Raw genomic sequence first — 112,788 nt, 5'->3', positions numbered from 1 at the left:
GTATCTCGCTAGATGCTAAGGGACTAAAGCTTTTTCAAGTTTTCTATCCTATTCCTACATCAATCATTGGCGTGAGGAGTGAATTGACAATAAAGGCTACATGTGATAAATAAAGAGAGCATCTCTGCAGGTCTGAGGAGAAATCTCACGCTTTTGGCAGGGAGATATATTCTAATGGTTGGGGATTGTTGTTAGACTGTGTGGTCCAACCCTACATCTATCTGTGAGCTAATAGGTGCACGTATACCAAAAAGCATCAATGAGTCCGGATCGCCTCCCCGTCTTATGCGTATGCTTTTTTACAGCACATATATGGGGCCTATTTGGGATCTACTGAAAGTTCAACCTCTAAATTAACTTAGGCCTCCATAATGTGTGGTTGGAGGTGCGTATTGCTCTCTTCGACAGGAGATAATCCAGACTCGGCATCAACAGACTTAATAATCCGCGTAAGCTCCTGTTGTCTACCTTGTTTGTACTTTTTTTGGCGGAAAGGAGGAGGAACTTGTGTGCTGTTGTGAGGACTTACAAATTACAATAAAAGGTGGTGTCTCCACCAAACTCAAGAGAAGAAATCTACAAACCTATTATTACTTCTGGCAAACATACTGAAGAAAGGGTTAAGGAGGGTAGAAGGGAAAATAATGGCTGAGAAGGCCCAGTATAGAATTTGGGTGGCCATTGAGAGCAACCACCATTAACATTTTTAGAAAATTTAAGAAATTGATCGATCAACAAAAAAATGTTGACATTTTTATTGTGAAAAGGACGGGTATGCTAACACTCTGTGTCTCTTTTATTCTCTTTCCCTTTGAAGAGCGAATATCAAATGCGTTTCAAGATTTGTCATCTCTCCATAATGGAAAATTTTCTCACCTATTTCAGAAGGTGAGAAAACGAAATATGTTTATTACTAAATAACTAATGTCAAGCATTTTTTGGTTCCAAAACTTCATTTTCTGATACACTAAAAAAAAAAAATTTGTTCCTTTTTTTTTGGTAGACTTCCAAGTAATGATAAGTTTGTCTTGAAAATTCTCTTTCTGAAAAACATCTTTGATGAATTAAATAAATATTAAATTTTAGCTTCCATCTCCATCACTACATTGTTCCTTGTATTTTCAAATTGTCGGATTCATAAGGTTTTGTAACTACCTTAATAGATTTTGTTTAATAAAGTATTTTTTATGTATTGCTCACTTAATTTTAACTCCAAATCCTAAATTAATGCTAAAAATTCAATTGTTGGTGTGATTATGAAAATAAATGGTTTCTAGATGTTAGTTGCACCTTACAACTCAAGCCATGCTATTTTTGGTAACAACTTTCTTCTAATATTCTGAAGTATCTATTTTTCTATTTACGAAAAAGATCTTGTAGAATTATTTTTCTAATGATTTCATGTATTGTATTTTTATATTTTTGTGTACTTAAAAAAATATATTAAAAATGTTTACGTTTCCAATTTAATCCTTTAATTAGACTAGGCAACAATAACACAGATGCTTATCGATTAATGCTTCAATGCATTGGAATAAAGTTCTGATTACATTAGAGTATCAACTGATTTTTTTTTTTGGTAGAAGAGTATCAACTGATGACCCGTTGAGAAATCAACATCATAGAATGGTTCAACAAGCGATCAAAATAATAAAAATAGAAAAAAGTGTTCACCTATTTAAATATTAACTAATTATTGCACAACAATTTGCAACAGAAAGGAAAGAAGGGCTTAACCGTAAACTCCAGCAGCACCAACCTTTCATTTTGCGGTTCAAGCAACATCTTTGACAGCTGGCAAGTAATCTACATTACCCTAGCGTGGCCCCACCTCCATCCCATGACAGCAAAAGTTCACCTATTCCATTAGTCTTCATGACCAAAATGCCCTTCTTGCCACCACCTCATTTTTTTTCTAAAGGGTGGTTCTATATACGAGCAAGGTATAAGGAGAGTTACATTACTAGGATTTGAACCAAAAAAATTAATAATAATAATAAATTACTAAGATTGTGGTTAGGGGTATTAATTGCCTAACCTTTAAGTTTTTCGAATTTTTTTTTCTTAAGGGAGATTGACAATTGTGTTGACTCTGGTCATCGAGTTGAATAGGGTTGATTGGTTTGTTTTCACATCTTGGGTTATGCAAGCTTTGTATCTCGGATATTGGTTTCTCTGCTTTGTTTGAATGAACGTTATTTTACCTAGAAAAAAATTCTAAGAAAAATCAATTTTTTTAAGAGGTATTGGTCATTATTAATTAAGTCACCCAACGCTTATTAATTACTATTTTGAATTGAATTTTGATGACAGTGACTTAAAACCTTTAGTTTCTTATTGGTTAAGGATAATTGGACTTTAATTAGTGTTTACACATGATAATGACTATCCATTGTCATATCAAATAAATGATAATACATTAATTACACTCATTAATTAATTCAGAGAGACATTAAAATTTCCTTAAAACAATGAAAAAAATTAGAGAAATGAATCCCTTAAATTATTGTTCTCAAATAAACAAGAGAAAACATCACTTCAAAATGTAGATATATCATATATTACATTCATCGATAAGGAATGTTTTGCTTGGGTCATTCTTCACTTACTAGGATCGTGATGCTATAAAGAGAGAATTCTTTCTTCACTAAAAGTTTAAACAAAATATACAAAAATGAACTTAGAGAAGCATTTCACAACCATAATAATGACGTGGAGGAATTGTGGAAGCGAATGAAATGGAAATATGATGTTTGTAGAAGGATATTCTAGGTAGGAAGAATAAAAACTATTGTGCTTTAAATTGACCGTATTTACCGTTACTTAGCAGCGACAGGTATGAATTTGTTAGCAATCACAATCAGCACTTTTTTTTTCTTTTTTTTTTCTTTTTGAGGTGAAAATCACTATCAGGTTCATTCGGTATAAAATTTATACGCCTTACCTTCTCTAATTTTTGGCGTATCGAGTGCCTTTGCCAGCTAAGCTTGTTTCTTTATGTGAGAGAGAGAGAATGGCTCGGCTTGGTTCAATCAGCTTAGCTGAATAAACCTCTTAATCTTCATGAGTTTTTTTTTTTTTTTTTGATAAAATAAAAAATTCATTACTCAAAGCACTTACAAATGTTAACTTGAATTCCATTACATTCTTCCGTTAAAAGTAGATGCTGTTCAAGCTAATTTTTCAAACCAAAATTGGAGCATTGGGATGGGAAATTATTATGCTTAATTGTCTGTGTTGTCTTAGCAACATTCATTAACATAGGTATATGAGTTAGAGGCCATATCCCTAAGATTAGTTTTCGTAAGAGAGTTCATAATCCTTGTAGGTTGCTCCATATCTCTTTTATTTCAAAACCCTTTGTTGATGTTTATTTTATTCCAGTTTGTAACCTAAAAAATATTACCTCTAAAATCTCCACCATCTGCATTCTTTCAAAATTAATGAACTGTAGATGTCCATTTTCATATATCCCAAAGCTTCATCCTGCCGTTCTTAGCTGCTGGTTAAGTATCTCTGTACACATCAACACATTATTATTAGTTCTTGATATACTAGTGCACCAATTGTTTTCATTATCTTGTAGTGGATCTTCATTATTTTGTATTGATGAGTTAAGGTTTGTAATCTCCACCTCATGTAGCTTTAAGGCTACAATCCATTGGTTTAAGCTAGTTAACACCTTCAATGGATTAGGTGTTTTTTGTTGAAAAACCCTCTAGCTTCTTTCTTGCCATATGAAATGGCAATATATAATGAAAACATAAGGAAACCATTTAGATTTGGATTTATCCAAAAGTGAGCATAAGTTATGACACTAGCTCAGGAGTGATGAATCATTCCAATTTACTGTACGTAGCCCCAGTGGTCATGCTGCATAAATTCTTTTCACCCAGTCACATTATATAAAGACATGCTAGATTGATTCACTTTCCATCCTGCATAAGACAAATTTTGGTTGAATGTTTGACCATTGAACTATTTTTGCCTCAACCGGTAGTTCTGCATTCAATACACGCTAAAATAAAACCTTAAACTAGGTGGATTGATAGTTTTCACATTTGTTTCCACCATTCCGTAAAATTGGTTTTCATGGGGTACGAAATGACGTTTGATTACTTCACGAAAAAGCCCTTCTGATCGTGAATTCTCCACTTGAAGATAGTAAAGATGATCGTGAGTCACATTGGTCCGAAAGAGAAATTGGCATTGTTACACCGGGATAGGGTTGGGGGAAGGTGAAGAGATCTCCCTATTGAGGTTTTGTATGTTGTTGAAAACTTCTGCCACAATTGCTTGTCGTGACCATATAGAAAACTCTTGTGTTGATGTCAGACTCTGTGTTTGTGTTGGTAACTAGGGATCAAACCATAAAGAGGTTTGTGTACTTGTTCCAACTTTGCGCATCACCGTTGTCTTTAGTTGATGAATGATACTCGGGATACTATTCCATATCCATGATCCCCTCTTTGCACATACTTTAGGATCGAAAATGGATTGATCCCTAAAGTATCTGGCCTTAAGAACACGTACCCACAAAGCATCTAGTTGGGATAGTATTTTTCATCATTGTTTTAGTAATAGAGCAGAGTTATAATCCTCCATTCTTTTAAATCCTATTCCTCCTAATGCTTTTGGCTTGCAGTATCTCCTCCATGCAATGAGGTTCAACTGTTTTTTCTTGTTAGGTTGTCCGTTCCAAAATTGTTGACAAATAACATCTATTTTCACACATATTGTCTTTTTGAATCTTAGGCACTACATTTGATATAGAGCCATTGATTGCAATGCCGCTTGCATCAATACACCCCTTCGCACAAAAAAAAGATTTGTTGCCTTCCAGCATGCCATCTTCTTAATCATTCGGTTCAGCACATTTTGCAAGATTTTTTTGCCTTTCCTTTTCTAGCCATCAGCTTAGTACCTAGATTATGTTTGTTTCTCCTCTTATTTCTAATACCTTTAGGATGTAAAGTATCGTATTTCTCTCTTCTCTAGGCACATTTCAGTTGAAAAGTACTCTACTTTTCTCAAAATTAATTTTCTACCCTGTCAAATCCGAAAAGAGTTTCAAAATTGCCTTTAAGGCTAACACTTCTTCTATGTCAGCTTTGCAAAAAGAGGAAAGTATTATCTAAAAAAAAAAAAAAGTGTGTATTTCTAGTGCCCCTCTTCCTATTTTGATGCCACTTAGGAATTTGACTGATTTGTACTCATCAAGTAGATGAGACAGAACCTCCATAATTAATAATAATAAAAAAAGGCATGGATTGAGGGGCACCCTTGTCGTAAGCCTCGTGATCCTGAAAACCAAGAGTAGGTGGATCCGTTGAGCTTCACGGAGAAGGTGAGGGATGAGATTAAAATGTCAATTAGCCTGCACCACTTATCATCAAACCCAATAAAATTAAATAATTTAATTAAAATGCCAATATCTATCATATTATAAGCCTTAGACATATCCATTTTAAAGGCAATAAAACATTTCTTACTTCGAGCTTTATGCATTAAATGGAAATTTTCATGAGCCTCTATGATATTATCCGTGATTAGTCTTCGAACTACAAAAGCCCCTTCATGAATATATTTACAAACACCAAATCTGTTAAACACATTTCAAGGGCATAATGGTCCGGAAAATGAGGATTAAGTGGTCTAAGTTGACCTCTTATAAATGATCCACGATATAGCCCGATGATTGGTTAAATATTTGCATAACATTGGATGATTATATATGATGACTTAACTCTTCATATTAATATTAGATGATTATATATTATATCTACGTTACTGTAAATGACACTGATAAAATATTGGATAATGTATTCAGTAGAAAAAATAATAATTGAGGTATTTATTAAAAATTTATAAAATATACCATCATGATGTGATAATCACGTGTACACGTATACAAAATATAGAAATGAGGTGTTAATATATATAATTCATGTCTCTACTTATTCAAAGAAAGATGATCTTTTGTCCTATAAAGTCTAAACAGAAGGCCAATCTCATATTATAAGCTTAATGATTTACAAGTGCTCCTAATCAGATTCTTAATTTTTTTTATGTAAAATTAATAGTTTTATTTTACAAGTTTTCCCTTTTCTTTAATTCAAAAAATCCTTTAAAATTATTTATGTGAGCTGAGCCGACAGAGAAGCTATGAAGCCGGAGCTTTAAAATTGTCGGCGATCACGTGCCAAACAAAAGGTCACTCTCCGATCCATCGACACAACAGTTGGAAATAGAGCGGATTATATTATTAAAATATAAGGATTTAATTTTTATGAAATTAAAAAATGAGGAGAAAATGTTGGGTTTTTTTAATTCTCCAGTGCAAACCGGGGGAAATTTTTTTTGCATATACTCTTTTATACTCTCAGTCCGACCAAACGAATCACTACAGCCTTCACATCACAATTCAGTAACCGTCTTCTTTCTTCTTTCTTCTTCTTCTGCAACAAGATGCTTGCATTGAAACCTTGATCTTCATTATTTCAAAGAATTGAAGAAGGGGAGGATTAGAAGGTGAGTAAATTGGATCTTTAACTCATTGCTTGCTTTCAGTTTCTTTTAATTGGTTGGATTTGTTGTTTGGATGGTTTTTTTTTTTACTTCGGATTATAAATGGGATGTATAATATCTCAGATTTCGTGTTGCTTATTTGGAATTCATCCGAGATATAATGCTAGCTTGACTGATTTTGGTTAGTGACTTGAATACTGGAGTCTATCCGAGATATAATACTAGAAAGACTGATCTGATCGTTCTGAGACTAACTGGAGTCACTTGTCAATTTTGGTGCTAATTCAGTTGAATTTCCTGAATCGATTCGGATTCAATGCAATCTATGAGTACTTCTCTATAGTCTTTGATCGAAGCTTTGTGCTCCCATTATGCTTTGGAAATCGAACGGATAAGTTAAAAAGGATTTCATTTGGCTGGTCTCTAGATCCTTTAACATTGAGCAATTAAGCATTCTATCCGAGTCTGGTTAGATGTTCCTTTTCTTTATCCCATTACTGGATCGGTAGAAGCGTTTTTCTTCTTCTTCTTCTTCTTTTCACGACGAGATCTAGAAAAGTTATTCTCCAACTGCTGTATAGCTGGCGACACTAGCATGGGGTTTTCCCGCCAGCTATTCAACCATGGAGCTCCTGATCTTGTACGTTTCTGCCTTGACAAGTAACTCTATTAGTCGCCATTTTGTTCGAATTTACATTGGAAGAGCTTTCATCGATTACACTGTCTTCTGTGTTCATATAATGTATGACCCGTATTCATATAAATTTGAAACTTGGAGTCCTACTATGCTCCTTTGGATGTTTCAATTCCATTATTGATTTTCACATTGAACTGACGCCCCCTTCATAATCCAGTTTTAGCTTTCTCTTAGAAGATGGAAAGGAGCTTTAGTGTAAATTGGTCCAGGATAGGTCCTTAGGCACCTTGAAAAGTAGAACGCTATGTTTTAAATTATCAAATGGTGTAAAGCTATACGTTCCTGGTCTCTTCATCCAAATAATGGAAAGCAGCAGGTCGTAAGGTGATAAATCATTTGTTACTGTCAATGTCAAATGCCAATATATTGGTCGCTGAAAGTATGGCATGTATTATTTTGCTTCTTTTTCTTTTTTTTTCCTGGGTATTTTTGTGTGATTAATAAGTGCTATACAGAGTAAACTCGTTAATTGTAGAGAAAGTCAAACAATTGCCTTCAATGCAACTGCCACTGATATCCTGTAATCTTATCTTTGACAATTTTCTTATCCTTCTTTCTGTGATTGTTGATACCCACCCATCACAATATTCTTTTGTTATCCCAGGAAAGAAATATGGATCCAAAACTTCAAGATTTGGAGCCTCCAACTCCCCTATCGGTCATGAAGATGGGATTGAGGTATTTAAGGATTTTCCTGTATAATGTTTCCAGCTTTCATGATTTTTTTGTCTGTGACATACCACGAATTACTGTTTTCTGCTATATGTGAAAAATTAATGTCACCTGGTTGCTTTTAGGTTTCAGTTTATCTAGCTGCTGTGAAGAATTTTCCCACTTTATCTAGTTGCTGTGAAGAACTTTCTTAACTCTCTATAGCTATAAAATGAATATGTGGTATCAGACAACAAATCCTGTACTCCTGTGCATGTTCAGGTGTAAGTGAGTTGCTGTACTATGCAGTGCAGCAGTAGGGTTGGGGCAAAAGCATGAACAAGCCTACATTGTCATCTTGTATCTGGCATATAGGATCACCCAGTTAGGTGATCTATTGTGAATCACTGATGAGATTGGTGGAACTGTTAATTACTTTTATCTGCTGAATTGTCAGCCAAAATCAAGAGGAAGTTTTGTGCCTAAAAACTGAGGTGGCATGTAGTCTTGATTGGAGCATCAACAGAAGCAGCTTTAGACAAGAGAACATAAATGGATAAATCCTACTTCATTAATAGGTTAAAAGTTTGAGAAGAAAAATATATTTCATCTACTGGTACTTAGTTGCAAGTGATGACATGTTTTGAATGACCCTGAGATGACCGCCCGGGGGGGGGGGGAATGGTTTAAATATAGTTTTTGCTATAATATAAGGTTGAACTACACCCTGAACCTGGCCATAGGGTTGGACGTACCTAGCTTTTGCTCTAGATTCCATCTGGTTTCCTTTTTGACATAATCTCAGTGGAATCTGGATTAAAAAAAATCTAAGTGGAAGATTTTTGTCTTGGAATGTCAATCCATTCTGATTTACCAACATTGCTGTTACTATTTTTACCTGTTTGTTTTTTATTTCTCTTCTATAATATGAAGTGAAAGATTGAGTTCATTTCTTTTTTTGGGAGAATACTATATCCCTTGGAAAAACTGTGACAAATATGAAGCTTTACTTTTTGAGGCTTTATGATAGGCCATAGTTTATTTCCTTCCCAGAATAACTGGAAGAAATGAGTTTTAGCTTGAAATAATACATTTTGGTTAGGCTGGCGTAGGACTTATGATATCTGTAAATACAAGGTCTTACTTGAACTCAACTGTAGGGATAGAACCACCAGTATGGAGGACCCTGACGGGACATTAGCAAGTGTCGCCCAATGCATTGAGCAGTTGCGCTGGAGTTCGTCAACTCCGCAGGAGAAAGAAAATTCATTGAAGCAGTTACTGGACCTTATAAATACACGTGACAATGCCTTCAGTGCTGTTGGATCTCACTCTCAGGCAGTTCCAATACTTGTTTCTCTTCTTAGATCAGGATCACTTGGTGTGAAATTGCAGGCTGCTACTGTTTTAGGATCTCTTTGTAAGGAGGAGGAATTAAGGGTGAAAGTCTTGCTCGGGGGATGCATTCCACCATTGCTTGGTCTCCTACGTTCTAGCTCAGCTGAAGGTCAAATTGCAGCTGCAAAAGTTATCCATGCTGTCTCTCAAGGTGGAGCTGGGGATCATGTTGGTTCAAAGATATTCTCTACTGAAGGAGTTGTTCCAGTTCTTTGGGAGCAACTACAAAATGGTTCCAAGGCCGGGAACTTGGTTGATAACCTCCTTACTGGGGCTTTGAGAAACCTGTCCAGCTGCACCGAGGGATTCTGGTCATCAACAATTGAAGCAGGAGGAGTGGATATTTTGGTGAAGTTGCTCAAAAGCGGACAGTCAAGTACTCAAGCTAATGTTTGCTTTCTTCTTGCATGTATGATGATGGAAGATGCGTCTGTTTGTTCGAGGATCTTGGCTGCTGAAGCCACTAAGCAATTGCTGAAGCTTTTGGTGTCTGGTAATGAAGCCTCTGTCAGGGCAGAGGCTGCAGGTGCTTTAAAATCTTTATCTGGTCAGAGCAAAGAAGCAAGAAGCGAGATTGCTAAGTCAAATGGTATTCCTGCTTTAATAAATGCTACAATTGCTCCCTCTAAAGAATTCATGGAAGGCGAGTATGCACAAGCATTGCAAGAGAATGCAATGTGTGCTCTAGCAAATATCTCTGGTGGTTTATCATATGTCATCTCAAGCCTTGGAAAAAGTCTTGATTCGTGCACATCAACTGCGCAGACTGCTGACACATTAGGGGCTTTAGCTTCAGCTCTTATGATCTATGATAGCACTGCAGAAATGATTAGAGCCTCAGACCCTCTAATTATTGAGAAGGTATTGGTTAATCAGTTCAAGCCTAAGTTACCATTTCTTGTGCGGGAGCGCACCATTGAAGCCCTCGCAAGTTTGTATGGGAATGTTATCCTCTCCAACAAACTTGAAAACTCTGACGCAAAGCGTCTGCTTGTTGGTTTAATCACAATGGCGACCAATGAAGTCCAGGATCAGCTAATTAGGTCCCTTCTCATACTTTCCAATGAAGAAGACAGTCTATGGCGTGCGCTTCTGGGTCGTGAGGGAATTCAATTGTTGATATCACTTCTTGGCCTTTCATCTGAGCAACAGCAGGAATGTGCAGTTGCTCTGCTTTGCCTTCTATCAAATGAGAATGATGAAAGTAAATGGGCAATTACTGCAGCTGGTGGTATACCTCCACTTGTTCAAATTCTAGAGACAGGGTCTGCAAGAGCCAAAGAAGATGCTGCAACAATCCTTGGAAACCTATGCAACCACAGTGAAGATATACGAGCATGTGTTGAAAGTGCTGATGCAGTGCCAGCTTTGTTATGGCTGTTGAAGAATGGCAGCCAGAATGGGAAGGAGATTGCAGCGAAAACACTGAACCACCTTATCCATAAATCAGACACGGGGACGATCAGCCAACTCACAGCATTACTGATTAGCGATCTTCCTGAATCAAAGGTCTATATTTTGGATGCTCTGAAAAGTTTGCTTTCTGTGGCCCCCTTTAAGGACATAGTGCGTGAAGGCAGTGCTGCCAATGATGCAATTGAGACAGTGATTACACTTTTGACTTCAACAAAGGAAGAGACTCAAGCAAAGTCTGCATCAGTTCTAGCTGCACTCTTCCATTACCGGAAGGATTTGCGTGAAAGTGGTATTGCAGTTAAGGCTCTTCAGTTGGCCCTGAAGCTGTTAAATGTGGACTCTGAAAAAATCTTAGTCCAAGCATCATGCTGCCTAGCTGCGATCTTTCTTTCAATAACACAAAATCAGGATGTGGCTTCTGCTGCTAGGGAAGCACTGTCTCCATTAATTGTTCTAGCCAATTCTGTGGTTCTTGAAATTGCAGAACAAGCAACAAGAGCTTTGGCTAATCTTCTTTTGGATAATGAAATTTCGGAGAAAGCATTCCCTGAAGAAATTATTTTGCCTGCTACGAGGGTGTTGCAAGAAGGCACAGTTGATGGAAAAACTCATGCTGCAGCAGCTATTGCTCGCCTTCTCCAATATCGTTCAGTTGATCAAGTACTGTCTGATTGTGTCAATCGTGCTGGAACAGTTCTAGCATTAGTTGCTCTCCTGGAATCTGCTAGTGCTGAATCTGCTGCCACATCAGAAGCACTTGACGCACTTTCTTTGCTGTTTAGAACCGAAGGAAGTAAAGAGCATATCAAGCCTTCATGGACTGTCCTTGCTGAATGTCCTCATACCATTGCTCCAATAGTGTCATGTATAGCTGATGCAACTCCTTTGTTGCAGGAAAAAGCCATAGAAATATTGTCGAGGCTTTGCAGAGATCAACCTGATGTTCTTGGAGATAAAATTGCTAGTAGCTTGGGTTGCATATCATCAATTGCTAAAAGGGTCATCGACTCAAGAAGCTCCAAAGTTAAAGTTGGAGGAACTGCACTTATTATTTGTGCTGCAAAAGTTCATCATCAAAGGGTAATTGAATCCCTCAACGAATCAAACTCATGTAATTATCTCATCAACTCTCTTGTTGAAATGCTCAGGTCAAGGCAGTCATCTGGATTTACTCCCCCCAGGAACAATGAAAACAATGACAGGATAAGCATTTATAGGCATGCTAAAGAACCAACCAGACAAGGAGAGTCTGAAATTACCACATCAGTCATTTCTGGTGACAGTTTAGCTATATGGATGCTTTCTATACTTGCCTGCCATCATGGCGGGAGTAGAATTGGTATTATGGAGACTGGAGCAGTTGAAGTTCTTACTGAGAGGATTTCTCAGTGTTTGTCTCAAGCTATTCAGGTATTTCAAATATGATTTAGGACATTAAATAATATGTTTTGAAACCTCTTAATTATGGGTTTACTCTTGAGTATGTTATTGTCATTTATAGGTGATATTGTCTGTGCATTTCCATGACAAATTCTTTGTTATTACCCTTTATCTGGTCAGTCCTGCTACATGCCATTGATGCAGTGTTGAAGCATCTATTAATCTTTTGTGCATGTAATTTCTGCAGGGTGACTTTAGAGAATATACCAGTACATGGGTTTGTGCTTTACTGCTCGCAATATTGTTTCAAGATAGAGATATCATACGAGGACATGCAACCATGCGCTCGATACCTGTACTTGCAAGTTTGTTGAGATCGGAGGAGTCAGCAAACAGATATTTTGCTGCACAAGCAGTGGCAAGTCTTGTCTGTAATGGCAGCAGAGGGACTCTTCTGGCCGTTGCAAATTCAGGGGCTGCAGGTGGACTTATTTCCTTTCTCGGTTGTGCAGATGATGATATATGTGATCTATTGGAACTATCAGAAGAGTTTGCTTTGCTTCGCAATCCAGAGCAAGTTGCTTTGGAGAGGTTATTTAGAGTCGATGACATTAGAGTTGGTGCTACTTCTCGGAAAGCAATACCTGCTCTAGTTGATCTGTTAAAACCAATTCCAGATCGACCAGGAGCACCCTTTCTAGCTCTTGGACTCCTGACTCAGCTTGCAAAGGATAGTCCTCCAAACAAGATTGTAATGGTAGAATCAGGTGCTTTAGAAGCTCTGACCAAGTATCTTTCTCTTAGCCCACAGGATGCAACAGAAGAAGCAGCAACAGATTTACTTGGGATTCTGTTTGGCAGTGCTGAAATACGGAAACATGATGCTGCATTTGGTGCTGTCAATCAGTTGGTTGCTGTTTTGCGCCTTGGCGGAAGAGTGGCAAGGTACAGTGCTGCTAAAGCCTTGGAGAATCTGTTTTTGTCAGACCATATCAAGAACTCCGAAACTGCTCGACAAGCTGTTCAGCCCCTGGTGGAGATTCTCAACACTGGCATGGAGAAGGAGCAACATGCAGCTATTGCTGCATTGGTTAGGTTACTATGCGAAAGTCCATCTAAAGCCCTATCTGTTGCAGATGCTGAAATGAATGCAGTGGATGTTCTTTGTAGGATTCTTTCATCAAATTGTTCAATGGAACTGAAAAGAGATGCTGCTGAGTTATGTTATGTCCTTTTTGGAAATTCAAGAATCAGGTCTACAGTGGCTGCAACTCGCTGTGTTGAGCCTCTTATCTCTCTTCTTGCAACTGAATTTAGTCCTGCTCATCATTCAGTTGTCCATGCACTCGATAAGCTACTGGATGATGAGAATTTGGCAGAACTAGTTGCTGCAAATGGTGCTGTCATTCCCCTTGTTGGACTTCTTTATGGTAGAAACTACACCCTCCATGAGGCTATCTCAAAAGCTCTTGTAAAGTTAGGGAAAGATCGGCCTGCTTGTAAGATGGAAATGGTGAAAGCTGGGGTTGTTGAGAGCATACTAGATATCCTCCTTGAATCACCAGATTTTCTCTGTGCTGTACTTGCAGAACTACTTCGGATACTGACCAATAATGCTACCATTGCAAAGGGCCCTTCAGCAGCCAAAGTGGTTGAACCCCTTTTTCTCTTGTTATCAAGACCTGAATTCAGGCCCGATGGACAGCATAGTGCTTTACAGGTTCTTGTTAATATTTTGGAGCATCAGCAATGCCGTTCTGAATATAACTTGACTCCTCACCAAGCAATTGATCCTCTTATCCCTTTATTGGATTCTCCAACATCACCTGTGCAACAGCTGGCAGCTGAACTTCTCTCACATTTGCTCTTGGAAGAGCATCTCCAGAAGGACCCAATAACACAGCAGACGATTGGTCCACTCATACATGTTCTAGGGTCTGGTATACCTGTTTTGCAACAGAGGGCTATGAAAACTCTGGTGAGTATTGCATTAACATGGCCAAATGAAATTGCAAAAGAGGGTGGTGTCAGTGAGTTGTCAAAACTCATTTTACAAGTTGATCCTCCATTGCCTCATGCAATGTGGGAATCTGCTGCTTCTGTCTTAGGCAGTATCCTGCAGTTCAGCTCTCAATATTTTCTGGAAGTACCTGTTGCAGTGTTGGTAAAGTTGCTTCGATCAGGCACAGAAAGCACAATGATTGGTGCATTAAATGCTCTGCTTGTTTTGGAAAGTGATGATGCAACTAGTGCCTTAGCAATGGCTGAAAGTGGTGCTCTGGAGGCACTGGTGGAGCTCCTCAGGTCTCATCAATGTGAGGAAACTGCAGCAAGACTGCTGGAAGTATTGCTGAACAATGTTAAAGTCAGAGAAACAAAAGCTGCTAAATCTGTGATTTCACCCCTCTCCCAGTACCTTTTGGATCCACATACTCAAACGCAGCAAGCGAGGTTATTGGCTACCCTAGCTCTTGGTGATTTGTTTCAGAATGAGAGTCTTGCCCGGACTACAGATGCAGTTTCAGCTTGTAGAGCCCTAGTAAATCTGCTTGAAGACCAACCTTCAGAAGAAATGAAAGTTGTTGCTATTTGTGCCTTGCAAAATCTAGTTATGTACAATCGAGCAAATAAAAGAGCAGTTGCAGAAGCTGGGGGGGTTCAGGTTGTACTGGACCTCTTCAATGATAGTGACCCAGATACATCAGTCCAAGCAGCAATGTTCATTAAACTTCTCTTCTCCAACCATACGATTCAGGAGTATGCCTCAAGTGAAACAGTCTCTGCTCTAACTGGTTTGTCTTATTCCTTTCTGGCTTTTGTGAATCTCTGTCTGCTTTTGGTTACAGTAACATATATCACTAGTATGCATCTGATTAATGCCTGTGACGTTGGATAAAAACAAACACACTGGTCTTTCTGTGACTTAGAATTCTGCTAGAATCTTGTTTAGAAAAATAAACATAATTTCTTACTGAAAGCTTGCAGTTTATCTTACTCTTGCATTATCTTCTTCTTCTCACAAAAAGCCTTACCTTATCTATCTATGGGTATATAAATCCTCCTCAGCAATTCCATTTTTTGTAGGAGGGTGTTGAACATCTTCGACCATTGATGTGCTCTACATTAATTTTTTATCTTTTGTTATCCTCTGTTCCTAGAGTCTTCTAGCTGTCTTAGTTCAGGCATCAATTATGACTGTCAGTCTGTCATGGATTTCATTGTAAATGTTTAGATTTTCTTTCTTCATTCTTTTTGAACTCTAATAAGTATTTTATTTCTCTAAATTTTCTCTTTGCAAAATATACCATTCTCATGCTTACATAAGTAAAGCAAATCAGTCAGCCTTCCAGGCCCTGTCCAAGTAGGTAAACGAAATGACTGTTCGAATGGCCCCAAAGATGTCAACCACTTTTTTTTCTTCTTCTCCTGCTTTTGTGGGGTTAAGCCGCTGACACTGTTTGGCCCACTCCACACATACCTTTGGGTTCTCTAAGGATTGGCCTTGGTTTTTGAGATCCTTCTCTAATTTGATTGTTTGTGACTTGGGTGGCAAGTTGGTGTTCTGTGTAATGATCTCTCACTTATGGTAGGAGCGGAACCTTAGGGTCCCTGAACTTGATTTGGAGAGCTATCTGGTTTGATGTTTCTGCCAGGATTCAGTCCCTCCCTCAACCCCCCCCCCCCCAGTTTTGGATACTCCAAGGAGCTGCCTGTTGTTGCCTGGGGTTTAGGATCCTCTCTTTGTCCAGCTAGTCAGTTGTAGCTCCCCCATGTTCTCTTCTCTTTTGTATAGTCATTTCTCTCCCTTCTTGGGGCTTTGGTAATGAATTCTTCACTCATCCCCCCCCAAAAAAAAAAAAAGACTATTTGCTTATACTGACACCAACTTGCAACTGGGCTACAAGAAGGTATTTAGCTTTCTTCTGTTTGTTTTAGTTCAGATGATGACAAAAATGAAATTTTATATAAATGTCTCAAGTCATAGAAGCATAGCAAGCCACAATTGGCATGAATAGTTATGCAATTATGTTTCAGTCCCTCAGCAGAAAATGTTATCTGCCATGCTTTTGTTTTACTGTCTTTGCAGTATCCAAACTGGTAATGCACCTCAGTTAAATGTATATAACTGGATGGAGAATGTTTCCTTTGATCCTTGTATGAGCTCAATATGTCAGACTTTAGATAAGTTAAGGTAGCTTTCTGCATGCTAGTGCTTTGGAGTGTGTGAATTTTCTGCATGCTAATGCTTTGGAGTGTGTGAATTACTCCATATTGAAGATTCTTTGAAAATGGAGTAAGGCCTTTCTGGTTGTCCACTGAATTTGCTTAGATAGCTAACTGCATAAAGAATGTGAAATGAAAAATAACTTTAACTTTTTGGGGGGTTTCTTTTATTATTCCTATTTCTGATTCAACAGTATATCTTATGTTGATGCTATAAATTTGGACCGAACCTGGTGTCGGTTGATAAGTTCAGACTGCATTCATCCCCAAAAAAAGAAGAAGTCAAGGCTTGGCAGTGTGTCTGCTGTTTTGTTAAGACTGGATTCCATCCGAAGACCTCTCTAGTAGCTACAACCAACTGAGGTCCTGGCTGCCAGGCTGGCACCTTCAACCCATTCTGTTAGGTTAAAAAAATAAGAAGAAGATAAGGACCAAATAGTCAAGAATATCTGTATCTCCTTCCATTTTAAGATGGTTCTTTCGGGTAAATTTTACAATAGGTCCTCAGGCTAATTAAACGTACATGAATACTGAAGAATAGAACATATCTAGGAAAAGTAACCAAATGAACTGTTGTTTCCTCTCTTTTCTTGTATGTCCAATGTCAGGAGGATAACATATCTACATTCCTTGAGACATTGATTTCTTTTTCTTTTGGAGTTTTTTTTTTTTTTTTTTTTTTTTTTGTGGGGGGGGGGGGGGGGGTAATCATGAGATATACCATCCTTGCTCCTGATCTGCAGTCAGTTCAGTATGCCATTCTTTATGCATCCCTGTTAACACTTTGGGGGGGGGGGGGGGAAATGCTAACGAGAGGAAATACCAACTATTGTACCCTTTGCATTTACTTGCAAATTTGGCCAGTCAGTCTCAGGTTGTAAAAGTTTATATGGTGATAGTTGCTATTTGTCTCAGGTTATAAAAATTTATATGGTGATAGTTGCTATTTAATCCTCCTGGTCTAAAATTTTTATAATAAAATTAGGGAACCATGAATAGTTTGATAATTGTATCTTTGTCACATGAGACCTATGCATATCCTTTGTGAAGTAACTGATGTTCCTTACGTTATTCTGTTTAACTTTTCTGATGTTTAACCGGTGTCCTGCAGCTGCCATTCAGAATGATTCAGTGGCCACTGGAAGTGTGAACGAGGAATATCTGAAGGCTCTAAATGCACTCTTTAATAACCTTCCACGCTTGAGAGCTACTGAGGCTGCCACACTAAGTATTCCTCATCTGGTCACAGCACTCAAGACAGGGACTGAGGCAACCCAAGAGGCAGCCATGGATTCACTTTTCCTTCTGAGGCAAGCTTGGTCAGCATGCCCTGCTGAAGTCTCCCAAGCTCAATCAGTTGCTGCTGCAGAGGCAATACCTTTGCTCCAATATTTGATCCATTCTGGGGCCCCTCGGTTTCAGGAGAAGGCAGAACTCCTTTTGCAGTCTTTGCCAGGGACGTTACTGGTAATTATAAAGCGTGGTAACAATTTTAAACAGTCAGTGGGGAGCCCAAGTGTCTACTGTAAGCTCACACTAGGCAACACTCCTCCAAGGCAAACCAAGGTATGTTACATGCAAACCCTTATATGCATTTCCATTCTGACAGGTAGAACAACTTTCTGAATGCATGGTTATTGACTTGTAATCAATACTGACTTGTAATCAATACTGATTGCAGTTATACCTGCATTCTCAAACTGAAATGTAAAACATGTAAGATACGGATTCAATTTTTTTAGGATTTCAACCACAGCCAACTATCCAAAAAAAAGGACTAATTCATAGTCATTGGTTCCCTTATATCTACTTTTGCATTCGGATCCCATCTGCTGCCATAAAATAGAATTTTGCATCAACAATATGACTTTAAAAGGTTTCAAAAAGTTGTATTTTTCTGGTATAAACTACACTTAATGCAACTTATGACACAATAAGTGGAATTTAAGTGGACTGGACATAATAATGCATTATTAGGTGTGTAGTGGTCCATCTAGTCCATATGCATGTGGTTGGTTTTGATGTACTCATGTTTAGCAGCTTAGAAATCTCTTGATGCCATAAACCTTGCTGGTTGGTATTATCGTACGGTCTGCAGACCATAATAGCTGTCCCGGTGATTAGGCAGCCCTAGGTGTTTTTTCCTTTTTGTCTGGGGGATTTCTTTTCTTGGAGGGGGGGGGGTGTGGTGTAACCTCGGGAACAAGGATTCTGCCTAGGCTTGCAGTATATAGATAATTTTATATTAGAAGCAGTTTCAATGCAATGTTGCTATATGATATAATTCTACCAGTAACGACTAAATAGGAGAAAAAAGACCCACATAAATGAAAAATAGGATGTAATACAAACATACTCATTAAAAAAATAATAATAAATAAATAAATAAAATTTAACCGAAATAAAATTGAATTCTCACCTTTTTCCAAAGAAAAGCTCAAATGGCTAGACACGCTGCAGATTTTCAATGGTTCGTCAACCACATTTCTGGTCTTTGTTGACTTAAGAGATTGAAGCTTGTTCTCCCATCCTCAATTGTGAGTTGTGAGAGAAGAGTGGTTAAATCTAGAAAAGGTAATAAACTTAAGATGAGGTTTATATTGGCAGCAAACTAAAGCTAGATATACATAGGTAGCAAGATCAAATTATTTATTTCATCCCTAAAAGTAAGAAGATAGGTTGAATGTAATAACTAGTTTCCTTTTCTTTCCCCAGAATGCTAAATTAACTACAGGGAAACCCATGATTCCGCAACAAGTCAACAACTATCTGTTGTTGAGCACACATATTGACCTACTTTACATCTCAATGTGCAAGACAATGTCTCGTGACATGGACTTGAGCTTTAAAATATTTCCATTTTGTCTTCAATTTGAGGTAGCAAATTATGGGGCCCATTATGTTACAGAAGCCTAGTTTTGAATGCTGACATTAAAATTCATTATGATTACTGAAAAGCATATTCCATTTGCCGTAAGTTTCTTATTGAAATGCAAAAGATGAAAAAGAAAAAGAAGAAGATAGTAGCATATTTTCTACATGTACATTCTTAATTGGTTGTAACTATATTTGTGACTGCCTGCTTGCTTTTCAGATTGTATCAACTGGGCCTACCCCTGAGTGGGATGAGAGCTTCGCATGGGCATTTGATAGTCCTCCAAAAGGACAGAAACTTCATATCTCGTGCAAGAATAAGAGCAAAATTGGAAAGGTCAGTGATCCCTGAAGGAGTTGCACAGCCAACTCCCTCCCCTGGGGGTGTTCTTGTATCTTCTTCTCTTATTGCTTGGATTGGTTACTGACTTCCAGTTCATTCCTTTATGCTGCAGAGCTCTTTCGGTAAAGTAACAATCCTGATTGACCAAGTCCTGGTGCTCGGGACAGTTGCGGGAGAGTACACCCTCCTTCCACAAAGCAAAAGTGGGCCCTCTAGGAACCTGGAAATTGAATTCGTATGGTCCAACAAATAGTGACCTTATTGGTTGCTTCTTTTAGTTGTAGTTTTGAGTGTGAAAGTAAAGATATAACAAACAGAGAATGATTTTCTTTTGTATTATCAGTTGCACAGTTGCATTGTACATAGTCAAGAATTTGTTCTCCATAAATGTATCTTTTTGTTTAGGGCAGGTTGTTTGATTCATTCTTTTTGTATTCTTTAAAGTTAATTCTGTTTCCACATTCACTAGAAATGAAGAGTGTGGTGAGAAAATGTTGATTTCTTGTACTTGTGGTTCTTTTTTTCTGGGATTTTGTTCTTGGGATCTGTTCTCTACTTTCTTCTGCTGAGTTATAAGCTTCAAGAATTTTAGGTACATTTTTTATGGTGGACGGATTATATATTTCCTCTTCTAATAATATTTGTATGATTAATTGTCTTGTATTTTCAGCTATATTTCAAAGTTTTGTGACAGCAGGTTTTTGGCCCGGAAGGCATTGTCATTAATATGTGAGACTTTAGGGTTTTCTTCTACCTCATGGTTACAATATCAGTTAGAAGTCTTCAATGAGTTTGTATATTTCCTGCTGCATAAATGTTTTTTTTTTCTTTCTTGGTACAAAGGGGCCAGGGGATTTGGGATATTAAAACGTTTCAACAAGAGTCAAACTCACAATCTCTTCACTAAGAGGTGTTGGTTTTACTATTAGAATAGCTCTGCTTTGGCTGTATAAATGCCTTTAATTACTCAAAAAGAGTTCCAGAATCAAAGTCTGAGCGAGAAATTCACACTATTGATTGAAATATGAAAGGCATGCTTGTACATTTATGGCAGAGATCATGGTTGCAATTGAGTTTGATGTTCGACCGATAGGTCTTTGACCAAAAATAAAGTTTATCAAGTGCCTGAATAGTATTTTTCCATTTTATTTCTCATCATATGCCAAGCTTCTGGATTAGATTGCTTTACCTGAATGATTGATTGAGCTTCATCATTGACCCACCAAGTTTCCTTTTCATTAACAGTTTAGCTATACTAAAAATTAAATAAAAAACGAGGTATGATTTAGATACAAAATTGTTTTTTTTTGGGTAAATTACATTAAAGTATTTTAAGTCTAGAGAAAATCATGTGTTTACGAATTACAAATGCCATTTTTTTAAAACAAACATTTTTTATACAAAAAAAAAATTCAGGATGTCTCAAAATATATAGCAAAAATCATAACTAAAAAATATTTCAAGTTGGCAAAGACACCTCAAAATATCTTTTAAAATAGGACAATGGTACATTCCATTAGTATAATCTATTAGGGCCTGTTTGGTTACTTGAATCCAAAGATTTAAAATCTCTTATTTCATGAATCTGAGAATTATACTTGTTTGGTTGTAAAAATCTCTACATTCATAAAATCTAGAGATTCACCTTTTTATGCTAAAAACGTGAATCTGTAGATTTATGGGTAAGGGGTGAAATCTAGATATTTCAAAAAAGCTACTCATTTGCAGATTCACAAAAATCACGTGGATCAAATAGTTTTTTAGGATGAATCCACAGATTTCATTCCACAACCAAACATTTAATTTTATAAATTATGACTCCATAGATTTGAAATCTTCAGACTCATTTGACCAAAATGGCCCTTAACTAATTATTAGATAATTCAAAATTCTTAAATTGTCTTTAATGTATTGTGACTTTATAGTATTATTCTTAACCACTTGTCTATAATTTTTATTATTTTTTTATTATCATTTTACAATATTGCCTTTACTGAAATTTACAAATCTCTACTAATAGCATATTGTTTTTAAAAACAAAACAAAAAAAGTCATCTATCGAAAATAGGAGGGAACAAAACTCGAAGAAAATGAGAGGGAAATATACTACTTCCTACTTGTTTAGGAGGTGGGTTTCATATACAATTTAATTTAGAAAACCATACAATCAACTACTCTAACTGAAACATCCAAGTCGAGGTTGATCACAATTGATTATATTCGAAATCAATCCATTCTCCCCATCTTCTTTTGTTCTTTTTTCTTAATTGATTTAGATAATCAATACTCACATATGAAAGAATATAACATATATGGCTCTGAGTTCTCCTTATAAGTAGTAATAAAATTGACCAGTGAACTGTAAAACCCTTGTCTTCAGATCCCCAACACCATGAAAAACTAGACGGCAAAGCTCCAAATGGAGAAAAATAAAAAGTTTTAATAATGTTCCACCTGAGTACAAAAACTCCTCTTCTCCTATGGTAGTTGATCTTATTATTTTTATCCTTTTCTGGTGCTCTCCATTGCTAAGGAAAATAGAAAGCAGAAAAGAAGATGATCAATCATGAAATATATTTTATTGAAAAAAAAAAATCATGAAATGTATTTGATAGATAAAAAAACCAGTAGATTATTCTTTTACATGACAAAAAATTATAAATCATGATGGGGATGAAGAAAAACTTAGGGGTATATTGGTATTTATAAGTTTTTTTTTTTTTTTTTTTTTTAAAAGAAAATTTTCATTAAATAAAGGGACAAATTGCCACCTAGACACCCTGATTACAAAGATCAAGGAGCCAAGGAGAGGAAATAGGTCAAACCGTCTTGTTTGCCAAAGACACGGTCATCCTAGCTAAGGAATGAGCAACTGAATTAGCTTTCCTAAAAATATACTTAACCACAAAATCCACCCAAAGAGAACAAATATATTGAATGTCTTCAATGAGGGGGCCCACTTCAAGAAGCGGGGATCTCCTGATTAATCATGCGAACAAGAGACATATTGTCTATCTCAACAATTACCTCGCTAAAACCACATTCCATCACAGCTACCAAACCTTCTAAGACACCAGTAGCTTCGCCCACTAAAACTGATTGAGACTGACATGGTATAGATAGAGCCAAAAGGGGGGCACCACTAGAATCACGAGCAGTTCAATTTTAGCTGACCAACAGGAAGGGAAGTCCAAAAGTGACATCTCAATCTAATTGCAAAAGGCGCAGGAAAGCCAAGAGAAATCACAGTTCAATTTCAGTTGACCAACAGGAAGGGAAGTTCAAAAGTGACATCTCAATCTAATTGCAGAAGGTGCAGGAGAGTTCTTGATTTGAGCAGAAGAAAACTCTGCGTGAGCCTTCAAAGCTTTATTCACAACTATACCTGAGTCCCAATTAATACCCCTGAAGATCAATTCATTACGTGCAAGCCAAATAGACCAACACACCATAAAAGCCAACCCCAGCATATCCTTCTTGACCAAGCTATTAGGTAGGCTAAGTAATCGCCACTATTGGTATTTATAAGTTACAATGTTTAAAATAAGTAAAATCATAATGTTAATTTTTAGTAAAAAATAGTATTTAAGATATATTTGTCTATTAATCTCGTTCAATTCACAATTCTAACGGATAAAGGTAGTTGCTATCTTAAAAGATATTTTGAGATGTTTCAGCCAACTTTAAATATTTTACGGTGTTTCTGATTTTTGCTCTATGTTTTAGAGTGTTCTTGAAAAATATTCTTTTATATATTGAAAATAAGAATATTACATAATAAATCATCAAGAATAGTCGAACATAAGACATCTTCACCTAGAGGAGTAAGTTTTAAGTTTTACAAACTGAGCAATCCTCCGATCGTGGTTACCAATATCAATTGGTAATCGTTGATTCCAATCTTAATTATTTGCCCTTGGATGGGAATCGGAGTTGGTTGAGTTTTTTTTTTGGGTTCAAAGTGGCTTTATTAAGTCGGGGATGAGGATATTAATATGCGTCAGCAAGAGTTGAATATATGACTTATTCATTAAAAAAATGTTTATTTCACCACAAGAACAGCTCTACATTGCCGGTAAGGGTGTTAATCGGTACGGTTTGATAATTCGGTATGGTACCAATTTTGAATACCGAAACCAGAACTGTACCGTACCGAATTTAAACGGTACGGTACGGTTTTGGTATTTATAAAAATAGTTTGGTACAATTTCGATATTAAATCGGTATAGGAAAATAGTTTAAATATTGTATCTAGTGCGGTACAATTTTGATACGATTGAACTTGTGATCAATAAACATAGTAATGAACTTGTGATCAAAACCAATCGATATAATTTGAAATTAACATAGATAAAACAAGTAAATCTAATTAATAGAGACAAAACAAGTAACTATCTAAGAAGATGAGTGAATGATTAAACGAAAAATTGAAATAGGGAAAATTAGGGATAGGATAAAGGTAAATTGTTTTAATTGTAAAATTACAATTTATATCCCTTAATAAGGTACCGTACCAATTCGGTACGGTTTTGGTACGTACCAACCGTATAAGTACCTAAAATTGAAATTATACCGAAGAAATTTGATTTCTGTACATACCGTACCGAATTTTGAATAGTACATTACGATGCGGTTCGACAAGGTTAAATGGTTTTGGTACGCAATTGACACCCATAATTGGCGGGGTTGAGCTTGACAACAGTAAACACAAAGTGAAAGGGGCATGGCATGAGCAGATTTCTTAACTTTTTTAAAGGGGTAGATTAGTCATTCTGTAAAGCTATTCATGGCTGATAGCACAGAAGCCACGTGATCAGACAGAAGTTTGAAAAAAAGGTCGGAGTCGGAGAAAATGACAATCAATCATTCATGCATACGTGTCCTCTTTCTCAGTTGCTTTTAAATTCTGTCCTACCTCCCTACTTCCTATCACCACGTCCCCTATAGTTTTAGCATCCTAAGAAAACATCCGAAACCGAAAGGTTTTAACTGGGGCCCACAACTCGGACAAAACCAGCCTCGGATCTCTTTAATCAATTGCAAGTACATAGAAAACAACAAATAGCATCTTGTAAGATGAGATGGACGCCCCAGGTAGAAAAGTAACACTCCTGGGGTGTGGGGACCACCGTACCCCCCAATCATCGTTATTATTAAATAATTAATTTACTGTCCGCCCGTGACCGGAGCCCGGAATCCGGATCCGAATCTGTATCGGACCTTGTGAAAGTTTTAGAGGAATGGATCGAGGTGGTGCGCGCTGCGCTCAAGGCGCAGTTTATTACTTACTGCTAATCAGAGCACTACAACATAACATACCACCAAACATACTCTCTTGAGAAGGAGCTCTGTATTTAACACTGCACTTTCAGTGAAGAACTTTTGAAGGAGGTCCGAAAGTGCATTTCTGAAATTTGAAACCCTAGTTTGCGAGAACACTAGATCTGTGAGTATCCGAGCATATCAAGCATTTTTCATACGTTGGGAAACCTTAAAGCTCCTGAGGGTTTTTTATCTGTACCACCCTAGTTTCTGTTCTGGTTTAGATAAAAGTTAACTTCCCCAGTTCGTTCTCTGGGATAATAGAAGTCATGGAGATTCGTTTTCCGCTTTTTCTTGTTATGGCATTCATGCTATTTTGCTACACTTACGGTCTCACATTTTCTTCAAAGCTCATTCATCGTTTCTCTGAGGAAGGGATGGCTTTGCCGGTTAGTAGAAATGTGGGCTCTTCTAGTTCTTGGCCTAGACCGGGAAGTGTTGATTACTACCAGCTACTTGCCAACAATGATCTGCAGAAGCAGAGGATGAAGCTAGGGCCTCGTCATCAGTTGCTATTTCCGGTTGAGGGGAGCACTACGATGAATTATGGAGACGACCTTGCATGGTGAGTGAATTCGCTTATTCTAAGAGTAGATGGATTTATTTCATGCGTATCTTTTTGTAGTAGTTGTAGTTCAAGATGGGTGGGGGGTTGAATAGAAACGTTCCAGTGTGAATGGTAGGAGCTCTGTTTGCCCTATGAATTATTCAGATAAAAACTTTTCTTGCACATTTATTACTGGTATCTGCGAAGCGGATCGGACATATTGCGCAGGCGAACGTTTTCACAATGGTCATAGGCGATCCCCACGCTCACTTGGCAGCGCTGTTAAGTTTGAACACAAAACCAGAAAAAAATGAGCGGTGAAATCAGCAAGAAATTGAGCCGCAGGAACAACATATCATACTAAGAGAAAGACATCGCAGCTCTGACTAGTGGAGCCGGTAGGTGTCTATTGGGTCCATCATTCCACAGGGGAAGAACTCTATCTCGACGTGGAAAATCACTGTCGTTGTTTACTTTGGCTGTTGATGCAGGATCCCTCCTTTGCTTCCAGATTTTGTGCACATATTGTGCAACCTATGGTTGTGGGTATCACGTCAGCAAATGTGCCGATCCGCTGACTTAAAATTCAAATTCAGAATTTTGCGCTCAAAATTGGACTGTGGGCTGACCACTACATTGGCATGAGTCAAACTTAGCACTCAAAATTGGGCTTCGGCTGACCACTACACTGGCATATAGTCAGATTTTGGGGCTCAAAGTTGGAACCACTAGATTGACATATTTGCTGATGTAGTGCATAGCCACAGCTATAAGGTGCAGGATGTCTGCACAAAATCAGTAAGTAGAGGAGCTCGGTTCTATTAATGCAGAGCAGGAACCACAGAAAATACTACATTTAATATCAACATGGGTTGTCTGTCCATATGCTTTCCTGGGTCAAGGACACATGTTGGAATGAATTGCAAATAGTTACTATTAGGTGGTTTAGTTGTTGATTTATGGTATCATGATTTTTTTATTACTTTGGATACCAATTTTTGATATATCGGGTTAGTGTATTGAGTTGGCGTTGTGTTTGTGCAAGATGTGATTAAAAATTAGCTTTTATAGCCTGTTTCCTATTATTAGTGTGACTAATTTGAGCTATCTTTGATTTTAGAAGTAGAGTTAGGAACTATTTCTTCCCCTTTCCTTGTAAGCTTACTTTGTTTGGGTCGGGGATTTGCTTGCCTGTTTAGCATAATTTGTGGGTTTCAAATCGTGATCATGCCTTAAATGGGATTAGTTCCTTGGTCTGTAGTATCTTTGGACCAGTAGTGTAGATTTTCATGAATGGATATCAATTTGAGACACAGGGGAATTTGAGATTTTCCATTGATTACCAAAAACAGTCAAGCTCCTTCTGCTTGAAAGCAATCTCTAAAATCAGCAGGCGAATGCTATCCTGGGCGCAATTAAGGTGTATAACCTCCTAGGACCCAAATAATGTAATTTGAAACTCCGTTATTCCTCTCTTTTGTCATTGTTTTAAGGTTAGGAAGCAACGAGTAAACAACTGATTGTTGTAAGTTTAATGTGAAGGAAGGAACGAATTCTTCATGCTAACCCTCTTGTCTTGAATACATCATCTGCTAATGCCTTCAGTTCGAGCTCGACTAATATTCTTCTTCCTACTTGTGTTCCGACTACTTGGTATCATCTTATGCTGCTGGATACTTTACCATAAATAACTTCCTTTGATATCATTGATGGTTCACCAATATGATGGTCAGCCTCAATAGACAGCTTCATTGAGATTTATCTCTGCCATTGAATGTGCAATTCAAAACCGAAAATATGAATTTCCTGATAGTTTGTGATCTTAAAATATCCACTCAAAGCACCCTCCTGTGCAAGTTAGCCCTAGATGAGAGGGATGGGGGAGGGAAAATAGGAGAAATAGCAGGAACTGACTTGTTTTCGAAATCAAAATCTTTATAACCTGATTAATGTGGCCAAAAGGATAGACTTACTGATTTGAGAAATGGTGTTATTGTCGATATCTTAACTGTTAAAGTGGATCAGATTTTGCAGAAGTATTGTGCAAACTAGTTTCGTTGGAATCGTGTAACTTCGTCCATAAATCAGTTACAAACCACCTAAGTTTGTTATGCACGAGCCTTTTCTTCTACTCCTCTTCCAAGATTTTGATTAGGAATGAAGTAATAGCTCCTTGTGTGCTCTTTCATTTGACTCCCACGACAACCTCTTATTGCTTTCCATGGCTATTTTCTCATACCTAACCTTTTCTATGCAATTGTTCTATTTTTAACTATTTCCTATACACTGATCTTCAAACATTCTTCTTATTGAATCTGGAGAAGAGTTCAAGAATTTCCTTATTGGGTTCAATATCCTCCATTTCAATGTGGCATGTTGCGAATCTTGAAAAAACCTTCTCCTGTTGAAGCCATGAAGATTCAAGATTCTCCATTTACTTGGCAAAATACTAGCATCAATGTTGACATTAGTAGCTGTGCAAGTTGAGATTACTGTGTCAACCTTTTATTTCTTGAGAATAGGATGGGAGAAGGGCATTGAAGTTATACTGAAAGGTGTGCTTACACTGGTCTGAGAATCCCTGAATTACCTGAAATGGACCCATCAAACTCCCAAGCAGAAAACTGCACTCCCAACACCAAATTAGTTAGTGTTTTAAGAAAGGAATGGATTTGATTTACTACATGTTTTGAGCCCCTGTGGAAAAGCTCCTTGGCAAATAAATAAAAGGATGAATTTAAGAATCAATCCACAGAGGATGCCTAGACTCTAGAGTCCTTTTTTGGTTACCATATTCCTCTTTTCTGATTGTTCATCCAAATATAATATTCAAAAATCTCTCCTGATTGCAAGAAGGGATACATTACGTAAAATTGGACTGTGGGAGAACTTGATATGGAACACCTGAAAATAAGCCTGCAAGGTGAAAGATATTGAGGTAAAACATAGAGTAGCTGGGTAGGATTTAGGAACTTCTGCAACCACCAGCCTTTTCTTTGTCAAGACTCCAGTAAGTTTGGGATTCACTCTACTGTTCCCTCTATTTTAACTGTGTTGGTGTTGAAACTTGAATCTGATATTCATTTTAATATTCTTGTCTTTTGCTTCCATTTCATCTCTCCATCTCAGATCTCTTTCCTGTATGCAACAGGTTATATTACACATGGATTGATATAGGGACTCCAAATGTTTCCTTTCTTGTTGCATTGGATACTGGAAGTGATCTTTTATGGGTGCCATGTGATTGCATACAATGTGCTTCTCTTTCTGTCAGTCACTACAGTTTTCTGGTATGCCAAGTTCTCTAATTTCCTACTTACTCTTGTTCTATGGTTATGTCTTAAAGCAGCTGTCTTAACTGTCATACTGCACATTCTTGTATTTCATGGTTCTTTAATTTACTTAGTCATTTGCATTTGTATGCTAGATTCTGCTGGGTAGCATTTTAGCTTGCCGACACATTTATAAGTTGGAAGAAATGGGGAACAATATTTCAATCTATTGTGAATTTGCTGGAGGCATTACTTTAATTGCAAAAAAGACTACCTAATGTATGATTTATACTCTTTTCCCCTTCTAGACCATGTCCAAAGGGCAGAGTTCCAGTGACTGAAACAATCCCTTTCTGAATAATGGGATTAGTGGGATTTCTGGTCATTTAACGGATTAGGGGGCAGAAAACCTAATTAAATTCTGAAGAGCAGAAATACTGAAGAGTTCAGATTAGGAGGAAATTCAGTAACTTCATAATGACTGATCTGATGAAGGCAAAACCCTATTTGATCTCCTATTATCAGAGTAGAGTATACTGGTAATTTTTTTTCTCCTGATGAATGTGTATTGGTAAAATCTAGTGGTTAGTATCAATATACCTGTGAAATTTGATTGATGTTCAAATTTAGAATTATGAAGAAATCCAGATGGAGGAAGAAAAGCTTAGGAACATTAGAAATTGGTGGACAGTTTTAAATTACAAACCAGAATTTATTTAGCTATTTGGTAGTTAATTAATTGACTAAGTAACTGAAACAGAAATAAGCTAAGGAAAAAAAGAAAAAGAAAAATAGAACTGTAGAAGTAGAGCAGAACTAGGATTCTTCAAAATCTATTTGAGTTCTGAATGCTTAGCACATAATTTGAAATTTGTGGAATAGTAAGCAAATCAACGGCAATTGTTCCATGAAATGTTGGTATACAGATCAGCATCCACACCTTAGTTCAGGAACAGACCTGAAATAGAATTTTGAAAGACACTATTTGAATATGAAAGCTGTACTGTAGATTAGAATTAGCACATGTTCCCAAGTAGATCTAAGTGGAGATCACAGACCTATGGGATAAGCCCCTTTTAGTTGGATTATTGATATGTCGGTGCTCTCTGTTTTGGCTCTCCATTCCAGGGCCTAGAAAAAAGTGTTGGGTTTTTAGGAAGTTGCTTGTTGCTAGAGTTTGTGGTGATGTTGTATGCCTTTTCCTTGTTAGTTCTTTATTTCTTTTATGTAGTCAACCCCATCGAGAAGGTAAAAGGCCTCTTAATTTTGTTTCTTGGAATCCACTAGTTTACTGACTTGGATCCCGTCAGAGCTTAACCTGGACTTATGTGGCCTTCATTACTGAATCCACATTAATATCGCTCCTGAGTTCCACTGAACCGGCAGCAAGAGCTTCTTCTGCCAATCATAGATTCATAGGGAAGGCAACAGCAGTTAAACTACCTTATAGATGGAGGCTTGACTGATCTAAATAATCCAATAATGAAAGGCCTAAACAATCATGGACAGAGTAGGGAAACCAAAAACAAAGAGACCAGGAAACCCTTCAATTGATTGCTGCATTTTGAGTTTTTCCCAATGCTGTCCGTAAAATATTTCAAATGTGACATGTATGAATGAAATTGCATGCATGTTTTGAGGTCTTCAAAGTTTCACTTAATTCATTAAAATGGGTCTCAATTCAGTGCCATTTCAGTCATACTCTGGTGGTAGATTTCGCCGCTTTGGTTATTTTGGTGGTATATTTCAATTTTTACTAGAAACAGACTCAAAATAGAACTGTTGCCTGTTGGTCCTATTCCAACCTGATTTTAACAGATTAACAAGAAAAGGTCGTACCCAGTACATGAGGCTTCCGTGACTATGGATACTGGGAGAGTCATAATGTGTGATGCCTTCCCTGCTTTTGCAGAGAAGCTGTCTGCAGATTTGAATTTGTGACTTCTTGGTCACAGTGGAGCAACTTGACTGACTGTTGCTCCAAGGTCTGCCCTTTATGGTTCTGGTTTCGAGTTGCCATCCTGTGGCTGAACAGGTGGCAGTGCATGTGCATGGAAGTGTTCCTTCGGTGCAGACTACTGGATTTCTTTCCTAGCCATAAGAGAGGAAGGTTGGTTGACCATGGGTTGGTGGAGGATGGTTCTCTCTTGGTGCCTCCATTATGCTCCCACTGCTAGATTGTGGGTGCCACCAGGTGAATTCTTCTTCTTTTTCTTCTCTTCCTCTTTCATTTTGTTCGTCTTCGTGTCAGTGGTGTTGGCAGCTGCTTCATCTGCTGGTTCCAGTGACGGGGCAGTGGATATTGCTGCTGGTCCCCCCCCCCCCCCACCCACCAAAAAAAAGATGCTAGAGGCTGCCATTACTGGGTGGTAGTGATGGCTGTGACTGCTGCTGCTGCTGCCACTCTGCCAGTGGGATGATTATTGCTTCTTGCTGCTAGCTATATCTTGAGTGTATTGATCTGTCTTGAACGGTTAGATACCAAATTTTGAAATTTATGCCATCACCTTTCAAGATATCTTATCGACTGGCGGTAACACGATGCATATTGGACTGTTAAGGTTGCTACTTATCAATAATTACTACCCTGCTTGTGCCTTTTCCTCTGTAGATACGCATCTGAGTCAATGCCATACATGTTGGTTGGCAAACATGTAGGATAGATTAAGTTGGCTGGAAAATTGTTTCACATTATAGAGCTAGTCAGTCAACAAATAGGAAACCTATTGTATCCTGGTCCTTCCATAGATTGTGCTTTTCTATGCACAGCTTTAGTTGGCTCACTTCTGGGCATTTGATGAGGGTAAGGGCCTCTCAAAATTTTCAATTACTGATCCAAGGTCTATGCTGCAATACTACCTCTCTCAGTTTTTCAGTACTTTATTTGTTTTGCAAACCTTCTGGTTGGGTTACAAAGTTCTTTATTTTAGCAGTTCATTAAACTGAATTCTGATATCCAATAGTTCTTCTTAACTTTGCATTATCTGTTCATTTGAAGCTTTGCTTCTTTAAAAATGTTATACATTGTATGTAATGAACAGTTGAAAGAAGATATGGACGGTTAACATTATCTAATTAATTTATCGCATGTATCTTGTATGTGAATGCAAAGTGGTCTTCAGCCAAAATTACTTGCAAACTATCACTTACTTGGATGACATGGTAGAAACCTTGTGTTAATTGCTACTTCGAAAAGCTCCTTCTTGCTTGACTCCAAACTGTGCCTATTCGGGTTGGGTTGTGGAGTTGTTCTGCTAAAACTTGGTAACAGGTTTAGCACTTATTCCGAATGATTGATTGGCAGGTGCTCCCTGGTATTTGGGGCATCTATTATGCAGGATAAAGATCTGAGTGAATACAGCCCATCTAGATCAAGTACGAGCAAGCATCTGTCTTGTAGCCACAGATTCTGTGAATTGGGCCTCAAATGCGAAAATCCAATGGATTCCTGCCCTTACATTGCTAGCTACCTTTCTGAAAATACATCAAGCTCCGGATCGTTGGTTGAGGACATTCTGTATCTGTCATCAAGTGACTCCAATGCATCTAAATATTCGGTGAAGGCTCCTGTCATTGTAGGGTGTGTTATGTTGGTTTTATGCTGCTGTCTTCATTCAACTTGCTATATTTTAACTATTGAGTTGGACAGGATGATGCTTGATAAGCTCTTAAGTTATAATTTCTGTTGTTCAATTGATGCAGCTGTGGTAGGAAGCAATCTGGTGTGTATTTAGATGGAGCGGCTCCTGATGGCCTTTTGGGGTTGGGATTTGGAGAAATTTCAGTTCCAAGTCTCCTTGCAAAATCTGGACTGGTTCAGAACTCTTTCTCTATTTGTTTCATCAAGGATTCTTCGGGAAGAATTTTCTTTGGGGATGAAGGACTAGCTACCCAACAAACCACTCCATTCTTACCCCTTGATGGAAATTAGTACGGTTTTATCACACAGTATAGTGATTACATTAGTTAGCTTATGATTTATAAGCTTAGTCAATGCTAGGCTCAAGTTCTTTACAACATTTTAATGCCTTTTGGGATGTACTTCTAATCGTTACAGTTCTGCATACATTGTTGGAGTGGAGGAATTCTGTATTGGGAATTCCTGTCTTAAGCAAACTGGGTTCCAAGCGCTGGTCGATAGTGGAACTTCATTCACATTTCTTCCTGGTGGAGTATTTGAAGAAGTAGCTGCTAAGGTACTTTTGCCTGGATTGCTTGAATGAGGAATGATAATTGTTTTGTCAATACGACTATCTCAAAATCAGAATTGGTCTATTTGGATTGGAGCCGGCTGTGAATCCTATTTCTGGATTCTCTATAGTGGCCAATTCTAGGGTTCTTGGGGCCAGATTCTGGGATTTCAGGTCTTTGATGGCTGATTCTAGGATTTTGACAGATTCCGGCTATTCGATCTGAGTCCTGATTTCAAGATCCTTTTTTCATACTGAGTTTGCTTTCCTGATCCTAGTTTGACAGAGTTGTAAATGCCACGAAGTCCACTCTCAAAGACTTTCCTTTTGAGCACTGTTATGAAGCCAGGTATATTGTCAGGTTGGTTGATGAATGTTGACTCAATGTTGCAGATGCTGATTGTTACCTGTTTCTGATGATAACAGTTCACAGGTTTTGTCCAAGATTCCTGCTGTGACACTGATGTTTGCTCATAACAACAGCTTTTTGGTCCATAATCCTGTTGTTGTTATCAATGGAAATCAGGTGCGTCTATATTGTCTTAAATGCCGGCCTTTTGTAAGTTCATGCCTTTATGGTTCTGTTCGAGAGCTTTTCCTTAAAATTCTTTTGTGAATTGGAGTGCTTGCCTTGGTATTGCAATTCATCCTTGGATCAATTTAGATGTCATTACTCATTTAAAAATGATCACTTTTGTTTCTCATTTCTTCTTTTCGGATCATTTTTGTATGATCTCTTGTGATGCCTTAGGCTTTTGGGGTTGTGATATGTAGATTTTGGTACATCTAGTAGATGTTTTGGTTATGCTACTTGTGTTTTTTACTTGGTGGATGTGTATTTGCTTTTTGTGTTTTGTTTGCTGTAAAGTGGGTGTTTGGATCGTTTGGTCCCCGTTTGTTGCCTGCCACTCTTCTTGGTTCTTCTTTTTCTTGTCCCTGTTTTCATTCGTCCTGCCTCTTTTTTGTTTTTTGGGTCTTTGTGGTTGGCCTTGTGTTTGTGTGGGTGGTGCTCTGCTGCCTCTCTGGAGTCTCTCCTGAGTGCTTGTAAGGATAGATCGTTTGGTTTTTTTCCTCTATCTTATCAACTGCTTGGGGAATGGTGTTCTTGATATTGCTGGGTTGTTCTTGTTTCTCCTTTTGGTGTGTTCTTGGTTCTGGTGGTTTTGGTGCTTGGCTTTCGTCTTTTTACTTGTTTATTCTGATCCTTGTTATGAGATCTGCCATTTTATGGCCCCTGCTGTTGTTTGCCTGTTTGTTTTTACCTTTATTTGTTGTTCTTCTTCCACCCTTCTTCTCATTTGGTCTGTGCCTCTCTTTCTTCATCTCTTCTATTTCCCTTTCTTTGGCCTTTGTGGACATTTGTTCTATCGGATGGTTGTTTCCTTTTTGGTGGAGGCCACTTACTTTATGTGGTTCTTGTTGGTTGTTTTCCTGATCATTCTTTTGCTGCTGGGTGCCTTTTACTTTTGATCCGGGTGGGCCTTTGCGGATGTGTGTTGCTCTGTTGTCGTTGTGCTCTCGTTTGCTTTTCGGGGCGGGTGTTTTTTTTTTTTTTTTTTTTTTTTTTTTAAAACATGATCCGTGGAACACGCAAGTTCCAATTTTGCTTCAACCACACAGGGTTGGTATTACATGAGAAGCAAGAGAGAGAGGAGAGAGAGAACTATTAGAAACAAGGAGAGGGAAAGAGTCCCGAAAATCCGTCCCCTGAACAAGAGGGGATGAAATCAATTTATAGACAAGTTGATTTTCACGGGTGAACAGTGTTGTGAACGGTAGTCTCGTGAGTATGCCGCGTTGATGCGCGCTTGATTTTTCTGTTGTGGGGTCCATGAACATTGTTGAATAGTGCTATGAACAGAGCCATGAATAGTGAAAATTGTTGGTTGAAAGTGACTTGATGCATTCTAGCGACGTCCATTGGATCTGTCGTTGGGATCTTGGCCGCAGGGTTCGGGGGGCCCACGTCTGAGACACTGTTTTCCCATACAGATTGGTCTAAATAGTAACTCTATTTAAATCGGCCCGGTTTTGGCTTGACTATTCATTAACTCGGAATAGTAACGATTTATGGGACCCAATTTGAACAAGCCGGGTTATGGCCATACTATTTGACCGATAGTCCGGTGAGTTTTAACACCCTACTTCAATAAGGTGGCTCGTTGACGCTGAAGCTAACATACCATTTTTTGTTGACGTCATGGTTGACGTATATCCAAATTCGAGTCCTGGATACTGGACTTGTTGTTCGACTTATTTTTTGGTGCGGGGTTGACCTTGTCCTCCACGATGTCCTGTTGATTATCGGACAACAGAAGAGGAGGCAATAGATTCTTGAGGCTGAGTGAGTAGGTCAACTTTAGCGAAGGAATCTTGAGCATATCCCGCAAGTTGGCATTGGTTGAGTGATTCATGGATGGAGCGCAAATCACTGTTATTGCTATCTTATTCATCATCTTCGTTAACTGAATCCATCTATGCTAGTTAGGCTTCGTGAGCCTGTTGGGCTGAGAGAAGGGCTTGCTTTTGTGAGCTTGAGGAAGATGCAATTGTTGGGACTGGTTCTAATCCAGTCAGAGATTTGATAAGGGCTTGCCTTTCACATTTGCTAGCATTGCAAGCATCCCACTATTTGATGTGGAAATTCCTGGCGAGGGCAGGGAAAGACCAGCTATTGATTGAAGAGCCGGAATTTCGTGAATATTGTTCAATGATATTGTAGTCCCGGTACATAATCCATGCAAGTTTGCAATGGTTATAGAACCTGAGGAGATCAGGTTGAGTGGAGACCGCAGCTGTGTGTTGGTAGAAGAGGGTGAAAGCTTTTGCCACTTTGATTGGTAGAATTTCTGTTGTAGGACCATAAACTTCCCACCAATGGTTAAACCACAAGGAAAACGTTCCTGTGAACTTGTGGTCAAAGGCAAAGAACCATGATTGACGATCCTTCTTGTTCTAGAAAAGGAAAGCATGAGTCCATGCTTCCATATAATCATAGTAATTATATTTGGGGACTGATCCACAAGGAGTTGGGAATGTCCTTAGGTCAAGGGGATGGTTTCCCCATTGTTCCGAAGTGATGACCACAGTTGTGTGTGTCACCAAAGATTTGTCTTGTTGATCAAAATTTTGTTTTAGAATGACAGAATCAGTGTCAACTAGGATATATTCAAAAAATTGTTTGATCTCTAGCCAGGCTTGTCGAGTGGTATTTCCAATCTCTGTAAAAAAGATGCCTGGCGATTTGTACTAGTTCTATCCCATTTTCGGTCCAACTGGATTCAATTGGGAAGAGGGGGACAATATAGTCATTTTTCACAAATTGGCTTTTACCTGTTGATCTGATAGACTCAGATTGGGTTTGTATTGTTTGTTGGGTTTGAATAGTTGTAGGGATCTGTGGCGGGGACTCAATTGGTTTAGCAATTGATGAGGTATTGGTTGAAGAAGGAAGGTTGAGGATTCCTGCAGTGACATAAGAATATGGCACCAGGCAGGTGTTTGGTTTATTCGGTGGGGGAGCTTTGTTATAGGGGGCTCGAGTTTTTCGGATAGAAAGAGAGGACTCTTTAGGGGGAGCCATTATAAGATTGATAGACTTCTGGCCCTGGAGGAATTCACGAGTTAAGAAGTCAGGAATGTAATTGGTTTCTCCTTTAATATACTCGATATCAATATCAAAACAAGAAAGTAATGCTTGCCAACGGGCAAAAATCAAGTCACTTTCAATGATAGTGTCTGAAAATCTTTCACCTGTTGACTATTCTGGTTTGAATAGTATGGCCATAACTCGGCTGGTTCAAACTGGGTCCCACAAATCGTTACTATTCCGGGTTAATGAATAGTCAAGCCAAAACCCGACCAATTTAAATAGGGTTACTATTTAGACCATTATGTATGGGAAAACAGTGTCTCAGACATGTGGAATGCCTTGATACGGTCTTTGAAGAAATAAACCAATCCTGCGGCCGAGATCCAACAACAGATCCAATGGACGTCGCTGGAACGCATCAGTCACTTTCAACCAACAATTTTCACTATTCATGGCATTGTTCATAGCACTATTCAACATTGTTCATGGACCCCACAACAGAAAAATCAATGTGAAAAAGCAACTTTTGGCGTACTTCTCAGGGGACTTACTGTTCACAGCACTATTCACCTATGAAAATCAACTCGTCTATAAATTGATTTCATCCCCTCTTGTTCAGGGGACGGATTTTCGGGACTCTTTCCCTCTCCTTGTTTCTAATAGTTACTCTCTCCTCTCTCTCTTGCTTCTAATGTAATACCAACCTTGCGACTGGTGACGTGTGTGAATTTTTACAAAAAAATAATTACAGGATGATTAAGGAATGTATAGATGCTATTCTAGATGCATGCAATGCAAAAATGTATAGAGGGGGCCTAGGAGATGGTAGAGGCACGACTGTAGGCATGCCATCTCAAATCCTTTCTCTATGAAATTAAGATAAATAAAGAGAAAAACAAGCCCTTAGATCTTATATCCTTAACTTGTTTGGGTTCCCTTTCGGGTTCCCCGAAAAAATTAAAAGACTTAAGAGGAAAAGAGAGAAGCACTTCCATGAAGGACTTTGAATGCCTCCGTGCGGAGAAGCAACTTAATCTAGATTGAAGGAATTAGAAGAACTAGGAGGACCTAAGATGACCTTAAGAGGAGTAGTGAGAATGGATATGCATAGCTTAGGCCTTGTGTCTAGTATGGCCTCAAATAGAGCTGATTGGAAAGCAAGGATCCATGTACCCAACTCCATTCAATGGTGGTGTTGTCTTGGAAATTAAAAGAAGGGAGATAAGAAGAGGAACCTGGAGAAGATCAAAGTAGTGTATCTTAGGTTGAAGGAGTGATTGCATGGGTGATGGTCACAATCCCATGGGAATTAATAAAAAAAAAAAAAACCCACTGGATCCCAATTTTCTTCATGCTGTTCTTGCACACCAGATACAATGAGGGCTTAATAACATTAACATCCCCTCCTAAATTCATTGATTCCCTTCATAGTTCCTAATCTCTCATATTTCCTTTGTTCTTTTCAGCCTTTTCAACTTACTATACCTGTGGTTCTCTGGGCAATATTGAAAGCCCCAGCTCAATTAATTGATTTCCTCCATAAGAAGATGGTTTAGCCTGAGACTTTGGGTGAAGGGAACGCTTACCATGGTGACTCAATCTCCTTAAGTCTTGCATCCATATAAGCTATATTTTAATTTTCATGTCCCAAAACCATAACTGCTTGCAAGAATTTAAGGTTCAACAAAGCTCGTATATTTTTCAGCTGCTAATTCAGTTAACTGTTTGCCAAGATTCATAGGGCCATTGTAAGTCTGGTTCTGGAATTTTTGACTCCATTGGTCTTGAGTCCAGCGAGTCATCACACCCCAGATCTGATATTTCCACCTGATTCTATCAATTTTCTTGCTTTTAATGTGCGGTTGAAGAGGTGATGATGCATGCTCATTTGTTGGGTAGTGCAGCTGTGGCCTATTGTGGCAGTGGCCAACCACAGAGCGGCTGGAAATGGTCAGAACAGTGAGTTTTTCTGAGAGGAATGAGATGAGGTGGAAGAAAAGCCTAGAACATTGGAAGAAGGGTATAGATGGGTCTTTAATTATGGGATAAAAATGTCGTATTATGTCATTGAAGGGTCACATGTTCAGAAATTTTGCTTTCAACCAACAGCTTTAACTTAACAGATAGGGGAGGCGCATGTAATAAGCCAAACAACTCGGGTGTGCACATAATTTTACGTAAGATATTATTGAGTTCCTGCCCTACCTAAGCCAGGCGTTTTAAGTCTATGCAAACCAGATTTTTTTCGTTGATCATGTTCAAATAGTTTCCTAGAAAAATGGGTGTCCTGGACAGAAAGCCAACAAAGTAATGGACCTAGATTACAAGCCAAAGCAGCAATACAAACTAGGCTACTCTTGATGAACTTAAGAGTAGCTCGAATCACATCAAACTAAGTTGATAGCAAGCTGCACGAAGACTGACTTTTCAGTTATTTCTGGTATTTGAAACTGTTCAGAAATTCCATAGATGAAGGATGCCAACCCTTCTGTAGCTGTTTCTTTCATGTGTTTGTGCCCAGACACTTTTTTGAATTGTGGCATTTGAACCAGAACTTTGTACTATTGCATAATATGGACATTTTTAATGATCTGGTGCAAATACTTGTTTTAATCATTCAGTCAGGCAGGTGACCTATTATCAAATTTTCCACATTGATTTATATCAAATGCATGTAATAATCTGAGGCTCCTTGTTTGTGTGAATGACCTCAAAATGATTGTGGTGCAGGAAATTGAGGTGTTCTGTCTGGGAATAATCCGTGCCGAAGGAGAATTTGGCACCATTGGCCGTCAGTCCCAACTCTTGCTACTGCATGTGCAATTAATATTCATTGCTCTTTTCTCTTTCCCTGTTTCTGTAAATCAACATTTCCCACTTCCTATATTTTCTTGGGTTTTAGACTCAATTTTATCTGATGCAGAGAACTTCATGATGGGTTATCGTGTGGTGTTCAATAGGGAAAATCTGAAGCTGGGTTGGTCTAGTTCCAGTTGTGAGTAGTACCAGCCTCTTTCACTCTTTTTGATATTTTACTAATTAACTCTACTTATATGTATTCCTCTTGGAAAGTTAGAGAAATGGTAGGACAGTAACTAAGCAGTTGTTCTCATCTCTTGCTTTGTTAAATTCTGTGCTACCTATGCTTCTTTGGACACTCGTTCCATGAGATTTCATGGACTAAAATTTAGGCTATGCTAGTTTATCATGAAGTGAAGAGGAGAAAAGACATCTCCTTCCTTGTCTTCTCAAATTCGTTCCAAGAAATGCGTAACCTGTAGACAATGTTCTTTCAACTTCTCTTGAGTTGCCTGTCGTTTGGAAGATATTTAACTTTCGTGGAGCTCAAATGCTTTTGAATTATCCTTTAGGCAGTTATGTCCGTGTGTTTGTTTTGGGAGAGGGGGGGGGGGGGGTTTACATTTAGGGCATGGAGAATAACCTGTCAGGCTTATTAGTACTTTCTGCTTAGTGTCATGGCATGCTATACTAGATTGTAAAAATCTATTTTCCCTACAATTTTGTTTTCTTTTGTTTATTCCTGATAAATTCTACAATTTTCCTTTTCAATGTAAAGGATAAAGTTCTTGCTGTTATGCTTAGGAATTTGTTAGTAATATAGTCATGCATTACAGAAAGGATGATTTCCCTCATTTGTGCCTGCATTTGCAATTGGTATCTCCTTATAATTTAGATGTAGCTACTTTTTTCATTCAGGTCAAGATCTCAGTTCTGGTGAGAGAGTACCTCTAACAGCCCCACCTCCTGGGGTGCCTCAAAACCCACTGCCAACAAATCAGCAGCAGAGGACCCCTAATGGGAGTGCGGTAGCTCCTGCAGTTGCTGGTAGGACTCCATCCAAACACTCAGCTGCCTCACCACTACAAATGACTAGTTGTCTTACAAAGGGATTATTGCTTCCAATGATGCTACTCCAGCTTTGCATGTTTGCTGCAGCCACTTGAGTGTTCCCTCATTAATCCGTCTATGCATCTATATCTCTTACATCTAATGTAAATCCAATATTCCTGTCAGGCTCTCATGCAATCCAATGCAGTCTTTTTGTTCTCAGCATCATTGGATTGGTTGGGCCTGGTGGAAACGCCCTCTATATAGTTCTTGACGTTGAGTTTACGAGTTCAGTTGATTCCCAGTCACCTTTTTTTAGTGTGACGAGTATTTATTGTGAAGGGCTTTTTTGCTCAAACGTCTTTATCCAGTTGTATATTCTTTTTACAGTATTTACCAGTGGTGATTGCAGCATACCACTTTCTAATTATGGATTATCCACTAGAAATTCAGTTCTATTGTGCTTTCATCATCAATTCAAATCTTGTTTGATATTTCTTGGCAATTTGGATGGTGAATCTGAATTGAAACCGCAACACTGAATCTTAATAGGTTGAACTCAAATATCAAAAAGTCTGAATAAATGAAGAAAGAGCTAAAATCGAACCGATTTGGTTTTGATTTATGATAGTAAGCAGAGAGAACACACTCCCATTATCTCCACAACTACCAAAGCAAACATGATCTTTCTATGTTGGTTCCATGGTATTAAGAACCCAAACTTGTCTATTGTTCTGGAGGAAAGATGTTGTCTCACGAAATCCTTTATTTGAAGAAACGCGAATGGAAATTTTGTTGCTTTCCTTTAGCAAAATAATTCAATAATCGAGAGTTTTTATCTGCTTTATTCCTTTTTTTCCTCCCCCCCGTTTTTTTCCTGGTATTAGGGGGGTGGGAAAATTGTAAAAATTTTTGTTTTTTCTTTTCCTTTCCAAAATGTTGGGGGGGGGAGGAACCGCCTCCCCCCCGCTTAACCCCCTTTTGGGGCTTTGTGGGTGTTTTTTTTCCCCTTCCAGTTTCCCCACCTTTGCAACCGCGCCTGGGTGTTTTTCCCCTTCCAGTTTCCCATCCCTTCGATCTCACCTGCGACTTAATACTTGACCTCTTTTTTGAAAGAAGCAAACTTCAGGTTAACAAAATGTGTTCTGGGTATAGTATGTCTCCATCATTCTATTCCCATAAGCCTCCTTATTAGCATTTGAAAGCAGATTTACAGGCTCAAAATGGAGAGTTGAGATCCTTTAATTTGCATAGGAAGAGGGTACCAGATGATTGCAGTTAGGAGTTCTAATTCACTGCAGGTGAACATGCACTAATAATCCAGCAATCACCTTCTTATATAAATCCCAAAAAAATATCAACTGATTACCTCATAGATGTGTGCTCACTTGAATTATCTTTTTGGTGCATTGTTTTAAATTTTAATTTCTATAAGAGAGTTAATCTTAGTTACAAGCTCACAATGGAGACCTGGATATCCACAGGAAGTACATCTTAGGTGTCAACATCTATTCTACTTTAAGATACATATGTTCATCAATCTGAAACTCAAAGACGCTCAACCACTGTCACCATTTGCACCTTCAAGTTCAGAGCTTACCCACTCGGACTGTTCATGATCCCTTGCCATCTACAGAAACTCTCAATCATGATATTGCCATGGTCCACTCCTGCCCATCAAGTCACAGTAGAACTGGAGATTGATACCCGGTCGGAATGGTAAATAGTGTGGGTGGGGCTGTGAGTCTGTGACAACAACAATTCTTAGTGATCTTGTAAGCTTGTTTCTGATACAGTGATAGTAGTTTTCATCTCAGATTCGAATCTCTCTCTCATCACACCTTCTCTCCTTCCCCCAACTTCCTCCCCTTGCATTTAGGGGCCCAAAAAAAAAAAAAACAGAGTATCTTTAAGGACCTCAACTTATAATATTTATATAAAGAATATGGCCAAAAGGCCCAAAACCAAATAATGTGAGTAGGTTTGGAATATATTGATCTAGTCTAGCTACATTCCAGCCTAACAAGCCTTTATAGTATCTTATAAATCATTTGTTTCTGCCCGAATTCAACCAAGAAATGATAGACCCTTCACTAATATTTTTTCTTCCAAGTCACATCCCACCCTCAATCAATCTGGATGGATTCTAAGAGAGATGAATTTCAAACTCCATCTACAAGAATATGATATTATATTTTAGTAACTCTGAAAGAAAGGTAAAATTAAATAAAGAGAATAAATTAAAACTTGTAACTAATGGGTAAGATAAAGTAAGAGCAGAGAAAGCTCCATATCCCCATGAAGACACTCAATAATTGTTTAACCTTTATCATCCCCCTATCACTCACATTGCTGCTTTCAAGTAGTCCACAGAAAATCTTGTATACATCATCTCTAGATCTTTATTCTTTTACAACAAATAGATTAGGGCACTGTGAAATATTGACACTATGGTACTAAATAAAATTTAGTTTATATTTGTGTATTGCAGATTAAGATTTTGTGAATATAGTTATTCATTAGGAGTTCTTCCATGAGCCATTTGAGCTACGTGTCTTTTTCTCCCCAGATTCATTCATTTGTTTTATGTTTAACAGTTTGATGAACTCGTCAAAGCTGAAGGTTGATATGTGAGAACCTTTTATTTGTCCGGGAAATTCTGCTTGATTTAAGCTGCCATATGGCAAACTTGATATCCACTAACTCCTAGACGTAACCGGCCTTTAAATTCCTTTTTAATTTTTGAAAGAGACATGAAATAAAGAAAAGGAACCCCTCACCCTGGGGGATTAATAGCTTTGAACCACCTGGACCTGCAAAGCCAAATCCCTTGCTTTATTTTTCCTTCATCACCTGCTCATCTTTTTTCCACAATCCCACATGTCACAGGCTCACTGGCATTCTCTTGACACTTGTCCTTTCGCTTAAAGAACTCTGCATCTGCTGATTACATCGGAAATCCAACTCAACCCTAATTTTCTTCTGTTAATTAATGTGGAATTCCTAATTTTGAATTTTCAACTACTGTTAGTCTGAAGTCTTTTTCATGGGCTTAGTCCAAGAGAGAAGGTTATTGTTATACACCTTTCCTTGCACCCAAAGTCTTCAGTTTTCACCAGAAAACACAAAACCCATGTTTTATTAATGGCAAAATTCTCAAGTTTGGTTTCCTACAACCATGGTTTACTCCCTCCATTTACCTTCATAGGTGTTCACTCTCTCTCCTCTTTCTTAAGTACAGAGTGTCTATATAAGAAGAAGGGCTGGTTTAATTGTTTGCGTAAAGCATCTCAGAGCCTCAGTGCATGTAAAAAAGAAAAGGCCCAGCTTTTGAAAAAGCCTTTCTGTCCCCAAGGCAAAGAAGGGTTCCCCAGGTGTGAAGAAGCTTCTTGCAATCCCAATTTCTTAAGGCACGGACTCCCACTTCCTTATCACCTAGCTACTGGATTTTGTATAAAGCAGCCTTTGGATATTTCTTCCATTAGTGTTTGCCTGTTGCTCTTGTTGTTTCTGTGATCTGTCATTTATCGTCACATAATTGATCTGGAGTGTTCCACTCTCAACCAGGCAACCGACCCATCAGGGCCAGGGGTAGAGACCCTTTAAACTGAAACTTTATCCTTCTCTTTTGTCACTCATCAACCTTTTTCTTCTCTTCATAATTCTCTATTAAAAGGAAAAGAAGTTATATCCTTACAGTCCTTTTCTGCAATCTTAGTGAGACCATTTGTCCTTGCATTGTTTCTACCCCCATCAGATCCGGGTCCCTCTGTAAGCTTTTTCCTGTGTATTTAAGCTGCTACTAGTTCTGTGATTTTGCTATTCATAGATCGATCTTCTGAAGTAAGTACAACATGGGTGTGAGTGGCACTTTGGAGTATTTCTCTGGAATACTGAGCAATAGCAATAAAAAGAAGAAGAGGAAGCAGGTGCAAACCGTGGACCTCAAAGTTAGGATGGACTGTGAAGGATGTGAGCTTAAAATGAAGAAAGTTCTCTCTTCTTTGAAAGGTACTTTGCTAGCTTTGTCTTTTTTTCTTCTTCTCTGGTTATTAATGTTTTATAAATTCTGGGTATGACTCGTACTCACTGATGGGTTGAGGTGTTGTTCTTGCTGGTACAGGAGTTAAATCAGTGGATGTAAACTTGAAGCAACAGAAGGTAACAGTGACTGGTTATGTTGAGCCAAAGAAGGTTTTGAAGAAAGCTCAGTCAACTGGGAAAAAGGCTGAGTTTTGGCCTTACGTTCCTTACAACCTGGTGGCACATCCTTACGCCGCACAAGCTTATGATAAGAAGGCACCTCCTGGCTATGTCAGATATGTGGAGACACCTGATGTCGCCAATCTTACCAAACACGAAGAGCAATACACAACCATGTTCAGTGATGATAACCCAAATTCCTGTTCCATCATGTAGTTCATATTGTTTTCACTGCAGAACTACTGCACAGTAGCCAGCGCCAGCTCTGTTGAAATGTTAAACATAAATCAGTAATGGGTTGTTTATTAATATGATATGAAATATTTCCGTAGACGAATCTGAAGTTCTGCTGAAAATAAATTCAAAAGGAAAAACAAATAAACCTAAAATGAGTGGAGAAACCCTAAAAATATTCTCTTGGATCAGCCAACATCGGTATCAGCTGCGGTCGATTAAGCTGATGCAATATTCCTGATTCCAAGAATGATTAGAGTATATATGGATTCTATTCTAATTAAGGTATCTATTAATGAGTTAACTTTTTCTAAGAACCACAAAAGAAAAAGGATAATGAGATAATTTCACTTAGATTCTTTCTTAGAATTTTTTTTTGTACTTCCAAATTCCAATCTGCTGATTAAGAAAAATCATGTCACAATTTTATGGTTATGGGGTCTACGTGCATAAGTGCATTAACATTAGAGAGCTTTGAAATGATTAGTTTTAAGTCTTAAAAACTCTTCAACGGTGTTTTTTTTGGTTGGAGAAGTTTTGGTCTTTTTAGGATAATGTTTTCATCTTGTATCACACGGCGGCTCCGAAACCATCATAGAGCTCAACCATTTAGATGGTGCCCAGTGTACACAAGATATGCATTAGGTTTTGCAGCTCGATCATGGTCAATCAAGGCCAGCAGTTTAAGTATAATCCCAATCTCACCTGTGCTAAGTTAAAGGGGATCTCTCCAGGATTTGAAACTCTTGATAAATAAGTCCATCTGAGATTCAATCAATGGTTTAATTTGGCATTGTCACAATTTGGAACTCTACCCATACAAACCATCATCTCCAACAACTTCAATCCATTTGGAGAGTTAAATTGGTTTCAATATCAAATCCTTGTAGATGCAAAAAATTTTCACTTGGAGACTTACCCACCACTAGGAGCACTTACCAAAACCTTGTGGATGCAAAAAATCCCCGCTGGGCGACTCACCCACCACAACTAGGTGTGCAATCCGGGTCGAACCAAGTGCTGAAAACCGGGATTGGCAAAAAAATCTGTCGAGGTGGTCAGAGTTTTGTCCCAAATATAGCGCGTGTGGCATGCCGTATAATTTGCTCTATTATATATATCAATTACAGTGTGCAATTCATACTTATGACCTTGCTGCCCTTTAGCAACATATAAATTACAATTCTATCCCTTATCATGGAGGAGGGCAATATTAATTCATCTTCCCTGAACTGTAGCACCCTTTGTCCGTATGTGCATTTCAAAATCAATAGTTCCCATTACTTAAAGCATTAAATAAAAGCTGGGCTTTCTTCAGCTTATCTTTCCCATGAGATTTTCTATGGGGATAGTAATGAACAACTTTATTTTGCTTTTTTTTTGAGTGCTTTGCTCGTTTTTGTTTGTTTCTGTCTCAAAGCCTTCTATGGTTAGAACCTGTCATTGCTTTTAAAGAAGTTGTCCCAAGTTTACAAAGTTCTTTCATGGAATATGATGTTCTTTATTCTTAAATTTCTTAGTCATTAGACAGATAGATTTCCAATTCATCCATTATAACAGAATATTAAATTTAAATCAATTAAATAGCAAAATAATAACTAAAAAACAAAGAGTGATTGGTGGAGGATAAGGTTAAAGAAAAACCTCTATAGACTATAAACTCATTCAATAATTGTTTAACCATAAAAAGTCACAATTACTCATGCACTTGCTTTAGTTAGTTAACCATAAAAAGTCACAATTACTCAGACATGTGGATCCTTAAGACCCAAAGCTTGAATTTTAAGCCTATGCAGCCAAGGTAAAATAATTTATCACGTGATAAATAAGTCTTTCAATTTCAATTTAAATAACCCTAGCAAAAGAAAATGGTTGTTTAATATCGGTATGCTTGATTTTAAATCTAAAAATGTTCAAGAAAGATGAAAAATCATTCTTTTGATTAGTTTTGTAAACTAAAAATCTGTTTTTGGTAATTTTGTTAGTAGAAACATCGAAACTAATCATGTAATTTTTTTTTCTAATTTTTTCATTAAAAAAAATGCCCTTCCAGAGCGATGACAGTAGCTTTGAACCACCTTCCCAGCAAACCAAACAGGGTCCGTGGCTTTGTTGCTTTTCCCTTCCTACACTCCCACCGCCCAATCGCACCTCTAAAGTCAACAGCCGTCAGAGAGCCCCACCCACTTGGCACCACCAGCTAAGAAAACTCTCCCAGCTACTCCCATTTCTATTGGCCAATTTCACAAACACTTGGCATCCCACATGGTCCCCTTTGGGCATCTCACTCGACACGTGTCGCCTCCATCAAGAAACTCTGCATCTTTATTTCCAGTTCACCTCATGTTTTATTCTCTTCGTGTGGTTTTTCGAATTTTCAACCTCTGTTAGGTAGTCTTCCAAGTACCTTTCATGGCTTTGCTCCAAGAAAGAAAGAAACCCATTTTGTTACAAACAGTTTTCTTGCACCCTAAGTCTTCAATCTTCATCACAAAACTCAAAAGCCCATGTTTCAATTAATCACGAAATCTCAAAGTTTACTTTCCTGGCTGTGATTATAGTGTCATTTCCTTGAAAATTAATCAATATTTACGTATTATCACACTTAGTTCTCCTGGCTCGTCTTTATAGCCTTTCTTAAATCTATATATAAGATGGCCCGGTTTGGTAGTGTGTATAAAGAAGCTCAGCCTTTTGTAAGAAGCTTTTCTGTTAAGCATCACAGCTTTCTGCAATTCCTAAGGAGCTCATCACTACACATGTACAGCAGTGGATTTTGTATCAACCCGACCTTTTTAGAGATCTTTTCCATGAGCATCTGTTGGTTGCTGCTGTTGTTTCTGTGATCTGTCTGTCTCTCCTCTTCTCCCCTATCTCATGCTCTTTGTCTTTCTCTTGTGTCACTCATCAACTTTTCTCTTATCTTCGTGCCCATTTAAAACTACAAAATGGGTGTTCTTGGTACTTTGGAGTACTTTTCCAGATTATTGAGCAATGGCCATAAACACAAGAAGAAGAGGAAACATATGCAAACAGTGGAGCTTAAAGTAAGGATGGACTGTGAAGGCTGTAAACATAGAGTCAAGAAATCTCTATCTTCTTTGAAAGGTATTTCGCTAGCTAGTGATTCTTTCTTCTTCTTTGGCTAATAATGTTTTCTGCTTATGATCCATGGGCACTGATGGGTTTGAGTTGTTGTTCTTGCCTTGTACAGGAGCTAAATCAGTGGATGTAAACTTGAAGCAACAAAAGGTCACAGTGACAGGTTATGTTGAGCCAAACAAGGTTCTGAAGAAAGCTAAGTCAACTGGGAAAAAGGCAGAGTTTTGGCCTTATGTTCCTTACAAACTTGTTGCACATCCTTACACAGCACAAGCTTATGACAAGAAGGCACCTCCTGGCTATGTCAGAAATGTGGAGACATCTGATAGCAGCACCCTTAGCAAACAGGAAGACCAATACACAACCATGTTCAGTGATGAAAACCCAAATTCCTGTTCCATCATGTAGACCAACTGTTTTCCCCTGAAGTGCACATTATCCAGCTCTGTAAAGAAGTGTTCTCTACTCTTTTCTCTGGTCCTTTTGCTGAACATTTTAAGACTATAATATGGGCTATTTAATCAAGGTTTTTGAGCTGATTGATTGAGGTTTTGCTACTTGAAATTGTAGTAAGGAACAGGTGTAAATAGTGGTAGACATGGATTAGATGAACGTGAAAGCTATGCGTAAAACAGAAAAAAGTGTAGGTTGTTTATTATGAAGCAGCTTTTCCAGTATTCTCTGTTTTAAACAGGCTTCACTTTCACTTCTAGGATATGGGGCATGGCTTTTGCTGTCTTGGTCCTCCTGGTTCACAAGGCACAAACTAAAAACCATTTCGACTTTCAACGAAAAATTATATATATACTAATATACATGTATAATGAAAATAAGCGGGAAAGGTGAAGAACAATTATAAATGATTGAGTTTTTTTTATTTTGACCATAATCCAAACTAAACTCCTATTTACCCACTCAAATGGACTTTGTTTTCGGTGAACTTTGAATATTATAAAGAATTCAATATTAACTTTTTATAAACTCTAACTTTTTGGAAGGGTAAAGGATTATCAATGGGGTTGGTTCAAGTGGTAAGCAGCTTGGTTTGTTTAAATAAGGTTCTAGTATCAAATCATTGTGGATGCAAAAAAATTCCCACTCGGAGACTCACCCACCATAACTAGGTTTACGTGGTTCCTTTAACTTTTTGTTTTTAATTTTCAAAAAAAATTACTAAATCTCAACTGTCCATGAAACTCAAACTTTGTCGACTTCGTAAAGACGCTTGTTCATGGGAATTGGAATCAAATAAGATCGCTAAAATGACAACAGAATCTATTTCTTAGGTTTAACATTTACCCCAAAAAAATACCAATGTAACTTTGAAAACATTCAAAGGATGGGATTCAAAATAAGGTTGAACCCAGTAAGGAGTTTCTGTTGAATTTAAATTTTAATCTTCTTTGCTTGGAAGCTACAAAAAAAAAATACCTTATAAAGAGTTCCATCTCAGACCATCCATATCTAGAGTATCACCTTGTGTTACACACTTCAAGAAGATTTTGTCAGCAGAAACTACATAATACAAGGAGATGAAGAAATACGAGCTGGTAATTGGTTCTCTCCAGGATGAATATTATTGGTTCTCTCCATAGAGAGAAAACAGAATGAAACCCAAAAAGGTTGATTTTTCAACAAAACTTTAAATATTACAGAATCCAGACAGATTATTCATAGGAAAAAGAAAAAAAAAAGGAAAAAAAGAGGCAATTTTGCGAGTAAAGGTAAATCTAGTACCTCCCCCTTATCTAGGGTTTCTCCCAATAAATGAGGAGTAAAAGGGTGGGAAATGCGCCCTCAGCTGACACGGGGTGCGGGGGCCCGGGGGGCGGCGGGGTGGGGGGGGAAACCCCCCCCCCGCGGCGGGGGCGGGGTAAAAAAAGTTCTATAAAATAAAAAAATAATTTTGTTTCACCCCTTCATCCCATGCATAAAATGATAATTTTAAAGTTAAAGTTAACAAAATAACCAACATTGGGTTTTTTGTAATATTCTAAATTCACTAGATTGGGCAAATTGAAATATTGACCACTAAATGATTAAACAAAGGTTTGGGCCCAACTTAAGTAAACAAAATGAAAACAACTTTAAATGTTTTTAAAGTATTTTTGTAAATTTTATTGTAAGATGATTCATCAAGAATAAATATGTTTTTTTTATTATTATTTAAAATTGGCATTAGGAATAAGGAAACATTTCAAACAGAATGAGTTTTAGGGGATACAAATATAATAGTTTTAAAATTCAGGGAATGTAGACATAATTTACTTTTTTTTGGAGAGTGGCCAAATAGTAAGCACCTCAACAAACTGGACCTTCCAAGCTATGACATTCGTTACATAATAGCTACTCCTTGAAACAAAAGAAACTTAAAAAAGAAGAAAATAAGTGCAACATATTTCGGACAATATGTTCAATACATGCCGTATGAAGTGATATCATGCCATTCATTTGTATTTTTCCAAGTCATGAATTATGAAAATTGAAAAAGTATAAACAATAACAACAAATGAATGAAAGCTATTAAATAAGCCTTGCATGATATTTAATCATAAAACTTCTTTACCTCTTTGATATCCGAAGTCATTGAGTATATAGAACATCTAGTTATAATAAATCAATATCATTTGAATTGTTATATTCTGTCCAAATTGAACCAAAGTGTAATGAAGTTTTAAGAGGAGAAATAATATATATATATTGAGTTTTAAAAATTTTAAAGTAAAAAAATAAGACAATGGAAAAAATCAACAATGAAATAATCAGAAATATTTCTCAAATTATAATCAGCTGTTTGAGGTATTTGTTTCAATTGCTTTTAGAATACTTTCCTTCTACCCAAATTTTTTTTTTATAGTGATGATATCTTACCAGCAATACATACTTAATATTTAGTGAAAAAATCTGAAAGATCTCCTCTTTTATTTATTTTGAAACTTCTCTCCGTTTTGTCATTTCTTTTTTTTTTTATGTTTTATTTTTATAATTTTCTTTTCTTTTAGTATCTTATAATCATGCTAAATGTATAATATAAAGAAAATAAAATCTGAACTAATTTATATTTATTATGATTACATTTCTTGTAAAAAATTTCTAACAAGTGAGTTACAGAAATTCTTGTTTGTATAATTTTCTCAGTATGATGATTTTTTAAAAGACAAATGACGGGTACCTCCACTGTTGGCCTACATATGGGGTTATGTCACCTCTTAATCTGAAATTTAATAAGCAAACCTCTTAGTATGGTTACTATTGAACATGAAATAATCATTTTGGTGTTATATTTTCACTTAAAATACCATATTGCTTTCATCTTTAATCTTATGGAGTTGATGAAGTAATAGTCATTTCATCCATTTTCTTCCTTCTTCCAAATAGAAAGTAATGTTATGAGGAAACCATAAAAGACTTGAAACTAAATTGAAGTTTAACCTCATATTTTTTCTTGGCCCTGAATATTAGTTATTAAAAGATATATACTTTTCTCACCAGAAATTAAAAAAAAAAAAAGAAAAAAGAAATTTGTTTTTACAAATATCAAAATAATGTATTGCACAAGTTAGTTAAGGGCCTGTTTGGTTACATGAGTCTGGAGATTTCAAATATCTAGAGATTTCAAATCTATAAATTTCAAATCTATGGAGTTATAATTTATAAAATTAGATGTTTGGTTGTGGAATGAAATTTGTGGATTCATCCTAAAAAAATTATTTGATCGACGTGATTTTTGTGAATGTGCAAATGTATAGCTTTTTTGAAATCTCTGGATTTCACCCCTTACCCATAAATCTACTGATTCACATTTTTAGTGTAAAGGTGAATCTCTAGATTTCATGAATCTAGGATTTTTACAACCAAACGGGTATAATTCTCAAATTCATGAATCCAGAGATTTCAAATCTCTGGATTCATGTAACCAAACAGGCCCTAATTTGTTTTCACATAAATCAACTTTCACGATTAACTATATTTAAGTTTAATTTGTGTAGAAATTATAATCTCTTATGACAATGATGATCTTATAAGAGTGATGGTTTTCAACGGAAGTGATGTGTCCAAAATCTGCTCAGTCTTGAGATCTGAGGAGATGATCTACAAAACAATGTTAGGTATGGCCCGACCTGAAGCCATCTTCGAAGACTAAGTCAGTAAATGAACTTAATCATAACTCTAGTTAATTGCAGGGTAGAATGAACATAAATGTTGAAAAAACGATTCAGATACCTTATATGCAAGTAGGCTACTTTTTTATATAGATTTGACCTGTGATTCTTGATCGTTGAATGAGTTCGTGATCCTCGTTGGCGACCGTCTGATTGTAGGGTTTTTTACCCTTGACATTCGAAATCATGATTAGTTACCAATCTTAGCACGATTCATTTTTTCGCCTCAATGGCAGTTCCCCCTATTAGCTTGGTTACGTATCCCGCAAAATTCGGGATCACGTTCGTGGCTTATAACCCTCAGATGACTCTTCCCTTTATGAATGTAGAGACTAGGTTATATCCAAGCATTCTTTATTGCACAGATGTGAGAAAAGTTGATTTTTCATAGGAGAAAATATTTTCAGAAATTAGCATCAACATTAAGAGAATAAGATAGAATTGGATAGTAATTTTATGATACCATCTAAAATTTAAAATATATAGTGGAAATGATTAGTAACCCATTTAGTATATTCAGCGTATTCAAAAAAACTTTATCATTCAATTCCGTAAATGAGTTTCAAAGATATATCTTACTTAAAAAGAATAAAGAAAAAATAACATTTTTATGGTAATAACCAAAGAAATTAATAAGCCATCCAAATAGGGAAGATAAATGATCGACTAGGAAAAATTACCTCGAAATATCTTATACAAAAAAAGAAATCCACGTGGACGACCTCCGCAATGTAGTGGGTTGGTGGGTCCAAGTAATCTTGTAAACTTTGCCACCTGATACCTATATCCATTATCGTGTATGATGAAACCTGCATGAAAAGGATTTTGACGAGGTCAAGGTCAAGTCTTAATGTGGGTCCCAAAAAGCATATGAAGATGACATCCATGGAATATGGATCTTGTATGCAACAGGTGGACCCCGCAACTCATAAAACGACCCAGAAACTCTGGAGAGTTACATCCATGCAAGAAAGAAACGTAGCAGTTTTGAAGAAGAGGCGAGGCTCCATTGTTGAGTTTCAACGGCTATAATGTGTGAAGAGGAGAAGAGTGTGGATGGAACCAAAACCCAACACAAAACCCATCGACAGATAAGACTCTGAAACTGTTAACCGTCAGTGTTTTGTGTTCGTCTCGCCATTCTCGAGCCCAATCAAAGCTCCACCTTTCAAGGCAGATAAGGCAGCCCCGAAAGCTTCATCTTCCCACTTCGACCCGTTCTTTCTTTACTTACATCCTTTGATATCTCCTACTTCTTCGCGTCTCTCTCTGTGTTGTCCTCTCTCTTACATCCATAACTTCCTTCCTTTTCGCTAGCTAGCTCTTCTTTAATCCTTCATTTGGCTCTTTGCTTTTATTTCTTCCTTTCACCAAATACTTCCCCAGAATTGTCTATTCTCTCCCTTCTGTCTGGTGTGTTTTTGTCTGTCATTGTCTGTTCTTACAACCAAACTTCCTTTTCTTAGATCTAAACCTAAATGGGTCGTGTTAAACTCCAGATTAAAAGAATAGAGAACACCACAAATCGTCAGGTCACCTTCTCCAAACGTAGGAATGGACTCATTAAGAAAGCTTACGAGCTCTCCATCCTCTGTGACATCGATATTGCCCTCATCATGTTCTCTCCCTCCGGCCGCCTCAGTCATTTCTCCGGCAAAAAGAGGTTAATTAACACTGCCCTATGCATTTCCTTTCCATACAAGAACAAGGCATTTATTTAATGGGTCTGGTTTTTTTCTTTTTCTTTCTTCCTTTTTCCTCTCTCTCTTTTTTTCCATTAGGATTGAAGATGTGTTTACCAGATACATAAATCTCCCTGACCATGACATAGGAAGGTAATGAAGTTAATTCCCAAATCCATTTCTGTTCATTTTAGATTTTATCCTTCTCGTTATTCATGTTCTAATCTGGGTTTTGATTGATTTGCAGGACTGTTCATAATCGAGAGGTAATCATATTGAAGATTAAACCCACTTTGATTTAATTCATTCTCAGTGTTTGATTATATATCCACGTGAATTCACATATTTGTCGTGTTTCCAGTATTTGATTAGGACATTAAAGAAACTCAAGAGCGAAAATGATGCAGCTCTCCAACTAGCCAAGTTTGTTCTTCCCTTCTCTTGCTTGGAAGCTTTTTAATTTTTCTTTTTCATATTTGATTAATCTAATGGAGATTTAATCTCTATTTTTTGTTCCCTTAAATATGTTTTGAATCAGTCCTGGAGCTGTTAACTCTAACGTAGAGGTAAAATACACATCTTATCTTCTAATTAAAAGCATGTCTCTACTCCATATGATTCTTAGAATTCCATTGATTTCTTTTCTAGGAACTCCAACAAGAAGTTAGTAGATTCCAACAACAGCTTCATATGGCCGAGGAACAATTAAGGTAATACTTGAAAGGCCAAAAACATCATTTATACCTTCTCGATCTTGCCATACCAATTACTGACTTATTACCTTCCTTAATTTCATTTAATTTAAACTAAGTATGTTTGAGCCGGACCCATTGAAGCTCACCTCAATTGAAGAATTTGAATCATGTGAGAGTCAGCTGATGGATGCATTGGCTCGTGTTACACAAAGAAAGGTGGATATATTACAGATTCTGATCCCTTTGTTTACAAGTAGATTAAGCTCTCATGCCCTTTCTCTAAAACTTAATTGTTTTTGCAGAAATTTCTACTAGAAAACCATCTATCATCTTATGATCAATCCAATAATATCCAGGTGAGAAACAAAACTATTTCCCTTTCATATGGGTCCTTTATCTTTATATTTCTTGCTTGCTCTCTCCTTATAGATGATGATATTCTCTCTCCCTTGCCTTGCCATTAATGCAGATGTATTTGGATTCTCAAGAGGGAATGCCTACAACATTTGGGAATGATGTGGTTGGTTGGTTGCCTGAGAACACTCATCAATCTAACCAAATGTACCTTGGATCTGACTCTATGGTTCCTCTAAGGTATGCAATTTAGGGTTCATTTCTCTGAGTTCTTTGAAAGCCCAATCCAGCCCAGCCAAGCCATGCCAAGCCCAGGTCATAGAAAATAATTTTGGGTTAAAAATGTACAGGGATCAGCCATCCTCATTATATGACACGTTGTCTCATGGGACAAGCTTAAATGTGGACCCACGAGGAATGGGAGATTGCAACGTCAGCAGCACAAGCGATGGGAATCTTCCAACTTGGCCCCAGGGTTACACATCCAGTGATTTGCTCTCTGCTCTCATGCCACCTTCTTCATATCCTCTAATTCAGGTTTTATTCTCTCTCTCTTTATCGTGATGGATCGCAGGCCCATTAGTTGGCCCAGTGACAACTTCATTCATGATGGGCCCCCACTAAAGACTTAAGTGTGGATGTTGGTGTTGATGTCGGCAGGGAATGGGAGGCCCAGATATGCAATCAATCATGTCACGTGAGCAGGTGGAGACCCCACCAAGTTGTTCGCACGTGCCTACCAATCAAGAGGGTGCCAATTATGACTTAACACAGCTTAACGCCTGAACTTAGAAGGGGAATCTGAGCTTTTTGTTACCCAAATGTCTTGTTGGCAAGATTTAAAGTATCGATATCGAGTATTGTATCGGTCAGTTGATTTTAAGAGATATATCATCCCATATCGAATATTGTATTATTCTGACTAATGTATTTTAGTGCAATTTAGTAGAGACAAGTATTGAAATGTATCGTATCGATTGTGTAAAATATAGATACATATCAGCTAGTATCGTGAGATACTTTAAACCTTACTTGTAGAAGAGAACCCATTGCTTTCCTTTTATCCGGGGAAAAAAAAAAAATCCTCTCTGTTTCGGGTCAGATTTTGATTGTAGAACCCAAAATTAATTGTTAATTTACTGTAATACCCTTCATTACAATCTTGAGAAAGAAAATTTATTAACTATATAAACCATTTAGATGGAATCATGTGCTCAGAAAAACAATTCCAAACAAAGGCTACCGGGTTAGGTCCCGGCCCAGTCCAAGACGTGCCAAATTTTATGGGCCAGTCTATGACTGGGCTCCACATTTGGACCTTATAAAATGAGATGGGCCAGACCTGACTGTGGGTGTCCAGCTTGTTGTGGACCGACTGTGTAGTATGGATGTAAATTATGCGACCTTATTGAAACCGAACCAAACCGGCCAATTAAGATAAAAACATGGTCAAATCCAAGGCTAATTGAATAGCGTACGGGTTTGGTATTGAAAAATCGATCATTTCTCGGATGTCCCCGTCGAACATATTAGTGGTCCTCGGATGTCTCCGTCTAACCAATTAGTGGTCCATTAACTTAGCTAACCAAACTAAACCGAACCATTAAAAACCAAATTATATCATCCTCGAAATTTTACTAATGATCTATGTTTGAATTTGTTACTCTAATCATAAAATTAAATAGTGTTAAATATAATTCATAATATAATGAGAACATATATTTATGAATATATTCAAGAAAAAAATAGAAAATATAATTAAGAGAATCCTCAACTTGGTACATCACACATGGTAAAGATGGTCCACGAATGAACAATCACTGGTTATTATGTTTATGGTTAAAAACTATGCCATTATCAGTCAAGGTCTTCTTTTTATCTTTTTCAAACAGCAAGGATACCAGTCAAGCTCAGTAAAAAGGAAAATACAATAAATTAAACGTCAAACATGGCAGTTATATATCAATTCTCAATGAATCAATTTCGTATATCCGTATAAGAGAATGCTCCACCATTTTATAAATTTACATAAGAGTCAAAGATTACCAAATCATTTTAGGAAGCAAGATAAGCTCGAAATCAAAGTGGTCACTTCTAGGCCTAATGGTGATTCTATTATTTCTTTTTCTAAGGATTCTTTTAAAATCTTTCACTTCAGCAAAAACCCAAAAAGAAAGTCTTTTGATCCAGTACACTTTTTCCTGCCTTTGTAAACTTCTTTGAAATTGTGTCATACCTTTTAGTTCATCAGACCCTTGACTTTAAAGATATAATTGAAAAAAAAAAATTGACTTCAAGTAATTTTCAATTATTATAAACGGCTAATTTTTTTTGGAATGAGTTAGGGATGTTAACAAGACCTTACAGGTCTCAATCGGTTTAGATATGGTCGATGCTTAGTCCTCTAGTTTAGGTTATAAAATAATTAGCCTTAGACTTGATTTGGAAAGTCATCTACTTTAATGTATCTTTTAGATTGCTATGCCTCTCCTATCTCCCTGTTGCCGACAACGCTAGAAATATGTTAATTGTTGGTTTTTGGGGTCTAAGCTGCTCTTTCAACCCCCGTCTTAAGCTCCTTGCTCTTCCCCCCTTCTTCAGTTCCTCTGTAATCTTCTCCTGTAGTGTTGCTTGTTGTTTTTAATATATTATTTATTCATCAAAAAAAAAAAAAAAAAAAGCCTTAATAGGGTCAGGTTGACTTTTGGTTTAGCCTGCCGATTTGACCTATTCGGCTATATTCTGTTGCTAATTTTTTTTTAAGTTGGACAAAAAAATACAATACTAACCTTAAAGACATACACAATATTCCCACTTCAATAGTCATATCAATCCCTTCAATTTCATTGTTCTATAATTCCAATTCATATTGAAGAAACTCCCAGATTTTTCTAAGACTTCAACTACCATTGAAGATAATTAGGAGATCTTAGATTTTTATTTTCTTATTTCTTAGCCGAAGATTTCTTTCAATGACCCCACAATCTTAAATGCTAGACTTCTTATCTCTAAAGACTCTTAACTTCGAAGAAATTTGGCTTGTTTGCACTAGAAGGGAATGCAACAATCTAGTCTATTATAGGGGGCACAATCTTAGTCTCAAAGAAATCTAGCGTTCTTATGTGAATCCCTCAAATTGTTGGTTGTGTAAGATGAAAAGTTTTAAAACGGTTACCTTTAATTCTTTGAGATTGATAAATCAATAATCAATTCTCCGATAAAACATAGCTAGGGTTGTAGAGTATATTCAAGATTGAAATCCCTATCTAGGGGTATTGGGTTAGGGTTTGTCATGGAGGGATGCAAGTTGGCCCAAGTGCGTTTAAATTTTTCACCCCTTAAATAGTTAAATACTAGATGCAAGCATTAGACACTGGTCACACATTCTTGCGATAGAACCATATTTTCTTTTGCTAAAATTTCAACTAAAATGTACAATCAATCAATTTCAATTGAAATACTGTCATTATCTTTCATAACAAAGTTTAGAAAGTTAACCACCAAATAATTCTTGAACTAACATCTTCAAAAGAGTACTTATTAACCAAAACATCTTATATTGAATAACATATTCTAACGAACTATACACATGATATAAATCATTAAGTTTTAATTCTTTTATTGGCAATCTATTTGAATCCAGTCACCATTTTGTCTTCCTTTACAGAATCGTCACAGTCAAGGCAAATGTCGTCCCAATTTAATCTAAAGCAAATAGCAAATGAAACCTGGATTATAGGCATTCACCTTGTTGTGTTTGTTGACTTATGTAGGAATATTGATATAGACTAAATTTAAGTCTATGTGTAATCCAAATCATCTTATAAATAAGAGACATTGTGACACCTATAATCCATACAAAAGTTTAAAAGTCCAACCACCAAATTAGAACCTTTGAAAAATTGTCATACGATATCTCCAGTGTATCCAGTGTGGTCCTCAGATCGTGACACCTAATATTTTTAAGACTTTTAATTGTAAAAGTAAATAGATTATAATCATCATCAGATATCTAAAACACCACGTGTCACGATCTGAAGACCACGTAGAAGATACCTATATAGCAGCAAACAAAAATTTACCCAAGTATGAATGTTTCTCCTCTTTTTGTTTCGGTAATTTATCTCTATAATGCATGTGAAGTATACAAATGTTGGATAACAGAGAGCTAAATTATTTTTTTTCAAAGAAATATTTATATTTTCTATTCTCTAGGAATATTTTTCTTTTTTTTTCTTTAGATTAAGGCCTAATAAATGATTTGGTTTCGCCACAGCCCATGATTGATGTGGGAAGCTTTCCAACCCTCTCCACACCTTCTGCAAACACGACACCCATTCCCAAATAGAAATGTGATTCAATATGACAATGGAAAGCCCAGACGCCTGGATTATCTGCTCGAAATCTTAATGCAGTCGATCCATAAGTGTGTAGAGGGACCGTGTTCTTCATGATCGGATTGACAAGATTGAACTTGTTTGGATCATTCACCGATCAAAGTTCCCTTTTCCATAACCCAGAACCCAAAAATTATGTCCATGGAGATGCCATGGATGTGTCTCACTGTTGTTAGGATTCATGGTGTTTCCATTTTGCAGGATAATATCTACAGTGGAATTGAACTTCAACCTGTAGAGCATTGGTGGTTGTAGCATTAGGGTTCTTGGGGATGCTATAGATGTCAAAATCTGTAGAGTTGTAACTCTCTGGTGGTGGATTCTGGTCGAACACATGAGTCCAGTTCTCCTTGAGTGCAATTAGATATGGAGTATCGGGAAAAGTGAAGGAGACATTGTTGACAGCCCATTTCAAATAGCCATCTATTAGATTTTGTGTGTTGAGGAAGGTGATCACTCTGTTATTAGCTTTGAGCAATGGAATCGAAAGATCATCTTCTTAATCCTCAGATACTCAGTTCTCAAACTGAGCTAGATTTTTCTTTTGCAACTTCGTTACTCCGAACTTCAATATATATTCCACCAGAACTGCAGAACAGACCCTTATGCATGCTTCTTAAAGTTAGAACTTTCAATTCATGTTGACTTTTCAAAATTATGTTTTTTTAAACCTAAATGACAAGGATGGTTTACATGTTTGTAAAATCACTGGCATCTTCTCATTTGCTTCCTTTATCTTTCTCCTTGCTGATCATCTTGTTTTTTTATTTTTATTTCGAGTTACCATGTCTGATCATCTTGCTTGTCATAAAGTATTATAAAATAGATTTTCCTTAATTTTTATGGTTTTCTTTACGATATTAATATTATTGTTATTATTGTTTTATTTACTTTTTATGTGAGCAGTTGAAAGAAAAACTATTAACTAAATAAAAAAGACAAATTGTTGGAGTGGGAATATTCAAATCAAAAGTGTGTACTACAACGTCCAAGCAGATGTAATCAATTTCAGCCCCTTGGGGCCTGGGGTGTAGTCCACCTATTATGTAATACCTCTATTCATAATATATATAATTAGCTGTTACAGAAAAAAAAAGTCAATAATAATAATAATATATTATAATAAAATAATATATAGAATAACTATTGATTCCCATAATTTGTTCCTAAATTTATCAAGATCTATATTGGTTTAGGTCTTATGATGCATTGTATCACCATCATCATATATTATTAGTAAATGAGAAACCAGAAGTAACCGACTTCAGTTGCTACATTTTTTTTTAAGGCATGGTTTGTTTGCAAAAGTGGGGTGAATGAGAAGGAATGAAAAATATAGATATATAGGACCCATATAGTGGGATAGGAGACGGTAAAAGAAAAAGTTTCAAATGTTGGCCTCATTTTTATTGTATCCCAAACTTCTCCAAAAAATTTCACCAATTAGTGAGAATTTGAAAAGAGATAGAGTGGAAAAAAAATATTACATCAACAAACAAAATGTTGATGAGAAATAATGGAAGCCCTAAAGATTACTCTTTTTTTCAAAACAAATGGCTAGATTAGCGTGACATGTAAATCTAAACATACTTGTGGTGGAAGTTAGAAATGCTCAGCTTCCTTCATTACCACAAACAAAATGTTGATGAAATAATGGGGCCTAAGTTACCTTTTCAAAACAAATGGCCAGATTAGCGCGACATCTAAATCTAAACATACTTGTGGTGGTAGTTAAAATGCTTAGCTTCCGTTTGTTGTTTTTCCACTAGATCACTGACATTTCTTGAGGAATTCACTAAAGAAACTAATATAAAACACTTAGCAACCACAAGCCCAAGAACCCTTCAAAGAGGGTTCTTTGGAGTTGTAATCCAAGCCTTTACAAGTCTGCTAGTGCGAATCCAAGCTTGGGAACAAAGGTTTCAGACATTCTTCATGACCAACAACATTCTTCAACATTCAATCAGGTATTGACTTTCAATCGGCGAATGGATCTGGGTCTTCTAGAGGAGGTAATTATCATAGATTGAACGTGCGATTATGAAATTCGTAACATTTAGCGTGCTAGTGTATCGAAATAGAGGGGTGAAATAAGAAGTGGCCATGGCCGAAGCAAGGTCGAGCGATGGTTTGGAAGAACTCAACACTCAAAGAGGGATAATATCATATAGAAGATAGTAAACTGGAATGTACAGTTTCAGGCTGTTTCTGCCCAACCTGTTGGTGGCTCATTAACTTGAACTGAGTGGACTGAACCAAACAATTAAAAAGCCCAACCTATTATGACCCAATTGAAAAAGGTTAAACATGAATTTTTTTTTTGGTTCAAAGGGACTTTTCATTAAGCCGGGGGATGGGATATTAATATGTCTTAACAAAAGTCGAACCCACAAAAATACAAGATTCAAGCCTAAGTATACATTTCAACTTCAAAATGGCTGAAATGATTTGATAATGAGATGGCAATAGCCTCAAAAGTCAAAAGTGACTCAACCCGAATTTAAACCCCACCAACCCTAAATTGAAAATTTTCTTTTGACTCTTTGATCCTAAAATCAAATTGTGTTAAATATAATTGATAATTTGATTTATCCATTTGATTCTTCCATGGGTCTAATTGTCAACTTATATTATTTCACACGGCTAGAAAAGGTAGGGATATTTAAAATTTTTTTTACCTTTTTTTCCCTCTGTAATGATTTTACTTAGTAATAAAAAGAAAGAAGAGAAAAAAAGGCCAAAGAGAAAATAAAAATGGGGTCAAGGTCTTTCTTTCTTTTGGTAGTAAAATTATTAATGAGTCAAGGTCAATGAAAAGGGTAAATAACTGTTATATATACATGGAGTCAAAGATTGCGAAATCATTATAGGTGAGCAAAGATAACCTCGAAATTGAAGTGTCAATTTTGGAGTAAATGGTACGTACCTGATTCTATTGAATCTTTGACTTCAACAAAACCCCAAAACCAAAAACCAAAAGACTCTTGACCCGGTCGTACTCGTACACTTTTTCTCTATGTCCAGATTTTCATAGGACAAAAAATTCCTGTAATTTTTCGTGGAAATTGTGTCACACCACACCTCTTGGTTCACAACAACCTTGACCTTAACATATATTTAGTGCAAATAAGTCAAACAAATAAATTGAATTGAAGTATGCTTTCAATTATAGTACAGCAGGCTTAGATAATGGCTTGCTCCATGCTTTAATACAAGAGGCTTTGTTCGTGTCAAGTCGGACTTTCTGGCTTGTTTTCAGTTCTTGGGTCCTAGATTTTTATAAAGGACTTGTTGTTTTCTTGGCATAATGAATAAACTTTGTTAACCAAACAAAATGGACTAGGGATGTGAATAAAACCTCGTCATTGGTCAATTTATATTGGTTCAAATATGTTTGAGTTCAATCTAGATTACAAAATAGTAATGTTAGGTAGGATTTTTGTCTAATCCTTAGGGCTGTGTTTGTTTGCAAAAGTGGGGTGGAAAAAAGGAATAGGAAAAAAAAAAAAATGTGGGTCCCATGTGTAGTGGGGTGAGGGAGAAGATTAAAAAAGGAAAGGAGGGGTTTGTGGAAAAGTGATAATCGTGGGTCCTATTTTTTACTTTTTCCAACTTTCCTATAAAGTCCTACCAAATATGTGGAGTTTTAAAATGGCTTGGGGTGGGAAAGTTGAGTTGCCACATCAATAGACAAGTTTCCTTAAACTTGTCTCTCACTTTCCCACCCCAAGCAACCAAACAATCTATCACTTTGGGATTTTAGGGAAAAGTAAGAAATCTGCATTCTTTTCAAGAATTTTCCCACCCCCCTCACCTTTATTCCAGCAAACAAACGTAGCCTAGATCAAACAAGTGGCATTTCCTAAGGGCCTGTTTGGTTACATGAGTCTGGAGATTTCAAATATCTAGAGATTTCAAATCTATAGACTTCAAATCTATGGAGTTATAATTTATAAAATTAAGTGTTTGGTTGTGGAATGAAATTTGTGAATTCATCTTAAAAATTTATTTGATCGACATGATTTTTGTGAATATACAATTGTATAGCTTTTTTGAAATCTCTGGATTTCACCCCTTACCCATAAATCTCGATTCACCTTTTACACTAAACGTGTCGGTTTCTGCTAGGTTTTCACCACGGGTATGTCATGATCCGGATTTGAATCTCTATTTTTATGAAAAAAAGGGGCCCTAAGATCATGTGCTTTTGCAATGTCAAGTAGCGTTCAATGTATTCAACTTACTGCAAGACAATTTATAGGATTTGGAGACACCCCTCCATTTGCGGTTTTCTGACAAATTTTTTTTAAGGAAGACATTGCTCCTACAACTGAATGATTTTTGGGTGCTTTGGCTGAATGTAAAGGAATTACTTATGGATCTCATCATCTAGCTGAAGCTACAAAGTCTTAACTTCGAGGGGTGGCTCAGTTGGTAAAAGACCAACACTTCAAAGGTCAAAGTTCGAATTCCCTCGGAGCCAAGGGGGAAGCCTCGCTCATATTAATATTAATTCTCCCCTGAAAAAACTTTAGTTGGCTACAAAGTCTTATACCACAGAGTTTCATACCACTAGTAAACCTCAACTCAAACTGATAATGGAGTTTCTCACCATATAAAATGAATACTTCCTCAAAACTCATGGATAAAGATCAATGTAGATGGAGCAGAGGATCATCAAAATAATAAAGTGGGTTTGGTGGAGTAGCGTGAGAATCACAAACTGTAGAATTTGACGAAATTCAACAGCTTTTCTCATATGCAACTCAACTTCTCTAGAACAACCAGTGGCAGTCGGCTTGGAAGATATACATCACATAATACAAGATGCTAGATTGTTGATCTCTAAATTCTCGGATATTCATATTTGTCATACCTTAAGAGAATCTAATAATGTTGTTGATGTCCATCTCATGCTTTTTTTCGGCAAACTCTCTTAATTCCCCTCCCCCCTTAGGACTATTTTAGTGGATAATTTTTTTTGGGATGAATGTAAAAATTTATTAATTTAAAGAAGAAAAAGGGGTGGGGGGAGAAGGTACAAATAACAGGGCTGAACCCAACAAAGACATCGTAAGAAAGCATCATAAGAAAAAGGAAGGACAATCAAAATCTTTGAATTTCAATGAACTCATCTTTCCACACTCACACACACAAAGAAAAAGAAAGGTTACATGCGTAAAAAGTAATTACAAATAAATTTAAAAAATGCCCTACTTTCCCTTTTCTGTTGGGGGATCTAACGAAGGCTGTGCTCTAGGAGGTTAGCCCAATCCACAGTACTTATGGTCTCATGGTAGATTAATTTCGTGTGATTGATCTCCAAAGTGCCTTGGACATCTTTGTATATACGAGAACATATAATGCTACCTTGTATATATATCCCATGTAGGTGATGGAATTAAAAGCTAGTAGATCAAGGCCTAATAGATGATTTGGTTTCACCACAACCCATGATTGATGTGGGAAGCTTTCCAACCCTCTCCACACCTTCTTCAAACACCACACCCATTCCCATATAAAAATGTGATTCAATATGACAATGGAAAGCCCAGACACCTGGATTATCCGCTCGAAATCTCAATGCAGTCCATCCGTAAGTGTGTAGAGGGACAGTGTTCTTCATGATCGGATTGACGAGATTGAAATTCTTTGGATCATTCACTGAATCAAACTTCCCTTTTCCATAACCCAGAACCCAAAAATCATGTCCATGGAGATGCCACGGATGTGTCTCACTGTTGTTAGGATTCATGGTGTTTCCATTTTGCAGGATAATATCTACAGTGGAATTGAACTTCAACCTGTAGATAGCATTGGTGGTTGTGGCATTAGGGTTCTTGGGGATGCTATAGATGTCATAACCTGTAGAGTTGTAATTCTCTGGTGGTGGATTCTGGTCGAACACATGAGTCCAGTTGTTCTTGAGTGCAATGAGATATGGAGTAGTGGGTAAGGTGAAGGAGACATTGTTGACTGCCCATTTCTTGTAGCCATTTATTTGATTTTGGGTATTGAGGAAAGTGATCACTCTGTCTGAAGTCTGAGGTGGTGACTCAATGTAACCTTGGCGTGCTTTGATGGCGAGAGACTGAGCCATCCGGTAATCGCTGTCATTCCAAAGGGGCCCAGTTGGAGGAGCTGTCGAAGGCGACTTTCGGGGATGATTTGGGTAGTAATTGAAGATGCCAAGCCCAGTTGGTGTCTGAGGCTTACGGCCGATCACATTTACAGCTGCCCAGTAATTCCTTGAAGAATTTTGATCTGCTTTCACAAGAACTGAGTATGTCTCTCCTGAGTAAATATTTAGATTCTTTATAACAAAGGGCTCAACATAACTTCCATCAGTTTCCACCACCGTCATGTTATGTCCCTGTAGAACAAAAGCCAATAGTATTTTCAGACTCAAATATGGGTCATAATCTTGGAATTTTTTGCTTCTGGTAATGCAATTCATGGAAGAATATTGGGCTCTTTACCTCTATTTCAAAATTCAGTGCTGATAGAGAAGTCAAGCTTGAAATTCTTAGTCGATATGTCTTCCCTGGAACTACTGTCATGACGTAAGGAGAGCAGTCTGGATTTGTGGCATTACAGAGACCAGCTTCTAAACTTGAAGAAGACAGAACAGAGCAGTTGTATCTTCCTCTTCCTTGTATCAGTAGAGACTGGAACAGAGTCAAGGGAGAGAGAATTAATAAACTCATGGTGGTGTCTTGCGTATTGCACATCATATATATGTTTGATTTAAGTAAGAACTTGCAGGGATGGAAATGAACGCAAGTAAAAAATATATACCTGAGGCTCCCCAACCCAAACAAAGGGTATTGAAGACAAGCCTGTGGCCTGTTCATAGGTGCTCTGGTGGTACCAGTCGTTTAGGTTTATGCTTCTATCATAGTCATAAGAGAAGGGCTCTGCAACTCCATCAGGAAGGGAAACTTTTATCGAGCCATACAATCCAGCTTCTCTTTGCATTCCATAATGGGCATGGTATAGGTAAGTTCCAGCCTGCAACGTGAGAGATAAGATTGTATACATGAGTTTTGAAATGGTGGAACTCTGAATCTATACATTTTCTCAATTGGGCATCAGTTTGACTGAAACAGAGAGATACAAACTAGTATTGCTAGAACAAATTTCGAAGACATCAAGAACGAGTTAAAAGTCAACCAACTTAGCCATAACTTACTCTATCAACTACATATTTGTAAGTATGAATCTCCCCTGGAGATATAGGACATTGAGTAATTCCTTCAGTTCCGTCACTCCATGGAGTTCCGATCTGAACAAATTAAAAGCATATATCAGCAAGCTGAGCAGATCCTTGGAAGGATCTCAAAATTAATAAGTTTGAAACAAGAGGAAGTACTCAGTGAACTGGAATCAAACCTGTCGAATCCCATGCCAGTGGATTGCCACATTTTCTGTAAGTAAACTGTTCTTAAGCTCAACAATGACGGTATCTCCTTGTTGTGCAATGATGGACGGACCAGGTGTCTGGCCATTAATGCTGATCGCTAACTTCTTGTAGCAATCCAGGGATTTGTACTCATACTTAACCTCCCACCTGTAGCGGCGGATTTTAGCTTCAACTGTTGGAATCGTTAACACAGAGCCTACAAGAGCAATCAAAAGAAACAACCCAATTGGAAGCTTTGAGCAATGGAAGGGGTTGATCATCCTGTGAATACACAGATAGGATATTTTAGTTCTTAATTTCTGCGTTATAATTACTCCAACTCTCGTTTTATTACCAGATTTTTAGTGATCATGAACTCCAAAAGTCAATTGTTTAGTCTGGTCAAGTCGCTTACTGGGACAACGCGCAGAATATGCCTTAAATTCTTTTAAAATGTGTATATGAACTAAGGAACCATGAATTTAGTATGAACATGAACTTCTACAGAAAGAAAAGAAAAAAAAAAAAAAAAAACGAAAAAACAGAAATATAAGTATGAACATAATGAAGAAAACGTGTTGAAGCTGCAAAAGGAAAAAATGAATCCCCTTAGCCCCACCCACGTCTTCAATCTTCAAACACACTTGACAAATACAGAGAATTGGATCGGGAAGCACGTCGGTGTTTAATTATTTACTCGTTACGTTAAAGCACGGCAATGCATATTTATGTATCCAGAATGATTGAACATCTCAACCGTTCGATAGGAATACAAAATCACCGAAAAGAGTTGACAATTCAAGACTTTAAAGTGCTCAGATAATCAAATTGGAAAGCACGTCTATGCTCAACCACTCTGATGAGTAGATTCAACTCGTCTGCTATGAAAAAATAATAATAAAATATTATTTTCTAATATAAGAGACAAGATTAGTTGTTAATTTTCTATAATTTGTTCCTTGATTTACGGGAACCCCAGTTGGGTAGAAGCAGAAGGAAACTGGCCTGCTCCAGTTGCTGCATTAATTTCCTTTAAGAAAGGTTCTGTTTCGTCGCGTATAATTAACAATAATCTGGATTGAAGAGTCTAATTAATGGTGCAATCAACACTCTAAACTAACTTAATCATATCTCTAATAATAGACAAATCGGGGAATGATTGGCATCTTGATCTTTTAAAATAAACATTTCGATGTGGGATTTCTTTTTAAACAAGAAGTTTGGTGGTTATTTATTTATTTATTTTTATGGAAAGAATAAGAATCAAAGGAAAAATAAAAATAAAAGTCAAAATTGTTAGTCATTATTTTAAAAAGCTTTAAAGTTTAAGTGAGGTTCCTAAATGTTTGACTGTCCCTCATGGTTGACTAACTAATTAGTGAGAAGCTGTGCAAACTGCAAAGATATTAAAAATAACAACTTTGGATTTTTTTCTTCTTTGCTTTTTATACAACATTTAGTAACAAATTTGGAAGTTTCATTATTCGGTGGTACATCTTATTTTCAATTTATTTAAGATATTTATCTTATATTAAAATTGTAACGAGTAGAATTACGGAGAAGGTCAGTTAGGGACAGTAGCAAGCATAAGAACAAAGTCAACCCATTCCAACCTAATCTTCTTAGAGCTAGATTGGGCTTAGGTTGACTTACTAGGATTCAAATTTAGGTGCTTAGTGAAGATCATGGTGAAAATAAGCTTAGCTAAGAGAATTCAGGTCGAGATTGAATTTTCAAATGTTTGATCTGGCTCATATCTATTGCAATTATAATAAAATACATGTTCAGAGTACCTTTCATCCTGATGATTCAAAAGAAATTTTGAAAATCAAATTGGGTTTGTTTCAATTGGAAGATCATCAAGTTTGGGGTCCAAGTAAGAATGGGGTTTACTCAACAAAATCAGCATATCACCACTTATGTAACCTTAAGGAGCATGAACAAGAAGAGTCTATAGTGAGTAATATCCCAGTCCAATTGTGGAGGAATGTTTGGGCTTGCAATGCCCCTCCAAAGGTGAGAAGCTTTATTTGGAGAGCCTGTCATTTTGCACTTAGCACCGGAGTAAATCTAAAAAGAAGAGGTTTACTGAGAGATGCGACCTGTCAAAGATGTGGGCAAATTGAGGAGTCCGAGGATCATCTATTTTTGGAGTGCCCGTTTGCTAGATCGGTATGGTTCGGCTCTACTTTCTCCTATGCCCCCCCACCAATAGCACCACAACTTCGGCTTTATGTTATGGATTGGATGAAGTTGAATTGGCCAGGTGAAAAGCAAGGTCATCGAGCGGGGCTAGCAGCCTTGATTTGTTGGCAACTATGGCTATCAAGAAATGAATTAATCTTCCAAGGGAAACAAACCTCTCCACAAGATGTAGTACGAGAGCAGAGGCCCAATTTGCTTGAGGTATGTAACTTCAAGTACTTATCTTCTCGCCCTTCAATAGCAATGGAAGCAAAGAAATGCAAAATACAGCATTGGCTCCCTCCTTCAAGGGAATATGTGAAGCTCAACTCAGATGCATCTTGGTTGAACTCTAAAGGTGGATTGGGTTTCATTATAAGGAATTCTAGAGGTGAACAATTGGCTGCAGTCTCTATTCCTACTGATTTTTCTGAGGTGATTGAAGGTGAGGCCATGGCATTAAGAGAAGGACTTCTTCAATGTCTAGGTGAAGGCTTTTGGTGGGTGAAAGCGGAGGTGGATTGCCAACCCTTAGCCAACTTCGTCAATGGTATAGCGGAGGTTCCTATATCCATTCACAATGTGGTTAAGGACATCAATTTCTTGGCCTCTAAATTCTTAGATTGTGTGTTTGTTTTTTCTCCAAGGGAGACTAACCTTTAGGTGCTGGACTCCCCGGCTAGGATGGTCGTCTCTGTGCGGGGGAGTTCATTGGCCAAGGTCCACTTCTTGGTTATCCAAGCTTTGTAACTCGGATGTTTGTGCTTCTTTGGTTGAATGAATTTGAATTACCAAAAAAAAAAAAAAAAAAAAATAATATTTTTTTTTTTTTTTGTTTTTTTTGTTTTATTCTGAATCATTTCTTTCATATGAATTTTAAAACATATTTTTAACCAAAAAAACATCTCTAAATAGAAATTTGAATTATATTATTTGTTGTTTTGCCCACAAATCATGGGTTTCCATGCTTCCTTGTAAGTTACAATCTTGATTTATGGTTCAATTTGGACTGAGTCATAAGGTGAACGTAACACTCAAACTTCTCTTATATTATCAAGTGGATGATAATCTTGAGTTGGGATCCTCGGTGAAATTGACGTTGAAACTTTGCTTACGTTATCAAGTAAATAATCTCGTATTAGAATCTTTACACTCGTTGATAAACGATTGCATGTGGTCCCTTTTCATCCCCTCACTTATGATTTATGCTTAGAATTGGACCCCTCTTTAAATGTGTCGTAGCAAAATGCATGTGAGAGGAGCATAATCCCATGTGATTGAATTTTCAAATGATTAACACCTGGAAAACCGGCTTACCAAGTGGGGGTTTGCCGAGATATATCAGCCCACATTTCAGCTTGTAAGGCTTCAATATGGGACTAACCGTAACATTACCCCACTCTTATAAGACGACCTCCTCGTCGGCCCACTCTAGGCAGCTCCGCTCCGGCGGTGGAGTTTTTCCCCATTCCGAGCAGCCCTTCTCCTAGGTCGCCTCTCTCGAGTAAGCCATCCGGTAGGTCGGACCAATGATATGACATCGGTTCCACACCACCTACAAAACCGACTTACCAAGTGGGGGTTTACCAAGATATATCAGCGCACATTTCAGCTATGAGCATTCACAGTTGAGATTGGATTTTCAAATGTTTGCCCTAGCTTGTTCCTATTGGAAGTACGGTAAAATAGTAAAATACATTCTTGGGTTCATTTATTCCGAAACATTTCTTCATATGAATTTTAAAACACATTTTAACTATAAAAACATCTTTGAATAGAAAATTAAATTAAATTATCTGTTGCTTTGCCCACAAATCATGGGTTTTTCATGTTTTCTTGTAAGTTACAACTTTAATCTATAATTCAATTTGGACCGAGTCACAAGGTGTAAGTGACCCTCAAACTTCTTTTATATTATCAAGTAGATAATCTTGACTTGGGATCCGTGAAATTGTCACTGAAGTTTCTCTCATATTATCAAGTAAATACGCTCATATTGGGATTCTTTACACTCATTGGTTAAGGACTAATTTTTTTTACGTCCTTCCACCAATATTTAAGTGGGGACTTCACTTCAAATTTATTTTTAGAATTAGGCCCCTTTAGGCCCAGATCCTTTTGGAGTTCAGAGTAAATCTGGACTATTGAGTGAAGCGTTTATTCAACGGTCTACATATGATCTGGACCCCAAGTTGAATATGGTCCGGAGTAGTGCTGCTTCCAAGCACGATCCCCCTATGTGTGTCGTACAGAAACGTGAGAGGAGCATAATGCTCTATCTCAAAGAGTGGATGATCTAGATTCTATAGTTTTTAATCATAAATTGTTTGATAAAAATCAATGCTTTCTGTTTTCTCTATTCAATCTTTTTTTTTTGGATTTTTGGATTTTTTTGGGTGCACCACGATTACATCCTCAAGGGAGATTTTATATATATAATTAATGCCGCCGAATGGAAAAGTTGGGCCTTTAATCGCTTTACTAACTCATCATTGGCACAATTAGAAGACTTGTGTTTCAAGATACAGTGGAACAAGTACTGAAACCATTAATCCTGAGGTTTGGATGAGTTGTATATTGGCCCATCTTAGGCCAGATGTCGAACGTTTCTGGATAGGATGGGCTTTCTGGGCCTAGCTTAAGCCCATCCATTGATTTTCTCGGACTTCGCACTTTTTAATTAGTTGAAAATGTCACATATTCGTAGTTGAAAATAAAATAACATAGGATTTGTTTGATTAAAGGGAATTCTCTTCTTTTTCTTTTCTGGTAATTGATAAGGAGATTTCAAGAGAAGAGATGAGAAATTTTGTAATCGCTACTTTACTCTCCATTATTTAATTATTAAATTTAACTGTATTTTACATTTAGATCCAAATCCCTTCGAACATTTTGGTTGGAGATTTGTTGGTGATTTCAAAATGTTCACCATTTTCGAATTATTGTTAAATCAATTTACACAAAATTACTATTACTTCTTTAACGCAAAAACATTTATTGACACGACAAAGCAAAGCTGAAACGAGTATGGTGACGGTTTTAAATGTTTACGTCCCCATCTTTACCCATTTTAGCGGTTCCAGAGACCAGAAGTAATGGGTTTTTGGTTTTGTGCTCTCATGGGTATCTTTCACATTCAATTATGGAGAAGTAATGGGTTTTTGGGTTTGTGCTCATGAGTATCTTTCACATTCAATTATGAGAGGTCCACTGTTACTTCTAGCTTCGGCATTGCAGAGGATTTGAACCCATGATGGTTGGGATGATTTGATTTATTTGGGTCGGTTTAAGCTGAAAAAGAAATTTAATTGGTCTTAAATATTTATCTGATAGGAATGTCAATTTTGGTGAGATCCTCCACCAAAAAGGTATGGAGATGGTGACACATCACAATATCAAATGAAGGGGCTGCGACAGTTCACAGTAAAAAGGTTAGAGAGAGAGAGAGAGAGAGAGAGAAAAACTGGTGAGGAAGTAAAGAGAAACCCTTGCTAGTTATTGTGAGAAAAGAGAAATATTGAGCCCAGATGGTACATACATTGCAGTGTGTGAAGAGGTAGGTAGATGTGTCTGCCTTTCCTCTTCTTGATTGCAAACATGTTCAGATGAAGTAAATCGTTGTTGCATTGGTAGTTGGATAGATAAATATACAATGTGGTCCCTGATTCCCTTTGCAAGAGGAACCTACACAGAGAGAAAAGAAGAACTCGAAGTTTTCATGGCAGGAATCACATTGCTGGGGCAGTACTGCTGGTAAGATAGAGTTCTGAAGTACTTGTGTAGCATGAACAGTGATGGAGACTTCTTTTCTTCTTCTCTCTTAGTGTGTACCTATCTCACAGTAAAGTTACTGTTTTTGTTTGAACTTTTATGGATTAAATGCACATTAATCCACAGCACTGTGCTGCCAACGGTTGAACGTCCCTCTCACTTTCAACCAATGGGCCCTTTAATTAGGAGAGAGAGAGAGTCGTTCATGGTTTTTCAATCCTGAAGCAAACTGATCACATACAAGTAAGAGAACAGAACAACCATTGATCAAATTTTAATCTTTCAAGATAGAATCATCAACTGCTGTGTGCAGAACTTCACAGAGAGTTCAGAGTGTTTGGCATGCATCAGGAACTGTGATGATCCCATGGTTCTGGAGCTTTAATTCCTTTTTGATCTAACAGAATTGGTTGATTGGCTTCGCTAGCTCCTCCCAGTTGCACATGATAAGCATTTTGCAACCTGATTGTATTGGTATCTCGATCATGTTCACCTGGTTAGAATTGAATTATATCCAGAAAGTGCATTAATTAGTTTCTTGATAGAGATATAGGAGAGTGACGGGTAACAGCTGAAGCAGGACTATAAAGAAAGAAAGCTTCAGTTACCATATTTTGCTAATGCAAGAAACCGAATCTTATAGTATTTAATCTTACTTATTGCCATTCTTAACTCAATTTCCTTCTCTCCTCCCTCTGTAGTTCTTTACGTCTTACCCATTTTTGTCTTTGTGTTCTTTGTTCCATACTTCCATTGACCATCTCTTTCAGTTTTACTAGTCTTTCGCTTTCTCTCTCTACAAGGTTTGAACATTGTAGTAGGAGAACCCTAATTAATTATGACCGTAACCATCCCTCGTTCACAACATTGATGTGTATTTATGAGAATGTTTATGCTTCATAAACTGCACTGCATGAACATGATTCTGAGTTATGGAAATAAAAGGGTAGTTTAGTCAATTCATAGGAGCACCGGCAACTGTGTTGTTCCTCATCTGTCTCAGCTTTGTCGTCTATTATCAGGTTATGTTTGCATCACCCAGTGTTAGCTGGGTCATAAAGAACGCATGTTTCCACCATTTTGCTTCACTCCTTCTTGGCTAACTCATTATCTTCCTTCAAACTTCTACTCTCTACGTTCTCTTTCTTCCTTCTTCAACTAACCCCAACTCTCTCACTATTCACTAAACCATGAACACGAAGAAAGGCAAGAAGGTGAGAGGCTTCATGTGCCAGTCACAGGCAGCAACGGCAATTTGCATCACCGGAGACGCACGGTCAGTTATAGTGCCGAGGATGAAGCAGGACAGATTGTCGGCGGGGCGTAGCAATCATGCCATGTTCATCAGTTCATCATCATCATCTTCTTCCAAGTACACTCGCCTCGTTGAGTCTCAGAGGTTCTCTCCCTGCCCAGTTGATGATTATCCCCTGATAACTTGGCCATCAATGCCATTATCATCTTCCTTCCTCAGAGATCGAGGACGAGAACAAAACCCATCTTCTGCTGCTTGCACTTCTCTTACTTCATCCACCTCAAAACCCATCTTTCAGGTAATCAATCAAGTCACATTTAAACAGTGCCCACATCATCAGGTCTTGATCACATTATAAACAAACGTATACCTGGAATAATAGTACTCTTTTTTTTCTTTTTCTGGTAATAGAAATAATAGTACTCCATTAACTTTCAATCTTAAAAACCCAGAATCCTTTCGTCTCTCTTCTATAACATACATGACACTTTGCTCTAGAGTCCCAGTCATACAGTAATATGTAGCTTTACATACGTTTTCCCTTGTAGAGTATAAGTTGCATACGTTTTCAACATCATATATATTAACTGCAGTTCATCTTCTTCTTCATCATTATCTCCAAAGTTTTATTTTTGCGAGGAACTATAAGCTTATACTGTATGCAGGTGGTAGTTATGAGAGTTTCCCTTCACTGTCAAGGATGTGCTGGAAAGGTGAAGAAACATTTGTCTAAGATGGAAGGTAACTTAGTTACTTTTGTTCTCTTTTTGCATTATAAATTATCAACAGTTCACAGGCACCGACTGTCCTTTGAGGCGAATTTATGTATCACACCCAACCTTCTTAATTTACTTGCTAAATTAAGATTACAAAATTGTGATATTATGTTGTAGGGGTGACATCTTTCAGTATAGATTTGGAGTCCAAGAGGGTAACTGTGATGGGACATGTGTCACCCGTGGGAGTTCTGGAGAGCATATCAAAGGTGAAGAAAGCAGAGTTCTGGGGTTCTAAAGAAGAGCATTAGGGTTCTGTGTTTGATTCAGCAAAAGGGATTTGAATCAAATGATTTTAAAGTTTTCAACTTGGGTGGTCCATAAAATGGGGACTTTTTGGTGGATGAGATGATGAGAATGTTGGGTGGTGAACTTATGGGCTCCTGAGTGTGCAATTAAATGGACAATATGAGAAAGCTGTGGAGACTTAGCTGGAGATGTACGTAGTTGGCAATAGGTCTGTTTGGTATTTTATAGCTATATCTGGTATTATTGGTTCTGTAATTCTGGGAAAACAAATTCAAATATTTTTGCTTTTTTTAATGCTCAGCTTGTCATGGTCATTGCAATGCTGCTCGCTCTTGGTTAATTCAGGTTTTCCTATTTTAAGATCTGATTCATGTTTGGCGATTAACGTTCTGTTTGCTTTCATCACTTTTGCCAACCATCGTAGTTCATGCCTGGACATAATTGAACCTTTTCTTCCACATTTATTGGGTTCCTTTAAAAAATATAATAATTGATAAATGTCTATCAGCCGATGTAGTTGAAAAATAAATGAAGAGAAAATAAGTTAGGCATCATTTGATCCACTGTGCTACACAACATGCAACCATTTTTGTTGTTTGAACCTCATTTTGGACTTATTTCTAGTGATCAGTAATGGGTTTTACATTTGAGATACAAATGGATAGTAGAAAACAACTAATTAAGTTATCTTGTTGAAGGTGAATCCAATTGTATCGACTTGAAAATTAATAATAATAATAATAATAATAAAAATACTTAAAAACTACCAAGATATTATCTAAGTTTCTCTACTGGATATCAGTTCCATTCATTTGCATTCCTGATTTACGATGACGAGGCTCAAAAAATGTTGTTGCTATTGTCATATATGTAAGGTTCTTCGACATTATCTCTTACCGAGTTGCAAGTTTACTCAAATTGCCTTTCACTCGTGAATTTTATTCATCAGGATATTGACTTTATTTTTTTTTTGGAGCCATCGCCTCGTTTTAGAGGATATGCTATACTAAGTGCATTAATTTTAGACAATTTCACTAATTCTTTGACACGAAAAGCCTTGTAAGTATTGTATATTACTATTTAAATTGTCTCTGACCCATGGTTGAGGGCTTGTTTGGTTACATGAATTCAGAGATTTGAAATCCCTTGATTCACAAATGAGAGATTTATACCCGTTTGATTGTATGAATCTTAGATTCAAGAAATCTAGGGATTCACATTTTTATATTAAAAGCGTGAATTTGTAGATTTATGGGTATGAGGATGAAATCTAGACCTCTACGATAAAAATGCTAAACATTTGAATCATGAATCCATAAATGTGTTTTCAGAATCTACAAATTTTATTCTAAAGATTCAGGCTAACCAACAGTTAATTTTATGAACTATGACTCCATAAATTTAAAATCTCTAAATTTTTGAAATTTCCAAACTCAGTTCCACCATAGGTGCCTGATGGCTCTCTTTCATCTTAATATATTATTTTTCTACCAAAAGAAAAATTACAATTAAGAGAATTTCAAATGGTGGGTGAAAGAATTAAGATTCAGCTTTACCAACAACGAACCACCATCTTCGGTTCTCTTTCATCTTAATATATTATTTTTCTACCAAAAGAAAAATTACAATAAAGAGAGCTTCAAATGGTGGGTGAACACCCTCTTGGTGCTCGAGTCTAGATCGAACACTCTGCGCTCCTTCGTCGATGGATGTTAACCACAAATTAGAGGGGCTCAAAGGATTAAGGTGATGGAGTTTATTTTTCTTATTGTTTTATTGTTTTTTACATCTACATAAATCTGTGGTTGTAATGTTGTTGGAGTGGATATCCACATTCCCCTGCCCCTCTAAATAATTAAATAAATAAAAATAAAAATTCAGCACATGTTATATTTAATTAAAAAAAGAAAAAAAGAAAAAACTAAACTGGGAATCGGCATGGATCTACTCTGGTGCCGATTCTGACTTTAAAAATTCTGCTACTCGCTTCTATCCCGTTCGTCTTCCCGGGAGATTCTTGCAGTCACTAGCTTCAGCGACTGTGCGCTGCAGAATCTGAAAAGGGAAGAGCGAACTACTGCGCACAACTAGATGGACCAGGAATCACGCGCAGATCAGACCCTAGCGTCTAATTTACAAGCTCTCTCTTTCTCGGATCCGTTAACCAACCAATTCAACTCCTTGAACGATCTCTGCTACGAAATCTCGTCTCTGCAGGATCTAGCTTGTCGTGGTTCGTGGAATTCAATCATGGATAAGGTTTCTCAAACTCGAAAACTTTCTCTCCTCCCAAAACCCCATGAACACTTGATTTACCTCTCTTACAATGTTCTAGCGTTAATGAAACTTCGTAAATTTGAAGATGCAATGGAAGAGCTCGATTCGCTTGAAGACTTCGACAGCCCTCAATACAAGTACGAATCGTATCCTGATCATTACCGGAATCGATCCGGTTCGATGGTTCCTTTTGCGCTACGTTGGCTTCACGCTGATATCCCTTGCAGGTTAGGTAAGCGCCAAGAAACCCTAGATAGATTGTATAGTCTTCTTGATTTTATTCATAAGAAATTGGAGGAGAGGGAATCAAAATCCGTTGACTTCTGTATTAAGCAGTGGAAGAAAAGAGAAGCCTTTCTGGTCAACTCGATCTCCAGTCATCATTTGAGTCATAAAGAGTTCAGTGTATGCTTGACATTGCTCCAGAGTTTACTTGAGGGTGATTCGCCGGACCCTGTCTTGTTGTCGAAGCTGGGATATATACACATGCAGCTAGGAGATCTGGAGAGATCTAAAGTATTGTTCGATCGAGTTGAGAACATGATGAAACAAGGTAATTCTCGGGAGTTTTTGGACGAGGTGCAATTTATTAATCTGGTTAGTCGGAATAAGGCTCTGATTTATTTGGTAGGGAAGGATTATGCATTAGCTGTGAGAGAGTATGAAGAGTGCATTGAGAGATATCCGTCAGATGTGGTAGCAATAAATAACAAGGCTATGTGCTTGATGTATTCCAGGAATCTCTCGGATTCTATCAAGATTTTAGAAAGTGCATTGGAGAGAGTCCCTACGGTGGCTCTCAATGAGAAATTGGTGTTAAATTTGTGTAGCATGTATGAATTGGCTCATATTAACCAAGCTGACGTCAAGAAGTCACTCAGCAATTGGATTGTTCGTGTTGCTCCAGATGATTTTGATTCATCTTGTACTCGAGTTTAAGGTAGTCTCTTTTTGTTTCTTTTTTTCTTCTTTCTTTCATATACGTGTTCTTGTGCAATTGATTTTATCTGCAATTGCAGATGGTAGCAACCATTGAAAATCTATGTTACTGGTGAATGCATTCAAGGTTATTCTTTGAATAATTGTTTTGCTTGTCTACATTCCACATACTCGATGTTAGGACTGATTTGTTATACCGGAATTAGGAGATTTCTTGGTTAGCCATTTCAATATGAAGAAGAAGCTTACTGATTGGACTATAATGGTGATTTTGATTCATTTTGTACTCAAAATCTACTAGGTGTCCTTTATGAATCTTCAACTTCCACAATTTGTTTAAGTTGTTCTCATGTTCACTGAATAGCATGATGTGCATTCGAATTATAGGGCATTGGTTCATCCCTAGACTGATTCATTGTTGGAATTTTATCCTCCTCCTGGATTTTGACTGTCCATTTCTCCATTTCTCCTCCTAGACCTGGTCCATGCTTGTTGTTATAGTTTGATAAGCCTTATATGGGGTCAGTGCCTTCTGCAAGGGGTTTTAAATCCTGCTAAAGCCATTGATCTCATAGCAATCTTCCTATAACCACTCTCTAATGCAGTTTTATTATCCTGGCTGAATCGTAAGGGCCTGACCTGAAACCCAGACTGAAGGAAACCTTAAAAAAGGCAGAGTTAAGAACATAGCCTTACCCCTGCTTTTGCAAATAGGCTGTTTTCAGATCCGAAGGGAACCTGACCTAGGCTATAAGTCTAATGATATTCTGTTTAGTTACTTGGAGGAACTCTTGTACAACAACAACAACAACAACCACAACCACCATCACAACAACAATAACAAGCCTTATCCCAACTAAATGGGGTCCCGTACATGGATCCTTGCCTCCCAAACACCTCTATTTGAGATCATACTAAACACAAGGCCTAAGCCATGCATATCCTTTCTCACCACTTCTCTTAAGGTTATTTTAGGTCTGTCCATAGCTCTTTTAGTTCCTTTAATCTGGATCAAATCACTCCTCCATTCAGGGTCCTTTGAAGGCCTTTGTTGAACGTGGTCGTGCCATGCCACCTGAAACAACTTTCTTGTATCTTATCATTTATTAGAGCTACTTCCAATCCAGCTCTAATATGATCAATCCTTATTTTGTCCTTCCTAGTTTTGCCACTCATCCATCTTAGTTTATCTATATGATGCTTTGTAATTGCTCAACACTGTACACCATTGATGTAAACCCAGGTTTAGGGTTGGATGTCTAGGACCCTCTTTAATAAGAACCAGCAGTGGTTAGGTTTCTAGGTGTTTCGGTTAAGGTTTTTAAAGGTTCTAATACTGTTTGGATATGCTGGAATTGAAGTTCCAGATCTGAATTTGTATTAGAGCTCAAAAACCAGATTTGAAAGGTCAATCCTAGACCAGGTAGGAATAGGGATGGGTTTCGGTCAAGGCTGGGTAAGGGCCAAGGGTTGAATGTGGGTGGAGACTGAACTGCAAACAACTCTGGCTTTAATTTCAGGATTTATCCTAAGGGTTTAAGGGTTAAAATTTGAGGTATAAGAAATCCAGAAAATCTCAGAAAATTCTGCAACTTCCTTACGAAAGAGATGAAGTGCAGGTTTTCCTTAACTCCAGAACTAGGACTGTAATGGGTAAACTGAAGTTAGAAGTCAATCTTATAGGCTAGGCGACTTCATTGAGGGTGGAATGGGGCTGATTTTATGAGGGAATAGATGAATCCTATTAGGGTTAGGACTGAGGACATGGGAAGAAGAAAGAGAAGGGGGAAGGCTACAGCTGCAAGGGGAAGGGTGGGGCTTCACCAGGATTGTAGGGGAAGGGGTAAGGGAAGTATGTGATGGGATTGGGAGTGTAGAACTAGGCCAAACAAGAAAGGGAAGGGACTGCTAGGGTGGTGGACAGAGGGGGAGAGGGTTAGGGTTTGGGTGGGAATATCTTACTTGAAGTTGAAGAGCTGCGAAGTGCTCTCTGTAGAAGGATTGTCTTGGAGATTGAAGGTCTTGAGGTTGAAGAACAATGCACAAATCCAGCCGCAGGTCACTCTTCCAGGGATCCCACGACTTCCCAAGTCTATTTTCTCAAAACTCAATTCATTAATTCATCCAACCTGAAAAATTACATCAAATAACTAGGCTATTTATATCTTCCACTGAACTTTCTAGACTCAATGAATGAATCCCTACTAAATTGGGTTCCAATTACCTACTTGAATAGAACTAACTAATAGACTTCTCTTAAGATAAGGTTCCTAAAATTAGGAAACCCTATCCTCACCTACTAACAACTCCCAACTAACAATCAAAGACCAACATTAACTCAACAATTCACTCCAACAGGAAACAAAAACATAACTATTTTCCTAAAATAAACTGGACTTGGTCAACCAAATATGACTCAATCCAGGGGTAGGAAAATGACCATTCTACCTCTAGATAGAATTTGGCCCCTTTGGTTTAGGTCTTGTTTCGCCCTTCTAGGCTCTTTTGGGGCTGCCTGGGGGGTGGATACATCAACCATACATCATAACTAGTCATATGATGGTCCTAAAGAATTTTTCTGTTGAGCTTTAGAGGAAATTGTCACATAAAACCCTAGATGCACTTCTCCACTTTATCCTTCCTATTTTAATAGTTTGGGAAACATCATACTCTATATTAACTTTTATATTTATGATTGAGCCTAGGTACCTAATATAATCCCTTTCCTGAATCTCCTTGTCATCAAATTGGAGGCACTCTTGTAATTTGGGTTTAATTTTTATTAGAGTTGGATATATAAGAGTCTTTATTCAATTTCCTTGTTTGAAATAGTTTCCAGTTTCGTGTTTCCTTATTAGAGTGAATGTCAGATGGTAGAATCTATATATGCATTCTAATCAGTATCCTCCGAATATAATTGGATATTCATTGATTTGAGTTGCCTTAAGATTCAAGGATTAGCCTTGTGTTTCCTCCTTCTCCTTCCCTTGATTCTCGACTTCTCCTCCAAGGTGTGCATAGATTCTGCAATATGCTGAGTTGATTTCTGTCAATATTATGTAATATTTTTTGAGTTTTGTTCCCAGCCTATAGGATTGTGGGGGAAAGCTGCTGCATCTTGTGCAACTTTCCCTTCAGTCCGTTCTTTGTTCTCTTCTCCATCTAATCTCTTCTCTTCTCTTCTTCTTCTCCTGTCCGCAGTTCTGATCTCACAGGTGTGATATCATGACAACTTTTAGATACCCGATTCCTTGTACCTACAGAATCTGCTGTTTTGTGAAAGCTTGCGATGAGTAGACTTGGAAGTAGGGTTTATTTCCAAGCTCTTGGCTTCTCTGTTCAGTAGATCCTTGTGAGACTAAAGTCTGAAACTCAACGTGGTTTTCCTCTTCCACTATGCTCAGTTGCTGATTACTATAATCTAGTCTTCCTAACCAGTTGGGATCCTATTACTTGCTAACATTAGGACCAGGGTTGACTCACTACCTAAAATGTAATTACCTTGAATTGACATGGAGCTGTCGCTGCTTTGTTCTACCTAACTTGTGGAAGAAGATTGGTTCTTCTTACTGTGATTGAGATCATATTTTCTGAATATTACACAGAAATTGCACTGACATCTTGTTTTATGAATATACACAAAAACCTGCATGTTTTGAAATTTGTTTCCTTTTGCCCCATTATTATGCTTTATCTCCTGAATAATGTGTTGATTTCATTTTGATTTCTTATTTTTCCCAATCTCTAGTTAAAATCTGTTAAGAATTGTGAATGCAAATTTTCTTCTCTTTTCTCCTAGTTAAGAGTTTTGAGGATTGGAGCAGTAAGGGCCTCAACCTGTTTTACTTGGAAGCCGGAATTCGGCCCAGGTCATGGAGTGAAATAACCATTTACGCACATTAAGGTAATGGTCACATGGCAATTTGTCGGCTTCATATTCTTGGCAGTTAGTTTATTCATGCTACTAGAATTCTGCAACTGGATATTACTGTTGACAGTTGGTCTAAAATTTTTTTTGGATTTTTAAAACTAAATAATTATTTTCTCCATGCCAACCAAATAGTCCTATATGTGGTGGATTTTTCTTATATTTTTACATATCCTTGGGGAGAGGGTTTGGTAGGATTGTTGTAATACATTACTTGCTTCTCTTTGCTCTGTTTTTCATGTTGAGGAGTAAGCTTTGATCAAGGACGATTGTTGAATTAAGTCTGTTTCTTTGTCAATGACATGGCTTCTACTTTTCATTTTTATTTAATTTTTTTTTAAAATATCCATTAATCTTTTTTGTGTGCTTATAAACAAGTCACTTCTCTGGAAGCTGGAACCAGCAAGGAATGGATTCAAAATTTTACCTAAGGTAGGGAATAAATTACTATTATGGGGGACTGTCTTAAGGGACTTTCTGTTCTCTTGGCATGGCAACATGTGGCCCACGTTTCTCTATTTTCATTTGATAAGTTTCAGCGGCAATAAAGCCGGGGGAAGATAGATTAGACCTTTGGAAAACTGTGCTAATGACTGGTAGGGAAAAGCTAAATGCATGGTGGAGAATATCATCAATGTGGATCAGGAAATTTCACGTTTTAGTAAACTGCAATGGTTGGATGCCCAGAATCAAGGAAGTGCAGGTATATCAAGGTATTTCCTAACAAGGTTAACTGCCTGTTTGGTCAGCAGGTCTTAGAAATTGATATGTGCAAGTGGGATATGGCCGAGCCCATGAATAACTCCGAGGAAGTGCTTCATGGAGCAGAAGAAGATGTGAACGGGAAATATACAATGATGTCAAGCAGCTTTGACCTCTTGAACTTTTTAATCCTGTTTCTAGCTGTCTGGCATAATTGGAAAGGATGGTTTCTCTGACTCTGGAAATTGATTTAGCTCAACCCATGTACATGAAACTATGATAACTTATAATTCCATTTATAAAACCCCACTAGGTTGAGATAAGGGAGGCTATTACGGCAAGCCCTACCAGCAGCCTGGGGTTGTTGTGTCTGTGCTGGTGAATGATATTTTCCAACAAAATATATATTCTTAGGTTCAAATTCAACATCTCAATAGTCTTAGTCACTCAGGTGCATGGTACTGAACTGTTAAGTGCTTTTCTTTGTCAGTTGGTGAATTCTGTTTTGATTGAACTTGAGGTCAACCATGCAAAATTTCAGCACCAAATTCTAAGTCAACAGAAAGTAGACATCCAATATGAGGATCCTATCTTCAAAATCTCCGTTCACTACAAATGAATGCAACTAGACATCCATCCATATTATAAAACCTGAACTTATGGACTTACATTTGGACTCATCTGCTTCGACCTTTATCTGCTTTCAGAATTTTGTTGATAGTCACGAAAGACAACCAAATGCTTCACCAACCCATCCCTTAAAATTCCATTCAGTGCGATGGAGATCAAGGTTTTAAGAACTAATTGTTTTTTAGCCTATTCCAGAACTTGTTGAGATTTGGGGATTGGATTGTCCAGGTGAAAAGCAGTGTTTGGTAGGATCAGATACTGGATTTTTGTTTTCTGGTGCCAGAACTTACTTTATGATTTGTTTTATGCAACTTCAAGTCCAATAATAAGAGTAGGCGGGCTTCAGCTAAATACCAAACGTGAATTGACATCCCCTCTTTTGCGCGGTTGTCTTTTTCTCTTCTCCCACCAACCAACCTGTGGGTGAAATGTTGAAATCCTCAACTCAAGGAAACTGTCAACTTCTCTATCTACCCTGAGGAGGGAAAAGACGCTTTTACCAAAATAAAAAATAGTTAAATGGATAAAACATTTATGAGATCTTATTGGGTAGATAGGTTCCTACTCTGATGGTTCCATCAGACTTGGGATTTTGGTTGAAATTGTTTTAGTTATGCACATTTACCGTCAAACATAATTTCGGATCGTCCTCGGTTGAAATTTCGATCCGACAAGTCAATTTTTTTGCATGACAGTAATGCACAGACAGAAGCAAGGTCAGGACTTGGGAGACAAGAATCCTTGCATCCAATTCCAATAATTGGTAAAAGGAAGCGACCAGAATCTTTACCCTCAGAAGAAAAGAAAGATTCGACCTGAACGGATCGATCGGACAAAATTCATCGCAAACTCCAGATCCAAATATGGTTCAACCTTTTTATTCCGATTTTTGTCTGAGCGAGTTGACTCACCGTTTCCCGGTTCCGGTTTCCTATGGCTGTGAGTATGTGACCTGTGAGGAAAGAACAATAGCACTCACGAATCCGGATCTTCTCCCCGTCGGGAGAGCACTCTTCCTGACCACAAAATCCGGTGAGTCCCATTGGTGAAAAAGATTATTTTTATAAATTTTTTCTAAAAAATGTTTTTCATCGTGGGCCCCACTGGTTCTTGTGATCAGCAAACGTCGGGGGAGCATCCCGTCGGGTCGCTGATCCGGACTCTTCACCTACCGCATCTAACCATCTCTCCTCAATTTTTTTTTGGTAAGAACTAAGACTTCTCTCCCCATGTTCTGTACTGGTCGCAGTAATAATCTATTGTCTCACCAAACCCCTCTCCCCCTCTCTCTGGCTTTAAATTTATGTTTTTCTGATCGCTACTGCTTACAAATTTAAAACCCAGAATCTCACCTTCGGGGAATCGAATCCATCTACATTTTCTTCTCTAATGGCATCTTCTCTTCAGGTTTCCTGCTCACCGGGCATCACTTCGAGACCTGCCCGTAACGCTCCTTCTTCTGGTCCTGAATCCTTCAGATCCATCTCTTTCTCTTCTCGTCTCCACTCACTCTCTTTCAAGTACGCCCCTTTCTTCGCTCTCCCTTTTTCAATCGTCTCTTCTATACTTACTCTGTCATTTACTTGTTATTATATATTCTGCTTTGTTGTTCTGTTATTGATTTGTTATTCATTTTTCCTCCAGTTTCTCTTGCTGATGGTATATTATATGATTATATGCTTTTCTCTTTGTCCGTCTGAGGGTACTCCAGCTGGGTTTTTAGTTCTAATTTGCTTCTGTGATGAACGCATAATTCTGAAGTGGGCGTATTAATCAAAACGAAAATTTTGATAGATTTCTGTTTTTATTTTCATTTTTGTAATCCTTCTTATGTTCTTATGCTTTTTGCATTTCTTTAAGATAGATCTTTGGAGCAAAGGTTACAGGCACAACCATCTAGAATGTCTACAGCTGTAAGAGCAGAGAGCAGCACCGATAAAATTCCCATGGACACTTCTCTCAGTCCGAGAGTAAATTCTGTTAAGCCCTCGAAGACGGTGGCCATAACAGATCAGGCAACTGCACTTGCGCAAGCTGGAGTTCCTGTTATACGATTAGCGGCCGGAGAACCCGATTTTGATACCCCCTCTGTGATTGCTGAGGTTATCTAGTCTCTCACTTCTCTTCTGGCGCCATTTTCCCCCTTATATTCGAAACTCTCCTTGCATTACTTCTTTTGTCTTGTTGATATTATTTACTTTCTAAATTGTTGTGTGTTGGAAATTTAGGCTGGGATCAATGCTATTCGTGAAGGTTACACTAGGTACACCCCTAATGCCGGCACTGTGGAGCTTCGTTCTGCGATTTGTCATAAGCTAAAGGGTGAGTTATTCATCTATTTAGGTTCTTTGAATGATATGTGTTTTAACTGTATGTGTTCTTTCTTGTGTCAGAGGAGAATGGGCTGACTTACACTCCTGATCAGATTGTGGTTAGTAACGGAGCAAAGCAAGCTATACTGCAAGCTGTAATGGCAGTTTGTTCTCCAGGGGATGAGGTGAGGAGTGTACTTTCGATTGTCTTGACAAATTAGATACAGTGTGTAACCTTCAGGGGAATTGCTTTTTGGACTTGCTTGTTGAAGATTACAACTCCCAACCTACTTATTTAAAATCCCCCCCCCCCCCTCTATCCTCTCCTAGTTTGGTTCATGCCATGGACTTGACTGTGTCAAATGTAGAATGAATTTTACTCATACTTTAAATAATTCTGTTAAGGAAACTATTATGGTAAGGCATGCTATTTGAATGATAGCATACTGTAATTCGTGAAGGTATTTCACACAGAGATTTACTTTTGAAGGTTATTCAAGCTGCTTTTTATTTTTCAGGTAATAATTCCAGCTCCATACTGGGTCAGCTACCCAGAGATCGCAAGGCTGGCGGATGCAACGCCTGTGATTATCCCAACACCCATCTCAAACAATTTCCTCTTAGATCCAAAGCTTCTTGCATCCAAACTCACTGATAAATCGCGATTGATTATCCTTTGTTCTCCATCCAATCCAACTGGCTCAGTTTACCCCAAAAGGCTGCTTGAGGAGATTGCTGATGTAATATCAAAGTATCCTAGGCTTTTGGTATGATCATGAATCCAGAACCCCTAAACTAGAGACAAAAATACCTACATCAAAGCTAATATTTGAACTTGGAATGTTGAATATTGTTGTTTGTTAGGTACTATCTGATGAGATTTATGAGCATATCATTTATGCACCGGCAACTCACACAAGTTTTGCATCCTTACCGGGCATGTGGGAGAGGACTCTTACAGTCAATGGGTTTTCTAAGGTAACTTTACTATCTTGATTTGTTAATGGGCCCAAAATGATGAATTTTTTTCAGCTTCACACTTGTACTTCTGTTTGGTTGCATGTCTTGAATCCTTGTGATGATGAACCATGATAATGAGCAAGGAACCAAGCATGTTGTGGGTTAACATTAACTTCATAGTTGTCATGGGGTCTAGGCAACCTAAGGCATTTGAGGGTGCCTAGGTGCAAGGTGACACCAACAGCAACCAAGGCATCCAAGCCAAGTAATGCGACTAGAGTGCCTGGCCTTGACAACTATGCTTACTACAGCTTCTTCTTTTTTTTTTTTTTTTGTGTGTGTGTGGGGGGGGGGGGGGGGGCACTCCAGGATACTTTAGCATTAAATAGCTATATCAAAATGCAGTTTTGATGTTCGATTTGGCCAACTTGTAGGCCTTTGCAATGACTGGTTGGCGGCTGGGCTACATTGCAGGTCCCAAACACTTTGTTGCTGCATGTGGAAAGATTCAGAGCCAGGTATATAGTCGTTTTTCAGATCCTGATCAACTTCATTTATTCAATGTCAATTTGGTCGCATTATTGTTATCCCACTACAAGCATTAACTTACACCTGCAAGTTGAAATGATGGTCTCCTATTCCCCTTCCCAAATGGAACTACTATGTTTGAAGATTCCAGGAGATTGGATTATTAAAATGGTTCTTTTATTGAGTTTCTAGTGTTCTAGAAAGGGATCTCAACAAACTTGTCTAATCCCTTAATACATCCATGCAGATTCATGCTTATTGGACCCACTATTTAATGTATCCTATACAATTGTGTACAGACCTTGTTGTACTTATTGATGAAGATCAATGGTCATGGCCATTGACCGATTGCATTTTTGGATATCAGAAATCAGTGCTTCTCTGTTCAGTCCTTCAAATCCATAGAGGGATGTGACACTTGTGTAGTATGTTTCCCCTGATTCGTTTGTGATTGATGATGGGTATGATATCCATCCTTGAGGAAACATTCCTCATCTAATTTTTTTTCTTTTTTGGGTGAATAAAAAACTCATATCTCTGGTTGGCTTGAGTTATCACTTTGTCAAGGCAAACTTTCAGAAACCCTTTGGGAGGTCGGTGAAAGATGATGAGCTGAGTCTGCTTGAGTTTTTTCCAACATAACAGATGCATCTGCTGACCCCATTAATTTGTGTTATCTCCCTAGTCCACTTCGGGTGCTAGCAGCATTTCGCAGAAAGCAGGAGTTGCTGCTTTGGGACTGGGCTATGGTGGAGGTGAAGCAGTGGCTACTATGGTAAAAGCATTCCAGGAACGAAGGGATTTCTTGGTTAAAAGCTTTAGAGAAATTGATGGTTTGAAGATATCAGAGCCTCAGGTAGCAGATTATTACCTTGTCCCTTTTTGAGCTAATTCCTGCATTGTTGAGATCTCTACTCAAAATTCTTTCGATTTGCAGGGTGCTTTCTATCTCTTCTTAGATTTCAGCTTCTACTATGGGACAGAGGCCAAAGGTTTTGGTGTTATCAAGGATTCAGAGTCTCTTTGCCGGTATCTGCTTGATGAAGCACAGGTAATGATCAATCTTTACCAGACTTATCGGGGGTGCATATACAAGGATCTTGACTGTGGACTTAGACTCACCTATAGGAATGTCCATGCCACAATGATCAATCTACTAAAATTAATTTGTTGCTGTAATGACTCACACTGTCCTTTAGAATCCTAATTTCATCTGGGTATCTTTAAAGAAGATATTCATCAATATGGGTATTAATTGTTATGAATAATTTGTCATTGCCATTGCCATTTTTTTCTTAATCCAATTTAATATATGAATTACAGCCAAAGGCTCTTGTCACTAGAAATGACCTCGTGATTAAATTTACAGATTGCACTTGTACCTGGGGATGCATTTGGGGATGACAGCTGCATCCGTATCTCATATGCGGCAGCCCTTTCAACACTGCAAGCAGCTGTGGGGAGAATCAAGAAAGCTTTGGCCGCACTCAAGGCGCCAGTGCCTGCTTGATGAATGAAGTTTTTGATAATAGGTTTCTATACTAATGATATTTCATCACTCGCTGGCATGTTGTAATTTTATGATTAGGAATAATTCCACCTGGTTTGTGGTTGGTGAAGTTTTCATTTTTTTGGTCTCCTTATTTTGAATTTTATACCCCCAAGGGAACGTGAATGGATGCAGTTAAATGCATCAAATTTAGAAATTAATTCTATTAAAATCTCCTTTTTGTGTTGAACTTTGAAATATTGCGTGTGCATGCAATATTAGGAAACATTACTTTCCATTCCTGTATGGATAAACCACCAATGAAGCAACCATTTATTCATGAACCAGTCAGATCGATCTTCCATGAACTCTGTAGGGTTGCTGCAAGCCTGCAAGTCTGGTGTGACGTGAGAGCGACACGCACGCCACATCATTTTTCTGTTGAAAAAAACGTGATATAATTCGTTTTTACCTTCCAAACTCCAATTCTTGAGAAAACGGTATCGAATATCGAATCTCCCAATAGCTGCCGTGGATCCACGGACAGAACTTGCTTGAGATGTACAGAACTCCTTCCATCTTTACCAAACGTTGACGGAAGAAAACCGTACGGGTCAAGTAAACTGTTCTAATTGAATCATTCAAAAGCGTTCTTCTGAAAGCAAGCAACTTTAAAAGCTTTGATCCAAGGAAACATAACCCAACGCAGCAGAGGATTTTGATAGTCGTTTATCCTTATTCCCCCTGAAGCTAATTACCAGATCTCTTTCGTGATTGTTATTCTTGAATTGAGCAGCTATAACAGGACTCCTTCCTCCAAACTTTGACTTGAACGACAAGACAACCATCTCTGATTAATCACTCCTACCCCTGCATTATTTATAAACCAACCTTGCCAAGAAGGCAACAATAGTTTTACAGAACCTGAATTGCAATTGGGCAAGGCATAATCAATGGTTTGTTCTCAGATTAAGATTGACATGGCTGCAACTAGTATTAGTTCATCGAGTGGGGAAGGAAGAGGAGCGGAGATTGTTTTCTTTGATTTGGAAACGACAGGAGCTAGTGGAGCAGAAAATAAGTTCTGGGTATTGGAATTTGGTGCAATTGTGGTTTGCCCAAGGAACCTGGTTGAGTTGGAGAGCTTCTGCACCCTTATCAGACCCCCGGACCTATCGGTTGTTAGACTTAAGTCCGGTCGATCCGATGGTATAACGCGAAAAGCAGTTGCCACAGCTCCCACCTTTAAGGATGTCGCAGATAAGATCTTTAGCATCTTGAATGGCAGAGTATGGGCTGGACATAACATCCAGAGATTTGATTGTGCTCGGATTAAGGAAGCTTTTGCTGATATAGGTAGGCCAGCTCCCGTGCCCGTTGGGATGATTGATTCATTGGGAGTGTTGAGCCAAAAGTTTGGCAAGAGAGCTGGTGACATGAAGGTAAATTAGCTGATTTCTCTGCAATATTTGTTCGTCTCCAGATTCATGCATTGCAGTATGCATCAATATATCTCTTGGAAGAGTATTTTTTGAAGTGTTGATACATATTGCCCAAGCTTAGATGGTTTTTTTTGAATTTGCATTCTAGTAGAACTTCAAAGTTAAACATAACAGGAAGGAGGTTAACAAATTGATGTGTGGCTATAGTTTTTGTTTACTCCAAACTTCTCAAACAGTTTCTGTTTTGCTATTTGTTTTATGGTAAAAGATCATACACTCTGCTGATAATATTACTTCTTTCACAGATGGCAACCTTAGCTGCTTATTTTGGCCTTGGCCAACAAAAACACAGGTATGCACCTTTATGGATTGTCCATTTTCCTGAGACATCTTATGGAATAGAACCTCTGAAACGTCTTCACCTTCTGCTGACAGGAGTTTAGAAGACGTCAGGATGAACTTGGAGGTCCTCAAGCACTGTGCAACTGTTCTATTCTTGGTAAACTGACACATCTTTGTTGTAATGATTATAGCAACCACACCTACAATTTCCTAATGGCTCTTTCTATTATGGGCATCACGGTTAAAAGAACACAATATATGATGCTATATCAGAGATCAAAAGGCCACTTCTGGTTTAAAAAAATCCACTTTCTAGCTTCTGTGTTGGTCTCTAGAACTCTGATGGGCATTTTAGGCCCCCAAATTCATGTTCTGATCTGTTTTTTTTTTTTTATGGGGTTATATTGACAGGAGTCAAGCCTTCCAGCTGTGCTGGTTAATAACTCTCAGGGCTCTTCAACAGTCGTGACAAGAAGTAGGAGTAACGGCCAGTTATTAAATGGATTAGAAACAATACCAAAGCCTACTCATACTCCTCATACTCCTCTGGAGTACCCAGAAGTTGTTAAACCTGTTCCATTTGTTAGGGTAAGTTTGCTTATTTCCTGCAACAATGTGCATATAATTTGTATGTCTAACGCTTATTTGCTTTCCTGTAACAATGTACATATGATTTGGATATCTAATCCCTAATCAAAGATTGTTTTTTTTTTTTTTACTTTCAGATGTCAGAGAGGATAAAGAATCTCATGTGTAAAGCCCAGAATGAGCCAGCTCTAACTACCAGCCTCAAACATTCTTATTCACTGTTGAGATGACAGAAGGAACAGTTCCCATGCCTCTAGACTCTTCACTCTTCTTGTGCTGCCTGGAAGGTTTAAAGGGCACTGTGACAGATCGAAAGGAAGAACATGAACAGCTTTGTTTTGAACACCTCGAAGCTCAAGAATCTTGTGGCTGCTTTTCCCTGCAATGCAAAGTGGAGATTTCCCCCAACATTCGTATTCAAGAAGGTGCTACTCTAAGGAACACAACAGAAAAAGCAAACTACAAGTCCAATGCAAATTTGTACATAAAAACATTCTTGACTGGATGTCTCATCCATAACAACATTGTTTTTCCTTGTATATTCTTTCCTTATTCATTCATTTACTATTCTGACTCACAGAATAACGAATAAATTTCAATTATTATTGAAGCAGTCTCTGCTTTTCACAATTTGCTTTGGATACGGTCACTGGCAGAGACTATATAAAAAATTGCAATCTTATGATTCTTATCCAAAGGAGTTATTGAGGTCTGCAAGTTGCCGTGCATTCCCAGTTTTCTGGACTCTCAATAGGTTGCGTTGCGTCTTTTCTCAAAATCAGAACGCAGAGAAGCAACCAGCAATCAAATAAGACAAGGCACGGCAACTGATCAGGTATTTTCAACAAAATACCTGCGAATATACTATACGTTACCTTCATACTTATCTGGATTGCTGATGGATACGTATTCGCAACGAGGAAGATGCTTTCAATTTTTTCAAGGGAAATAGTCATATGCTAATACTGGAAACCCGTAATGAAGAAGAAGATCCAAAAAAAAAACCAAAAAACCATGTGACGTTTTTATGAGAGGAACTGGGCTGCGGTTGTCGTCGAGTCCGGATCCTCACCCCTGCTCTCCCACCGCTTCCCAACCACACAAACATGTGGGGCCGACAGATGAAAAACACTTAAAAAAAAAACTTCAAATTTTCACCTATGGGCCCCACATGTTTGTGTGGTTGGGAAGCCATCGGGAAGCAGTCTGTGCTCCCCCGACAGGGTGAGGAACCGGACTCGTTGTCGTCTAGGTCCTCACTCCTCACCCCCAGATTTTGCTTGGGTTCAACGATGAACCATTCAGCCAGAGATTGAGAATTCGGTCTCAGCAATGACGAGATGCATGATCTGACAGCTTAAAACACATGCTGAATAGGCCAACGCATTTATTGCACTGAACCCAAGCAAAATTCCCTCCACCCACGACCTCATTTGCTAATTATTTTGTTCTAGAGTTTTTTGGGTCCATTAGGTCAATCAGACGCATGCTCATCCATCCTAAGAAAAAGAATTGTTGGTGATTGCACTAGCAAGTGTCAATGACATGATAGGATACTAACCAATACGTATTTCAATACAATTCGATATGTATTTGTCTTTTTTTTTTCTTTTTTTCTCCTATTAGATTATACCAAAATACATGTGAACGATATTTGATACTAGATGACTTTTCTTAAAATCACTTGGTTGATACTCGGATACCAATATTTTAAACACTGACCACAATCCTCATGCATATATAGGATCTTAGATTCTCTTTGTCCAAGCCTCTTGTTTAACTGTCGAATGGGAGATGTATAGACAGAGAGATGGCAACTATTCAAAATGTGTGATTCCATTTCAGCCTTTGCATCCAACAGTTACCATCTTCTCCGTCCACATGTTGCCCATCCAATGATCAAATTAATAGACCAGACAGATGAGAGGCTTGGACCTAGAGGATTCGAATTCATTTAAGTGTGATGCAAATGGACCAAATTCGAATCAAATATGAAATTATCATATTAATTCACATCTATGGGCAGAGTTCCCTTAGGGGCAAGGGGCCATGGCCGCACCCCATTTTTTAAAAATTTACCTATATTAGGCCCTTTTCTAAAAAATAATTTTTGTCATTTGGCTCTCTTCCCAGTTCAAAACATTAGCATTCCCCCCACCCCACCTTCTTTCTTTTGGAGAAAAATTTTAAGAATAAAGACAAGTGATAGAAAGGTCATTGTGCCCCGCATGTGAATCTTGGCTCCACCCTTCTTCACCTCCAATTCAATTTCGGAATATATCATAATCATACTATTATATAAAAGTACAAAGTCAATTTAGTTTTGAAATGTTATTTCACTGGACTAAAATGCACTCACTAAGAAAAGAAGAAATAAGAAAAGTCTAACTGAAAATCATTAGAAAAAAAGAGATTCTTTTATGATTTTTTTTTATTTGTTATAGTCCCAACTCCCACGTAGCAACTTTGGTTGGTAAATCTAACGAACGATGGATTGTTGAGTCATTACTTCATAATTTGAGGCTATAATTGAGAACTTTCAAGTAGTTGAACAATTGGGGAACACTAAAAACTCAAACCCTTCTTTATCAAGCAAGAACTTCAAGGTCAAAAAACTCAATAATCAACTTAACTCCTGTTGTAGTGAAAATATGTTGGGAGCTCCTGGCCTGGTTTGTTCCTAGTTCAGGTCTGATTCTTGAATACAAAACAATTGTAAGAGTGATCTACCTCTAAGGACGGCAAACCACCTCCAATGATTAAGTCAGTTAAGATAAGAGAATCAGAGTCTCTCTCTTGAGGAATAAATGTTCAAGAAAATGAAGAAGAAAATGTTCTTCAGGAGTAAGTGCAAAATGAGGGTAATGGCTAGACTATTCAAGTCTTACTGTTGTTCATGTACAATGATGACATATGTAGCTGGTCCATACCTAAACCGATATTGGATGCTTTATAACCTTACGATGCTCATCTCAGAGGATGAAGGGTGGAGATGACTTTATGCTACCAAACTTCTTCCTCCATCTCCGGTTAAATTTCTTAAATATTTTCTCATTATTAGATGAATGAATCAAAATTTGGAAAAGCAGGCCTTATCAATCAAAATCTAAAAGCAGATGGAGAACTAGATGGGATGCATGACTTGGATTCTTCAAGTTCTTTGATCGTCACCAGATTCAATTCGAAAAATGCCTTTATGCTACCAAACACCTTCCTCCATCTCCGGTTAAATTTATTTCTTCATTTTTCTTGTTAATCCATCTCTATTGGATCTATTGTGAAAATCATGGAGTGCGATCGTCTGACCTGCTTCCTTCCTTGAAGATTTAGGTGGTTGATTCCACACCCAATTTGATATATCAATCGGATCTCTGGTTTACTAGATCTGGAGAGCTGCAACAAGCAACCACCACAGCCGTGTAACTCGCTGGAATGTGACGTAAAGCCCCCTAAAGTCCTCTCGCCGTTGCTGGAACAATAATTTTCGGAGGAAAGTCCAGCAAGGTTTCACTTTCGCTTTTGATTTTGTGTTAGGTTTTTATTAAAATTTATATTATATATATATATTAAGTTTCAAAATTAGTTTTTGTATTTCTTTTATTTAATTGTTTTGTTTGTGTGTGAGACCCTTGAGGTAAGGGTGGTAATGAGGCACCATGAGTAAATGAGGCCCTTCATGACCTTGGTTATGAGGCTCTTCATGACATTGGTCATGGGTCTTAAAGGTCTTGATCATGGTGATGAGGTGGGCTTACTTAAATGGTGGAATTACTCAAATTCTAACTCTTGATCTTCATTTCTCATTTTAACTTCATGACCATTCATGACCATTACCATGAGTGGGGATTAAAGTCTTTGAATGGGTTAAAGCCTATTCATTCCAAAGAAGTGAATATGAGAGTTACTTCCCCAAGTAGTGGGGAGGTTAGGTCAAAGGGTTTTATTCACATTAGTGGAGGAGGGACAAACCATTGATTCTCCATTAGTGGAGAATTGATTCTCCCCTTGTGAAGAGGTGTGGTTTGTGCCTATATAAACCCAACCCTTCCTTGCATATTGTGTGCAATTGAGACACTCCTCACTCTCATATTATTTGTGTTACAAAGTTAATTTCTTTCTTTGAGTTGTCTAAGTGTTGCGCTCTAGCTTTTGGCTCCTTGAAGGGACTAGAAGAACTACCTTATCTTCTAGTTGGAGGTTGCTTTATCTTGGAGGTGGTGGTGCGAAGAACCCTTGGTAGTAGGGTGCATCAATTACCTTAAAAACAGCACTCAAGGTGTGACTCAGCCTCATTGATCGGTGGTTCGTTTGGTTGCAACTTCAAGCTCTCCGGATTGGCTAAAGATCTTCATTTTTCAATTGTATTGCAATTTCATTTTTGTGTGTTTGAAGAATTTGTAATACAATTACCCCCAATATTTTTGAATTAGGTTTTCAGGTTGAGATAGAAGACGGAAGTTCGATCGATTTAGGTTTTCAGGTTTTTTTTTTTTAATTTTTTTATTATTATTATTAATACAAATAACCCGGTTTAACTGTGTGGTTTATTCCATCCAAACCACGTTTATTATTGATGGTTCAACGAGAAACACTGTATGAAAATGGAACAGCTCTCATTAAATTTAGTGACACGCGGACACATAGGTGCAGAATTTAGCTATTCATTTTCAATCCTAATCTTTAGGCCGACAGAATATCCATTTATGAGATCGAGAAGTTAGATGATCTATGTAAGCCGCCCATATATGAGAGAAGTCAGTGAACGTAACGAACTCACTCACGACAATATATTTGGATTTTGATCGATCTTGATCATCACTCGGTGCTTCTCTATATAAACGTCTTAATTATCGTCATCGAATGAAATGCAGATACCTCTCCATTCTCCCGCAACAAAATCTATTTTCCTGCATGGCATCATCATCATGTTCATCGATGGTATTTCAGGTTCGAAGACATGAACCGGAGCTGATCACACCGGCAAAACCAACACCCCACGAATTAAAACATCTCTCCGACATAGACGACCAAGATGGTCTACGTTCACAACTTCCTGTGATGCAGTTGTACCGGACTGAAGCAAAGATGATGGGGAAGGACCCAGTGAAGATCATAAGGAAGGCAATAGAAGAAGCTCTGGTGTTTTATTACCCATTTGCCGGTAGACTTAGGGAAGTGCAAAACCGGAAGTTAGTTGTGGATTGCACCGGCGAGGGTGTTGTGTTCATCGAAGCGGACGCTGATGTGAGGCTTGAGCAGTTGGGTGATAGTGATACGCTGCTACCACCATTCCCATGCTCGGAGGAGCTGCTTTATGATGTCCCTGGATCTGGTGATATCCTTGGCTGCCCTCTCTTGCTTATTCAGGTGAGAAGTGAGAAGAACTTCATGCCCTCATGGTAATGACATAGACAATAAGTACTGAAAAAAAAACTTTACAGTTCGTATTATCTTGAAAAAAATCTTGGAAAATCCAATGTCAGGTAACCCGTCTGATGTGTGGTGGATTCATTTTCGCTCTTCGATTGAATCACACCATTAGTGATGCTGTTGGCTTGGTTCAGTTCATGTCAGCCTTGGGTGAGATTGCAAGAGGTTCACAAGCTCCTTCAGTGCCACCGGTGTGGCAGAGAGAGCTTCTCAACGCGAAGGATCCTCAGCCATCAGGTGTGACTTTCTTGCACCGTGAGTATGACGAAGCAGCTGAGAGGAAGGGTAAAGTTACATTAATCCCTTTCGAAGGCGAAGAAATGGCCCAACGTTCTTTCTTCTTCGGCTCCTCTGAGGTGGAAGCGCTGCGGAAGCATCTCCCTTCCCACCTAAGGACATGTTCAAACTTTGAGTTGTTAACGGCATTCCTTTGGCGATGCCGCACAATTGCATTGCAACCTGAACCGGACGAAGAGATGCATATGATTTTCTACGTCAACGCTCGTTCCAGGTTCCAACCACCGCTGCCGGTTGGATACTATGGGAATGTGTTGGCTTCACCGGCGGCAGTGTCCACAGCAGCAAAACTATGTCAAAATCCGATAGCCTATGCGCTAGAGTTGTTGAAGAAAGCAAAAGCCGAGGTGACCGAAGAGTACATGAGATCGGTGGCAAATCTACTGGTCATGAAGGGGCGACCCCACTTAACAGAGGTGGGAACTTATATGGTTTCGGATTTAAGACGTATCGGATTCGGAGACGTGGATTTCGGGTGGGGTAAAGCTGTGTATGGTGGTGTAGCCAAGGGGGATGTAGAACCATATCCTGTGCTCTGCAGCTTCTACATACCTTTCAAGGACCATATCGGGAAAGACGGGATTGTTGTGCCAGTTTGTTTGCCTAGGCTAGCAATGGAGAGGTTTGTGACGGAGATTGAGAGACTGATCAAGGAGCTTCCGTTTGGTACCATATAGTGTTTCATGGACGTACCGGGTCACCATAATAAGTTGTTTTTGTTGCCTGTTTGAAATTTCTTAGGCTTAGTTTGATTGTAAGGAAAATTTAAAGGAAGTAAAGGAACTTTTTATGCTTCAAAATAAAGTCATTTGTATTTATTACTATATTAGGTAATTTCATAGCTAAATCCAAAACATTTCATATTTGCTCATCAAATTTTATTATACATTCCATTCATTTTCCTTTTATATTACATAAAATTTAGAGCAAATTGCACCGACATTTACAAAATAGAGACTTTAAAGCACTAACACCCCACTTTATGCTTAAAAACACTGACACCTCAAAATTAGATTTTCATTGGGCACATTAGTCCAATTTGTTGTTAAAAACCATTAAATCACTGTTTATTTTATTTTAAGTCAAGAAATATTTCTATCAAAATATGAAGGACAAAAAATTAATAATTATTTGATAGTTTTCAATGACAAGTTGGACTAGTTCAATGAAAATTTAATTTTGGGGTGTCTGTGTTTTTCAAACATAAAGTAGAGTGTTGTGCTTTAAAACATCTATTTTTGAGGAGCCAAAACAAGTTACTGTAAAATTTATACAACTAAAACTAAGGATGTAAATGGATACCCAAAATGCAGAGGAAAAATAACCAAATAATCTGCAGGCATTCCCAACTTTGAAATATAATCGAGGGAAATGGAGCCTGTGAGAGAGTGGCTTCTGCTTCTAGAAACAGAGCCCTGACCCCCGTGACCCTGCCACACTCATGGAACCAAAAATTGCCACCCTTTTTATGCTTCAAATGAGCACTGACCCAATGTTGGCACAGATAGGGACGATTTCCCCCAACTACTTTCAATGGAAGAAGATGACACAGGTTGGGAACATAAGTTGGTTTTACATTGAAAACAACCATATCTGCGTATTAACACATATGGGTGGAATTGTGATCAATGAACAAGTCCAGGATATAAGTTTACAATTCCAAAGAAACGCTTTTATGGGTATAAATCGGACCAACTCTTCTTAAAATACTCAAAGGTTAATCGTTCATAAGCATAAAAGAAAAATTACCAGGAAAATTGTCTCAACCCAATGACAGACCAGCATAAGAAGGAAATCTTGTTGGCAACAAAAAAAATGTGAACCGCGTTGTTTATGATGAGCATTTATTTCTTCATCATGGTCTCCAAATCCATCTTCTGGAGGTTGAGCAACAGGTCTTCTGAACTCAAGAAAACCCTGTTTGCAGAGTATGCAATTGTATGTGCTATTTCTCTTGCAGCTTCAATTTTCCTCAAGGTGATGAATGCTGGATTCTTTGCAATAGCTTGACCAATAAGTTGCGCACTCTTAGCTTCTCCCTGGTATCAAAAACATGGAATATAAGTTGAACCCAGATGACTATAAAGACTGATAACACTATACTGACTGATACAGAAGAGTAACCTGTGCCCGGATAACAGCACTTCTCTTGTCTTGCTCTGCTTTTTCTACCACAAACTTGGCCCGCTCAGCTTCCTGGGCAGCAACCTGTTTAGCCTCAATTGCAGCTGTAAACTCCTTTCCAAAGGTAAGGCTAGTAAGGGAAACATCATCCAAGGTAATGTTGAAGTGTGCTGCCCTTTCTGTCAATATTCTTCGTATTTCTCTACTAACAGCCTACAGAAAATAAAATCTAAGCATAGCATTCAGGATGATAAGAACAAATTTAACATGCTAACTCCATAAGCACCCATATATAACCTACCTCTCTCTGAGTGATAAGCTGGCTGGCATTGTACTGTGCTACTACAGCCTTCAAGGTTTCAGGAACTATGGAATTCAGAACTCTTTCATTATAGTTCTTCCCAAGAGTCCGATAGATTGTAGGCAACTTCTCTGGCACAGGTCGTGTAAGAACTCGAAGCCCAATCTTGACCTGCACAAAATCCCAATTTTGAAATGAAGACAAAATTAATAAGCCCAAAAATGAACAAACAACGGGCAAAATCTAGGAATAACAAAATATAGAAAATAGAACAGCATTACCATTTGGAGGTCATGGCTTCCTGAGTAACTTTCCATAAGACAAGGACGTGCACGGACATCATAAATCACTGGCCTATCAAACCATGGGATCATTAGATGTGTTCCTTCTGGATAAACCTGCAAGTAACATCATAACATTAGCAAATAATAAATTGCAATTGCTAATTAACAAAAATAATGGTCTAACGGGTAGGTTGAGTGGAGAGGATCTGGATTCCACCAAGTATAGATGAAGTGAAACTGACAGAACCCAATCAATTAAACCCTTAACACGAAACAACCCCAAAGCATAATCCTTATAAATAATTCAGGATAAAATAAAAACTTAAAAATCAATCAAGGGATTGGTATGCAGCTATATAAATGAAACTAATGGACATAGAAAATTGTTAGAACTAGAGAGAAAAATTGAGGAAAATTTTGAGAACAACGAAGGAAACGAGTAATAGCCAACCAACAATGATAAACAAGGGCATAGCTTGTCTGTAAAGAAAACAAATAGGGATTAAAGAGAGACAAGAGTAGGAAAGCGAGAATGAAAGGAGGACCTTGTCTTTAACACCAACTACACGGTTGAAGACAATAGCTCGATGACCTCCTTCCACATTGTAAAGGCTATTAAGTGCTGCATACAGACCAAGGCCACCTATAACTCCCACCTTAATTAGAGAAGAAGCAGCACCTCCCCCTGGCACCTTTGGAACTTTAACATTCTTGAATTTCATCTTTTAAGAATCTACAAGAAGGTAAACTTGATGTCACTACAAAAACATTAAAAATTTCAATCCATCAAAAGAACAGAAGGCTGTAGTCATCCATAGTCCCTAAATGGCATTAATAAACAACGAATCGCCAATGTGATTCGAACTTCATTACTGTTGAACTGGTAGATAATAATGCCGTTTGAGAATGCGATTATAATAAACTTGAAGGCAGTACAGCTTGATGACAAAGAAAGGAAGGAAGGTGATGAACAGAGCATGAGGCGCAAAGTCAATCACTAAGTTGAGCTCTGTTCATGTCCTACATGAAGCAGTATCAACAAAATCGATACATTATCGGAAAAATAGCTGCTACGGAACAAGTACCTGATGATCTTCAATTCCTAGAGGAAGAGTTTACAGTTTGAGCTTGGAAATTTCAAAAATGAAGCAGAGAGTGAAAGTCCAGACCTCTCACCACGAGACCAGCACCCAGAAACTCTTGACGCTTCAACAAGCACCGCCAGAGAACTTGGAAAAAGACTTGAAGTAGAAGAAGGGAGAAAGGGTGTTCCGCAAGAAAGGAAAAAAATTAACCATTTTTTGTACTAATATATGGTTTCAAAAAAAAAAAAAGATAATTGGTTAATAATAGAATGTATTAAATAACCTCACACTTTTGGTCCTTTCACCTTTGAAGTCTTGAAGTTGGAATATATTTAATTGCTCCGCTGTGAGAGATCATACGTAATTTATGCAAGAATCCTACTATTAAATTTTTAACGGACCACTAAGGACCGAGATAAAATTTTATTTATTTATTTATTTTTCTAGATAAGATTACGTAATCGAATATTTGTATTTGTTTTTCCTTTTTATTTTTGGTAAATAATTTTTCTATTTGTCAATGGGGAGTCTCGCACCCATTGTATTTTTTTTTTGTAATAGAACTGCATTCATAAAAGAAAAACTACTGAGAAGAATAAACTGGAGGTAAGAAATTCACTAGCCAGGGAGAGGAAACGGGCCAAACAGTCAAACTCGGCACTGACTGGGCCCTCCTAGCCAAGGTGTCTGCTAAAGCATTAGACACTCTTGAAATAAAAAGAAAATTACAAACATCAATATCCTGACATAACCTTAAAATATCTCCTAAAATAAGACTAACATCCCAATCTAAAAACTAATTGATGCCATTTAAGAAATTGATAATCGATTGATTAGAACATATCTAAATGCATCTATATCCACTTCGAATAGCATCTTGAAGAGCATCACGAAGGCCCAAAGCTTCACCCATTAAAGAAGATGAAATCTTTTTTGGATCCGAAACAGCATGCAGCAGACTTCCACTTGGAGAAAGAAAAGCATAATCAATCTCATTTTGCTCTTCAAATGTTGTAAAACTAGCATCACATAATACAGTAAGAACTGTAGATATAGATTGGGAAGAAAAAAGAAGAGAAGACACCTAACTTAAATTGTTATCTTCATGTAAAGAATTCACCGTATAACTATCATTTCCTTTATTTTTCTGCAATACAGTCAAGAATTCATCAGCAGCCTTCTATGCTTGTTGAATCACCACAATCGGATGCGTGTCTTTTTGTCGAAAGATCAACAAATTACGAACAAGCCATATATGCCATAATATGAAACCAAATCTTGTACAGATTGCACGAAACTCCTCCTTACCCAAATTCTTGAAACTCAACCATTCAAAAATAAAATCAGATAAAGAAGGAGAGGAACCTGGCATTAGCGAGTAACCAGTTGAGCTGCCATACTAAACGGCTCTCGTAAATCTACTACCCAAAAAATATGACCCACTATTTCAAGTTCTCCACAATGATTACATGATGGATCTAATGGGACACGTCGCTTTTGCAAGGCATCTCCAGTTGCAATAGCATCCACACAACATCTCCACAACAATCTATTAATTTTGGGCAATGTTTGGCATGACCAAATGGCCTTCCACACTGATTTTGGAATTATAGAAACACCCCCTCTATGTGAAGATCGAAGTCGCTGTTGCTGCCCACCTTTTTTCCTGCAATTTTTTCAACATATAATAATAATAATAATAATAATAATAATTTTCCTATTCCCTTGGACAGAAAAACAACTGCTTAACTGAACCGGCCGAACCCTTTTCTATAAACCACGGATACAGTTGAAAGTGACAGAAAAACAACCGGCAACCGTTTTAACTATTAAGCATGTTTACGCTTGGGACGGTAACTAATACATTAACAATTTTGGCTAATCTGTGATCGATTTTATGGTGGGTCCGAGAATCAACGGTTCAAACAGTACAATCACACTAACAATAAAGTCAATATTCCAAATGGACATACATGGCTGCAAGACTGCCGAACTTGCAGGAGAGATTGTCTACAGAGCTCTACAGTTGGGTAAATTGGTAGTAAAATGGATATGAACGCCCAGTGGTTGCTTCAGCAGTTGTTTGGAACCCTATATAATCAAGGTGGTGATGAATTACTCTGTTTACACTCCTGTGTAGAGAAAATCGACCCAGTAATGGCGAATGATCCTGCAATTCGGCACATCTCAAGATGCTTCGTAAAAACAGCGTCCATTTCAGAAGAATCAGAGAAGCCTTTCTACTTGAACCAGTGGGATCTCTCCTTGCTTAACGTACATTACATGCAGAAGGGTCTTCTCTTTACCACCAAAGATCCTTCTGTTAAGATTATGGAGCACCTTAAGAAATCCCTTTCGCGCATACTATATTTTCTTCCCCCTGACCGGCCATCTCGTTACTCATAAACAAGACAACCCACATTTTCAGTGTTTTGCTCAATTTCAATCGATTGTAAGCATACCCCAGGAATGGAATTTGTCCACGCTGTTGCAGATAATATGACCGTGGCGTGGCAGATATTCTCTCTGCAAATCACGGTGAAGCTAACAGCTACGATGGGCACACCTTGCCTTTGCTGGCTGTGCAGGTTAGAGAAATAGTAGATGTAGTTGCAATCTTCATCGCATGTTCCTTCAACCGTACGTGTTGTAGGTGATGGCACTTCCTTCTGGAATTTGTTCTATTCATGGGCTGAGGTGCGCAGAAAAATGGTCAAAGGGAGAGGGAGAACATGATAAAATCTCACACCCACCAGTTCTCAGACGCTGGTGATCAGTGGTTTCTTGGTGGCCATGGCCCTATCAATTTACTCTTCTCACACCATGATGAGTTCATTGACAGATATATACCAGCCACCAATGGCGCTCCAAGACACTTTCTTCTGTTTCTCACTCCAATTCATGGAGGCCCTCAAAAATCAAAACTAAGGTCAATGCAGAGTGCAACACTAGCATTGCAATGACATGAAGCTGTGGAAGGCCAGACTGACAGTAAGATAAGGAAATCTGTGGTGGCTTGTTTGACGAGGCCTTGGAACTACCAGTTCAGCAATTTCTTCCATTCCTCCATGGTTAAGATTGAAGGCTCACCTATGGGTGTGCGATTTTGGTGGGGAAAGGGCAGAGGCCAGAGGGTGTGGGATTGACAACAAGCCCGATGGGATGAGAGTGGTTTCATACCCAAGGCCTCAAGGAGGAGGTGTGATCTTGGAGGTGAGCCTTCTTCCAGAGGCTATGAGTGCCCTTGAGTCCGACCCAGAGTTTGAAGATGCAATCTTGCCTTCCCAGCCACACCAAATACATTAAGGAACAGATTATGAGTTAGGCTACAAGTCCTCCTTAACTTTTACAAATAACGTGGTATGCGACAGATTCTAATCTAGTCGTATCTCCATATAAGTGATGTAATCTCGCAATATTAAATCATCAGTCAAATCTCATTATTGCATACAAGTTCTCCACGGATTTCAGTAACGAATTTCCTTCCACCCTACAGTTGTAAAAAGGGTCCCAGAGGCAAGGTTAGGAAGCTGTCAAGCTGATGTGAAGATTTAATCATGTCAAAAACAATTGACTTCAAACAGAAGATTTAAACGGAATCCTTATCTTTTAACACATAAAAAGATACAGAACTCATTAATTTAGCTTCTCTTAATTGTCTTATTTGGCTGATGTTGTATAGCTACAGTATTTAGATCTCATCACTTTATGATCCCTAGCTCTGTAGATCCACAACCTGTACCGTCAACAGCTTCACTCATTGTAAGGAATACTCTTCCTTCAATCTTCTCTACAAACTTGGCTAATTTTAACTTGTGAATCACTTGTGTAGAAGGGTTGGCCAGGGCTAACTGTAGTAGCACAATCAACATTTGGAAACTTTAGCTTGAGAAAGGGAAGATGTCAACCAATACAGAGAAGCGTTGAAACATAAGATCAAGCTAGGCCTTACCTCTATACCCATAGAAACCAAATTGCTTCGCAGTTCTTCTAGAGCTTGAATCCCTGATGTGTCAATGTTCATCACATCTGCCACCAGAATAAAACCCACCATTCAGCACCAGCTTGAAACATTGCTTCAGATAACCCAATCGTTTAGACATCTATAAGACAAGAAATATATACCAGATAAGTCAAGGATTACTACTTGAATGTTCCCTTTTGTTGGTTTCCCTTCTTGTTCTTCAGCTATCACCCACCCCATTATCCTAAAACAAAAACAGAGTTAATGAATTGTTCATTATCTATCTTATCTGTTTGAAGTAGTGAGAAAACAAAAACTAGTACATTATACCTTTCTCTTATGAAATTGGAATTGGCAAAACAAAAAAAGTTAGAGTGAATGCGGATTGGGAGGACGCCGGGAATCTTAACAGCAATGGGGTATTGAGCAATGTTGCAGAAAGTATCAGAGCCATGGAGCCTCCCAAGGACCGCTGTGTGTGGTCTGATGGTATTTAGTAGGATCTTCATGAAGGAAATGGTTACCTGCAATTTTCCAAACCATACAGGGCTAGTGTCTGTTAACTCATAAAAATGCTGCAAGTAATTGTATTATAGAATGAAGGGGTGAAATTGCTCACCGCCGTTAGAAGACCAATCTCAACTGATGCAAACAGCACCCCGAAGAAAGCTCCAATGCAAGCAAGGAAGTCTAGTTTGTCCACTTTCCATATATTGTAAGCTTCTCTGATGTCAATTAATCCAGGCATTGCAGAAAGGATTACAGATGCAAGGATGGCAATGGGAGTGAAATATAAGAGTTTAGTAAACAACTCCAATGATATCAGCACCATCACTGCCATCACAACATTTGACACCACTGTTTGGCAGCCAGAGTTAAAATTGACTGCCGTCCGAGAGAAGGAACCTGGCTAATTCAAGATTGCAGGTCAAAAATGCCAATGATGAAAACGAAGGTAAACAATCTCACATCAGCAACATTCTCCACCTAATAGCTTAAGCTTTTGATTTTCATACCTGTTGCAACATAACATGAAGTTAGAGACCCTGCAACATTCATCATCCCCATGGCTACCATTTCCTTGTTCCCATCAAGATGATAGCCTCTTATGGATGCAAACGATCTCCCAACAGCCATTGCTTCCTGAAAGTACCCAGCAATTGGTTAAGCTAAATTGATGCAGGTTTGGATTTTATTGATGAAAAGTGTTTATTCATCATAAGCAGATGAGCAATATAGAGACAGCACCGTGAGAGCAATAATGGCTGAAATAAATCCAATCTTAGCCGCTTCCCCCACAAGTGGGCCTTCTAACTGTATCTGACCTGCTGAAGTAGGATTCAAGCCTCTTTTAATGTGCTTCAGTATCTTAACTCCATGCTTATCTGCTCTTGTCAGGAACACTATGAGAGTTGATAAGATCACAGACACGAGTGGAGCTATTGCTGGTAACCAGAAGAATTTTCTGTTTCTTCTACCCTGATCAGAGTAAAATTTTCCCATTAAATTTAATTTCAATCTGATTTAAACATAGTAATGTTCCAGATTAACAAAAGCCAACTTACCAAGAATCTGGTCATCATGATGAAAATCAAGAAAGAACATCCAATTAGTAAATTCAGAGGGTTGAACTGGTATTCAAAAGATAAAAAGCAGAGTATTAGATTCAGCATGAGCAGCAATTAGTTAAAATATGAATGATGTATTTGTATGATTCTTACTGAATCATGAATCGATCTCCAAACAACCCCAATGACAGAGATCACATCGGTTTTATCAGTGAAGTGACTAATCCCAAATAGTCCCTTCATTTGTTGCAGAGATATCACAATGGCCGCACCTCCCATGAACCCAACAATGGCTGCATGTGAAAGAAAATTCACAAGAAATCCAAATCTGCAAGCATTTATCCATCTGTTAGTGACATCACCTTAATTGTTTTAAGTATATCATTTCTTAACTCGATATCCAACACCCACCTGAAGAACCCAAAAGCAGCTTGAAATGTGCCAGCAAAGAAAGTTGCAGTAAAGATAAGCCTTCTGTAACCACTGGGGTCACTCACAGGATCCACTATTTTCTGAGCCATGGAAGATAACAGCAGAGAGACCACAGCCACAGGTCCAATGGCTATCTCTCTTGAGCTCCCCATCACAGCATAGATAATAGGTGGGACAACACTAGTATCTACTCCAAACAAACCCACAAATATTCATAATCAAGGGCCAATATATATGTACGCAGAATCACAGTTAATTAGTTTCTCAAGTTTGTAAAATCGATAACTACTTACAGAGCCCAAATTGAGGATCAAGCTTTGCTAGATTAGCATATCCAATGCTCTACAAAAATATGGCAAAACATGACATGGTGAAGTGAGAATGAAAATGGAAATATAAAAGAACGGAAAGTCTCACCTGTGGGATGCTGAGACTTGCCAGAGTAAGGCCAGCCATTAAATCGCTCCTGAATTTGGAGAAATTGTAATTCCTACCCCAATCAAGTACCGGAAACAAAGCCGTTAAGACCCAGATAGTAAATCTCCATTTTTCCTTGTGGGTTGAAGATGAGTAGAGCTTGGTTCCATTATCAATGGAAAAGTTGTCTTTAATCGACTCTACAAAGTCATGCCACAGACTAGGTGGGTTAGGAGCATTCAACACCCACTGGGTCCTTTGGGCTCGGCTGCTGTTCTCAATGTTGATTTGCTCTTCAATATTGGAAGCTTCATGGACTGAAGGATTCATGATTGCAAACCATGAACTGAGCTTATGAAATGTGGGTTGTGAAGGAGTCCTTTAAATAGGCAAGCTGCTAGTCACTAATGCCTGATGATTCTGGAATTTTTTTGAGTTCGACAGAGACGGCCATTCAAAAAACTTTTGAGTTTTGGGGTGGGGGAGATAATGAAATCACGCGCGATTCCCTTGAAGTAAGCAAAACTCCAGGACCAGATGAAAGCCAACTGCAAAAGAGACTTGAGAGTTGAGAGATTCGGAATCAGTATTCACTATTCACTACACATGTATTAATGCGCCACTGCAACATGTACATCTGTGCAGCACCATCACCAGTCAGTTCAAGGACTTCCCATTTAAGTTATAGCCATATTTCCCTTTCTGCCGTTTCCAGAAAAAATGAAATATTCCCCTCTCCGCGATAAGTCTAAGATTCCTTCAATGGAGAAGAAACGTTTTCAACGAAGTAGAGAGATTGTTGTGGTCAAAAATTAAAAGTGAACCAGAAGAACAAGAAGATAACGTCAACCGTAAACATTCCATCTGCCGATATGTTTTTTTTTTTTTTTTTTTTTTTTTTTTTTTTCCTCTTTCTTGCCAAACTGATTACTGATCTGTATCCATGTTAGTGGGCTCCAATCTCCAATAGTAATCTTTTTAAATCCGTACATTGGATTCATGAATCTAATTACAGACCTTATGAATTTTTATCACGGATGTGGCTGGACTTTTGAGATTGCCAAAAATATGTCTGAAGTATGTTGCCTTTTTCTGCTGTCTTGATGATTTTTTATTTCTTCTTTTTTTTTTCTACTCTTTTGATGGTTGAGAATATATTCCTCAGGTTATTAAAAATAAATCTTTTAGGGAATAAAAATTATTTACCTTTTGATTGTCTTGGAAAATTTGGTTATATTGGTTAACGTCCAAATCTATTTATGGCTTGGAGTCTTTTTTTGGTAGACCTCTAAATGGATAGTCAAAATCTATCTACTTCTGAATTCGCATTCGTATTCGTATTCGTTTAAGGGTGTCCATATCCAAAAATTTACTTATCGAAAAATGTTTGTACCGGTCCGCTAAACAACCGGATTCGGATCGGATAATATCTAGATAAAAATTTATCCAAATAGAATAAAATAGTTAACATTTCTTTCTCTAAAAATAGATGATAATTAGATTAATAAACCAATAATCGGTAATCGAATAATAAAAAATTATTCGGTTGGAATAAGTATTAAATATTTTTCTCCAGAAAAAGGGTTAATAATTGGATTCGAAAATCGGCTAATCGAAAATTGAAAATAAGAAGAAAAAAATTGACAATCACCAATCAATAATCGGATAATTTATCGAATATCCGATAAAGTTTTGGGTTTGAATTCAAATGTCTTCTCTAAATTTCTGGTGAATTTGAATTTGGATGCTAGTGTATTCGAGCCGAATTCGATCCGTTTACAGGTCTATATGTTGGTCACATGGATGTTGTCACATTTATTGCTTAAATCTTGATCATTGATTTTGAGTATGTTACTTAAAGAGACTAAACCGTGTTGATTTGAATTAAGTTAGTGCAAAGGTTTCATGAAATTGAGATAAAGCCTTTGACCTTAAGTTGACCCATGACGTAATTGACAAATAAAATAAAGATACTAAAATCTTTCAAGTTGGACAAATTCCCATCCAATTGAGAAATAGGTGTTGCACTTGTACAAACCCCTGTAAAGGCTATGGATTCCTGATGCTAATCATCATTCATTCTCTACTTCAAACTCCAAACTCCAAACTCCAAACTCCAAAGAATCCTAAATCTGTAGCTGAATAATTCATTGAAAATCATAAAGGAGATGAAGATAAGCTAAGACACTGGTGGCCGATCGATGGAGTGCAAAAATAATCCAATAAATCCCTCTTCAGACATCTAGAAACTAATCTCAAATGGCAAACCCAAAGTGAAATCAGCATATATGCAAGACCCATCAAATTTCGAGCATTATAAAAGATGAACATTTGAAAAATTAATAGAATCTATCACTTGCATCAAGAACCATATACTTCTTATCGAAAATTATACACCAAAAATTCCCAAATAGTAAATTTTTAAAGAAAAAGGGAAGGTCGATCGACTTTTTGCAGCATATGTACTCATCCTCAGGTAACCATTGACCTCATCTTTCTAGAATGCATCTTCAACGTTTCAATTGGGAAGAAGAAGATGCACCGAAGGTCATCAAACACTTCAGATGTTCTTCAATAACAAATCAAAACTATGCTGCAAAATTCAACAAATATTCAGCTTTCACATATGAATAAGAGACCTTCCAAGCATATGTATAGCTAATACACTTCACTTTTCCCCCACCACATAAAAAATGAAAGGGTTAAAATCACACACAGTCAAGTTGAGCTGAGCAGCATCATTTTTGCAGGGTAGAGATGTGTTTCCATCCATGCCTTGTTTTCAAGACCAGCATAATTTTTGGGGAAATCACTTTAAATCGTAGCCGCTCAAAGTGGAGCTTTAGATAAGGCTCTGATCAATAATTCAGTATCATTAATTTGTTCAGTTCAAAATTCAAATCAAACAAACCAAGCCTGTCGTCTTCACTCTTCCTCACTACTTCATGTCCAACCTGCAAAACTGATAAAGTTTCGAAGAACCTGGGAATAAATCCAAGAAGACAAAATACTGAAAAGATCTAAGCAATTATACCTTTTCGGTATTTTCTTTTACGAATCATTATGTATCTTTTAGTAATTAATAAGACGCGTAACGTAATTTTCATTTATCATTCTCTCTCACTATTTGATGAAAGGGACTCGTATTTGGATAAAGATGACAGAGTTTATTATTATATTACTTTAAAAGCGAAGAAAACTCAGAGAAAAATCTTTTTTTTTCTCTTCAACTGGTTGACCACCTTTTGATCATTCTTAAAATCTGCGGAGGAAAAATTATCTATCTTTTTTTCTTCTTTTTCATGGTTAAAAGAGGAATAATTATCTATCACCGACTACAAACCTACGGTTAACCCCTACAATTAATAAAGTTAACACAAATAATTTTCTAAAGATGAGCGTTTACTTCCCTAGCTTTTCAGAATGGCTGGCTGGGCTGGGCTTCACAAACGTCTTCACCTGCTTCTCACAGGAGTTTAGAACTTCTCAACAACTGTGCTACTGTTCTATTCTTGGTAAACTGACACATCTTTGTTGTAATTATTATAGCAACTTCACACCTACAATTTACAATTGCGTTTATCGCTCTTGGAATAAAACAAAAGGAACACGAGAGGAAAGATGAGCTTAACTCCCTAATATCCTCCACTAGAGGAACTAAGCATAGGGGAGGGGAGCTAGAAGCACTGTTTATATTGGACCAGTATTTTACAATCAAACTTTACCAAAAAATGATTACAATCTTTTAAAGGTGCAAACATCAATCCAGAACTCAGATGGGCATTCCCTTCCAGGCACCGAAAATTGCATGTTCTGATCAGCCTATAATTTCTCCTTTATGATTTTGCAGAACATAACCGACACCACCTTTGCCACTTCCTTTACACCAAACAGTGCTGGTTAATAGATCTTTGGGCTTTTCAACAGTTGTTGTGTGACAAGAAGTAGGAGTGAGTGATGGGCAGTTATTGAATGGATTAGAAAAGTAACGATACAAAAGTCTACTCAAGTACCCCAAAAGTTGTTCAACCTGTTCGATCCCTATGTTAGGGTATGTAATTGCTTATTTCCTTCATTTCTTAATGAGCGCGATTCCTTGAAGTAAGCAAAACTCCAAGACCAGATGAATGAAACATACCCAACAGGTGAAAGAGACTTGAAAGTTGAGATATCAGTATTCACTAAAACATGACATGCATCAATGCGCCACAGCAACATGTACATCTGCGCAGCACCATCACCACTCAGTTCAAGGACTTTCCCATTTTGCTGAGGCAGACGATTTTCCTCATAGCCAGATTCCGCTTTTCTGCTATTACCAGCAAAAAACATTAAATCTTCTCCCTCACCGCGCTAACTCCAAGATTCCTTCAATGGGCCCAAAAAGCTTTTCATCGACTTTTAGTTTGACACCAGCCGATATGTATTCGTGTTAGATACAAAAACTGATACGACATATTTCTGTTGCACTAAAATACATTTCAAGACTTTGATGGTCAAAAATGTGTCTGTAGTTGATTTCTTCTTTCTGCTCTTTTTTTATTTATTTATGAATTCTTTTGACGGTGGAGAATATATTCTTCATGTTACCAGATGATATATGGATTTTTTTTTTTCCTCTTCTAATTCAATGATCGTTTAAGAAAGACAAATTATTTGTCCTTTTGATTGTTTTGAAAAATTGCTAAGATCCAAATCTATTATGGCTTGAGTCCTATGTTTTTTGTGCTTTTGGTCACATAGAATGTTGTCACTTGTATCTCTTAAATCTCTTAAATTACTGTTTTTTAGCTTTTACTCTCATGGATGTTCTCACTTATATTTCTTAAATCTTCACGGTTGATTTGATTACATGTTCAAATTACTTATTTAAAGAGACTAAACCAATTTGGTCTGAATTAACTTGACTTAACAACAATTTTGTCCCTTCAAGTAGTTTGAAAATATTTTCATGTCAATGATGAGGACTAAAGAAATACAAGTGGTAACATTCTTGTGGCCTAAAGCATTGAAAACAGAGGACTTCAAGCCATTAAGAATTCGAATTCATTTATTGAATAAGAGACTCAATTATAAAATTATAAAATAAGTATGATTAGTTTATTGAAGAACTTATTTGGAGCTATTGTTTACCAAAGAGATCTATATGATTTTTTTCTCCCAAAAGGCACCTTAAAGGCCACTTGATAGGTTTTAAAGTGCAAAGAAATTCTTTTTTGGAACTAATAGTTTTTCATATTTAGGGGTAGAAGATTATTATATATACCACTACAGAGAACTTATAATCTTTTTGACTGAGAGATATTGAGCATCACCAACTGAGCAACCCTTCGATGATAAAGTGCAAAGGTTCCATGAAATTGAAACGTAGCCTTTAACCTTAAGTCGGCATAAATGGAGTAATTGACAAATTAAATGTCTTTATTAGAATATTTCAAGTTTGACAAATTCTCATCCAAGTGGAAAATAGGTGGTGCACAAATCCCTATAAAGACTGCTAGATTCCTAGTGCTGATCATCACACATTCTCCACTTTAAATTCCAAAAAATCCTAAATATGTTGCTGAACTCATTGAGAATCACAAATGGGATGTGGATAAGCTCAGATACTGGGTCAGGTCATACACTCATACGGTGTAGAAAATCCTACAAATCCCTCTTCCAATGACAAATTATTCATATATTTGGATACTCATCCCAAAGAAAAACATATAGTGAAATCAGCATATATTCAGGTTCATAAAACTTCAAGCATTACAAAAGATGAACATTGGAGGCATTTTCAAAAACTACAACTTGCACCAAGAATCATACACTTCTTATGAAAAATCATACAACAATGATTCCCAGTAGTAGATCTTTTAAAGAGAAGTTCGATTCAAGATTTTTGCAGTATATATATATATACACATCCTCAGATAAGCAGATGTAAGCATTGATCACATCTTTCTAGAATGCATCTTCAACTTTCTTTCTTTTTTTGGCAATTTGAAAGAAGA

The 112,788-nt window shown here is 37.7% G+C and overlaps 14 protein-coding genes and 1 pseudogene across 23 annotated transcripts; 12 read left to right on the top strand and 3 right to left on the bottom strand.

Moving 5' to 3' along the window:
• Window positions 1-6,362: 6,362 nt before the first annotated feature.
• LOC149026830 (protein CELLULOSE SYNTHASE INTERACTIVE 1-like) lies at window positions 6,363-20,018 on the top strand. The gene is made up of 7 exons (XM_089156517.1): window positions 6,363-6,531; window positions 7,830-7,903; window positions 9,037-12,100; window positions 12,318-14,862; window positions 17,406-17,860; window positions 19,389-19,505; window positions 19,624-20,018. The coding sequence occupies exons 2-7, from the start codon at window positions 7,839-7,841 to the stop codon at window positions 19,762-19,764; spliced, it is 6,387 nt and encodes a 2,128-aa protein (XP_089012643.1). The 5' UTR covers window positions 6,363-6,531; window positions 7,830-7,838; the 3' UTR covers window positions 19,765-20,018.
• A 4,821-nt stretch (window positions 20,019-24,839) lies between these two features.
• On the top strand, window positions 24,840-41,098 carry LOC149026829 (Eukaryotic aspartyl protease family protein). Of its 3 annotated transcripts, XM_089156507.1 has the most exons (10): window positions 24,840-25,398; window positions 28,532-28,670; window positions 31,991-32,232; window positions 32,355-32,582; window positions 32,710-32,848; window positions 33,121-33,191; window positions 33,269-33,368; window positions 39,165-39,225; window positions 39,358-39,429; window positions 40,152-41,090. In XM_089156507.1, the coding sequence occupies exons 1-10, from the start codon at window positions 25,103-25,105 to the stop codon at window positions 40,397-40,399; spliced, it is 1,596 nt and encodes a 531-aa protein (XP_089012633.1). In that variant the 5' UTR covers window positions 24,840-25,102; the 3' UTR covers window positions 40,400-41,090. The 3 variants fall into 3 exon arrangements, with proteins under 3 accessions (XP_089012633.1, XP_089012628.1, XP_089012638.1); XM_089156502.1 differs by having other exon boundaries at window positions 39,165-39,429; window positions 40,152-41,093; XM_089156512.1 differs by having other exon boundaries at window positions 25,311-25,398; window positions 31,957-32,232; window positions 39,165-39,429; window positions 40,152-41,098.
• Window positions 41,099-43,581: 2,483 nt separating this feature from the next.
• Window positions 43,582-44,809, top strand: LOC149026828 (heavy metal-associated isoprenylated plant protein 23-like). The gene is made up of 2 exons (XM_089145933.1): window positions 43,582-44,294; window positions 44,407-44,809. Exons 1-2 carry the CDS (start codon window positions 44,138-44,140, stop codon window positions 44,700-44,702), a joined length of 453 nt encoding a protein of 150 aa, XP_089002059.1. The 5' UTR covers window positions 43,582-44,137; the 3' UTR covers window positions 44,703-44,809.
• A 2,610-nt stretch (window positions 44,810-47,419) lies between these two features.
• LOC149026827 (heavy metal-associated isoprenylated plant protein 23-like) lies at window positions 47,420-48,331 on the top strand. The gene is made up of 2 exons (XM_089145921.1): window positions 47,420-47,828; window positions 47,935-48,331. The coding sequence occupies exons 1-2, from the start codon at window positions 47,669-47,671 to the stop codon at window positions 48,228-48,230; spliced, it is 456 nt and encodes a 151-aa protein (XP_089002047.1). The 5' UTR covers window positions 47,420-47,668; the 3' UTR covers window positions 48,231-48,331.
• Window positions 48,332-53,463: 5,132 nt separating this feature from the next.
• On the top strand, window positions 53,464-55,502 carry LOC149026826 (agamous-like MADS-box protein AGL104). The gene is made up of 11 exons (XM_089153774.1): window positions 53,464-53,648; window positions 53,767-53,820; window positions 53,915-53,933; window positions 54,029-54,090; window positions 54,206-54,233; window positions 54,316-54,377; window positions 54,479-54,578; window positions 54,665-54,718; window positions 54,832-54,956; window positions 55,067-55,253; window positions 55,377-55,502. Exons 1-11 carry the CDS (start codon window positions 53,464-53,466, stop codon window positions 55,500-55,502), a joined length of 1,002 nt encoding a protein of 333 aa, XP_089009900.1.
• Window positions 55,503-64,121: 8,619 nt separating this feature from the next.
• LOC149026825 (Cupredoxin superfamily protein) lies at window positions 64,122-67,194 on the bottom strand. Its single transcript, XM_089145911.1, has 5 exons — window positions 66,506-67,194; window positions 66,306-66,398; window positions 65,912-66,124; window positions 65,593-65,781; window positions 64,122-65,486 (listed from the first exon to the last, which is right to left on the bottom strand). The coding sequence occupies exons 1-5, from the start codon at window positions 66,794-66,796 to the stop codon at window positions 64,530-64,532; spliced, it is 1,743 nt and encodes a 580-aa protein (XP_089002037.1). The 5' UTR covers window positions 66,797-67,194; the 3' UTR covers window positions 64,122-64,529.
• Window positions 67,195-68,963: 1,769 nt separating this feature from the next.
• On the top strand, window positions 68,964-69,362 carry LOC149026824 (uncharacterized). Its single transcript, XM_089153761.1, has one exon. The coding sequence runs from the start codon at window positions 68,964-68,966 to the stop codon at window positions 69,360-69,362; it is 399 nt and encodes a 132-aa protein (XP_089009887.1).
• Window positions 69,363-73,532: 4,170 nt separating this feature from the next.
• LOC149026823 (uncharacterized) lies at window positions 73,533-75,120 on the top strand. Its single transcript, XM_089145899.1, has 3 exons — window positions 73,533-74,023; window positions 74,391-74,466; window positions 74,619-75,120. Exons 1-3 carry the CDS (start codon window positions 73,661-73,663, stop codon window positions 74,750-74,752), a joined length of 573 nt encoding a protein of 190 aa, XP_089002025.1. The 5' UTR covers window positions 73,533-73,660; the 3' UTR covers window positions 74,753-75,120.
• A 1,550-nt stretch (window positions 75,121-76,670) lies between these two features.
• On the top strand, window positions 76,671-84,040 carry LOC149026822 (uncharacterized). Of its 4 annotated transcripts, none has more exons than XR_016173562.1 (3): window positions 76,671-77,967; window positions 81,766-81,870; window positions 82,647-84,040. XR_016173562.1 is itself a non-coding variant. In XM_089156493.1 (2 exons), exon 1 carries the CDS (start codon window positions 76,842-76,844, stop codon window positions 77,964-77,966), a length of 1,125 nt encoding a protein of 374 aa, XP_089012619.1. In that variant the 5' UTR covers window positions 76,671-76,841; the 3' UTR covers window position 77,967; window positions 81,771-84,040. The 4 variants fall into 4 exon arrangements, 2 of the variants coding, with proteins under 2 accessions (XP_089012619.1, XP_089012614.1); XR_016173561.1 differs by having other exon boundaries at window positions 82,644-84,040; XM_089156493.1 differs by having other exon boundaries at window positions 81,771-84,040.
• Window positions 84,041-84,477: 437 nt separating this feature from the next.
• Window positions 84,478-88,821, top strand: LOC149026821 (bifunctional aspartate aminotransferase and glutamate/aspartate-prephenate aminotransferase-like). Of its 2 annotated transcripts, none has more exons than XM_089156478.1 (10): window positions 84,478-84,746; window positions 85,091-85,328; window positions 85,455-85,548; window positions 85,620-85,723; window positions 86,057-86,305; window positions 86,403-86,516; window positions 86,933-87,016; window positions 87,712-87,882; window positions 87,964-88,077; window positions 88,396-88,818. In XM_089156478.1, the coding sequence occupies exons 1-10, from the start codon at window positions 84,616-84,618 to the stop codon at window positions 88,534-88,536; spliced, it is 1,440 nt and encodes a 479-aa protein (XP_089012604.1). In that variant the 5' UTR covers window positions 84,478-84,615; the 3' UTR covers window positions 88,537-88,818. The 2 variants fall into 2 exon arrangements, with proteins under 2 accessions (XP_089012604.1, XP_089012611.1); XM_089156485.1 differs by having other exon boundaries at window positions 84,622-84,746; window positions 85,087-85,328; window positions 88,396-88,821.
• Window positions 88,822-89,176: 355 nt separating this feature from the next.
• On the top strand, window positions 89,177-91,492 carry LOC149026820 (protein NEN4-like). Its single transcript, XM_089145886.1, has 5 exons — window positions 89,177-89,957; window positions 90,263-90,309; window positions 90,393-90,456; window positions 90,711-90,887; window positions 91,025-91,492. Exons 1-5 carry the CDS (start codon window positions 89,469-89,471, stop codon window positions 91,115-91,117), a joined length of 870 nt encoding a protein of 289 aa, XP_089002012.1. The 5' UTR covers window positions 89,177-89,468; the 3' UTR covers window positions 91,118-91,492.
• A 4,300-nt stretch (window positions 91,493-95,792) lies between these two features.
• Window positions 95,793-97,291, top strand: LOC149026819 (benzyl alcohol O-benzoyltransferase-like). Its single transcript, XM_089153752.1, has 2 exons — window positions 95,793-96,254; window positions 96,371-97,291. The coding sequence occupies exons 1-2, from the start codon at window positions 95,799-95,801 to the stop codon at window positions 97,289-97,291; spliced, it is 1,377 nt and encodes a 458-aa protein (XP_089009878.1). The 5' UTR covers window positions 95,793-95,798.
• Window positions 97,292-98,211: 920 nt separating this feature from the next.
• On the bottom strand, window positions 98,212-100,585 carry LOC149026818 (prohibitin-1, mitochondrial-like). 4 transcript variants are annotated; one of them, XM_089145847.1, is made up of 6 exons: window positions 100,409-100,585; window positions 99,869-100,056; window positions 99,321-99,437; window positions 99,040-99,210; window positions 98,739-98,951; window positions 98,212-98,653 (listed from the first exon to the last, which is right to left on the bottom strand). In XM_089145847.1, the coding sequence occupies exons 2-6, from the start codon at window positions 100,043-100,045 to the stop codon at window positions 98,459-98,461; spliced, it is 873 nt and encodes a 290-aa protein (XP_089001973.1). In that variant the 5' UTR covers window positions 100,046-100,056; window positions 100,409-100,585; the 3' UTR covers window positions 98,212-98,458. The 4 variants fall into 4 exon arrangements, with proteins under 4 accessions (XP_089001973.1, XP_089001998.1, XP_089001981.1 ...); XM_089145872.1 differs by having other exon boundaries at window positions 99,980-100,056; XM_089145855.1 differs by having other exon boundaries at window positions 100,493-100,585.
• A 1,976-nt stretch (window positions 100,586-102,561) lies between these two features.
• Window positions 102,562-103,376, top strand: LOC149026817 (putative acetyltransferase At3g50280; annotated as a pseudogene).
• A 272-nt stretch (window positions 103,377-103,648) lies between these two features.
• On the bottom strand, window positions 103,649-107,607 carry LOC149026816 (low affinity sulfate transporter 3-like). The gene is made up of 12 exons (XM_089156470.1): window positions 106,790-107,607; window positions 106,666-106,714; window positions 106,352-106,559; window positions 106,094-106,268; window positions 105,938-106,003; window positions 105,621-105,851; window positions 105,389-105,515; window positions 104,992-105,278; window positions 104,703-104,896; window positions 104,534-104,616; window positions 104,361-104,437; window positions 103,649-104,259 (listed from the first exon to the last, which is right to left on the bottom strand). Exons 1-12 carry the CDS (start codon window positions 107,117-107,119, stop codon window positions 104,110-104,112), a joined length of 1,977 nt encoding a protein of 658 aa, XP_089012596.1. The 5' UTR covers window positions 107,120-107,607; the 3' UTR covers window positions 103,649-104,109.
• Between the last annotated feature and the right edge of the window lie 5,181 nt (window positions 107,608-112,788).

The sequence above is a fragment of the Hakea prostrata genome, chromosome 1, assembly GCF_041222555.1.
Source record: "Hakea prostrata isolate BN-2017 chromosome 1, UWA_Hpros_2, whole genome shotgun sequence".
Taxonomy (NCBI): domain Eukaryota; kingdom Viridiplantae; phylum Streptophyta; class Magnoliopsida; order Proteales; family Proteaceae; genus Hakea; species Hakea prostrata.
This window is presented reverse-complemented; position numbering and strand designations above follow the sequence as displayed.

Excerpts from the sequence above, each read along its gene's own strand:
- LOC149026818 (XM_089145847.1), bottom strand. The coding sequence starts at position 100,045 with ATGAAATTCAAGAATGTTAAAGTTCCAAAGGTGCCAGGGGGAGGTGCT. Across the intron at positions 98,952-99,039 it reads AGCTTATCACTCAGAGAGAG|GCTGTTAGTAGAGAAATACG; the intron begins GTAGGTTATATA and ends TATTTTCTGTAG. Across the intron at positions 98,654-98,738 it reads GTGCTGTTATCCGGGCACAG|GGAGAAGCTAAGAGTGCGCA; the intron begins GTTACTCTTCTG and ends TTTTGATACCAG.
- LOC149026819 (XM_089153752.1), top strand. The coding sequence starts at position 95,799 with ATGGCATCATCATCATGTTCATCGATGGTATTTCAGGTTCGAAGACAT. Across the intron at positions 96,255-96,370 it reads GCCCTCTCTTGCTTATTCAG|GTAACCCGTCTGATGTGTGG; the intron begins GTGAGAAGTGAG and ends ATCCAATGTCAG.
- LOC149026824 (XM_089153761.1), top strand. The coding sequence starts at position 68,964 with ATGGAAGCAAAGAAATGCAAAATACAGCATTGGCTCCCTCCTTCAAGG.
- LOC149026828 (XM_089145933.1), top strand. The coding sequence starts at position 44,138 with ATGGGTGTGAGTGGCACTTTGGAGTATTTCTCTGGAATACTGAGCAAT. Across the intron at positions 44,295-44,406 it reads AGTTCTCTCTTCTTTGAAAG|GAGTTAAATCAGTGGATGTA; the intron begins GTACTTTGCTAG and ends TTGCTGGTACAG.
- LOC149026829 (XM_089156502.1), top strand. The coding sequence starts at position 25,103 with ATGGAGATTCGTTTTCCGCTTTTTCTTGTTATGGCATTCATGCTATTT. Across the intron at positions 32,233-32,354 it reads AAGGCTCCTGTCATTGTAGG|CTGTGGTAGGAAGCAATCTG; the intron begins GTGTGTTATGTT and ends CAATTGATGCAG. Across the intron at positions 32,849-33,120 it reads TTGAAGAAGTAGCTGCTAAG|TTTGACAGAGTTGTAAATGC; the intron begins GTACTTTTGCCT and ends TCCTGATCCTAG.
- LOC149026822 (XM_089156493.1), top strand. The coding sequence starts at position 76,842 with ATGGACCAGGAATCACGCGCAGATCAGACCCTAGCGTCTAATTTACAA.
- LOC149026823 (XM_089145899.1), top strand. The coding sequence starts at position 73,661 with ATGAACACGAAGAAAGGCAAGAAGGTGAGAGGCTTCATGTGCCAGTCA. Across the intron at positions 74,024-74,390 it reads CCTCAAAACCCATCTTTCAG|GTGGTAGTTATGAGAGTTTC; the intron begins GTAATCAATCAA and ends TACTGTATGCAG. Across the intron at positions 74,467-74,618 it reads ACATTTGTCTAAGATGGAAG|GGGTGACATCTTTCAGTATA; the intron begins GTAACTTAGTTA and ends ATTATGTTGTAG.
- LOC149026820 (XM_089145886.1), top strand. The coding sequence starts at position 89,469 with ATGGTTTGTTCTCAGATTAAGATTGACATGGCTGCAACTAGTATTAGT. Across the intron at positions 89,958-90,262 it reads AGAGAGCTGGTGACATGAAG|ATGGCAACCTTAGCTGCTTA; the intron begins GTAAATTAGCTG and ends CTTCTTTCACAG. Across the intron at positions 90,457-90,710 it reads GTGCAACTGTTCTATTCTTG|GAGTCAAGCCTTCCAGCTGT; the intron begins GTAAACTGACAC and ends TTATATTGACAG.
- LOC149026821 (XM_089156478.1), top strand. The coding sequence starts at position 84,616 with ATGGCATCTTCTCTTCAGGTTTCCTGCTCACCGGGCATCACTTCGAGA. Across the intron at positions 85,549-85,619 it reads GATTTGTCATAAGCTAAAGG|AGGAGAATGGGCTGACTTAC; the intron begins GTGAGTTATTCA and ends TTCTTGTGTCAG. Across the intron at positions 86,517-86,932 it reads CAGTCAATGGGTTTTCTAAG|GCCTTTGCAATGACTGGTTG; the intron begins GTAACTTTACTA and ends GCCAACTTGTAG.
- LOC149026827 (XM_089145921.1), top strand. The coding sequence starts at position 47,669 with ATGGGTGTTCTTGGTACTTTGGAGTACTTTTCCAGATTATTGAGCAAT. Across the intron at positions 47,829-47,934 it reads ATCTCTATCTTCTTTGAAAG|GAGCTAAATCAGTGGATGTA; the intron begins GTATTTCGCTAG and ends TGCCTTGTACAG.
- LOC149026825 (XM_089145911.1), bottom strand. The coding sequence starts at position 66,796 with ATGATCAACCCCTTCCATTGCTCAAAGCTTCCAATTGGGTTGTTTCTT. Across the intron at positions 66,399-66,505 it reads ACTGGCATGGGATTCGACAG|ATCGGAACTCCATGGAGTGA; the intron begins GTTTGATTCCAG and ends TAATTTGTTCAG. Across the intron at positions 65,487-65,592 it reads CACTGAATTTTGAAATAGAG|GGACATAACATGACGGTGGT; the intron begins GTAAAGAGCCCA and ends TTTGTTCTACAG.
- LOC149026826 (XM_089153774.1), top strand. The coding sequence starts at position 53,464 with ATGGGTCGTGTTAAACTCCAGATTAAAAGAATAGAGAACACCACAAAT. Across the intron at positions 53,649-53,766 it reads CATTTCTCCGGCAAAAAGAG|GATTGAAGATGTGTTTACCA; the intron begins GTTAATTAACAC and ends TTTTTCCATTAG. Across the intron at positions 54,957-55,066 it reads GACTCTATGGTTCCTCTAAG|GGATCAGCCATCCTCATTAT; the intron begins GTATGCAATTTA and ends AAAAATGTACAG.
- LOC149026816 (XM_089156470.1), bottom strand. The coding sequence starts at position 107,119 with ATGAATCCTTCAGTCCATGAAGCTTCCAATATTGAAGAGCAAATCAAC. Across the intron at positions 106,269-106,351 it reads GCTGCTTTTGGGTTCTTCAG|ATTTGGATTTCTTGTGAATT; the intron begins GTGGGTGTTGGA and ends AAATGCTTGCAG. Across the intron at positions 104,617-104,702 it reads TCCAATTTCATAAGAGAAAG|GATAATGGGGTGGGTGATAG; the intron begins GTATAATGTACT and ends TTTTTGTTTTAG.
- LOC149026830 (XM_089156517.1), top strand. The coding sequence starts at position 7,839 with ATGGATCCAAAACTTCAAGATTTGGAGCCTCCAACTCCCCTATCGGTC. Across the intron at positions 17,861-19,388 it reads CTCCTCCAAGGCAAACCAAG|ATTGTATCAACTGGGCCTAC; the intron begins GTATGTTACATG and ends CTTGCTTTTCAG. Across the intron at positions 19,506-19,623 it reads ATAAGAGCAAAATTGGAAAG|AGCTCTTTCGGTAAAGTAAC; the intron begins GTCAGTGATCCC and ends TTTATGCTGCAG.